The 129,137-nt window shown below is 38.4% G+C and overlaps 5 protein-coding genes and 2 long non-coding RNA genes across 7 annotated transcripts in view; 6 read left to right on the forward strand and 1 right to left on the reverse strand.

Annotated features, from left to right (window-relative positions):
• The window catches only part of lrp1ba (low density lipoprotein receptor-related protein 1Ba), a gene marked incomplete at its 5' end in the record, with an annotated part of 152,716 nt that extends 143,158 nt beyond the window's left edge, over window positions 1-9,558 (forward strand). Inside the window, 10 exons of the mRNA XM_079471794.1 lie at window positions 68-232; window positions 1,146-1,307; window positions 1,918-2,092; window positions 2,311-2,415; window positions 4,392-4,505; window positions 5,979-6,055; window positions 6,889-6,979; window positions 7,297-7,447; window positions 8,011-8,115; window positions 8,412-9,558. Coding sequence (XP_079327920.1) covers window positions 68-232; window positions 1,146-1,307; window positions 1,918-2,092; window positions 2,311-2,415; window positions 4,392-4,505; window positions 5,979-6,055; window positions 6,889-6,979; window positions 7,297-7,447; window positions 8,011-8,115; window positions 8,412-8,552 — 1,286 coding nt within the window. The 3' untranslated portion in view covers window positions 8,553-9,558. The remainder of the gene's footprint in view (window positions 1-67; window positions 233-1,145; window positions 1,308-1,917; window positions 2,093-2,310; window positions 2,416-4,391; window positions 4,506-5,978; window positions 6,056-6,888; window positions 6,980-7,296; window positions 7,448-8,010; window positions 8,116-8,411) is intronic.
• Window positions 9,559-21,697: 12,139 nt separating this feature from the next.
• On the forward strand, window positions 21,698-25,565 carry LOC306903099. The gene is made up of 5 exons (XR_013787512.1): window positions 21,698-21,797; window positions 22,331-22,865; window positions 23,023-24,321; window positions 24,599-24,717; window positions 24,885-25,565. It is a non-coding gene; the product is annotated as an uncharacterized lncRNA (long non-coding RNA).
• Window positions 25,566-38,820: 13,255 nt separating this feature from the next.
• Window positions 38,821-40,897, forward strand: LOC306902773. The gene is made up of 3 exons (XR_013787480.1): window positions 38,821-39,261; window positions 39,422-40,002; window positions 40,108-40,897. It is a non-coding gene; the product is annotated as an uncharacterized lncRNA (long non-coding RNA).
• A 17,697-nt stretch (window positions 40,898-58,594) lies between these two features.
• On the forward strand, window positions 58,595-101,526 carry LOC306902578 (von Willebrand factor D and EGF domain-containing protein; the record flags this gene model as incomplete). Its single annotated transcript, XM_079471238.1, has 32 exons — window positions 58,595-58,670; window positions 62,381-62,565; window positions 63,023-63,251; window positions 64,440-64,505; window positions 64,610-64,842; window positions 66,208-66,297; window positions 66,448-66,589; window positions 66,775-66,992; window positions 68,387-68,460; window positions 70,861-71,137; window positions 72,050-72,252; window positions 73,382-74,283; window positions 77,963-78,099; window positions 79,739-79,900; window positions 80,825-80,926; window positions 82,362-82,476; window positions 85,696-85,946; window positions 87,215-87,434; window positions 88,157-88,294; window positions 89,538-89,739; window positions 93,288-93,457; window positions 94,335-95,168; window positions 96,009-96,104; window positions 96,227-96,322; window positions 96,679-96,774; window positions 96,882-96,977; window positions 98,580-98,675; window positions 99,070-99,165; window positions 99,758-99,853; window positions 99,957-100,052; window positions 100,900-100,997; window positions 101,283-101,526. The coding sequence occupies 32 exons, from the start codon at window positions 58,595-58,597 to the stop codon at window positions 101,301-101,303; spliced, it is 5,913 nt and encodes a 1,970-aa protein (XP_079327364.1). The 3' UTR covers window positions 101,304-101,526.
• An 8,947-nt stretch (window positions 101,527-110,473) lies between these two features.
• On the forward strand, window positions 110,474-113,720 carry LOC306902373 (transcription factor 15). Its single transcript, XM_079470890.1, has 2 exons — window positions 110,474-111,368; window positions 111,977-113,720. The coding sequence occupies exons 1-2, from the start codon at window positions 110,853-110,855 to the stop codon at window positions 112,007-112,009; spliced, it is 549 nt and encodes a 182-aa protein (XP_079327016.1). The 5' UTR covers window positions 110,474-110,852; the 3' UTR covers window positions 112,010-113,720.
• Window positions 113,721-113,997: 277 nt separating this feature from the next.
• Window positions 113,998-118,071, reverse strand: bzw1a (basic leucine zipper and W2 domains 1a). Its single transcript, XM_079470997.1, has 12 exons — window positions 117,733-118,071; window positions 116,982-117,054; window positions 116,731-116,907; window positions 116,462-116,556; window positions 116,245-116,310; window positions 115,991-116,126; window positions 115,790-115,899; window positions 115,485-115,655; window positions 115,174-115,320; window positions 114,930-115,068; window positions 114,731-114,853; window positions 113,998-114,624 (listed from the first exon to the last, which is right to left on the reverse strand). The coding sequence occupies exons 2-12, from the start codon at window positions 117,043-117,045 to the stop codon at window positions 114,593-114,595; spliced, it is 1,260 nt and encodes a 419-aa protein (XP_079327123.1). The 5' UTR covers window positions 117,046-117,054; window positions 117,733-118,071; the 3' UTR covers window positions 113,998-114,592.
• Window positions 118,072-119,545: 1,474 nt separating this feature from the next.
• On the forward strand, window positions 119,546-120,692 carry LOC306903002 (hatching enzyme 1.2-like; the record flags this gene model as incomplete). Its single annotated transcript, XM_079471922.1, has 5 exons — window positions 119,546-119,614; window positions 119,695-119,767; window positions 119,850-119,990; window positions 120,073-120,190; window positions 120,296-120,692. 5 exons carry the CDS (start codon window positions 119,546-119,548, stop codon window positions 120,690-120,692), a joined length of 798 nt encoding a protein of 265 aa, XP_079328048.1.
• Between the last annotated feature and the right edge of the window lie 8,445 nt (window positions 120,693-129,137).

Genomic DNA, 129,137 nt, shown 5'->3' on the forward strand with positions numbered 1-129,137 from the left:
TAAAGCTGTCAACATTTGTTTTTAAATACACTGCATTTAGTTAAACGTACTGTGTGTTTTGTCGTAGGCGATCTTTGCCGTCCAGCCTGCGAGAACGGCGGTCGATGTTTGACGAACGAGCGCGGTGAGTCGCGCTGTTTCTGCTGGCCGAATTATTCTGGAGAGCGCTGTGAGATCAGCCACTGTAAGGACTACTGTCAGAACGGAGGCACGTGCACGGGTTCGCCACTAGGTAGGCGCTGTTTGTTTTTTTGTTGTTATCTTGCTAACGAAAATATATGAAATCTATTATAAATACAAATGTGTTATTTGAAGTATTTAGCGTTTTATTAAACTTTCGATATTTGCTACAGCATTTTATCATTTAACAGGGATTGGTGACAATAGTTGCAATCATTTATTGTGGTATAGAAATTCTCTGGAGACACGTTCTCGCCTACGGTTTCCCAACAGAGCGTGTCTGAACATACAGTTCTAGTTATTCAAGGATGTCCGAAGGCACTGTAAGTTGTGCATATCAACACAATTTTGAAAGAATATTTTAGAAGGGACTGAAATTTTGACAAAATTCAACCCGAACGTGTTTCATGTCTCGGAAACAGGCGGGAATTGTTTCTTTTGGCTTCTCCACATCAAAACCTGTTGTTCGCACAGGCTGGCAGATGGACCACCAGCAGAAGAACAGAATATCCCTCAGCTCTGAATGTGCGCTGATTATATAGAAAAAGTGTTGCCCAACAGATGTGCCGTCTCGCAAATCCTGGCGTGCTTATGTCACAGTAACTCAAACAAGCAAATTCCAGCTAGTATGTTGTCTAAGATAGCAAAGGCTCTTTTAGTATTTTGATCAAATAAATTAGTTTGCAGATGATGTTGTTTTTAGATCAGGAAGGAATTATTTTTCTGGTTTTTTTACATCTGCTAATGACTTGAAAAGTTTGGGTTCAGTCTCGGTGTGGCACAGACCTGGAGGCAAAAACTTTTAGGTCAAACGATGCTTTTTACAACATATGACCTCAAGAATGTCTATGAGCGTTTGTGTTCATCGCGAACGCATTTTGAAACGTTAAGTCCAAGATACAAGTGGCATACGGCCATGATCCGGTCCTCACCAATCCCACACTGAAACAGTTTTTTTCCTGAAGGTAAACCCACGTGTCGTTGCGCTTTGGGTTTCACCGGCCCGTTGTGTGAGAGACGCGTATGCGACGGTTACTGTCTCAACGGAGGGACGTGCGACATGACCCTTGGCAACCAACCCACGTGCCACTGTCTGGCGGAGTACACCGGAGACCGCTGCCAGCACCGTGAGTTACAGTGTAGTGCAGGCTAAATGTTAAAAGTTAAATGTTAGATTTTACACTATGGGATTGTCTTTGCGCCAGTGAGAATGAACTCTAAGATTCAAGAAAACAAAGTGAAATGCACATTGATAAAGATGAAAAACAAACAAGCTTGTGTTCCAAGCAAGGTTTTCGTAAGTTTGCATTCTTATTGGCCCGAATACAGCAAAATATAACATAATACGTTTTTTAACATTTGCTAAAAAATGTAAATAAAATCATTATAAATGTTTTAAGCTCTACTGACATTGATTGTAAATAATTCTTTCACGTGAATATATACTGTGAGCTTTACGTTGAAATGTAATTTAATTCATATGAATTCATTCGTGCTGTTTGCTTTAAGATGCATATTAAATAAAATAGAAAAATGCATAAACATTTATATAAAATTTTGGTTATTGGGAAATATAAATAAATATGTACACATGTATGTGTTTGTGTTTATAAATACGAAATGAACACAGTCACATATATTATGTTGACAGCCCTATGGAGAGTGTTTGGTTACTGTGCAGACCTTCATCAAAAACACTTTATGAATTCATAATCTGACATCTCTCTCTGATCACAGATATTTGTCATCATTACTGTGTGAACTCCAAGGCCTGCACATTGTCCAGCTCCGGGCATGTGGAGTGCGTTTGTCCCACCCGCTACGATGGGCCGAAGTGCGAGACGGACCGATGTCTCCGGTGCCGAGGCGCCCCTTGTATAGTCGACGAGGAGACCGGTGATGTTGCCTGCAAGTGTGTATTTGGCAGTTTATGATTTTGCGTTGTTTCATATATTAAATACTTTGTAACGGTGTTTGGTTATTTATTTGCTAATAATGTCAGTAGCAGTAAAACTAGCTATGCATGCAATGCATATCAGATTTGTTAATATACAAATATATAATCTTCAGAAATCAGATTGAATGACTGAAGCTCTGTGTGTATTTGTCTCTGTGTGTGTGTGTTTTCAGCTGTACTAACGGCAGAATCGCAGCCAGCTGTCAGTTGTGCGACGGATACTGTTATAATGACGGTACCTGCCACCTCGACTCGGAGACGGGCCTGCCGTTCTGTCAGTGAGTAATTTCTTAATAGCTTTCTATGGCAACAAATTGCCTGTCGTTATTTAGATTCATTCCTTTTAAATTGCTCCCTCCGGCAACGAGAGCATGCGCTTTAATGGCGTTTTTCTGCCCGTCTGAGTCGGCTGGATGAATGTTTCGTGAAGGAGAGCGAGAGAGAACGAGGTGTTAGAGAGAGGGAGTGAATTATCACAGCGGGGGTCCATAATCTGACGCTTATTTCCACGTCTTTATTTGCAAGCAGGGAAAGCCATCATAGAAATCGGAGGAAAATAGAAAGAGATTTAATGAAAAGCTGAGAGGTGATGCCAGAGCCGTGGTGCAGTGGTACGTTAAGGTTCAAGTTTGGCACATTTTTTTTAATCCAATTTATTATGATCGCGCACTTTTTTCTCTTTGTAAATGATTCATAATAAGGCATTAAAAGCCTTCAAAAGCATATTTTACAGCCTGTCTGGTTTGCATGAGTTTGTACAAATGGAGATCGAACAAAAACGTACAAAAAGATCGTACGAATTTTTACGAATGATCCACTTAAACAGTTACGTATTGTTGTGTGATTCTGTTTGTTAGCATCTGAATGCTGGACGTGCTTTCTTCTCAACGATTTAAACTACAACAAAAAGCTTTTTCATCCTTTACACAAACATGTTTGCTCGAAACATTATTCGAGAGATGAATTGGGGATCCGTCGTTTTTGTACGATGTTCCCGAGCGTATTTGATGACAGATAATCGTAAAGTGAATGTAGCGGATTCGTTTCATCCGCCTGAAATGATTCGAGTTTCGGTCCTTGTGAATTCCTCGGTGATGGAGCTTTTACCATCCACTTCCACACACAATAATGCCCAGACTATATTCACGCCCGCCTCCCGCTTTCGGGCGGAACGAGCATGCGTCGCAATCTTCAAGCCAAACAATGCCGAAATCTCTAAAAGGGCCCCGGTGATTCCTTTCCAGTCTGTGAAAATCCCGCAAGGGTTTTTTAGAGGCTTAACCGCAGCACCTGGTCTTCATATTCCACTTCTTTTTCATCTCCGGTCGCTGTTGATGGGCCGAAAGCTCCATTGTGCCCTTTGAGACCGAATCAATTTGCATGCATTTGATTCAGTCTTGTTATTGCTCTTTTGTCCCTGGAGGTGAGAGGTTAGTAATGATGAGAAACACGCGGTGACCGGACATTCAGAGATTAACTGGGAAAATGAGCGCGTTACATGACGGCGTCCAGGTTGTATCGGCATATTTGACTTCACATCGCCCCATCAAAAATGTTTGTTTGTCTTTTGTCTGGATTTCGTTTTCTTTTCTTTTCCAAACAGCATATTATCAGAGCTTGTTTCGAAGCTGTTGAAATCCCTGGAGACACTGTTTATGTTGTATTAAGTGAGAGAAGATTTAGACTGCGTGTTCGTGTTTGTCTTGTGCGGTTTGCATCTCTTGAAAAGTTTAGTTTTGTGTCGTTTCATTCCTGCAAGACATGCTTTAAACAACTACCCAACTTTACATACTTCCCCAGAGTTATTGTAGTTTTGTTTTTAGTTTTATTCATATTTTGAATTTAAAATAAGCGGAACATGTAGAAATAGTTTCATTTTTAGGAATTTTGTTATGTGCTTTTGGCCTATAAATTGTATTTATTTATTATGTCATGTTTTTTATGTCTTTTGATTTTTATTGGTTTAGTTAATAATTTTTTGAGTTTTATTTGAGTTTTATTTGAGTTTATCGTTGAGGCAGCATTTCAAATTCCCATCGTTCATTTCAAGTGTTTAAACTAATGTATAGGTCGAAACTTCATTTCGTTTTATTTAACAAAATGGTTTTTATAGTTTTAGTTGTTTAGCGTTTACATAAATAATGTTGTCTTCATCGGTCCGTGCTCTTATCTTAAGGACGGCCGCTTGCTCTGTGTGTGTGGCCTCTTTTTTTCTTTTCCTCACGTGTTTTTCATCTCATTGCGTTTTCCTCAGTTGCCCGTCCGAGTTTAAAAGCACGAGGTGCGACGAGAGAGCGAACCCTTGCGATCACTACTGTCAGAACCGGGGCGTTTGTTCCCTCAACGCCTATAACAAACCCCGCTGCAAGTAGGTCTTCCCAGTCTATTCAGTTTCCAGAACATTCCCATAATTCCATCCGCCACCTCCAGCATGTCTCCGGCACGGCCTCAAAGCGTCGCCAAACGGCAACTAAACGCCACGTTGTGTCTCTATGGACACGTGCTTCCATTTGTATGTTTGGCATGAGTGGAATTTTGATCCGTGTTCGAATTTACAGACTGACACATGTAGAGGACAACCTTCACATATTATTTTCTTTACTTTTTTTGCTGAATATATAAAGTATTATTTTTGTATATTTTATAAATATATTAGAATTTTTGTTTATTCATTCAGTTCTCTACATTATTTAAAAGACACTTATCATACATTTGTTTTCCTTAACCTTCATTATTTATGTTTATATTTTTTACTTAAATATTTATGGTAAAAACTACAACTATTTATCCTTTTCAAAGACATTTTAAGAAAAATATTACATAGATTTGTAATTCTTTTTTATTTATGAGAAATACAACTTTATCTGTAGCTACAAATAAATCAGTTTGGATACTTTATAGTTCTCTAAAGTTTTATACTTTATTCTGTATGTAGTTTTCATTATATACATTTGAATAAATCCAACATATTTAGAGAGTTATAAACCCCTGGTACAATCTCATATAAGAACATTAAATCGCCATTCTTTGGAAGTTATTTGACTCATTTCGCGAAATATTTGTAGACATAAACAAGGATAAACATGCAGGTCCTGTTTTATACCATCTATTTGGTGTTGTCACAGAAGTTTCCGTTCATTTAGTTCATCCTATCTTCCTACCCCAGTGTTTTTTTGCTGGATGTTCCCGGTCACCTTCCTCAGACAGCTGTGCGTTCACGTGCCACCCCATGCCCAAATCCCGCAAGAAATCGGATTAAACATTGTTTCATTCACACCGGCATCTTTCATAATGGCTTAATCTCTCATGTCCAGAGATCACTGCTGTGGATGCATGCCGCTTGAACTCAGGATGAGAAACACACACACACTGCATGTGTTTACAGTGAGACTGATGTGGCTCTCGAGTTGGCCTTTTGATGTATTGTGCAAAAATGTGATGGTCCATGCTTGATGGTCAGTGTCACCATGCTTTTCACAACCTAAATCAACATAAAAAAATGTTATAAATATAATCGACTTAAAAATGAGTCAAACCATAATTAAACAATGATATACTGTGATGCAAACTACCCTGACGCTTTGAGAAAATAACGTCTCCATGTCTTTTTTTTAAGGATTTTGTTAAAAATATGTTCTAAGAACGTTTTGCCAACGTTCATTTAAGTTATGAAAAATGTTATTTCTCATAACAACGTATGAATAATGTTTGTATACTCAAATATGCAATAATACCATCGATAAATGTTTTTGATGTTGTTGCGAGAATATAAGGATAACTTTGAGAAAACGTAAGGCAACAAAAAAGACAGACTTGTATTTTCTTTTATATCTTTTCGCAGGTGCTCGGCAAACTGGTCAGGTACACAGTGCGAGAGACCGGCCACCAAAAACGGCCGCTCGGAAAACTTCAATGGCAGTGAGTGTCTTATTCATCATAAGGGGGAAGTCTATGTAGTTGACCTTGAAAAATATGTTGAATATAATGCATATCTTTCAGAGTCGATCACGCTTTATAAGCTAGAACATATTTCAAATTGTTAAACGTCGGTGCCCAATGGAGATGGAGACCCTGCAACTGGCCCAATGAATATTAAGATAGATGAAAATGAACAGATATCACATCTGCTAATTTAATACAGAATAACAGTTTGAAGCATTAAAGTAACATTATTTCAATACTTCAATGGTTTATAACCATCTTCAGCATACTTATTGTGTTCCTTAAACACACAGTAAGCAGTTTAAAGATGGTTATAAACCTAATACGATAGCACAATGAGCCTTAGCCTTCTACCATTTACACCTCTAGGCCTGAGTTTTATTGTAGGTGGATGATGGTCTACGTTATCGGTCAGAAGAGATCAGACAGCTTAATTCTGCCCTTTTGTCTGATTATCTTCACCTGCAGTGACGTCTGTTTTCAGACAGTCATTTCATTTGTGTGGCGCGAGGGCTGACATTTCAGGACGTACCTTCTGTGCCATTTCAGCGGCAGACGTCTCGATGTGTTAGTTAAGAGAGGTCTGCTTCATCGCAAAACAGTTCGAAAGGGTGTCTGCGGTCTTTAAGGGTTCGCGGTCGTGTGATGGAAATCCTGTTTAATGTTATTACCCAAATGTACTATTGCATATCCATGTTTTGCATTTCATACATAACACTAGAGAAGTACTTATTTCATTATTTAAATACACATAAACATATTCTGACAAAACATGTTTGTGTATATGTCGTATGTTTTGTTATTCGCAGGAAGTATCGCCATCGTCGTGCCCCTGGTTCTTCTCGTATTCATCATCACCGCTGTTACACTGGGGCTCCTTATTTGCAAAAGACGTCAACGGTAAACAAACAAATCATTTGTGTGAGATAGGATTAGATGTTTAATCACAGAATTGCAAATGTGATTTGTTGATGCAGCCCTGGAGAGTCTCACACACCAGTTTCAGCATTCAGTCGATGTGCCGCAGCTTCTGAGATATTAGCCTGATCTCACGAGAATTCTTCACAACGTGGCTATTTCTTATGATTATTCGAAAAAAAGCTATGCTTAAGCTCCTCCTCTAACCGCACCCCTAAACTAACAACTACACAAATAAGATGCCGAAAGTTACGAAATGTTGTGAGACTGTGTTTGATATATAACGTATCTCTTCACAGAGGTAAACGGGTGCAGAGGCAACCCATGGCGAACGGCGGCCTGAACGTGGAGATCGGGAACCCGTCGTATAACATGTACGAAGTCGACCACGACAATCACGTAGACGTGGGAAGCTTTCTTCACCCCAGCTTTACTCTCGACCCTCATAAGGTACCGAAACATTGGGAATTGTACCTCCATGACATCACTTCCTGTGCTTGAGTGACATTAGTGATATGGAGTCGTAATTTTAAGAGTCGTATAGTTCAGGGCAACGAAAAGTGACGCAGGATTGCGCATATATACAACAATTTTGCGCGGTAAAAGGGTCGGGTGATATACAGTTCCTTAAAGAGGGATTGTTTTCTGGCTCATTTCTGCAAACATGTTCTTGTACTCACTTTAGTTTAGACAAATCCCAACAGGACATTTTGTCTTTATAGCATTTCAACATTTATGGAGAGATATCTTTGCCGCAAGAATATTCAGGGTGTCAGAAGTCATAACAGAGTAGCAGTTTTAGTTTTATATTTTTCATTACAGTAATATTATCACTTCTTTATCTCCTTTATATTTCATTTGGGTAGCACCCAGAATCCCCGAAAACATTTAGTTTAATTTACTATTTTAATTTGTTCATATTATAGTACTGGCATTCATAGATTTTAGTGCTTGCAATACGTCGGACTTTATTGGAGCTTAGTTTAATATCATTTTTTCTTTGCTATTTTCAGGGCTGGTGTGTGAGATCCAGCGATCCTCGCAATTTACACACACACCCTTTGTCTGCACAAACTCTACCTATCCAGAACGTGCCAAAGGAGCTCATTCCAGGACAGGTGAACTCTCAGACATTCTCACACCCTTAAACAGAGGTTTGCACGAATACATGATCTTCTCAACTACACAACAGCGTTGCGTGACTGAAAATCATTTAAATACGAGCCGCATATATTATAAATGCTAACTTTTTAGTTTGCATACCTCTGGAGGAAAACTTCAGACGGTGAAGGTGTTGGACAATGGCATGAATGCATAAAGAATACTTAAAAATATATATTTTTGTATTTTTCATTGCAGTTGATTTAGGACCCTCGTGTTAGATAAATGTTTATAAAACATTTTGCTTTTCCAGGCAATGAACTATTCAAACCCAATATACACAAAGATGTACCACGACGGACAGCACTGTCGAAAGCCAGTCATCGACCTCGACACAAGACGTGACGTTCTCCCAAAGAGACTGGAAACGACGATTCGAGAAACGGCGGCGTAACCTAGCTTTTCAAAGACTTGCTTCTTTTTTATACAAAACTGTATCAAATGTATCAAAACACAAAGATGAACTTTTTCCGTCAGGTTAAATCATTGGTTTTTGGGTCGCGCCACCTCATTTCGTCTCATCTCACGTTTATGTTCCATTATTGACAGTTTAGACAAAATGACGTCGTTCTTTTACGTATTTCCGTTGAAATGTATTTTTTTAAAACCTTTTTTGTTGCTTTGTGACATTGTAAATGCATTTCACCGAACTTTCACAGCTGCTCAATCTCAAAAGGCTTTATATACATTGAAAGAGAATTTTATATAGGTTTATTTACGTACACGGTATGTATATGTTTTCCTGTTGGTGGTACGATCGCCAATGCCTAGATATTCCCAAGTTGCCTCTTAATATTTAGCAGTACGAGAAGATACAGACACATATTTAAACGCATCGTATGATCACGACACAGATTTTATTTTTATATTTGTCTTTGATTTCGTGTTTCTCATATTGTTATGTTTACGTAGATCAATGTTGTTTTTCGGAGGCGAAACCAACTCAAAGTTGTTGCATATAAACGCATTTTAGCACTATAGGGGCTATAAATAAATTGTAAGACTTTCACTTTCACTTTGTGTTATGACATGATGGAAACACACACACACACACAATCTCTGTGCAAATGTACAAACTAGAGTGGAGAAAGTTTTATAATTTTATAGTTGATTTGTACGTCCAGTTTGCTTGTATTTTCTGGAAATGTATTAAATGTGAAAAGTTTTATACGGGAAAATGTATACAGTATATTTGGTCCGTCTTCACTTTGGGTGGAAACTGAAGTGTCGTTGTTTTTTTAAATAATGAATCATGTAATAATTCATAAGCGTTATATTGCACTGAGCAGTCACACGGTTGCTGCTGTTTTAAGGGAGTGTAGGAAACTTGTCATTGAAATACACACAGATATACTATGGACCAAGGACTATGAAATAAAATGGATTTTCTTGCCATTTCTAATGCGTTGTATTACTTTAACGCTGTTTTATAAAAGCAAGTGTAGAATGATGAACAAGGAGTCATTTCAGTTATGTGCACAAAATTATGTCTAGTATCATCGTTCTTGTTCAACAAGATTGTAGGAGGCAAAAAAACCATTTCCATATACTGTAGATCACAAGATAAACCCTGTCCAAAGCCCTTTGTGTTGTCCAGTGTCACATAGTTCAACAGCCTGTCACAAGAAACGAGAGCAAATACTGTACAGGTAAGTCTAAAATGGTATAATAATATTAATATGGTTTTTTATATCTGTTGTTTTTGCATAAACAAGTCATTCGTTTCGATTACTCCAGCCGTTGATATTAATAATCATGAATAATACTGCATTTGGCAGGAATCTGTCTTCATTTGAGCCACAAGTTCACCTGCATCTTGTAAAACTGTCTGTTGCTTTGACCATTGAAATCATCCTTGAACCATGACACAAACGTTGACGCAAGGAAAAGATTTGTTAACGCAGTTAAAGGCCAAGCTTTCCTCAACTGCAGTTTTCGGATCTTTTCCACTGAGCTGTTTGTTAATCGGATTGGAGGCTTTGATGGATGTGGAGTTTTCATGTCCATGCAGAATCGAGTGGAATCAAGCTCTTTCGAATCTGGTCGCCATCGCTCCTGCTTGTTTTGCCTTTATTTTAATATTCTTATGGTTAAGACCCTGTGGTTGTAAATTGAAGTCTTGGAATTGTCTGTGTGACGACGCTACCCAAGATGGTGTTAGGGGGTTCCTGCACTGTCTGTTTCCACCTCTGGTGTGGTTCTTTCTTGTGCTGTTTGATGGCAGCTATTACGCTTGTAGTCAAACAGACTGGAATGGAGTGTATGTTCATGACCAGGTGCTGGGAAAGAAATGGTGTAAACCCACCGATGTGAATGAAAGTAGAGAACTCCAACTACGAAATCAAACTCAGACTTTCATTAACCGGTCACAGGTAAATGATCATGAAATAAATGATTCAACTTAAACGTTATTACTCAAAGAATGATTTAGTTATGTTAAATTCATTTTTCTTTTCTTTTTGCAGCATGCAAGTTATATTCTGCTCATTGTCATCTCCGCTGTGACATTTGTTCTTGTGAGCATCTATGACTGCCGGATGAATTTGACATGCTGTGGAAATGAACAACCGGTCAGTGCAGCCACATCTCAGCCACAGTGCAGCCAAACCTCAGCCACAGTGCAGCCACAGCACGGCAATAGTGCAGACATGGATATGCATCAAATGAGAAATGACTTATAACCTCAAATCACTCATGTTAAATGTTCAGAGAACGATATTTCTCTTGTTCTGAGTGCAAATGCATTGAACGGTGGCGTTTAATGTATCTTTTAGCTGTTGAACGCTATATCCGCGTGTACTGAACTGGTGATGGTAACGTATGCACTTTTTATACATCCGTGTCTTTTTTTGTGGAAAGGGATTTCTTTTCATTGTAAGCCATTCGGTCAAGTGGGATGCTGAAGAAAAAATTGAAAACCAGCGAGAACATATTTGACTGCATAGTCTATTACAAAATGATTTAAAAGACGATGTTTAATCTGCATGCAAATGGATAATATGAGGATAAAATAGTACAAATGTATTCCTGAAGCTTGCCGCTGTTAAGCTTGAGAAATAACATTGCAGGGTGAGTACATTTCATTTGATATCATGCTATTTTATGTCTTTTTTTGCGGTCCAGCTTTACATTTTTTGACCGTGACCTCTAACTCTGGTTTAATATTATCATCCATGTTTGACCGGTTTGTTGGTGGCTTTCTAACCACACTAAACAAATTCTGTTTATAGAAGCATCACTGAACATTTCCATATACTGTAGATCACATGATAACATGTGTCCAGATAACATCATCGAAGACTCGTGTCACCTTGTTTAATACAATATGTTTTTAACCGACATGGAGTCTTCTTTTGGCACGTTGCTTTAACTTCTCATTGACTCATGACTGCTGATTTTTATTTTGTACATTAAAAACATGACATGACAAACATAATTAGATCAATTGCTATATGTTTCATGTTCTTTCAACATTTACCATTGTTTTAATACAATACCAATTGTACAACTTGCAGTAAGCGAACATCTCGATTTGCTCTCCATTTATTCTTAGTTCTTTTAGAGGAACAAATTAAGATTTATTTTTTTTGGTGGTGTTTTTTCTTTCTCTTAAATGTTCGTTTTAGTATACATGTTAACCTGAAAGAGATAAAAACACACACCAAAGGGTTGAAATTATAAAATATTGTTTTAAGATTCAACTTGTTTTATATCAATTTGTTCAATAAATGTGGTCAAAACAGATTAGATATATTAGATGGCTAGCTATTGAAAATAACGCAGACCTCCCTGAAACGCCCCGTGTAAGCAAGCCCCCACAAATCTACATGATGTTCCAAATATGGTAAGAGGCGTTACATTTCCGTCAAACACTTGCAGTGTTCGACCAATCACTACACATGGGTTAACTGGCCAATCATAGCACACCTGGAGCTTTGTCAAATATACGCCCGTTTCTGAGAGGCGGGGCAAAGACCAGATACAAACAAGCACGTTTGTGGACAATACAGCGTTTTTTTTACTTTAAATCGTATAAACATCCAGATCAAACCGTGTTTTAGCCGTGTCATATGACCCCTTTAAAGATGTGAAAATTTCCTTTGCAGCCTTAACAGTTTATTACATTAAAAATACAAAATGTTTAACTCCATTGATGCATTTCATTGATATAAATGGTCATGAATATATTTTGTATTGAAGGGTATCAGACCACCATTAATTGATCTTGAGGGTGATAAAGAGTCACCTAAAACAATCTCAATGACCTCGGAAGATGTCTGCACTTCCGTATCTTCTAAAGAACTTGCACGCGTTCTTGACCGACTCTGCGGTCTTCAGCTCTTTTCCAGTGAGTCTTTTATTAATCGGACTGGAGCAGTTAACGGAACTGAGTTTACAGCTATTGTAAATAGCTGTAAACTCACAGATTTGTTATAGTGTAGTGGTGTGAATCTTTCTCATGCTGTAGACGTTTTGTAAGACATGAAGTTCATTCTTTAATTCACATAATTTCTTAAAGTTGTGAGTTGAACATTTGGAATTCAGTTCTAAATGAGATCCTGCTCTATGAGAACTGGTGTCTACATGTGAGCGCACTTCACTTGAGAAATCGAAAGTTTAAATGCGCAAGCGTTTTAAAATGCGTAAAATAATCATCAACAATGCCAATGACTGTATAAAGACATATGCGGGGACATGTGCGCACATGCCAAGACTGAAGTAGACTCAGGGGCGTAATTTCCACTGGGGACAGGGGGGACATGTCCCCCTCACTTTTCAAAATCCCGTTCGTGTCCCCCCTCACTTCCAAATGAGTCTGTAATGATTTATCACTCTTGCAGTAGTTTGGTGTTATGTGCCTTGAAGTTGGCGGCACGTTTTAATTATGGAGGCCCCACCTCCAAGCCTGAGGCCCTAGGCAACTGCCAGCTCTGCCTATAGTTCGCGCCGGCCCTGCCAACCTGTAACATGAGTCTTTGTTTAAAAAGTAAGACAAAGGAAACGTGCCTGCGCATGTAAATATTTGACAAGTTGGCACTGGTAAGAATAAGATGAATCCGAGAAATACGATCATAACTTGACAAGAGCAAGTACAGGTAAGTCTAGTGCATTTATGTGCAGTGTTATTGTATTTATGCTTAATATGCTGATAACATTTTATCAGGAAAAGTTTATTAATGGCTTAAACTAAATCCCCAAATCTGAGCGCTTTAAGATTTTTGCTAATAACCCATGAGCGGGGCAGTAATGCTTTTGGTATTTTCACCAACTTTATTTAACACAAACATGATCTTGATGTTGATAACACTTGTATTACATTTAGCAGATGCTTTTTTTCCACCTCCTTACAAAAATGGTGCAAAGTATAAAATAGAGGGTAGAACAGAATGTGACGTTTAAATGCACACGTATAGATTCACTATAGGCCTATTCAATATAGTTTTATAAAGGTGTCCTGCAGTGTTAAAAACATGTGTATCATTAAATGCATTTTTTCATTTTACTCATATATTCTATGGATACAGTAGTAATTCATATTTTTTGTATTGAATGATATCTGACATTTTTGTGTATGCGATTTAGCAGTTTAAAGAATCTTCATACAACCTCAGAAGATGTCTGCAGTGAAAAATCTTTTACAGACCACCCACACATTCCTGAGAAATTCGCCAGGTTTCTACTCTTTCCCAATGAGTGTTTTGTTACTTGGAGTGGAGAAGTTGGCGGAACTGAATTTTTCTTGCCATTGCAATGGTTCAAATGAAATTTTAACAGCACTAATCTTTATTGGACCTTTTTTATTAATATGGGGATTAATGTGTGTCGTGTTAACCCCATCCAAATACATCCGCTTCTGTGTTTGCTTCCACTCTCGCTGTGAATGCTGTAAACGCTTTAAAATAAGAGAGTGTGATTGTCGGAATTTTTGGAAAGCTCTTGCAAATAGTCTGATTCCATCTATTATGTGGGTCATTTTCTTATTTCTTGATGGTGATTATCTGGCTTGTTCCTATACAACATGGGAAGGAGATTTTGTTTTTGATGAAAAGCTAAACAGAAAGTGGTGTGCACCATCTGAACCGGCCATTGCCATGCATGAAAAGTATTTACACCAGAAGTATAAGGAGTTCGTCGGCAAATCTCAGGTAAATACGAAATACTTTTAGAACTTCTCTTGTTGTCTTAAAATATATATATATTTTAAATCTGTATTTAAAAAAATGTAAATATTGTATTTATTGAATTTTTATTTTCTTTTGTTCATTCAGTCATTTTCATAATCTATTGTTGCCCTCTTTTTTACAGAAGATTGGTTATGGATTGCTCGGTCTATTTGGTTTACTGATCCTAATCATAATATTTTTCTGGTACTGCTTGTCAGAAGAACCTCCTACGACTGAGCAGACAGAGGGACAAGAATATATTCCGCTCATTGAGGTACGAGAAGACATTGATCCACAGAGACCGAGTGTTATTGAGGAGACTGGGGCACACTCTAGGGCACAAGATCAACAAGTAGAGAAGAAGTAGAGGCGGACTGAGGTGGACCCAAATACACAGTAGTCAAAGGATGACATAGAAGATGAGAATAAACAATTTTTAACCCAAATGCAAGAGGGATCTAGTCAGCTGTAAAAATGAGACGAAAGAGGTTTTCACACTGCACTTAACCCCGGGTTATCTTCATTCTAAACCCCACTATTTACTCCCGTGTACACAAATGTTTTACACCTGTAATTTTGAAGCAAGTTTAACCCGGCATTATACCAAACTCTGTGCGCTGTGTGAACAATCCTTTGAGTTTTTTATTATTTATTTGAGTAAGTAACATCTTAGGAGTCAAAAATAAGCATAATTTTTCATGTGAAAAGACTAGAAGATCCCGAGCTTACAAGTGTAGGCTTATGTGTGTGAGAAGGGGATAGTCCGGAGCTGCACGCCCTGTTCGGCTGGTGACTGATGTTCCTCGCTGTCGTCGCGTCGGTCACAGATTTTTTTAAGCCTGAGGACAAACGATTTGATATTTGAGACGTTAAAAAGGAAACTAGCCGCGGAGGAGTTCAGAAGGCGTCATGTATCTGTTGATTCATTTCCAATCGGTTCACAACCAGAACGAATGATCTTGTTAAGTTTTATGTGAAGTTATATGTCGTGAACATGATAACGGTGTCCTTACTTAACAATAAAATCATAAGAGCGTATGAAAATTCAGTTATCATTTATTTTATTTCCTGTATAAATTACTTTGTTCAGATGAACACAGAGAAAGATATTTTCAAGAATGTAGGTAGTCCCAGTTACAGTTACAGGAAGAATGTAAGTAGTCTTCAGTTCCGGGACATCATGGACTACCATAGTAGGAAAAAATGTAATTGAAGTCAAAGGTAACTGAGAACTCTGTTTTCCTAAAGTCTTCAAAATATCTCATTATGTGTTCAACAGAAAACAAATACAATATTCCTACTATGATAGTGAACGATGTCCCAGATCTGAAGATTGGTAACATTCTTCCAAATATCCTTCACTGTGTTCATTGGAAAATAAATTATTATACAGGTTTGGAACAATCTGAGGGCGAGTAAATGATGACTGATTTTTTGAATGAGATATCCCTTTAACAACACTTGCAGTTTATGTATGACACTGGTATTGAGTAATATCGTATCCCTCTGAAATGAAAATAAAACTGTAATTTCTGTGATTTAAGTCTATTTATAATCAAAGCATTTATAGGTAATACAGCAATTTTGGGAATAAGCTCAATAATGGCATCGCAGGCTGATTTAATGTTTGCACCTAAAGATTTCAGTCTGGGGCAACAGTGCTCCTTGAAAAACAAGTTAGTCTGGAGCCCTGCTGTTGACACAGCCAATTTGAAAATACGAGTTTGAACCCAGCAGGGATTTGGGATGTACAGTGTGAAACATCAAGTTATGAATACCCAGGGTTATCTCTTGAGCCCCGGTAAATTATAAACAGTGTGAAACAGGAGACAGAAAACCCAGGATTCTGTTTACCTGGGGTTAAGAATGACCCGGTGTTAACCATTTCAAGTGTGAAAAACTCTTCCAAGTTGGGAAAACAAAATTCATATGAATTGTTTTATGTTCTGTAGTTCAGTTTGTGAAATTCTGTATGAATTTAAAAAAATATTTTAAAAAACATTGTGTGTTTTTATTAATACTTCACTGAAAAATGAAAATGTTGTCATCATTTACTGCCATGGTAGGGAAAGAAATACTGTGGGAGATCTGACGTTCTTCCAAATATCTTCCAGTGTCTTCAGCAGTACAAAGAAATATACATTATACAGGTTTGGAACAATCTGAGGGCGAGTAAATGATAGCCTTTTCATTTTTGAGTTAAGTATCCCTTTAAGGTCTTGTAAATGTAACAAATTGAAGAAATAGTTTGGAATGCTTCCTGTCTGTTGATGATTGTTTATTATGCGCTTTTGGCAGCTTACAATTATATATGACTTGTTATTATTATTAATGCATTTTTAGGGAAAAAAACATGGTGTATTCTATTAATTCTGTAAACAGTTGTAATGATTTTCTGTGAGCTCTCTGTATTGGCATGCTACTGTTGATGAATATTAAAGTATTTCAAAGGCTTTGACTGGAGTCCTGACTGGTGCAGCAAGTTGCCAATACATGAGGAACACTCGCTGTGCATCAATAGACTGTTTCAAAGCAAAAACATAAACACTTACTTCAGGTATATATCCACATTAAGGTAATTTTTGTTCAATAAATTGTTATTCAATAAAATATTAATATAAATGAAATGAAATATAAACAGTTATATTTATTTATATAACCAAAAGATGCCTTTGAAAATATTTAAAGAAAATATGGCATCATTTCTGTCCAATCCTGCTATCCTGGTACTTGTTGTGAAATACTTCCATGTTGTTTGATTCCTCCTGTTATATCGGTCATCGTCTTTTTTCTTGATGCCGATTATCTGGCTTGTGGCGAAACACAATGGGAAGGAAATTATGTTTTTGATAAAGAGATAAACATAAAATGGTGTCAACCCACTGCACTGAACAATACTGGCAATAAAAGTGATCTACGACGTGTCTATCAGAAGATAATCTGGAAATCTCAGGTAAATATTATATAGATTATTATATAAAATCCTGTTTTTAAAAAGTATGTACAATATGTAACCAAAAAATTATATACCCACAGTGAAGTATGAAACATGGAAGATATTAATTCCAGAAAATGTTTATTTTGTTTATCTATTGTTGTTTTTTTGTTGTTATTCTACAGATCTGTTTGCAGCATTGGCATCTCTTTGATTTTGATGGTGAACCAGTGCAAAGCTAAGCCCAGCTACAATATACCAGAAGAACAACATCATTGATTCAGCATTTGAGCTCATTGTCCTGTAACTGTGAATGTTGTCCTTTAGATGTATCATTTGAGATTATGACAGTACTTATTATTAAAGTGATTTAAAGACATCACCGGGCGTCTGGTTATTGCAATGTAACAGGTTAGTGGAACTCTATAGTCTCTTAAAGGAATAGTTTACCCAAAAATGAAAATGTTGCCATCATTTGCTCACCCACCAGTTGTTACAAACCTCCATTCATTTATCTGGACACAAATGGGGATGTCTCATGAAAGTCTGTGACTAAGCCGTTTTGGGTCCATGAGATTTTTTTAAACATTCAGCACTGTAATAATACTATTTATTCATTCCTGAAAATATAGCTACAGCGCAAGTTCTGCCGGGAAGACTCAATCTCGCATCATCCACTACCAATCAGCACCTAACCAATCACCTCTCAACAGGGAATATAAAAGATCGCCACTTACCCCTTTCTACGTCCGCAGTCGAAGCAACAGTGATTCACCGTAATCCAGCAGCTACGACTCGCAGACTTCGCAATGTCACAGAACGCTTTCTGTGAATACACCGATTCCGATGAGGAATTCATCCCTACGACTCCTGCCAACGTGAGGCGCAGTTCAAGAATTCAACGTCGGGATTCTCCATGGGCCCAGTGGCCATCAGAAGCGATCTCCAGCAAACTAGAGGCAGCAGGCATTCCAGCCGACCCCGATCTTTCTAGGGACGATCTGCTCGCGCTGGCCTTCAACGCCCTGGGCGCCCCTCCCGCAACGACTGACGCATCTCCGACAACATCAGCGCTACCAACCCAGCCCAAACCAGCCGGTAGGAAGCGAACCGGTAAATCCTCTTCGCCTGGGCAATCCAAAAAGTGCCAGCAGCCCACAAGGATATACTCTCCCCTGCAGGCATCCTGCGACGGCAACGATCAGCTGCTTCAGGCCGTCCGATCTCTGTCCGCCACCGTTCAAGGCCTACAAACAAAAATGGGGCATTTCGAGACAGCGCTTAGCAACCCAGGATTTAACACCATCGACTGACCTTCTCATTCCCGGAATATACGATCAACCAGGCATCCCGTCGACGTCCTACCCCGTAGCCACTCCAACTATCATCCAGACACCATTTCAGGACGTAACTGCTCCGCCGGCATCAGCACAATTTACCCTCGCCACCGCCACCTCAGCCAAAGCTTTCGGCAGGCGGTTCGTCCCTCTGGCAACGGCTACAGTATCTTCCGCTCTAAGGAATAACATCATCCAAGGTAAGGACATTAACTTGGCTCTATCCGGTCAAGATCCAGGTAAATTCATGCAAATACTGGTGGTGGTGTTTAGTTCCTCAGTCACCTCGTTCAGTGTCGCGGCCTATCGGGGCCTTGTCTCGGTGTCGTGGCCTATCGGGGCCTTGTCTCAGTGTCGTGGCCTATCAGGGCCTTGTCTCAGTGTCTTGGCCTATCGGGGCCTTGTCTCAGTGTCGTGGCCTATCGGGGCCTTGTCTCAGTGTCGTGGCCTATCGGGGCCTTGTCTCAGTGTCGTGGCCTATCGGGGCCTTGTCTCAGTGTCGTGGCCTATCGGGGCCTTGTCTCAGTGTCGTGGCCTATCGGGGCCTTGTCACAGTGTCGTGGCCTATCGGGGCCTTGTCTTAGTGTCGTGGCCTATCGGGGCCTTGTCTCAGTGTCGTGGCCTATCGGGGCCTTGTCTCAGTGTCGTGGCCTATCGGGGCCTTGTCTCAGTGTCGTGGCCTATCGGGGCCTTGTCTCAGTGTCGTGGCCTATCGGGGCCTTGTCTCAGTGTCGTTGCCCATCGGGGCCTTGTCTCAGTGTCGTTGCCCATCGGGGCCTTGTCTCAGTGTCGTTGCCCATCGGGGCCTGTCTCAGTGTCGTTGCCCATCGGGGCCTTGTCTCAGTGTCGTTGCCCATCGGGGCCTTGCCTCAGTGTCGGTACCCATCGGGGCCTTGCCTCAGTGTCGTGGCCAATCGGGGCCGGTGAACGTCATTCGGCAATATTAATTAACATCTGCTTCTAAATCTTGTCTACAGGAACTGTTAGAGACCTTAACCAGCGGGTGAGTAGAAATCTCTCTTCATTCTTGGGGGTAGGCCCCGCTCCAGAGGTAAGCCAACGAACATCTTAGGGGTTGGCTACGCCCCCGTCTTCATCTTAAGACGGGAAGTGGAGGACTTCTTGGCCCTCTGGATGCGAGCCACGGACAGGGCCTACTCCAAAGAAACTCAATAACCATATTTACCATAACCATATATTCTGTTTACCAGATGTTTAATAAATGCTCAATACTCTACACTTTGCCTCCCGAGCCTTTCTGGTAGAAATATAGCTACAGCGCAAGTTCTGCCGGGAAGACTCAATCTCGCATCATCCACTACCAATCAGCACCTAACCAATCACCTCTCAACAGGGAATATAAAAGATCGCCACTTACCCCTTTCTACGTCCGCAGTCGAAGCAACAGTGATTCACCCCCATCCTCCCCACCACCACCAGGAGGTCCCTGTCCCTACAACCCCAAGGGGGGTTGGCTACGCCCCCGTCTTCATCTTAAGACGGGAAGTGGAGGACTTCTTGGCCCTCTGGATGCGAGCCACGGACAGGGCCTACTCCAAAGAAACTCAATAACCATATTTACCATAACCATATATTCTGTTTACCAGATGTTTAATAAATGCTCAATACTCTACACTTTGCCTCCCGAGCCTTTCTGGTAGAACTATGAATTACTACAGTTACCAAGTCAATGACACTTTTGTCTATATATTCTGTACTTTTAAATAACAACAGAACGGACCCAGCACGACCAAGCCCCTGCAAATGATGCAGACTACCGCGGGACACCAGCCCTCCAGCTTCAAATTTCAGTATTTGACACAGAGATGTTACTTTAACATTTAGAACATATCAAATAAATTAAAATAAATTAAAATCTGAGTTAATTCAATGTTTTGCCCGCAATTATGTTGTTTTATGTTATATTCAGGTCTTTCGGAGGCCTTCTGATCACAACAGGTTTTTCTTTCCATAGCATCACAAAACATTTCCAAATAAATCACATGATAAGACCTGTCCAAAGCCCATCATGTTATACAGTGTCACATTGTTTAATGAAAGATCTGAGATTTGACAGAATATGCAGATACAATGAATACATCAATATAATGGAGATAGAAAAAGAAGATATTTTACTCAACCCTTGTTGAATTGAAGGTTTTTTATAAAGAAAATTGACAAGTTTTTTGGGAGACAGCAAGCGTTCAAAAGCAAATCAAGATATGTTAACAGTAAATGTTCATGTGTCCATTCATGAGGAATATGTACCGTTATGGATGTGACAATCCTGAAAATGGCACTTACCTGACTATAGTAAAAACACATGTGCTTTATACACTTGAAGAGAGACCTCACATGGGTATTTGAACCACCACATTTTAACATATGTGCTATTGTATTATTGTTGTAGTAAATTGATATACTGTAGTAAACACTGTAGTATATTTACTAAAGCGAGGTTAAATAACAAAGTAAATAATATATCCAACAGTGTGTAACAATAACAATTTTGTCAGGAACCTGCACTTGGTTTTTTTCAGTAATGATAACAGACATTTTATACCTGTGCAGTTTTGGCCTGTGTTACAAAACTGTAAACCTCTGTAAAGAACCCTTTTTAGGCCCTTTATTTTTAAGGCTGATGTTTTCTTGTTCCGATGCCTTGGCAAGAGGGTTGGCAGCGTATAACAACAGGATGTGTGGTTACCTGCAAACGTACCTGCGAACGTTTCTTTAAACAAATATCTGCTCTGCAAGCAGAACTACACACATTCAACAAGATGCTTATTCCAATGCGAAAATAAATTCAGATTTTTGTTTGTAGACATGCTATATACACCTGTACAGTAAGCAAACATCTCAGTCTGCTCTCCATTTATTATCAGTGCTCTCTAACAGTTAAGATCTTAAAGAGACCATCAGTGATTTTTTTGTGTTTTTACTGTTCTTCTTTTTTAACATTGCATTTAGAGGTCAGAATGACCCATATCAAATGTCCTTTCAATAAACTTTGTTTTTTTTTTAATGACAAGATTGAATTTAAATGGTACAGTAGTGTGTTATTTAAAAAGCTTCTGCTTTACAGACCACAGGATTGTTCTTTGCGGATGGAAACTTCCTGTTACTTGTTGCTGCAGTTGAAATGTAAGATTGATAACATCCGTGCATTACAACCTGAAGAAAGACTTCAAGTACCATCTCAAGTAAGTCTGTCATGTGTTAAAAATGAATCTGAATATGTAATTATGATGTCTGATGTTTTCTTAAATTCCAACTTAAACCATTCTAACATGATCATAGTGTTAAATTGTTATGTCCGTTTTAAAATTGATCAAGTACAACAAATCACGTTAAACACAGAAATAAGCTTTATTTATGGGGTACGGGTGAGCGGGGCAGTAATGCTTTTGGTATTTCCAAGTAACTTTATTTAACACAAACATGATCTTGATGTTGATAACACTTGTATTACATTTAGCAGATGCTTTTTCCAGCTGCTTACAAAAACGGTGCAAAGTATAAAATAGAGGGTAAAACAGAATGTGACGTTTAAATGCACACATATAGATTCACTATAGGCCCATTCAATATAGTTTTATAAAGGTGTCCTGCAGTGTTAAAAACATGTGTATCGTTAAATGCATTTTTTCATTTTACTCATATACTGTATGGATACAGTAGTAATTCATATTTTTTGTATTGAATGATATCTGACATTTTTGTGTATGCGATTTAGCAGTTCTTCATACAACCTCAGAAGATGTCTGCACTGGGAAATTTTTTACAGACTACCCAGACATTCCTGAGAAGTTCTCCAGTTTTCAGCTCTTTCCCAATGAGTGTTTTGTTACTTGGAATCGAGAAATTGGGGGAGCAGAATTTTTTTTTGCCAGTGCAATGGTTCAAATGCAATTTTAACAGCACTAATCTTCGCTGGACCTTTATTATTAACATGGGGATTAATGTGTGTCGTGTTAACCCCATTCAGATACATCTGCAATGAAATTTCTTGTTCTTGTTCTTGTTCTTGTTGTTGTTCTTGTTCTTGTTTCTTAAAATTTTGTAAAGCTCTTGCATATAGTCTGATTCCATCTATCATGTGGGTCATTTTCTTATTTCTTGATGGTGATTATCTGGCTTGTTCCTGTACAACATGGAAAGGAGATTTTGTTTTTGATCAAAAGCTAGACAGAAAGTGGTGTGAACCGGCCAATGCCACGCAGAAAAACGATTTACACCGGAAGTATCAGGAGTTCGTCGGCAAATCTCAGGTAAATACGTAATACTTTTAGAACTTCTCTTGTTGTCTTGAAATATGTTTATTTTTTAAATATGTATTTAAAAAAAAGTAAAAATTCTATTCAGTGACATTTTTCTTTTGTTCATTCAATCAGTTTCATAATCTATTGTTGTTTTATTGTTTCACAGAAGATTGGTTATATAATGCTCTGTACATTAGGTTCAGTGATCCTCATCATAGAATTTTTCTGTTACTGCTGCTCGACTGAGGGACAAGAAGATATTCCGCTCATTGAGGTACGAGGAAACATTCGGCTCATTGATCCACAGGGAAACAGTGTTACTGAGCTGACTGGGGCACACTCTAGGGCACAAGATCAACAAGTAGAGACTGGCAGACGGACCCAAATACACAGTAGCCAAAGGATGAAGGATAGAAGATGAGAATAAACAATTTTTAACCCAAATGCAAGAGGGATCTAGTCAGCTGTAAAAATGAGACGAAAGAGGTTTTCACACTGCACTTAACCCCGGGTTATCTTCATTCTAAACCCCACTATTTACTCCCGTGTACACAAATGTTTTACACCTGTAATTTTGAAGCAAGTTTAACCCGGCATTATACCTGGGGTTATGACACCATGCTCCAAAGCAGAGTTAGTACCACTATCACAAGATGTTCAGTCACAGAAACACTGTGCGCTATGTAAACAATCCTTTGAGTTTTTTATTTATTTGAGTAAGTTTCCAAATATTTTCAAGAATGTAGGTAGTCCCAGTTACAGTTACAGGAAGAATGTTTCCAATCTTCAGTTCTGGGACATCATGGACTACCATAGTAGGAAAAATTTAATTGTAGTCAAAGGTGACTCTTTGTTTTCCTAAAGTCTTCAAAATATCTCATTATGTGTTCAACAGAAAACAAATACAATATTCCTACTATGGTAGTGAACGATGTCCCAGATCTGAAGCTTGGTAACATTCTTCCAATTTTCCTTCTCTGTGTTCATTGGAAAAAAATATTTATACAGGTTTGGAACAATCTGAGGGCGAGTAAATGATAGCATTTTCATTTTTGAGTTAAGTATCCCTTTAAGGTCTTGTAAATTTAACAAATTGAAGAAATAGTTTGGAATGCTTCCTGTCTTTTGATGGTGTTTTTGTGGATATTTATCCTTGTAACTTTACACACTGGAACGGGATGATTGTTTATTATGCGCTTTTGGCAGCTTACAATTATATATGACTTGTTATTATTATTAATGCATTTTTAGGGAAAAAAACATGGTATATTCTATTCATTCTGTAAACAGTTGTAATGATTTTCTGTGAGCTCTCTGTATTGGCATGCTACTGTTGATACCTATTAAAGTATTTCAAAGGCTTTGACTGGAGTCCTGACTGGTGCAGCAAGTTGCCGATACATGAGGAACACTCGCTGTGCATCAATAGACTGTTTCAAAGCCAAAACATAAACACTTACTTCAGGTATATATCCACATTAAGGTAATTTTTGTTCAATAAATTGTTATTCAACAAAATCTAAATATAAATGAAATAAAATATAAACATTTATATTTATTTATATAATCAAAAGATGCCTTTGAAAATATTTAAAGAAAATATGGCATCATTTCTGTCCAATCCTGCTATCCTGGTACTTGTTGTGAAAAACTTCCATGTTGTTTGATTCCTCCTGTTATATCGGTCATCGTCTTTTTTCTTGATGCCGATTATCTGGCTTGTGGCGAAACACAATGGGAAGGAAATTATGTTTTTGATAAAGAGATAAACATAAAATGGTGTCAACCCACTGCACTGAACAATACTGGCAATAAAAGTGATCTACGACGTGTCTATCAGAAGATAATCTGGAAATCTCAGGTAAATATTATATAGATTATTATATAAAATCCTGTTTTTAAAAAGTATGTACAATATGTAACCAAAAAATGATATACCCACAGTGAAGTATGAAACATGGAAGATATTAATTCCAGAAAATGTTTATTTTGTTTATCTATTGTTGTTTTTTTGTTGTTATTCTACAGATCTGTTTGCAGCATTGGCATCTCTTTGATTTTGATGGTGAACCAGTGCAAAGCTAAGCCCAGCTACAATATACCAGAAGAACAACATCATTGATTCAGCATTTGTGCTCATTGTCCTGTAACTGTGAATGTTGTCATTTAGATGTATCATTTGAGATTATGACAGTACTTATTATTAAAGTGATTTAAAGAAATCACCGGGCGTCTGGTTATTGCAATGTAACAGGTTAGTGGAACTCTATAGTCTCTTAAAGGAATAGTTTACCCAAAAATGAAAATGTTGTCATCATTTGCTCACCCACTAGTTGTTACAAACCTCCATTCATTTATCTGGACACAAATGGGGATGTCTCATGAAAGTCTGTGACCGTTTTGGGTCCTATAGTAAAACAAGACTACTATGAGATTTTTTTAAACATTCAGCACTGTAATAATAGTATTTATTCATTCATGAAACTATGAATTACTGTAGTTGACAAGTCAATGACACTTTTGTCTATATATTCTGTACTTTTAAATAACAACAGAACGGACCCAGCACGACCAAGCCCCTGCAAATGATGCAGACTACCGCGGGACACCAGCCCTCCAGCTTCAAATTTCAGTATTTGACACTAAATGTATCTTTAACATTTAGAACATATCAAATAAATTTAAATAAATACAATTCTGAGTTAATTCAATGTTTTGCCCGCAATTATGTTGTTTTATGTTATATTCAGGTCTTTCGGAGGCCTTCTGACCACAACAGGTTTTTCTTTCCATAGCATCACTAAACATTTCCAAATAAATCACATGATAAGACCTGTCCAAAGCCCATCATGTTATACAGTGTCACATTGTTTAATGAAATATCTGAGATTTGACAGAATATGCAGATACAATGAATACATCAATTTAAGGGAGATAGCAAAAGAAGATATTTTACTCAACCCTTGTTGATAGAGTTTAAACCTCAGAAACTTCAGCATATGCACAAGTTTTTTATAAAGAAAATTGACACATTTTTTGGGAGACAGCAAACGTTCAAAAGCAAATCAAGATATGTTAACAGTAAATGTTCATGTGTCCATTCATGAGGAATATGTACCGTTATGGATGTGACAATCCTGAAAATGGCACTTACCTGACTATAGAAAAACACATGTGCTTTATACACTTGAAGAGAGACCTCACATGAGTATTTTTACATATGTGCTATTGTAGTAAATTGATATACTGTAGTAAACACTGTAGTATATTTACTAAAGCGAGGTTAAATAACAAAGTAAATAGTTTATCCAACAGTGTGTAACAATAACAATTTTGTCAGGAACCTGCACATTTATGTGATGACCTGCACTTGGTTTTTTTCAATAATTATAACAGACATTTTACACCTGTGCAGTTTTGGCCTGTGTTACAAAACTGTAAACCTCTGTAAAGTACCCTTTTTTGGCCCTTTATTTTTAAGGCCGTCACATAGACCAACGTATCAGTATCTGATGACGACAGATGTTTTCTTGTTCCGATGCCTTGGCAAGAGGTTTGGCAGCGTATAACAACAGGATGTGTGGTTACCTGCGAACGTACCTTATATCAATAACAAATATCTGCTCTGCAAGCAGTACTACACACATTCAACAAGAGGCTTATTCCAATGCGAAAACAAATTCTGACTTTTGTTTGTAGACATGCTATATACACCCGTACAGTAAGCAAACATCTCAGTCTGCTCTCCATTTATTATCAGTGCTCTCTAACAGTTAAGATATTAAAGAGACCATCAGTGATTTTATTTCTTACTTTTTTTAACATTGCATTTAGATAGACATTGCACATATCAAATGTCCTTTCAAAAACGTTGTTTTTTTAAATGACAAAATTGAATGCAAAAGGGAAAGTAAATAATCTGCTTTACAGACCACAGGATTGTTCTTTGCGGTGAGGAAACTTCCTGTTACTTGTTGCTGCAGTTAAAATGTAAGATTGATAACATCCGTGCATTATAACCTGAAGAAAGACGTCAAGTACCATCTCAAGTAAGTCTGTCATGTGTTAAAAATGAATCTGAATATGTAATTATGATGTCTGATGTTTTCTTAAATTCCAACTAATTGGTTAAATGTCATTTTTGTGTATGGGATTTAGCATCTTAAAGAATCTTCATCCAACCTCAGAAGATGTTTGAACTGGTAAATCTTTTAAAGACTGGCCTCACACTGTTGAGAAGTTCTCCAGGTTTCTCCTCTGGCCCAATGAGTGTTTTCTCATTTGCACTGGAGAAGTTGGCGGAACTGAATTTTTCTTGCCATTGCAGTGGTTCAAATAAATGTCTAATAGCACTGATCTTCATTGGACCTTTTATATTCATATGGGGATGCATGTGTGTCCTGTTAACCCCATTCAAATACATCTGCAATCAAAATGTCTCTTTTAGCTCCGAATCTGGTTCGTGCAAAAATATAAAAAAGCATGATTATAAACATTTTTGGAAAACTGTCATATATAGTCTGATTCCATCTATTATGTGGGTCATTTTCTTATTTCTTGATGGTGATTATCTGGCTTGTTCCTATACAACATGGGAAGGAGATTTTGTTTTTGATGAAAAGCTAAACAGAAAGTGGTGTGTACCATCTGAACTGGCCAATGCCATGCATGACCACAGCTTACACCATAAGTATCAGGAGTTCGTCGACATATCTCAGGTAAATACGAAATACTCTTAGAACGTCTCTTGTTGTTTTAAAATATCGATATTTTTTAAATATAATGTAAAGATTTTGTTCAGTGACATTTTTCTTTTGTTCATTCAGTCATTTTCATAATCTATTGTTGTTCTCTTTTTTCACAGAGGATTGGTTATGGATTGCTCGGTCTATTTGGTTCACTGGTCCTCGTCATAATATCTCTCTGGTACTGCTGCTCAGAAAATCCTCCTACGACTGAGGAGACTGTGGAACTAAAAGACATTCAGGTACACCCTGATCCAAAGGGAACGAGTGTTGTTGAGCAGACTGGGGCACAGTCTAGGGCACATGAGCGACAAGTAGAGACTGGCAGGCGGACTGAGGTGGACCCAAATAAACAGAAGCCACAGGGTGAAGAAAGGGATGACATAGAAGATGAGAGAAAAAACTTTTTACCCCCAATGCAAGAGAGATCTAAGCTGTAAAAATGAGACAAAAGAGCTTTTCACACTGCATGTAACCCCGGGTTATCTTCATTCTAAACCCCACTATATACCCCGGGTTTTTTAAAAGTAAAAAATAATTTGCATGGCATACTTTTTTTACCGGATGCAAAACAACGAGATATTCGGTTATTTAAAGTTTAAGTGAAGTTATCTTTACATTGTGTCGTGAACATGACAATGGTGTCCTTGATACACAATAAAATCATAAGAGCGTATGAAAATTCAGTTATCATTTATTTGATTTCCTGTATAAATTACTTTGTTCTGATGAACACAGAGAAAGATATTTGGAAGAATGTAAGTAGTCCCAGTTACAGTTACAGGAAGAATGTTACCAATCTTCAGTTCCGGGACATCATTGACTACCATAGTAGGAAAAAAATTTTATTGTACGGTAGTCAAAGTTGACTGATAACTCTGTTTTCCTAAAGTCTTCAAAATATCTCATTATGTGTTCAAACAGAAAGAGAATACAATATTCCTACTATGGTAGTAAACGATATCCCAGATCTGAAGATTGGTAAAATTCTACCAATCTTCCTTCTCTGTGTTCATTGAAAAAAATAGATTTATACAGGTTTGAAACAACCTGAGGGCGAGTAAATATTGACAGATTTGTCATTTTTGGATGAACTATCCCTTTAACAAAACTTGCAGTTTATGTAGGACACTGGTATTGAGTAATATCGTGAAATAAAAATAAAACTTCACATTCTAATTTCTGTGATTTAAGTCTATTTATTATCAAAGCATTTTGTAGGTAATACAGCAATTTTGGGAAAAAGCTCAAAAATTGCACCGCAGGCTGATTTAATGTGTGCACCTAAAGATTTCAGTCTGGGGCAACAGTGCTCCTAGAAAAACAAGTTAGTCTGGAGCCCTGCCGTTGACACAGCAAATGAAAATTTCAACACAAGGTTGTTCTTTAAGAGAGAAAACTTCCTGTTGAACTTCCTGTGCAAAACAGAGTCATTCTTCAAACGTTGTCGCAATTCCACAACAGTGATAAATGAAACAACACGAACAAACAGAAACATCAAGTAAGTCTAATACATGTTACAAATTAATTTGAATAGTGAAAACTTTTACAGTTTACAGTTTATTACGTCAAAAATACAGAATGTTTAACTCTATTTATGCATTTCATTGATATAATTGGTCATGAATATCTTTTGTATTGAAGGGTATCTGACCGCCATTAAATGATCTTGAGGATGAATTATTAAAGAGTCGCCTAAAAGAATCTCAATGACCTCGGAAGATGTCTGCACTTCCGAATCTTCTAAAGAACTTGCACGCGTTCTTGACCGACTCTGCGGTCTTCAGCTCTTTTCCAGTGAGTCTTTTATTAATCGGACTGGAGCAGTTAATGGAACTGAATCTTTCATGCCCGTGCAGACCTGGACTGAATAAACCGCTGATCGTATGCATCTTCATTGGACCTTTTATTTTCATGTTCGCATTAATGTTCGTCCTGTTAAGCCCCTTTAGTTACGTCTGCTATCAGTGTTCTGCAAATGAAGGTTTTTGCAGTCGCTTGGCATCATGTTCTAAAAAAGACAAAAAAGACGATTGCCTAAGTTGTGTTAAAGCTTTGGGACGTTGTGCGATTCCTCCTATTATGTGGATCCTCATCTTGTTGCTCGATGGGGATTACCTGGCATGTTTCTGGACAACGTGGGAAGGAAAGTATGTTTTTGATAAAGAGATAAACAGAAAGTGGTGTCAACCCGTTGAACAGGCCTATGCAGGAAATAAGAGTGATCTACAGCAGGAATATCAGGCATTTATCAGTGAATCTCAGGTAAATATTATATTGTTGTCTTAAAAATGTAATTTGTTGATTTTCTTAATCTATTATTGATGTTTTTGTAGGTGTATGGTTATAAACAGCTAGCTGTCTTTGGTCTTGTGATCATTGTCACAGTTGGTCTCTTTGAGTGCTGTAAAAGAAAACCTCCAGAGGAACACAAGGGAGCACAGTGTGGGAGACGAAGTGATGCACGGGATAGGGCACAAAGTGATGCACAGAATGATGCAGAGGGTAGCACAGAGAATCGTCTGCAAACTGAGCAGAAACAACTCCTCCCCCTAACTGCTAAAGATGGAGAGTCATCGGTATAGACTACACCCTTAAGAAAAATGCTTTTTCGGCTTGTAACAATAGCAGAGCCCTATTTGGTTCTTAATAGTTACTAGAATAGTTTCAACAAAAGCCAGAACAATACCTGTTGAGAGAAGAGAGGGTGTGTTCGTTTTTTTTTTGTCTGTCAAGTATTCACGGAAGTTTTTCGTTTGATAAGTATTCACAGAAGTTTTGGGTTTTGAGCCGTTTTTTGAAGGTTGTGGGAGATTGACCGAATTTGACCGGAAACAGAGCCCTCCCTATAAGCGAAACAAGCGGCTGCTTAGGGCCACGTCGCCACTAGGGGACCCCCACGATCACATGAAATTCCAACTTTTTTATGATATATTCACGACACACGTTCATTCTCTCACGTAAGGCTGGGCCCACAACTTATTTTGTGGTGTGTGTCAAAATTTCGTGAAATTACTGACTAAACACAACATTGCATTAACAAAATAAGTGAGGCGACCAATCAAATGAAAGAAGGCGGGAGTTACGAATCACAAAGCCGAGCAGTGACCAATCAAATTAAGAGCTACTGTCCCGTCTTTAGTTTTAATTCCCCAAGACGCAGTTCTAATTGTGAAAGGGCGCTTTGAAACACATGACGGTGACTAAAACTTTTGCACTGGCATACTTTCACACCGTCCTACACCCCATCAAGAACCCTGCATTAAGCAAACCAGCGGCGTCTTGTATTGTCTTCTCATAAGGGCGGTAAGTCGCTTTCCCGCTCATTCTCCTTCACAACTCCTTCCTGGTGGAACATTCTTCCTAACTTGGTCCGGTCAACCACATCCCTCACAACCTTCAAAACACGACTTAAAACCCATCTCTTCTGGGAATACTTGACAAACGAAAAATGTAATGTTCACTAACCCGCTCTCTTTCTCTCAACAGGTAGTGGTCTGGCTTTTGTTGAAACAAGTAACTTTGTGCCCTACCCTACCCCCAAAGTGGGGAATTTGAGAAAAAGTTTGAGAAACACTGCTTTAACAAAAATTCTGCTCTGCAAGCAGTACTACACGTGCACATTCAAAAAGATGCTTATTCCAATGTGAAAATAAATTCATATTTTTATTTGTAGACACGGTTTATCTACATACCCGTACAGTAAGCAAACATCTCAGTCTGCTCTCCATTTATTATGAGTGGTCTCTAACAGTTAAGATATTAAAGAGACCGTCAATGATTTTTCTGTGTTTGTTTCTTACTTTTGTTCTTTTACTGTTTGTTTGTTGATAAATAACTCAATTAAATGCAAAAGGTATAGTGCTGCGTTATTCAAAAAGCATCTTCTTTACAGACCACAAGGTTGTCCTTTGAGCGAGAGGAAACTTCCTGTTAGTTGCTGCAGTTGAAATGTTTGATTTATTGAATGTTAGATCAGCGCATTTCAACAGGAAGACAAGACAGAAATCAAGAAACATCTCAAGTAAGTCTGCCGTGCGTTAAAAATGACTTATGATGATGTCAAATGTTTTCCTAAATTCCATCAATTTGTATAAATTCTAACAGCCTTTTAACAACATCATCATATTGATAAAAAAGTCATGTTCGTTTTAAAGGTGATCAGAGTACAATGCTAAATGTAACACACGTAATTATACAGGGATTTTAATGTTGAGTACACTCGTACGAATATCATGCCATGTATAAAATTGAGGGTAGAACAGAATATAGTTTAAAGAATCTAGATTCACTATATTCAATATTGTTTGGCAGTGTAAATGCATTTTTTTCATGTAGTGAACAGTACAGTAGTAATTCATATATTTTGTATTGAAGGGTATCTGACATCCTTTTGTAACGGATCAAGCAGCTAAAAGAATATTCACACAAACTCAGAAGATGTTTGCAGTGCAAAATCTTTTAAAGACTATGCAGGCATATCTGAAAAGTTCTCCAGTTTTCAGCTCTTTCCCAATGAGTGTTTTGACAATTGGACTGGAGAAGTTGATGGAACTGGATCTATTGTGCCCATGCAAGTGGTGGAATGCAATCCTAATATTACTCGTCTTTATTGCTCCTGCTTTTTTTTTGTGGTCATTAATGTTTTGCTTGTTAGCCCCATTCAGATACTGCTGTGAGGATGAATGTAAATGTTGTAGTAAATGTTGTAGTAAAGAAAAACCGTCAGAGAACAAAGTGAATAATAAGAAGTTATGTTTCAAAGCTTTTGCACATAGTCTGTTTCCTTCTATCATGTGGATCATTTTCTTATTTCTTGATGGTGATTATCTGGCTTGTTCCCATACAGCATGGGAAGGAGTTTTTGTTTTTGATCAAACGCTAAACAGAAAGTTGTGCGTACCATTTGAACTGGCCAATGCCACGCAGAAAAATGATTTACACCAGAGGTATCAAATGATGGTCAGCATATCTCAGGTACATATGATGTGTATTTTATCTAGTGACTTTTTTCTGTAGTTTATTCAGTTATTTTCCTAATCAATTGTTGTTGTTGTTTCTCTCTTTTTCACAGATGATTGGTTATTCAATGCTTGCTCTTTTCGCTTTTCTGATCATTACACGTTTTGTGGCATGCTACATTGAGACTAAGGAGACTGGCGTGCAGACTGAACAAGTAGAAACTGTCATGGCGGACGAAGGACAAGGTGAGACTTGCGTGCAGATTGATCACACACAAGATCCACAAGGAACGACAGGTGACGTGCAGACTGGTGCACACTCTAGCGCACAAGATCCACATGGTAAAGTAGAGGATGACATAGATGAGAGTGAATCCCTTGTGGGGGGGGAGGTAACTAGTAAGATGTAAAAAAGAGGGGAAAAATTACTTCATACAAATTGTTTTATGTTTTATGTTCTGTAGTCCAGTGTATGAGATTCTGTACGAAATAAAAAACGTTGTTTTTTTATTAACACTTTGAATGAAAATTCTGTCATCATTTACTCCCATGGCAGGGAAAGAATGAGGTGAGATCTGACATTCTTACAAATATCTTCCTATGACTTCAGGCGAACAAAGTAATATAAACAGGTTTGGAACAATCTGAGGGCGAGAAATTGATGACAGAATTGTCATTTTCGGGCGAAGTATCCCTTTAAGGAATTTGACGAAGTGAAGAAAAGGTTGTGAATCCTTCTTGTCTGTTGATATTTACCCTTGTAACTGGAATGGGATGTATTACAATGAGCTTTTGGCAACTTATAATTTTTGGCTAAGGACAAAATTAATGCATTGTTTGGAAAAAATGTGTTCTGCTTGCGTTAGGTATTCTATTCTATATTCTGTATACAGTTGTACTGTTTTCTGTGAGCTCCTGTTGATGAATATTAAAGTATTTCAAAGGCTTTGACTGGAGTCCTGTCTGGTGCAGCAAGTTGCCGATACATGAGGAACACTCGCTGTGCATCAATAGACTGTTTCAAAGCAACACATCCACATTAAGGAATTTTTGTTTAAGAAACTATTATACCATAAAACATCAATATATATTCATATGAATATAAATAAATTATAAATAGTTATGTCACTTGCCAGACTGATGAACAAACACAGACCGGAAGTTCTCTTGAGGCCAGGCGCGCTTCCAAAGAAACCATCCGTCAAATGAGAATTTTGGAAAATATTGCACATCGTCCGCGATTTCTCCTGTTAAATGGGTCGTCATCATTTAACTTCATGATGACTTTCATGCTTGTATTTTGACACTGTGGAAAGGAAATGTTTTTACAAGGATGAGTTAAACAGATCGTGTTGTAGACGTACTGAATTGCCCCTTACACAAAATGAGACTCATCTAAGACATGGTTTGTTTAACAGGTTGGCAATCTGACCACAAATAAAATGTTTGATTTCCATAAAACCAGTGAACATTTCTTTATAATCACATGAAAAATATTGTCAAAATCACTGTAATTTTTAAGATCTTCGTTTATAAACACAACTTATTACAAATTATTTACAATGTATTGTTCACATCATAAAAGTATTTCAAATTGACCTAACTTAGTAGTTTTGTTGAAGGGATGATTGTTTAATGGAACGGTTGTAATTGTTCGTCTTTATTTCTTCTAAAACACTTCTGAAACGTATTAACAAATAGATTGGCTTTGGGGAGACAGAGATGAACTGTAAGCTTCTTTTACTGCTAAAAGTGATTTCTGGCCCTATGGAAAATATGATCTCTTTATCACTGGAAACAATTCTGTATTTCAAGCGTTTGTGTCCATTTCAGTATTTGCTCCTTTATTTAAATAAACAATATCACGAAAGAATACCATGACAATTTCAAGTGTTCGGGCCGGTCACTAAATGTGAGGAACAGATACAAAGACACAGAGGCGGCAACAACATTAGGGTCAAGGTGAACAGAAGCATATACTGCTTATAAGCAGGATCTTTATTTTGGAGTAATGCTTTTTTGTGTATTACATTTGTTTCCTGACTCCCCCTAATGTTACTTTCTTTGCATTAGTATTTGTATGATCATACCATTATAAGACATAACACTTACCTATAGCTTGTAAATGTGAACTGTGCACAATTTCGACATGTTTTGATTACACTTGGAACACAGTTGTATAATCGATATAGAATAAATAGCAGAAAACAGTTTAAATGGTGTAAACCAGACTGAGTTTACACTTTACCCAAATAAACATATGGGTTAGACTCTGATGTGAACCTGCATTTCATTTTCTGCTGCCGACTGCTGTTTTCTTAGCTTTGTGCTTTGTTAAGAGGGTTGAATGTATATAACAGGATGTGTGGTCTACTAGACTAGGTATAGAAGTGCACGTGTGCCATGCTGACTGTACATATACATTCAACAAGATGCAGTAATTGTTTTGGCAACGTTTGCTCTGTTAGAGAACAAAATGAGATTTTGAAGAGATCAGCTTTCATTTCTGCAGACGTGTTTTTCCATTTTATATTCTTTAACTGTTTGATGTTCATATAAACATAAACATTTAATGCCAATTGAAAACATTGATTTAAATCTGCTTCAGGACCACAAGGTTTTTCTGTTACTCAGGTGAAACGTCTTTCTTCACAAGCGAATGCAATTCCGCTGCAGACAATTGTTAAACTTTAAGGCACCACATTGACAAGAAGAAAGAGAAAACCTCACGACATTCATTTAAAATGAATTTGAAAAGTAAGAGATGATGTTGAATAAATGTATTCTTGTAACAATATGATCTTTCAGTTTTTTAAATATAATTTCAAAGATGACTATAGCACAGTCCCACAATACACGTGGGAATTGTATAACAAATACGCACATTATAAGCTGTGGTCCAAAAAAAAGAAACATTACCTATACTGCACAAAAATGACAAATCTGTCATCATTTATTCACCCTCATGTTATTTCAAATCTTATGACTTTTGTTCTTCTGCAGAACACAAAAGAAGATACTTTGAATAATTTCTGTGACCAAAAACATTCACTCCATTTACTTCCATTGTATTGTTCTGTGTTCTTCAGAAAAAAAGATTGATTCACCACGTCTTCCCTGCAGTGTTCAAAAATGACTGAAAGGAATCTGACCACCATTGAAATATATTGGAGGTGTATGTTGAACTATAGTTTCAAAAGATGCCTTCACTGCAACATTTTCTACACTACCTTTCTATCCAAACCAGTTGTTTATAACTCTGCTCCAGTGAGTCTTTTGTTAATCGGTCCAGCGGTGTTGATCGAATCAAAGCTCTTATGCCTATGCAGATATGAGCGGAATGTGACCTGCTTGATTTACATTCACGCGGTATTACCGCGGTAATGTTTGTCCTGTTAAGACTTTAGTCTGCAGGAAAATAATGTGATGCCTGATCTTCTGCAGGAATAAATGATGCTGATGATGCTCGGTTGAAGAATTTGGGGAACATTTTATCATATTGTCTGATTCCTCCTATGATATGGATCCTCATCTTGTTACTTGATGGCGATCACGTGGCTTGTGGTTTGACAAAATGGGAAGGAAATTATGTTTTTGATGAAGAGGTCAAGAAAAAGTGGTGACAATCTACTGAACAGGTGGGCAATAAGAGTGATTTACGACTAAAGTATCAGAAGAATATCTGGGAATCTCAGGTAAACATAATGAAACTGTCTTTGAATAGTATGTTTATTTGTCTTTCTTTTTTTGTGTAAATTTCTTCATCTTAATCTGCTGTTGTTCTTTTTTTCAGCTCTCAGGTTATGTACTGATCTTTCTCTTTGGTGTTTCCATGATTGACGTTGTTGTTTACCATGACTGACGCAAAAATACTGGTGGGGCAAAGGATGGCACACCAGGACAAAGAGTGAGGCACAGAGCAAGGCAGAAAAGATGGAGCATAAACCGTGACTTAAAAAAGATACACTATAAAGATATACATGGAACATATATACAAAGCAGTCAGCTTGAAGCGTTTTTTTGTAAGATCTTATTATGTTTTGTTGGATGTTATCTGTTACCCAGTCTGTTTTGTCACGTTAGTCTGCCCCCTGGGTGAACGCCAGGGAGCGTTCATTAAGGAGGGGGTTCTGTCATGATTCTGCCCCATCATGTCAGGTCTTTCTTGGTCTAGTGGCAGGAACATGGAAGAGCCTGAAAGTTTGGGTTCTTCCACCACAAACGTGACATGAAAAACGATATACTGTTTTATGTTAGTTATGTTTTGGTACTGGTTTTGTTAGATTACAGAATGATGAGGATGTGTAAGTTTGCATTTGGCCTAAAATCACTTATTGTTTAGTTTGAGCCTAGAGAAGACATTTGTATAATGGCACACATGTACATTTTCCTCATTCAAAATACATTTATTTTAGAGAGCTTGCTTTGAACAAGATCGTTACATGACTCTCTGTATGTTATATCTTTTGTTTCAAGAAACAAAACAGAATTGGTTCTTTGGGTGTGGACAACATTCACTGCCGTTTCAATACAAAGCAAAACAGAAACTAATGCTTTTGACTTGGTTTAAAAAAAATAAAAATGCAAGGTTCCCGCCTATGTATTTGCAAAGTGTTTTGTTTGACAAATCTTGTGGATGGGACTACAGACCTCTCGATAAAAAAAGAAGCAGCCAAAAGCACCTTCAAACCAAACCAAACCAAAGATGGATTCAAAAAACATTTTAACCAACATCTATACATTTCTGAGTAGCTTTGCAGTTTATAGTTCTTTCCCTATGAGTCTTTTGGTAGTTTTATTGGAATATTTGATTGAACAAAGCTTTTCATGTGCGTGTAACTATGAAAGGAATTCGTGGCTAATAGTGTTCATGTTCATTGGACCTTCTGTTTTTATATTTGCGTTAATGTTCAACGTGTTAGGACCCTGCTGCTCTCTGGATCCAACGGCTAAACATCAGTTTCAATTTTGGAAAGTTTTGGGACATTGTCTGATTCCTCCTGTCATATGGACGATCGTGTTGTTTCTTGATGGTGATTATCTGGCTTGTCTCTGGACAACATGGAATGGAAAATATGTTTTTGATGAAGAGTTAAACAGAATGTGGTGTCAACCGGAAAGAGACCTTAAATTAAACGTTTTAAAACAAAATCATCGGGAGTTTATCTGCGATTCTCAGGTAAATATCACATATGATCACCACAGTGCTTCATTCAGAATTGTTTTGTTTTATTTCTTGTCCTTCCTTTCTTGTATTATTTTTCCAGATATGTGGATATATCGGTATCACTCTACTTGGTTATGTGATCATTGTCTGTGTGCGTATTAACAGCTGCAAAACAGGAACAGATCCGATTCAACAGAGGGAGGAAGAGAGCCAGGGTGGTGAACAGGAGCGTGCATTTCCTTCAGCAGTACAGGAGTTGAAAAAACAATCATCTCTATCTTAATCCAAAGAAAAAGATTTAAATATTTAAGTCCTATTGCTAAGGTGATGCTTTCTAGCTATTTCTATTTTTGGCTTTGATATTTCTTGTTTAAAACCTATTTTATTTCCATACTGTACACGCTGAGTGCTTACTCCTGAAACAAGTGCGTGCAATGAGGTACTAAAAGAACAGAACAACAGATTCATAGGTGGATGATTAATACCGTTCCTGTCTGTGTTGTAGCACATTTAACATTTTTGTTATATTCTGTCATGTGTTTTTGACTGATACCTGTCTGTTAGCTAATAGCTATTAATCTCCCTATCAGTCGAATGGATCCACCTGTCCTATATAACTCACTGTGTAAGCCTGCTCTGTTCTTATATTTGTTACTGGATTGTTTTGTGTCTAAAAGTGTGTCTGGATTGGTCGGTGTTTGTGCTGCCTTGTAGCCAGAGAGTTGAGGGTTACCGGATTAAAATAGGGAAAATTAAATGACTTACTTAATAACATTGACATTTGTGTTTTAAATTACATTGTATAAATGTGTATTGTAAAAAATAAAATATAATGAAATGAATCAGAAGCCGTCCGTGAATGAACTTCAACACCAGTCTGTCTGACAACATCTACAATCACTTCTGGCTTAACCCAAACGGCCATATAGGTTCGACTGTCACATAGACTAACTTTTCAATTTCTGAAGACGACTGCTGGGTTGATATATCAGTGTTTTGAGAAGAGGGTTGGCAGTATAACAACAGGATGTGGTCTACCAAACTATGGTGCCTGCAAAGTTACCTATCGCATGTGTGCCCTCGCAGACGGTCCCACACATTTTTCATGAGGGGCAGCTAAATGTATTTATTTTGTTGCATAAATTGACGAGAAGTCTTTTTGTTTGCCGACATGGTATGTCTACTTGCTTAAAGCAGTTGACTTACAGAAAGCAAACTTCTCAACTTCCTTTCAGTTTTGCACAGGAACTGCCGAGATTTTAAAGATTTTGTTTTGTTTACTTTTTCCGTTTGTCTTTCCGTTACTGTTTGATGTTAACATGCAAGGTAAATGACTGCCGGCAACTTTAAATGAAATGAAACTGGTATGTTAATGCATTATTGGAAAAAGTATATGCTTCATCCACAAGTAATGTTGGTTGAAAAAAAAATAACTTCCTGTGCGTCGTGCAAAACGCTACGATCTTCAGATGTTGTTGCGATTCCAAAGCAGCCACTGAACATATACGGCAAGACAACACATCACGACACAGGTACTGTAGTGTACTGTAGTTGTTGCTTTTAAATGTCGGCTAAACTAAAGTGATTTCTTACCCTATGGTTTTGTACCCGGTTGTGGTATATTGAGAATTGATTTATTTTTATTTATTAAACTGATTTAATAATGAATTGCAATTATATTTTGTATTGGAGGGTTTATCTCACCACCAGTGAAGAAGCTATCTTGTGAATGAGTCTACAGACGTTTCGAGAGAGAGAATCACACAAAATAATCGTCACACTGTCCTCTGAAGATGTCTGCACTGGCACATTTTAAAACAGATTATATCAAAGTCCTGAGACGCACTCCTGTTTTCAGCTCTTTCCCGTTCAGTCTTATGTTAATTGGAGTGGAGGAGTGGATTGAACTGAACATTTCGTGCCCGTGCAATAATCGTCTCAATAAATATTTAACGGCGACCATGTTCGTTGGACCTCCTCTGTTTATATTTGTGATAATGTTCATCCTGTTAAGACCTTTTAAAAAGGAGATTGAAGATTATGAGCAGAATTGCTGGAAAGCCTTGGGACATTGTCTGATTCCTCCAATGATATGGATCATCGTCATGTTTTTTGACGGTGACTATCTGGCTTGTTGCTTGACAACTTGGGAAGGAAAGTATGTTTTTGATGAAGACTTAAAAAGAATGTGGTGTAAACCTATTGAACTGGCCAATGCAGGAAACCAGAGCGATCGACATCGCGAGTTTAAGGGGAACATCTCCATATCAAAGGTAAATGAAATGCCAAATATGACATCCTCTGTCCAAATTGATGAATTGTTTGGTTAATTTGTGTTTGCATGCTTTTAAAATGATTTGTATTGTATTTTTCCCCAGTCTTGTGGTTATGCAGTGCTTGGTCTCTTCTGTGTTCTTATCTTTTTCATCTTGAGTATTTATGACTGCTGTATTAGTGGAAAATGTTCCAGTTCAACCTGCTTGGAAAAATCTTATTGTGGAGGGCAACAAAATGGGGACCAAGATAGAAGAGAGCGTGTACCACTTCAACGAAACAATCCTGACCCCAGCACCTCCCCCAACACTGAAGATGAAGTTAACTTGGATTAAAATGTACAAATTTTGTTATAAAATCTTGTTGCTTTCATTGAAAAATGTTTTAAGTCTATTTTGTTGAGATGTTTCTTACGCGTTTCCATTCATTTCACGCCTTGAATGAAACCAGGTATTTTTGGTATTTCTTGTTTGAAAAACATCCTGTTGTCAAAGACATCAAAAGGAAGTACAACACTTTGTAATGTAAGACAAAGTAGAATTGTGCCACGATTTTTCTGTCCTGTTGAACATTTAATTATATTCCATGCGCCTGAAAACTGAAAATAAAACAAACGCACGTGAAATCACTTATATATTTCCATTAGATTCAGACCTTACACTGTAACAGAAAAGTAGAAAAAAGTTTTTACCAATCACGTAAATCATTGTCTTGCTGTTTTGCCTTTGGAATGACCCCTTTGTAAGTAAAATTGTGAAATATATAGAACATACCCAAAACTTTTTATTGCATGCGATTTAACATAAAATCTTCGCTATCTTGATCATGCATTTTTTCATGTTTTAGTCATTGTGTACATCTACATTATGCACAATATAAAAAAATGTGACGGGTAAACTTTAGTGCACTCACTGTTAATGCAAAATCACCATTTTAGATCTACACCGGATAAGATTTCCATTTGAACTGAACTGTTCCCATTTGAGAGCCTGAATGAATACATTTATTTTATTGATTCATAATTAACAGTAATTTAATTACTGGACACGAATTCCCAATTTTTTGTGCCAGTCAGCACTTATCTTCGTGACACTAGCACAATTTTTTTCGTATACAAAAAACAGACTAAAGGAAGTTGTAGGTATTTCACAAGATGGCCATAAGCCACCCTTTACCCCACTCAAACCCTAAAACCACAGGCTAATTTTGCTAAAACAAATGCTTTTCACCAGGTGGCAAAGCAATGATAGAGATCCGCCCTAACCCCGCCCCTAAATCTAACATCACAAGGGGCGAAGTGAAATCACAGTAAAACGAACAAATGAGCCTTCTTGTGAAATGGGTATGAATTACCATCAGTTTACATTAAAAGATACCGTGTATTAAAATGCAAAAACGAATCTGCGCCGAGTAACACAAAACAATGGGAACATTTGTGTCGATGAACACAAATGAATTGATTCTAATTTTCGTGACTATATCACATTGGAGAAAACGCAGGAACCATGGCATCTACATGATATGTACGATTTTACTTGTACAATTCTGTTTGTATTATAAAACTTTCACCTGAAATTTAGTTTATTTGGGTATAAACCCATTCTCTCTGTATTGCCTGCTAAACTGAAACTGAGCTGTCTGACTGCACTTTGGAAAGTTAGTTGCGATGCTGCCTGTGGACGGGATCTTAAATTGTGTTCTAAAGATGCAAGGAAGTCCTATGGGTTGTCAACGACTTGAGGGAGAGTAATTCATGGTCATTTTTCAGCCTTTAAGGTACCAACTGTGAGGGTAAGTATTTATTTCTTTAACAGTGCTGTAGTACTCCTTGCATTGCACAAAGAATAGTGTTTGTATCTTTATACAAAGAAGATGAGACAAAACGGTGACGGCCTGTGGGGACAATGGGCATACATAAGATGTAGAAGTTCATTCAACACAAACTAGAGGTTCGACGTGTAAAGGCACGTTGATTTCTTTCAGTTCGGCTTTGCAAATTATGTTTTGTTTTGCAAATCTTGTGGACGGCACAGAAAAAAGAAGCATTCTCAAACCAACCTCACAAGATGCAACCTTCCGTGCAATTCTGGGCAAATCTGCCGTTTACAGCTCTGTTCCGATGAGTCTTTTGTTATTTTGACTTGAGGTGTTGATCAAACAAGAATTTTCATGCCTGTACGGATATGAAGGGATTCACTGGATAATAACACCCATCTTCGTTGGACCTTCTCTTTTCACGTGTTTGTCCTGCTTAGATTTTGCAGATCATCGGTTATTGTTATCGGCCAAAATGTACCTATCTGGGTATCCCTAGTTTAAAGCAAAAAATCACACCGCTGTGAATAAGCTCTTGTTGTCAATATCAAACGTTTTTCGTTGGGTGTTGACAACATTACTGTTTTTAAGCTGGTTTGGATCAAGAAAAACTATTTTCACAAGTTTAATGCTGTTCTGACCTTGTTTCATGCAGGTACCCAACCATATACGTAATTGACAAGTAGAGACGGGGGAAAATCGGTTGAAATTACATACAGACCATCACAACAACACAATGGCAAGTACAGATAAGACTAAAAAGCTTAAGCTTGTGCCCTCTTCCAAACAACTGTCAACCACACAGCAGTGTGCAAACAGTACCTTAGAACATTTTAACAACTATGTAGCAACCCTCTGGCAACCCCCGAAAAAACCCAGTAGCACTTAATATTTAAATATATATCTTTTGAAGCAAATGTATCACACTTATTCTCATTCCTTCATTTGTTACATCTGGCTCTATAAACACAACATGCCGCATGCAAATGATATCTTTTGTATTGTTAACATACTTGGGCATGGAACAGAAATTTGTAAAGACATGGATTTGTAAAATGCAGTATGTAAGTGTTTTAAAATGTCACATCTTAAAAAAATACAACATAAAAATGTTTGTTTTCTTTATTTTCTGTAAATTGCCTATGAACAGAACTTCAGACGTTACAAGAAAAAGAAGCAAGAGAGAAAAAGCCCAGACGATGCCTTTGTCTCTAAAAATATTTTAAAGAACATATTTACCTGATGAAGGACGTGTCGGAATAGGAAACGGATTTCATGTGACTGTTTGTATCGTCTGTTGTTGTTGTTTTTCCATGACGAAGAAAATACAAATATGCACAAACAGCCAATTTCACTCTAACCTTGGATATGAGCACTTTAAAGTCGTCATGATGTGGGTGCTACATGCAAATACATACAGTATGTAGAACCAACTGTATCAAAGAAAAAAGTCTACAGGTATATTTTGTTCTATGAATGGTATCATATTATGGTCTATGTATGTATAATTTAATGTAATATTAAATATATGGCATCATATGGTAGATTTGTTCATGTTACTATTAGTCATTGTTGTAACCTTTTCTGCGAATTGTGTCGATTCACGTTGAGAGTATTAAAACGTTTCAAAGGCATTGTCTGTAGTAATGTCTTGGTTTTAGCGGGGCACTCTAAATTCCAAGAAAATAGGGATTACGAGGAACGGGGAACGTCCCGCTCACAGTATCTCGGTCTACAATACAGTATCAGATTGGGTATGATGCCTATGGAGGATCTTGAATGCAAGTCAATTTAGCACTGTTACACTGTAAGCAAAAAAGAAAGAAGAAACACACGGTGATGGGTGGAAAATGTGTGTAATATCCCCAAAATTATTATTTTTCTCTCTTTTGTTTATTTTCTTTCCAATCTTTTTTCAGATTATAGTTTATATAGTGCTCGCAGTCTTGGAATAGTTGGCATCTTTGACTGCTTCACAAGTACAGCTGAACAACGATGCGAAAATCTGATCAATTCAGTTGCTTTATGGAGAATGAGAATCTGACAATTTGACATTGTGGTTAATAGTTCCTACGTGTGTATGTGTACTGTGTAGATATGTGTGTGTATTATGTTTTCTTGTCCGTAGAGAGGAACTTATAAAAAAAAACCTTCAAAACACAAGATCTTGGAAGCATACTTTATAAACCAAAGATCCTCAAAACGCCTGACCTGCAGAGACCTTTTTGTTTCCACAGTGTAGTTCTGGAATTTCCCAGTCTAAATAGACAAACCCTGACCTTGGCACAAACAAGGCAATGTGTTAACAGATTGTTAATAATAATAATAATAGCATTATTATAAGTCTTAATATTAAGAGTCATTATCTTAAATTAAGATGTGGAAAAAAACACAAAACGGTTGTAAATGTTAATGTTACCAGTTTTAATGTTGTATCTAGTATATAGTAAAGATGCAAGTTTCACCGCTGGTGTAAAATCTGACAATCTCAAATTTGTTCTGCAAAAAATGACTTTCTTACTCTTGATTCAAGAATTTGTAGACAATTTTACTGGAAAACAAGAAAAGAAGACTAAGTAAGAAAGTCATTTTTTGCGATGTGTCATGATCCTGCCTCTCCATGTCTTGGATTTCATGTCATAAAACATGAAACTTGGTGATCATGTCATACCCATGTGCTTTATGTGGAGAAAGGGCGTGGCATTGTTTGTTTTTGTAATGCCATGCTCGCTCCGGTGTTGCGTCCTGTAGCCTCCCCCCTCGTTTCTTCGCCAGCACCCAATTAGTGTTTCATTCCCTTCACCTGCACCCTTTGTGATCATCCCTTATTAGCGTTTCCCTATATATCGTCTTAGTGACCTTCGTTCCTTTTCGGGTCATTGTTTTTAGTCTCCATTGTGGCACCCCCGTTCGTGTTTCCTGAGGAGTTCTGTGTCCCTGTTGGACATTCTCCATTCTTGTTTTGGATTTATTATTTATATTCCGCCCATCTTGGGAAGTTTTGATTTCTATTTCTATTTAATTTGTCATCGTGGGTTTTTGTTTTTATTATTAAAAGTTTTCTCATATTGTTCGGTACACTAACATCTCTTGCACACTGTAGTCGAAAACGAATGTGAAACCAACTCTAAGTTGGATAAACAGACTCCTTGTTAAAGTCGTTATTTAGATATTAAGTACAAATACATTTTTGCATTTTAACACAGCATAGAGTCTATTGAATATAATAATAGAGAAACGTTTTCACTTTGTACTGTGTGACGTATATTCAAAGCGTGCATTTTATCCGTATGGATTACTTGTATTTCCTAAATATAAACACCCTAATAATCCATAAGCTTTGTATTGACCTATTCATTATGTATTTATATTATTTATCTATATAAAATAGCTTTCATACAGTGTCAAACCACAACTTGAACATTTCTGTAAATGGGCACATGTTTGCACAAAGAGGAACTTCTCCATTTCTGAAATAATGACTGCATTCTGTTTTCTTATTTTTGTGCTTTGTCAGCGATCTACAGCATCATGCCAACAAGTTTCAGTTACACTTTATTTTAATTTGTCATTTTACAGTAAATTAAATTAACAAGTAAAATCACAAATTACTGAGTATTATTAACAACATAAGGTTAGGGGTTCGGTGTAGGTTGGTTTTGGGCTTAGAATCGTGTATAATATTAAACTTAAACATATTAATTCACAGTATTTTCGTATTGTAAGAATTGTAAAGTTCTGTACTTCCACTAATTCTTCTAGCAAACTTGAACCTTGCAGCCAGTACTACACACAGTTTAACTAAATGGCAAAAACACGGTGTCACTGGCGGCACATTTTATATTCATATTTTTGTCAATATTAAAACATCAACAAAATGAGGTTAGAAAAAACTATCCATTAATTCTCAGTCTTGTCTAGAGAGATAATAAAGAGATTGTGCCAATTACTTTTCTTACTGTGTATTTGTTATTTGAAAACAATTGACAACAGTAAAATGGTTCACCGAGAAAAAAAGGCTGTTCATTAAAGTGAGAAGTTCTTATGACGCAGAACAGCCCTCAATGACGCTCAGTTATTTACATGTTACAATTCCACAATTTAATTGCACATCACAACAGGGAAAGGAGAAACAACAAATAAAGGTCTGTATCTTAAGTATCTTAAATGGTTTTTATGTAACTTTGATGCAAAATTTTCCTTGCTTTAACTCGACATTTTTCAGTTGAATTGAGTAAAAGCAGCTTGGTTTTTTAAGGTAAAACAACAAATCTTTTTCAATACAAAACCATGAGGGCATTTTAGGCATTTTCAACACAGCTGGGTTACATCTGCACTTTCAACATAAACTTGATATTTTCGCATGTGTGAAAATAATGATGTTTGTTAAAAATATAAATGGAATGTATTTTGTTATTTCTCTAAACATTATTTTCTTTTTTGAAGGCAGACAAGACTACAAGCAATGCCTACACCAAACGATCTTTTAAAGAACTTGTATGAAGTTCTCAGCAAGTTGGTTTTTTTCCGTTCCGTTCCTATGAGTCTTTTGTTAATCGGACTGGAGGGGTTGATTGAACCAAACCTATCATGCCCGTGTAGTGAAGGGTGGAATAAGTGGCTGATAGCACTCATCTTCATCGGACCCTTTTTTTTTACGTTTGCTTTAATGTTCATCATGTTAAAACCCTGTACATGCAAACACGGCTGTTCTGTAGTTCCAAAACCGAATCGGCGTAAAGCTTTTCTTAATTGTCTGTTTCCTCCTGCTATGTGGATCATCATTTTATTACTTGATGGCGATTATGTGGCATGTGCCTCGACAACATGGAAAGGAAAGTATGCTTCAAGTATGGAGTCAGACAGAAAATGGTGTGTACCCACTAATCTGTCCCTTACAGAAAAAGTGAATGATTTCCTATTTGAGTATCAAACGTTCATCACCAGATCTCAGGTAAATATATTTACCATAAGAACTTCTGTTGTTGTCTTGTAAAATTTTCCTTTTTTTCTTCCTTACTTTTGATTATTAATTCGTTTTCTTCTGAATTGATTTCTACTTTTTTAGATGGTCGGTTATGGAGGGATAATTCTCATCAGTCTGATCATTATCTTTGTGGGGGCTACTAACTGCTATGAAAACACATATCCAGAGACACAGGATGAGGCAGAGGATGGGGCACAGGATGGGGAAAAAGTTGAGGCATCAAATGGGATAAAGGGTGCTGCAAAAGTTGAGGCATCAAATGGGATAAAGGTTGGTGCAAAGGTTGAGGCATCAAATGGGATGCAGGATGGTGCAAATGTTGAGGCATCAAATGGGATAAAGGGTGGTGCAAAAGTTGAGGCATCAAATGGGATAAAGGGTGCTGCAAAAGTTGAGGCATCAAATGGGATAAAGGTTGGTGCAAAAGTTGAGGCATCAAATGGGATGCAGGATGGTGCAAATGTTGAGGCATCAAATGGGATAAAGGGTGGTGCAAAAGTTGAGGCATCACATGGGATAAAGGGTGGTGCAAATGTTGAGGCATCAAATGGGATAAAGGGTGGTGCAAAAGTTGAGGCATCAAATGGGATGCACGGTGGTGCAAAAGTTGAGGCATCAAATGGGATGCAGGGTGGTGCAAAAGTTGAGGCATCAAATGGGATGCACGGTGCTGCAAAAGTTGAGGCATCAAATGGGATGCAGGGTGGTGCAAAAGTTGAGGCATCAAATGGGATGCACGGTGGTGCAAAAGTTGAGGCATCAAATGGGATGCACGGTGGTGCAAAAGTTGAGGCATCAAATGGGATGCACGGTGGTGCAAAAGTTGAGGCATCAAATGGGAAAAGGGGTGGTGCAAAAGTTGTGACAAAGGATGAAGCAGAGGATGAGCAACTTCAACCAATTCTCCCCATCACTGAAAAAGTCGTCGAGTCACCTGTTTGGATCGAACTAAGAGGAGAATACTAACTCATTCCTAATCTTTAAAATTTTCCATAGATCAGATTCTGTATAAAATGTCAAATAAAATACTCATTTAACATTTTTTCTTAAGTACCACACACAACTGTCTTATTTCAGAGGATTAACATGTATAACAGGAATACAAAATAGCAACGTTTACTTGAGTCTTGATTTATCCTGTTTTTGTGCTATTTAGGCTGTGTTAATGTGACTTAGAGTTGTTATTGGTTGCACCTGTGGTGTTGATCTCTCTCCTGCTGTATGATGGTATAATTAACTTAAAAATAAACAGCCCATAGCGGTCTGTAAAGATAAATAAATATAAACAGGAAACTTCTCAATTAGATTTATTATAATGTCTAAATCAATTTTATCTTACTAACCTAATAGGGGTAAGAAAATACAGTTTAGAGTAAAACCACAGTGGAAAGTCCGACACAGAAACACAACTTGAAACCACAGGTTTCTTAACTCAAAGGGATAAATCTGCAACAACATGCGAAGGAAAGAGATGAAAGATAAATAGAGCATATCATATTCAAGAATATGAATAGAGGAACGGAGGTCTGAGGTGCTGAAAAATGCCCTTTGCATGGTTTCTATCAATGCGAAAAATCATCAGTTGTGTATATACTGTATAAATGTGGTAACATGTCAGAAGTTGTTTTCAAGAAGTTTTAAAAAAGTTGTTTATACAGTGAGGGGTGGAAAAGAGAAATGTTATATACACAGAATTTATTTAATAAGTTAAAGTTTTCTTTAGTTTGTTCTTTTTATATAATGTATTACGTATCCAGAATATCAAACTTCAAAGGAAAAAATATTTAACTTTTAACATGTGTGTTTTGGGAATATTCTTGTGTGAATACCATGTGAAACACATAGGATAAAACCCATGGGATGACATGTGAAGAATGTATGTGTTATTTTGCACATGTTAATTTCGTGTGTCTCAGGGAATGGATGATTGGGATGTTAATGCTTCTGGGGTTCTCTTTTTTTGTGTATAAAGGACTTTATTTATAACATATGTATAAAACGTGTAGTGAATAATTCTACTCAGCCTGTTATTATTTTTCTTGGAGAAGTTCATTGGGTTACCGCAAAAATTGACTGCATATAAAAAATATACGTTAATTCAGGCAGGTTAGTGACCTTGATCGTCCACCCAGAGACAACACATTTTCACTATGATAGACAGCAGCAGCACAACAACCCCACAGCTGGTCTGGTGAAAGGGCCATGACAAACATTAGAATGTCATGTCTAGCCAATCAAAATCAAGCATTCAAAAGTGCCGTGTAACAAGGCTGAAATGTGTTCATATGTGATTGTTTGCCATTGACATTAATTTTTCCAACAGTAGAGCACAATTTCCTTTTAAATGCTTTACAAAAACAAAACAGCTGACCAAAAACTAAAAACAACACCCAGCGAAACGTGCACCTCCTACCCGGAAAGTCATAGCTTTTTTATGCCGAAAGTGCCCCCTTGTGGTCGGGAGCATTTCCTTTGTGTTGTGACTCAATTCCGTTGCGTTGTAGCTTGTTTGCGTTGTGAACTTATATTTGCTTAAACATTTTGTTGTGTTGTGCACTGGTGGGCCACCGTAGAATCACATGTTTGCATTGGGATAACATGAAGCAACAGGTGAAGAATGTTGAGTCTCATTTCTGTATTGTGTCATGGACAAGAAGGACGGACCCAAGAGCAGATGGATTAGAGAGATATTCAGAAAACTGAAAATGACAATGTAACAAAGATCCATAAAAGGAAGAAAGGAGCATGAACGGGGGAACGTAACACAACATTTTAATTAAATAAACAAACAATAAAACAAACATAAAACACAACATGAAGGCCAGGCCTGGTCCTCTCTCGTCGTACACTCCTGTCGCTCGTCTACAGCTGACCCTCGTTTTTACACACGTGACTGGCTTCGCGCCGTTCCCTCACGGCTCTCGTCCCGCCCTGCTCACCACATACCCCTACCCACATACTCTACTCCCCCCCGGGACCAGTCTCGGCGGCCGCAGAGCCTGAGGGTAGTGACAGCCGATTCCTGAGAAAAGGAGCCGGATGCACAAGGAGCGACAGAGACGAGAAAAAAGAAAAAAACATTATTTTACATATATCAAATTAAATCCATATTGTCAAAAAAAAAGCCTCATGAATTTATTAGAAATGCATTTCAACGTACATTATATGAGGTGAAACAACTCATTCAAATGAACCATCTGTCATATACAACTCAATGACACATGTAAACAAATCTTATAGACCGATACGAATCATTTTGCTGTGTGTGGGAATCGTTGGAACCAGACGCATTAGATTAAAGATTGATACTTCATTCTTTCGATAATAATAAACAACTCATATTACATTTCTCTTTAGGTTCTTATTTGCTTTATTCAAACCTGACCTTACAATCTAAACTAAAAAACCTGTGCATGTAACAGTGTTATAGGTATACGGGCGTAGATTGAGGATAGTGCAACACTTAGATCGTGCTCCGCTGACAGGCGGTGCCTTTTGTTTATTCAGGGATGAGAACGCTAGCTCACACAAGCCGTAGGTTCAAAACGGCCACGGCACACTGACGTCGACTTGCCGTTTTCATATTAGCCCTTTTGGTGCGTACCTTAACGTACCTTACGGTTCGTTTGGGTCATGTGAAAGCTGTCTTACAAACCCGCCCCAGCAAACACATTACATTTACATTTATTCATTTGGCAGACGCTTTTATCCAAAGCAACTTACAAATAGTTTTTTACAGTGACACATTACTGCAGAGCAATCAGGGGTAAGTACCTTGCTCAAGGGCACTTCAGTCATGACCTGCTGGCCCTGAGATTAGAACTGGCAACCTTCTGATCACAAGCCCAACGCTCTAACCACCAGGCCTCAGCTGACCCTGGGCCCCAAACTTGGGCTGATATCTGTGGCCCACCCGTGCAACCCAACTGGGACCCAGCTAATTTTGTCCGCAGTTTCCATGGTGGCCCCACATGTGTCAGCCCACATGGGCTTATGATGGGTCCTTAATGGACACCATATAGGCCCAATTTGGGTTAACCAGATTTGGTGTCTACAAGAGTCCAAGTGTATTCATTTGTGTATTAATTTTCGCATGTACATGCTCATATGTTGATGTTTTGATATATTTAAAATATATGTAAAAGATTATTAAATGATACTGGAAAAATCCTTAGATTCGGTGGCACCCCTAGCCAGTTGTCACATGGCACCCACTTAGGGAACCACTGGTCTACGGTACAGTATGAATTGAATTGAATATTTCCTATTTTTAAAAAACACATGAATCTACATATTGGCACAGTAATGCCAGAATCTGGTTGACACTCCAACTGTGTACACCGTAAAAAAAATAACATTTACAGAACTTTACTTATCATTTTTATAGATTTTCTTTGGTATTTTTACCGCTTTTAACAAGATTGTTTTAACAGTGTATGTGGTGCTATTGCACGCTTGAAAATGTTTTTTGTATTTAGGGGAATTTCAAATGTCTTGTGGACAGGACTACAGAAAGATATGCAGCTAAACGTATCCTTAAAACAACATGCCTGAAAACTAAGGAACTTCTTATGAAAACCATTTGTTTCAGCTCTATACCATTCTGCATTCTGTTAGTCGGCCTGTAGGTGATTATTGAACCAACGTTTGTATTCCCATGCACATATTGGCTGAATCCATTAGCAAGGGCATTCATCTTCATCGGACCTTCTCTTTTTACATTTGTGTTGATGTGCACCCCGTTTAGACCTTGTAGATACCAGATGTTGCAGTTGTGCGACAGGACCAAGGAAGGCCGATGACATTCAGCAGAATTGCCCCAGAGCTTTAGCCACTTATCTGATACCTTCTGTTATGTGGGTCTTCGTCGTGTTACTTATTGGAGATTATCTGGCACGTGATGGGAAGGAAAATATGTTTTTGATGAAGAGCCGAATAGAATGAGGTGTCAACCCACTGAATCGGATCATGGACAACGTTTAGGGGAATTACAACACGTTTATCAGACATTGATCAGATCTTCTCAGGTCTATTTCATAAGCAGTAAGAACTTCACTTGTTGCCTTCTAATATATATTCACAAAAATGTTTTGGGGTGTTTTCTTTCAGACTTTAGGCTCTGCATCGGAGGTGGTTTCCTCGATTTTTAGTTTTTTTTTAGTTTCAATTGTAGTAAAGTTTCCCAAGATTGTCAAGAAACACAAAATGAATTGTGGGTTCCTATGTATTGTTGACAACATTCTGTAATTCTTGTTGTCAATGCAAGAAACAGGAATTGTTGTGATTCTCTCTGTGATTTCAATGCACACAGCAAGGAGAAAGTCTTCTGCACTGCATCGCCTGAATAAAAGATATTTATTTGTCCGTCTGTATATCTAGGTATCGTCACATTTATAAACGTCTTTGAAATATGGTCATAGATTTACATAAATAATTCTAAAATGACTATTTGTGTTCTTATGAACTGCTGAACTTGTATTCTTGAACATGAATGTCTTTTAATATCACGTGTTATATGCCAATAGCAGATGTTATGTCATCTTCTAGTTTGCTATAAAAACCTGTTGTGTATATATTGGGCAATACATTAGTTTGAAAATTCAATCTAAATAAGCATTAAATATCCTTTATTTGACAGTCCTTTACTTCCAGTGCTTTAAATACACATGCCGTCTCTCTAAAGAGACGTGTAAGTCATGTTATGTGCGTGTGCCACCGTTTGACCAAAAGTATGTAAGGGTTTTAAACCATTTGTGAAAGTGTGGTTACACCGGTTGTGTGCTTTTTCCTTGTGCTTATGACGTGTACGGTGTGTAAACCCAGTAACTCCAGAGGAGAAACTCAACGTGACGGCATTCAAACCTTACTTTTTACGTCTGAGGTGAATTATCATCATCATTACTAGTAGTAGGCCAGTCGTAGCAGTAGTGTTAAATTCATCAAAATTTTATAAAAATTATCCTAATAAATCTAAATGAATAAATGGAACATACACCGGGAAAGTTTAAAGAATCTTGATAACAAAATGCTGACACATGCTGCAATTCACACTTTTTGATATCACCTGAGAGAATAATCTGTTCGTTAATCCTTGAAAGAGTTTATCGCCCCAAGACCCCAGAAGATCTTCAGAAAGTTTGGTGAGTTCGTAAAGGCAGCAGGGGGCACTGGATGCTCCTGTCAAACCAAATCCCACTTGCTGTAGAGAAACCCCGCTCACTAAGACGAGCACTAAAACACTTTATTCAACGAAGATCCTCAAGACATCCGACATGCAGACACTCTTTTGGTGGCATATAGAATCCATTAGGAATTAAATGTAAATTGAATGCAGATAACTTTCAGTTTCATGCTACGGGTTTATTGGAAACTTTCTGTTTAATGAACGAGGAAGCGACTGTTATCACCTGGAACATTAACACAATTTGATACTACAGAAAATAATACAGCGACCTCTCCATGTTGTAGTTACGGCATCTACTATAGTAGGGTCTAAGTAGCCAAACGCTGAACCACTGGTAATCCAACCAGACAATCTGTTCTATTATTCACTATTGTTAGTCTCACTGATAAGAATCATTATGTTCACAGTGAGACTGAAAGAGTTGGTTCATAACTCTTAGGATAACTGTAGGATAATTACAGCGCAGGAGTCTGTGTGTAAAACTTATCTGCCAGTCGACTCTCAGGGCTCTTACTGTTCCCTCAAAGAGTTCAACTTCATAATGACTGTAATTACTGTTTAGAAAAAGCCCTCGATTTAATTAGAACGGGGACACTTCACCTTCTGTTAGTGGACATTAGTAAATCAAACACAGTTAGGTGAGAAAACTGAGAACACTTCTGGTGTACTTATAAGGGACAGTTCCCCCCCCTAGAAGAAAATCTGTGATCATTTTATTTTACAAAATATATTTCGAGAAATGTCTCAGCGGTGTGACTTTCGTACAATCGAAGTCTTTAAGGGGGTCAATGCTGTTTGCATTCTTTAAAATATCTTTCTTTGTGTTCTCAACAAGACTTTTTTGATCAACTCCTGATCATAAGCAAATCATAATAACACTCATTATTATTGTTGCCCTAATTTCTTAGATCTGATTCTTGGATTGAATTGAGAAAAGCAATTTCACACGTCCATGATGGTTTGTTTAATATTGTAATATTCGTGAAAGACATGTGAGATTCATGTGTATTTTCTGTAAAAGTTGTCTCCTGAAAGTGAAGAGATATAACATGAAATGATTGAAGTCTCCTTGGCATCAAAATGAAAGAGAAATGATGCATGGTAGTCACTAAACTCTTTAACACGTGGAATTTGAATTGGCTTTCAACAGACCCCCACTAACACCAATTTTTGTATACTTTATTAATCGATGTAAACGATAGATGAAACGAGACACGCACTGATCTGTAATGATGTTTCATTAAAAAGAATTCACATATGGTGGACAATGGTGTGAAAGAACTCCTGCGGTTTACAGTAACAGATCTCCCACTGCTCGCTCTGAACGACGCAGACCAGTAAAACCTTTTTATATCCTCATTATAGCATTTCACAAACAGAGATGCTGGATATCGGAGGTTTGAAGTGTGTTTTGACATTATTTTACATTAGGAATACGGTAAGAAAAGAGCAATTTACAGGATGCGTATGGGCATATGAATGTTGTCTCTCAGACAACTGACGGTCATATCTATACAGAGATCACAGCTCAGGCAAAAACACTTTAAAGACACGGTATGTAATATTTTTAATGTTGACTTAAGATAGTTGAATAGGCAAAGAACAATATACAGTATTTTTCAGTTTATCGCAAATATATTGTGTGATATTTTCATCGGCCATCTACATCAGCATAAAAATTTCAGAAATAAAACTTTTTAACATCTTAAGTTGTATTTTTTTGCGCTACAGAAATACGCAAGTATTTCAAACTCAGACTGACAGCTATTTTGTTGTGGTTGCATTTCACGTTTCTCATCGTAAACTGCGCGAGTGACATCTGGAACAGGTTTCGACCCCACAGTCTGATTCTCTGACGGAGCGTTCAGATCAAAGCATCCGGATGCTGTTTTCCGCCTTATGAAGTTGCTTTGAGAGGTCCGGGGATAAGCTCCTGGAGGGGATGGTCTATCCGTCTTTCCCTGCTTGATAATACTGATGAATTTGCGGTTTCGTTCTCTAGACATCCTGAAACCTTTACAGTCACGGCTTGTGGACTGTGTTTATTATCTCGTCGTAAATATTTTCCTTGTTTTGAGAGATGGAGTTATAATCCTGTTGTTTTCGAAGGGGGTTTATTAGGTTGTTGATATTGTGAGGTCTTGCGTTAATATTATTGTTGCCGGACAAATAATGTGGTGTGATGTTATGATACAAGCTATATGGCCCCCAATTAGACTTCAACCCTGTTACGTTCAACACCTAAACATGTAAACACAGGGTTGACACATAACATTTTTTCCACTTAAAAATGGGTCCTGGACACACAGAAGGAGACGCTAACCGCTATGAACTCAAATTATAAGTTAATAAATGTCTAAATTCCAAGCTTGCTGCGACAGGGTTGAACTACTTTTTGGTAAGGTTTAGGAATGATCATTAGTATTCTGCAAGATTTTTTTTATATTTAAGTTTATTTGAGTATGTTTAAGTTTAGTTATCATGAAAATAATACAATTAGGTTGTTCAGTACAAACACAGAGAATCAAAATAAGCCATCACGCTTCGCTGTGAACACAAATCATAACTTGTTAGACCTTCCGCTGTGAAAGGCTTTGAAATAACGTTGAATGCATAACCCAGCAAGAGCTAAATGAACATTTCTCTCCATTGTGTAGAAATTCTCATTTTACCGCGTGTTTGTTATACAGGACTTCTCCGGTGGTGTTTGGTCTGAACACACGCATTAACGTTTCATAAATCACCAAATACTCCCTTAGTGTAAACTCAGTGTGAGATGGAAAGGCGAGACAGGTTCGCTTGTTACATGCTGATTTGACACTCAGACCCCTGTGATGTTTGTTTATCGGCACTAAAGCGAAGAAAGCAGACGGCTTGCTTGTCAACACAACATACTGACAAAAGCCAGACTCAGATGAGGTGAAACGTGTGTGTGTGTGTGTGTTGTGTCTGAGATTGCGAGACAAATTCAAAAGCTGAAAGATGTTGATAAGAATAGTTGTCTTCTCTATAAATAGCCTTACAGAAGTTTGTTGTTCATTAGGCCTTAACTTTTTTTAATCAGATCTGATTTTACATTGACAATGTGTGACAGAAAGAGTCTTGAATAGATCCGGCGACATTGTGAAGGAAGAATTAATTGTACATCAAATTTATGTCATCTCAACATACCTTTAATATACTTTCTTATAGCATTACCGCCTGCAGAGGAAAGATTGACGGATGTGACAAGAGCTTTTGAAAGTTTATTTTTCAGGTGGGCTTCAGATTGATAGATTTCTTTATCCAATTCTGTAGAAATTAATTTGTCAAATAGTCTTCAAGTGTCGCGTGATGCTGATGCTTACAAAATATCCGGTTGCTAGGGTAACCACATCTCCTCAACGAAAGATCTGTTTCCAGTTGATTGTTTACTGGATCTTGTAAAAAGTGTTTATTTAGTGTTTTGAGAATTTTTTTAAGATATTAAAAGTGGATATTTGAAGCCTCCTCTTAACAATAAACTCTAGAGTCTTTGACACCCCAGGCAAATAATCAGAGAAACGTTTAATATTCATGTTATGAATGGGATTTCAGAATACGGTTGTCCTTGATCTGAACTTCTGGGAACCCTTTATTGAAATCTGTAGCTTAAAGGAAAATCTGTTCTCAGCGATGCACATCAGTTCTGCGGAGGGATTTTTCTGTCCAGTGCAAAGGCTCTCCCTCTGGCACAAGGTTTGAACTGTAATCCAACAGCTTGAGAAAGAACGAGACCCAAAGACCTTCGCTAAAGCCAGTTCATGACAGAGACCTCAACGGCAGCCTCTGCCCAGACTACAGGCATTAGGAGAGGATATAAAAGCTATAATTTCAGCCTTAGACACAGCCCTCTCACCATCTTCCAGGTGGCATTCATATCACTCTGCCAAGGATTTCAGAGGGTTATAGACATTTGGCCTGCCAAGGATATGGCTTGAGAACAAGCCGAGAGATGCAGAGCCCTATGTGCTTTGGGACAGCAGAAAAGTTGAGAAAGGCGGTTGGATGGAAGAAGAGTGCGAGATATTTTTTGAAAAGTTAAATTTTTTATTGTTTAATTGTAAAGCTCATGAAAACCTTTCACAGACAAGGCTTGAAGCTAGTACCAGATTAAAATGAAGGTTTGAGCTGTTTTAACTTCAATTCCATTTTATTTATATAGAGCTTTTCACAATGTGCTTTGCTCCAAAGCAGCTTTACAGGAAAAAATAAGAAAAACAGAGAAAAACATAAAAGGTAAAACACAGCACAGTGCATGGTGTTTATAGAACAAGCGAGATTATTCTAGTTAATGATATCTAATAAACGCAGTCTCTCGGTGAGCAAGACAACAAGGCCATGTGGGAGGAACCCAAACTCCAATGATAAATAAACCTCGGGTGAAACAGTCTCAGCCGGGAGGGCCAGGTCCCCTCTGACGTGTCACATCTGCACTCAGTGACTTTGTTTTAACTAAAAAGAACTTTCCTTGAAAATATGCTTTAAAATATCAAGTGCCATTGTTTTGCCTCAAGCGGCACACCGGTCATGTTTGTTCTAAGGCAGCTTTATAAAAGCAACAAAGGATATAACAATGGGCAGGTGTGGGTAATGAGACACAGGAGGAAAGCAATACTAGGAACGAGAGGGGCGGGGCCAATGACGAGACTGGAGAGAATGCATATTAAGTCCTGATTGACATTAATACATCTCTCTCCACTTAAAACACGTGGGTCAGTCATGATTCTGCCCCTAGACCAGAAAATCAAGACAAGAGAAGGCAGAATCATGACACAATACAATACAATATGATTTAATAGGAACATTTCATGACTCTAACAGAGTTATTTTAATAAAAATTAATTTCATTTGTTTATATTTAATATTGATATAATATTTGGCAGAAAGGACTTACGTAAATTATATATATAATAACATAATTTACATTTTCGAGTATGTTTTGGCCGAACTTTTTTTGGTGCGTTTTGTTTGCTTTGCATTTATGAGTTTTTTGTTTTGTTGTGTTCATTCAGTACCAAACTGTTCATCGTCATAAACTAACAGAAATGACTCGCATTAAAGGCCAAGCAATATGCAAACGTTTATCAAGATGACCGTTTCGTTGATGTTTAGACAACTAGGTGTTGATTTAATAGCCCTCATAATAATGTTGTGTTTCCATCAACAACCGTTTCTCCTCCTTTTAAAGCCTTAATTTTCTATTTATTTGTATACTTTCCTATTTTACTACTTTTGCAGTTTCGCCTCTTTAAACTCAATGTTTGTTCGCAGTTAACCTTTCCTCTCGCCCTTCCTGAGCTTCTCATTGCGGCAACTGCTTTTGTTTCACTTTACCCGAGCGTTTGGAGACTTTAAGTGTCCACCTCCTCTGCGGGTAATTGAGGGTCTTTGTCAGCCCCCTTCTCTCAAGACAGTTGACTGTACACATACAGAGAAAAACTCTGCGCACGAGCATTTGGCCAATGTGTTGTGCGCCAGTAAACTTCTTTAGTGGAACAGGCATGTTCAACTTTTTTGCAACCAAACTGTCCGAAACTATCAGATGGGAATCCCGTGGAAAACAATGCAGCTGTGAGGTTTAAAGATGGATGTGTTTTTAAAGTCCCACATCTGCGTCTGGTGCCTGTGTTTATTTCTTCTGAAGTTACACGCGCAACTTGGTAAGTACACGTCCGTTTTTGCTTTGAAGCAACTTTTACGCGCAAATAAAAAAAGTGGTAACAGGACATCTGTATTCATATATTAACTTACTTATATGGGTTTCCTGGTATGCGTGCAGGAAATGTGAATTGCTGAATAAAATGGCAGGTTTGTTTATATTGTGTGTTTTATTTAACTTTATAACAGTGATTCAATTTTTGCTTTAAGGAAATGCGTAATGTTATCTGGTTGCTTCGGGGAATTTGCCTGCTCGAGAAACGTGCTTTCAATGTGGAAGACCTTTTTTTCATTACTGCTCAATATCTTGGCTCTATCGCTGGACCCAAGGGGCTTAAAACAGATGCTTGAAATCTGTGCCAAATTGCGTAATTTGCGCATTCACAAATCCATTTGCGCACCAAATGCAGAAACTTCAGTTCGTTTTTGTCTTTTACTTTTTTCTCTTTGTTCATCTCTCTCTCTCTCTCTCTCTCTCTCTCTCTCTCTCTTTCTCCTACATACACATGTTTTCAGAACAGTGAATAGGTGCGCATTAGCCCCAGGGGTGGCTGTAATTGTCGTGTCGGGAATGTCAGTGTGGTGACTGTGGGGTTAAACAGATTAGAGCTGTGATATCTTCAGTGCCTTTTCTTCCAGCCAATGCCTTGGTGTCATTGCATGTTAGAGGTATGTGAAAATGCAGTAAAGCGTTAAATTTAACGTTTGGTCGGGGCATGTTAAGTGATGTAATGTTGTTTGGAGAAGAATATGTTGTCATGAATATCAATAAATGTTATATAGTAGATTTTAATAAGTGATGAATTGCAAAACCATATTTATCGTAGATGCATAAAGAATCAAACTTTTATATAGGCGGTTTCATCGGACACAGGCGCCCGAAGATAACTTCCGGTCTGTGTTTGGTTATAACATTCTAATTTATATAATTATTAAATTTTATATGAAATGAGTTAAATAAAAACACTGCTCAACAGTTATAGATTCTTTGCAGAGGTCTACCGAAAGTCACGTTTGGGCCACTGAACTTTTGTTTATGTTGTTTGCAGTTTATTTGCAAATATTGATTTCCATACACTTCCATACATGACAAGTTTACAAAGTAAATATTGTATGAAAATGACATCGGTAGATGCTCATCTATAGCCATGGATTGTATTATTAGCGGTTGTCGTATTGTTTGGTCATGTTTGGTATAAAAATAAATTGTATGTTCAACGTTTGGAGTCTACGCGGTGTTCGCTCCACTCAATTGTTCCTTGAACTGGTCCTGTAATGTATCTTGAAGATTATCTATTGACTCAGTTTATTAAATGTATGACAGATGTCGGTTTGGATCACATGATGTCACTTCGCTTGACATGAGCGAGAGAGAAGAAAAATACATTAGCAGAGAATCCACTGTTCCCTCTCTCCCTCTCTCCCTCTCTCTCTCGGGCTGGAAAGGTAAACGTGAATATCTCTCGTGGTTCCTCCCCTGCTATGTTATCAGCTCCTCCTCACCCAGCCAAGAGGTGGCCTGTCACAACAGATAACTCAGAGAATTTACCAGCCTTATCCCCCCCTTCCCTGGCCATCCCCCTGCTCTCTCTTCCTCTCTCTTTAACACACACATATCGGATGTTTGATGAACTTCTGTTCTCATCACTTAAGCGACTTCAGACGATCGGGACATCTGTTCAAAGAGTTTGACAGCATATGGCAACCCAACAGGTTTTCTAGCTTGGTACTTCAGTCTACAAGATATTTGTTTACCAAAATATTGAGTCATTCATTGCTCACCCTCGTGCGGTTTCTGATGTGTGCAATTTGTTTGTGGAACACAAAGACGAAATGTATTTTCTGTATACCAACACTTGTGACCACAAAAAACATTCGGGTTTAGAAAAAGGTGAGGGTGAGTGACACGGTTGCCGAAAAAAGGTGTTTGTTGTTCATGTGTCGTGTTAAACAGATTAACTGTTGAAAGTGAACAATCTTCAACTTTAATCCAAAGCCGTCCGGCTCTGGAATTCCCCGGTGTGTCTGAAATCTATCCCTGAGTCAACAAATTAGCCGGCCAATCTCCGTTGTTTACCCAGCCGTCCTGTCCGAGCGTCTGTGTGAGGGCTGAAAACACAAGTGTTTGTGGAACCTCTGACCCCGTGCGACAGCAATTTGACTCTGGTGGTCACCCCTGCAAGCGCATACAGGCAGAGATCAAACGCCTCTCGCTGTCTTGCAGGAAAAATACGACCCCTTGGCAAAACATCTCTGCTCGATTTACTTAACAGATGCAGAACGCCTGTTCTTGTCCCACAAAATTTACAACACTGCACTTGAGCCATATCTGGAGGCCAGAATTTAACTTGTAAGCAAGCTCTTAGAAAACTGCAAGTGCATGACAATGTAGAAACCCACCCGGATCACTTTTTAAACCCCGCAGCAAGTCGCTGAAAGCTCCTCGGTGAGAGTTTTTCTTCCAAAAAAATGTCATTACCTGTGTTTGCCTCAAACTTTAATCTTATCTTTATTTCGCGCCACCTTGAAACATCATTACCTCCCCAACAGAGACGCCTCCTGGAATCAGCCCCGTATCTCCCCACCGAGACGCTATTAAGAATTTATTAAATCATTACTTCAATGTCTTTATCTTCATCTCACCCCACTACGCCTTAAAAGTAATAGGCCACGGTCGTAATTGCAGAGTAATGATCCCCGAATTAGGCGGGAAAGAGCAAAGTATTATGGTCTCTGAACCGGTCGAGACATGAGCTCATCAGAGCTCCAGCAGTGCAGAAAGCCTTTTGAGTCCACCCTTGTCATCATTCTGTTTCAAAAGCAGACAGGATTAGAGAAGAGATGTGCCGCAAAGTCTCAGAACGGTCAAAGGTCATCTGCCTTGACTTTGGTTAGGACGACTTTCAAGTGATGCTCTTTTGTACACCGTTTGGGAGATGTGCAGCAACACCCAGTGACACACATAAAGCGTGACTAATAATAATGATCATAAAAATATTTCAGGTTTCAGTAGGACAGCAGCGATATGTTGAGTGTTTTTTATTTTCCGTCATTTGTTTTGCTTTATTTGTTCAATCATTTAGTTTTGCTCACTCATAATGTTTTCTGTCTGTTGGTTTTATACTTTTCCTTGGTTGTTTCCAGTCAAAATATTCCAAAATTCTCATGAAACTCATTGGACAATTTAAAAAGACTTTATCTGTTTAGTCGATGCCGTTTCGAACCACCTGAACTTCTCACACGCACCGACAGAGAGAGGGCATGACAAAATATTCTGTAAGCATCTTCAGGGAAAGCATTAAAAGATTACCGGTGTACTGTTAGCCTCAGGCGTATCTCTAGAAACAGAGAGACAAGACGTAATTAGCCATAAACGTGACATCCGACCCGCTTCACCGCTGAGATACAGGAAGTTATGGGTTTTTCTCTGGCCGATGCCGATTTGGAGAAAACTCTGAATTCTGAGACCCATGCCTTGTAAAGTTAGGAGCGATAAATGTGTCGGATGAAGACGTGTTTTTTTTACCCCGGCTAAACGTTCGTTACATGTGAGGTCACAACAACCTTAAACCTGAGTGATGTTTTCGAGCCGCTGTAATGACACCGTTTTTGACCTTTCGGTTCGACAGTCTTCTCCGCGCTGTTCTTTGTCTTTGCCTGAAGGTTGTTTTAAATACTTTATGAATATGAAAATGTCCTTGGTTCCTCCCAGCTCCCGAGTGTTATACGGGCGGGCACAGGACTCTGCGGAACGCATTCCGGAGCGTCGACTTCGACTCCACAGAACTTCAGAACACAGCAATACAGGATCTGATCTGTGACCATACGCTCCCGCCCGGATGGTACCGCTTCACCATAAACGGTAAACCTGCGGAAATGCCGACCCGCTGTGTTGAGGTGAGGGGGAGGATGGTACCACGAGTTTCAGGTCCTATTGCATTTGAAAGCAATAACACACTTGGTTCAGTTTAGGGGTCTCATAAATTTTGACTCCAAATTGACCTCAAGACCCCTTTAGGGAATAAAACTGAGAATGTCTCAGCTGGAGGTCTTTTATATCTTAGTATGCTATGTAAAAGTGAACGTTTTGCATGAGAAATGTATTCGTAATTGTATTTACATTACAATCTTTCTTCAATTCGATTTACAATTATTTAAAAAAATTTATACCACAAAGGGGGTGATAAGTGTAAAATGAACATACTGTGATAGTTGTAATCTTTCTCTTTATCATTTCCCCTGTTTCTGCTTTTTGTGTGTGCCAAAATATAAAGCTGGTATACAGCTTTTCTTTGGAAATAAAATGATATTTAAATAATTGAGTCAAGATGAATTTGTTGCCGTGTATTTTCAGATGAACCGCTGTGGTACCCAGGCTCCGGTGTGGTTGTCTCTTAAAGACAGCTCTCTTCCCAGGCCCGGAGAGGTCAGGAAACTTTCAGCCTGCGCTACGTGGCAGTTTTTCCATGGAAGCACCAAAGACTGCTGCCTGTTCCGGATACCGATCTCTGTCCGAAACTGTGGGGAGTTCCTGCTGTACCACCTGCAGCCCACGCAAGGGTGCATGGGATACTGCGCAGAAGGTGCGGTTACTGCATTCCAAACACAAACCCTAAAATCTGAAGAACCGTTTGTGTGCCAGTTGGTATTTGTGTTTGTGCGAATGTCACGAAAACGTGTTCAGTTCACATTTCCATTGCAAGCCCTGCCAAAACCAAAAGAACAGTTTTAGGATATTAAGCAGCTTTTTATTACCGTGATTTCTTCTGTATGAATGTTTCTTAAGTATTTTTTTGGTTTGTAAATCCCATTATTCTTAATGGTGATTAGATTTACTTGAATGATGTAATGCAAATAATAAAATGCAGTTAGTTTCCCCCCCTAAATACATAATATAAGAACACCAATATAGACATACTTTATATCTTAATAATATGTCACATTTTTATATTATAGAAATTAATACATTTTATAAAATGTATAATAAATGATGTATATGTAATTTATTTTAAATTATATTATATTTTTAATTGAAAAGTGTAGGTAAGTTGTGTTACGTTGTGCCAACAAATCTTAGTAGGCCAAAATCAAGCTTTTATTTTGACAAGCTAAATATTATAATATAATTTGTTCTCTTTATTTTAAGGTTAAAACACATTTGAAATGAAGCATAAAAAACTAAATCTCTTAGCTTTCCCAGTGCGGTTTATTCTAAACAGTTTTAGTAATATCATTCACAGATAATCGAGTAATAAAATACAGAGTGCGACTTCAAGTCAATAATAGCAAATCTGTTGATGTACCGAACAGCTCTCGGGGGACCGAACAGCTCTCTGTGATCAATATTTCACTTCCGCCGTGTTTTTTTCCTTACAAACTTTTCCTCAAGCGTATTGATGACTGTCCTCAACCGTGCGCTAAAGCGTTCGGGTCATTTGTAGTTTTGGGTCGATGTTTGGTGACTGAAAACCTGCAGGCGAAGGAAATCAAATTACAGGATTTATGTGACAATGTTTCACAGATTATCTTCATTTACGTGGCAGCTACAGGAAGGAGAAAATAATTGGGGTTCTCAGTTTGTGCAAGTACTGTGCATTGTTTAAATTGACATATTAACCTCGAGCAAACCTAATAATTGTTCCCCAATCTGTCAAGATAAGAATAACTTAACGTTCAGGAACAGCATTATGGGATTGTTTGACAAAATTTTGAAAATTAAGCAAACTTCAGTCTTATTATAAATCTTGTTTTTTGTGTCTGTTGTATTTTAGTTGTCTCACAGTACACACCCAAATTTTGCCCACCTGGTGAAACCGAAGTCAGTGGTGTATGTACAGGTACAACTTTTATCGTACTTTTGTTTCATCTACATTACAGCATATTCAGATTTCTTACATCCCTGTATTTTATCTTTTAATTGGTTTTGTTGTCGTCCATGAAGCGAACCTTCCTTCACTACCTTCAAAACCCGTGGTGACCCCTGAACTAGTGGGAAGTAGCGTTCATCTGCGATGTTCCCACGTCGGGGTGGCGTTCAGCCGTCCGCTGGGGTATCTAGTGGTGTGGGCACGGTACACTTCCAACAACATGAAGGTGGAGATCAGACGAGACACAACGACCCGACTGTACTCGATGGTGGAGATGGATGGAGTTCATTTCAGACTTGGAGAAACGGTAAAAGAACACGAAGAGAAAGATTTAAGTTCACCTACCCATTTTACCAGGAAAGATCAGTTAGCGAAACATTTTAGTAAATTGCTTGTTCATTTTAATAGTAAAATAAATGTTAATAATGTTTACATATTTTCAATTTCAATAGGTTGTCCTGCCTATAGTGAAATCAGTTATATAGTAAAATTATTTGCATATTTAACATTATTTATATATATATATATATATATATATATATACAATAATCCAAAATGAAACTTAATTTAAAACTTGCTTAAAATAACAATTCATCATTTTATTCTATATTCATATTTGTATTTATTTTTATAATTGTAACTTAACTTAGGTCTTGAAACTTAAAACTTGCTTAAAATAACAATTCGTATTTTATTCTATATTCATATCTTTACTTTGGATACATTTCCAGAGTTCTGCTTAAAATAACCCTAAAATAAATGTAAAACTTGAAAAATTTAAATTAGCTGAAAATAACATTTTGTATTTTTATTCTGTATTCGTGTGTTTTATTTATTTTGACGATCTTAATAATTTTAAAAATAAAGTCTAGACATGTAAAATAATCCATATATGCCAATATCAGAAAAGACATCAAAAAAGCATTTTCATTTTTTTATCAATGTAACAATTGACAGCAAAGCATCTTCGACTCAATTTTACATTATGTTAGATTATAAATAATCCCAAATATGTGACCGCTCTCTAAAACCATCTACCGTATTAAATAACCTGGTTTTAAACATCTTTTTTCACCTGTGGCCTAATGTCCTCCAGACACCTCTTAAACTCACTTCTCACCAGCCCGAGACGGAAAGAGCTGCTTATACTGTGTAGACAGAAGGCATTCGGTAGGGTTGATCTTTGACCTTTAACGTGAGTTCCTAATATGTTCCAGTTGAAGTTAAACTGGGTCAGGGTGGAGGAAAGGGCAGACAAGGTCACCAGTGTAAGCAAACCATAAATAACACAAGAGATGCATCGAAGTTGTTTGTTCGACTCTTGGTTGATGTCTTCCTGATTCGTTTCTTTCGATGGGAATCACAACACAATGATCAAGAATCGGAGCCTAAGTTTGTGTTTAAAACGGCATGTGTTCCTCACAGAGGCCCCAGATCGAAAATGAAACGGCACGGGTCTGGTTTGGGTTGTGAAGTTCTGTTAAACGTGTACAGCTGGACACGCACTAGCCCGCATATACTGTACAGGTGGTGAATGCACAGAAGAACAGACACACACGTGACAGACAGACAGACAGGATGTTTGAAAAATCATTTGATGAATGTCATATACAGTATGACCCTCGTGGCTTCCCTCAGCACGACCTTGGTAACAGTATGCTTTGATTGACAGTTTTCCTGCAGCGTCTCCACGTTCCTCCCAAACTCCTCCAGCTCCCAGTCGGCCCCCAAAGAGAGCGCCGGGTTTTTTGCAGGAGTCAAGGTAAATCGGATTATAAAACGCATTATTCAAGCCCGAAGTTACGATTAGCAGCTAAATACACTATTACAAAATTGCAAACATCATTAAGGGAGCCGTCAGATTGATGTTATGCGATGTGGTCTGTCTGACTGATCTAGAATTTGTCTGCAGTTTGTTCCAGATGTTCTGCACATCCGCGAGGATGCCGATAAACACGTCGTGGCTGTACACAGCACAGTCCCTATTCCCTGCCATGGGTTCGAGCACAGCCGGCGGTGCAAGTTGTCGCTTGCTCTTAGCATATATGACTCGGGTGTGTATTTCTTTACGCGCAGTTATGTTTCCACAAAATAAGTTTTAGGCATAGAGGTTTTAAAATGGACAGTATGCACATCACTTCTCTTTCCCTCTGAGACATTTGTCTTTATTTTAGACTTCAGTTGTGTTTTTTCACAGCCACCACTTTGTTTTAACATCTTTATGTTTTGAACATTTCAGACAATGTCGTTGCAGAGGTCCCGAATGTGGCGCTGTCATCCTGCCATGTGGAGCTCGCGTCCCAGCCCTGCCGTAACAACGTCTGCGCTCAGGGAACCGTGACTGTCACCGCCGTCACAGATTTCACCAAGGATGGAAATCGGGTCAGCCTCCTTTCCGCTCAGCCCGCCCAAGGCAGTCCTCGCCTTTGGAGAGGTTACAACCCCGCTGCACTGAAGGTTAGCCAAACTAGCCAATCTACTTAAGCACGCATCCGAAAATATAGTATTAGTCGCCTGAGTGGTTTTGTATTTGACGGAGAATGCTAATTTCTTTAGTTTGATGCAACACAAAGCACCTTTGAAATGTCTTTTAGGGCGAAAAGCATTGGTTTACGCTAAAATTGAAAAACAAATGTTTACATACAGAATAGATATGTTCGTTAGGGGTTCTTAGATAGGGGTTCTTGTTTTCTTATTATGGCACGCATGAAACAAGGGGAAATGATGTGTTCAGACCGTCTGTCAACTGTAAATTTAGCCGAGTTTTGACTTTAGGATACTTTTTACATAGATTCTTTGGTCACTATGAGTTATTTTGATGAGTTTTAATAAGTAAAATGTGCAAATGTTGATCTTTTGAGACTATATAATTCCGAGAGCGGTTTGACCTGGATGTTTCTATGGCTTGCATTTGTTCTCATAAATACTGTTTTAATTTTCTTCACTCATACCCCTTTATTCCCTAAACATTACATATTGTTCCCCTTTATCTACAGATATGTACTGTATAGAGGTATTTTATTGTTACAAGTAGTTACGCTGTTAATCCTGTTTAATAATGCGCTACATTTCGGGCCGTAATCTAAAGCGTTACTGACTATTATTATCAACATTTAAATTGTTAATCTAACTATTGCTATTATTGTATTATTAGTAGTAGTAGTTTATGCTTCTTAATAAATGTGGACTGTTAAGATATGAAAACCGTAAACATTTGAACCGTATTGTTTTTGCAATAGTAGCATCACTTTCTGTATTTAACTACTTTCCAAGACCCCATCCCTGTAGAAGTGAACTCAAGTCCAGTATATATACTGTGACTCACCCTCATAGCTTCTGTAATTGCCCCCTGCTGAAAGCAACGGTACGCTCTGTAATAAGCCAGGCACTGCATGAACACACAAGAATGCGAGAATTCGCAAGAAAATATAACGCAAACACACACAGTTCTCTTAAATAACGTGGCATTCCTGGCCCCAGACCACCATCTGTGTTATCTGTAAACATAAAAGCCCCTCGTGGCCTTCAATAACGCCAAGACACTATACTTGGCTGCTTTGTAATTAGGTTGTGGCTGTCATGGCGACACTAGATAATGTTTAAAACTGCGATTTTTGTGTGTTTTGAGCAGATCGCAGAGCCCCTGGTGTGTTTTGTGTATTTTAAGTTTGAACACTAGCGTGAGGCTAACTCGTTGTACCTGTTGGTTAGCATGCTGCTTGATGGTTTCAACTACCAGCTTAAAGATTTATTTAATAGACAACTTTATGTATGTATGTATGTGTGTATTTATACAGGACACATTTGTCCGCTGTGCTTTTTGCGAGTTTTTAAACATGTTTTTCTTTTAGCTCACAGTTCAAGATGTGCCCGCGGCTATCTGTTACTCCCTGACCGATCCACACATCATTACATTTGATGGCAGGTAAAACATTTGCATTGAACGCCTTGTTCTGTGTTCTGGGATTCTTTTTTCTTGCTAGTTTATTTCTTTAGTTGTTGTTTTTTGTTTGATTCCTTGTTTTTTCCATTAAATGCTTCATTGCTTGATTTGTTTTTTTCATTGTTTATTTATTTCTGTCATTGTTTGTTTGTATATTAAATTTTTTGTTTAATTTCTTGTTTTCTCTGCGTCTTTTTATTTTTTGTTTCTTTCTTTATTTCGTTCTTTATTTCATACTTTTGCTTTTTTCTGTCATTGTTTATTTGTTTCTTTTGTATTTTTGTGTCAAACTTAGTCTCATATTCATTTATTGTTTTAATCGTAGTTTTTCATTCTTTTGTTGTTATTTTCATCACTTTTTTCGTTCTTTCTTTTGCTCTTTCTTTCTTTTGCTCTTTCTTTCTTTTGCTTTTTATGTCTTTCACTCCATTTTTCACTCTTTCGCTCTTCCTTTCTTCTGCTTTTTATTCATTTTGCTCTTTTTTTCGCTGTTTCTTTAATTTGCTTGTTTTTTTCTGTCATTGGTCATTTGTTTCTTTTGTATTTTTTTGTCATTCTTAGTTTTTTATTGTTTGGTTTTCATATTTTCTTTTTCATTGTTCGTTCCTCTCATATTTTTCATTCTTTTGTTGTTCTTTCTTTCGCTCTTATTTTCTTTTTTTTCTTTATTTCGTTCTTTCTTTTGCTTTTCTTGACATTTACATCAGATAAATCTGAATATTTGCTTGTTGTTTATTTTAATTTTTTGCTTCATTCTTAGTTTGTTATTGTTTGCTTTTAATTGTTCATTCTTTTGTTTTTTCCATTGTTTGTTCCTCACATTATGTTCATCATTTTTTCTCTTTTTTTTCTCTTTTGTTGTTCTTTTCATCATCTTTCTTTCTTTCATTCCTTCGTTCTTGACATTTTCACCGGACAAATTTGAACGCTTCCAAATGGCCAGTGATTATTTCTACCTAAGTCCTGTGACTTTTTACACGACAGTCACTCAAATAGTACATTTGAGGTAATGAGGGAGGGATGTAAAGGTCACTGTGGATTTAAGGATCGTGCCACACATGCATCAGTCGGAAGACTCTGTACTCTTTGAGTCTCACACGGGCGGATGTATCTTTATAGAAGCTTACGGAAACTGTCCCCATTAGCACAAACGTACTTGACAAATGCCGGCTCCGCGCCGCACTTTGTTCCGGCAGAGAGACGGGTGTGGTCCATGTGGACCGTAGATATGGATCTAAACATACACTATACTGAGGGGATTTGTGTTTAGACATTGCTTACAGCACACCAAGAAAGAAGTTGTTGCGGTCACCATCAAAGCAAATGACGTGTGTTTGATAGAACGAAATCTGTGCTGTGAAATAACTCACTGGAAATTACAATAGTCTTTCTGTCCTTCAGTTTCTTTTTTCTTTATCTCGCTGTTCATTTCTTATATGTTCTGTGTCTTCTTTCTGTCTCTCTGCTATTAGGTTAAAGTGGTCCTTTGAGATGTTGCGTTCAGCTTGAGTGTTTTCTTTAAAGGTCATATTTGAGTGCATAGTGAAGTTTGTGAATCGCCAGGGCAAAAAACAGACTTAGGCCGGCTTCTGGTCTAAGCTGTTTTTTGCTGATCTAACAGCTTTGCCAAGCTGGTTTTCCCTCTGCAAAACCACCAGAACTCGGGTTAAACTTGTTCACTGTTTTTCCACGTTTTCAAGACTGATCACAATGATCAGTTATTTTGTCTGATTTTTACAGGGATTAGCTGTTTTTCTTTGCAGTTGTTTTGTAAGGTAAAACAAATTAAGCCTGCGTTTCCCGATAACGTTGTCTCTTAGCATGCTACGAAGACACTAAAGGTACACCTTAACTCTATGTCATGATTCCATGTGGACGTTTGTGGACTTTAGTTTATTTATTAGCATCTTTGTCTTGTTCGGTTCTTGTTTTCCCCATCGAGGGTTTTTGGTTTCATTAAAGTTTTGTTATTTAATACTTGTCTGCCTGCGGATGGGTTCTGTCCTAAATCCTGACAGTCTAGTTATACCTTTTCTACGCGTGTTCCCCCGAACTACTTCTGCCGAAATGGCCATATGTGGGACACCTTTCTCAGCCCATATCCAACCACCTCCAGAAAACTCCCCACGACATAAAAACAAAAAGCCCTCAGCAGCTGAATTTCGGGGCTGAGGGTGTAGCTCCCTTGAGTTTGTCTTGACAAAGTTGGACCAATAAGATGTAAGAGCTGCAGAATTTGTGATTGATTTAGCGTTAAGAAGGTTTCGGGAAACGCAGCCCAAATTTTGGTAAAAAAATCTGAAATTCTGTTAAAATTCAATAACAAACTATGATAAAAGCAAATTGTTAAACAAAAACTGATCACATATGATTTCTTTCTAGGCGATACGAGAACCAGCAGACGGGCACGTTTTTGCTTTACAAAAGCACAAAGCGCAATTTCGAGGTCCACACCAGACAGTGGGATTGTGGGAGCCGACACTACAGCACGGCGTGTACCTGCGGAGTGGCCGCTCGGGAGGGCAACGAGGTTGTGACCTTTGACATGTGCGACGGACAGTTGCGGGAGACGCGTCCTCACTTATCTCTCAAGGCCTTGACGGCGTTCACAACCGGTCAAATAAAGATCCACGAGACACACCAGGGAAAGAAGATCACGGTAGGGCTCAGTACTAAAAATGAAAACACGTCTAGAGGTTTTAATAAGACATTTAAGATTAGGATGTGAAAGGATCTGTACTGAAGAGTACTGTGCAATGAAAATTAAAAGAAGTTTCAACCTCATACTATAAGATATTAAATCAGACTAAACGCATAATATACTGAATGAAACCTAGAGGAAATAATAATGTGTATTTGAAAATCTCTTCCACGCTTACTGTGAACTGTATAGTGTTCATATTTAGCACAGGCGGATTGTCAGGATCTTGGTGGAATTGTCTGAAAAGTAAACACATCTCATCTGTTTGAAAAATAAGATTTTACCCTGCCAAGAATGCGAAAGCGTTTGGTCTCCACAGACTTTAGATCTGTCAGCATAGCAGATGTTGCCATTGTTGCATAGTGACACACTTTGAATAGGCAAGTGTTTTCTGATGGCTAAATTTATCAAGATTTATGAAACTTGATAGGCCCAATGAAATAATATAGCATCTATCATATTGTGTAGTTTAAAATGGGTTGCCGGGTGTTCTTCTGTAGATTAGACATGGATAGTTCTATCTTTGTTCAATTACAGATCGTACGAATAAAACATCGTTTTTTTTCTTGAGTACTTCACAGCAAAAATCATCTACATCTCTTTGTTTCTGTAAATCTATTTAGGCACCAGAAATAAACCATCAACCTGAAATCCCTTTTAACCTTTGTTGTCTTGTATTTACATTTATTATTAATATATTTTAATATTACACCGCAAAATCGCTTGTGTTAAAAAAGATTCAATTTAACTCTCCAAGTGTATTTACAATCCACACTTTGAGGGTGTGGATTATATATACACTCTGAGTGTTACACATACAGTATTGTTATGTGTGTATGAACTGAGGCTGTGTTTGTTTGACCCCTACAGATCGTGTTCGGCTCCGGGGCGTTTGTACGAGCGGACATCAGCGATTGGGGAATGAGTCTGTCCGTCAGGGCTCCGAGTCGGGACTTTAACGCCACCAGAGGCCTGTGTGGGCTATTTGACCGAAACAGCCATAATGACCTCCATCACCCAGCAGGCACAAGCCACCACGACAACGACCAAGAAGAATTCATTGAGAGCTGGAGGTGAGAGAGATATTGTAATATTTATTCTTTTGAAACATCTATACGACTGCATATCTTCACTAGATATGCGAAATGATACGTTATTGAGCCGTCTTATAAAGTCTTCATTCTTGTAAGAAATTGTGAAAGAAGTAGGGTTGTCTTTTGCGGAGCCCTGTGACAGCTGACAGTTTCACTACGATACGCTGAATGTCTGTCCTGTTTTCCAGTACTAATATCTTAAATCGAGATACATTTGCTTCGGAAACAAAATGACTGAAAAATAAATGCATGATGATAATAATGAATAAAAAAGAATGCAAATAAATCATTGTTTTAATAAAATATATAGAAATAAATAAGGAAATTAAATATAAATCATAAAATGTAATGCCAAAAGTTATTCCACTAAACAAGATACAATATAAACTAGTGTAGTAAGAAAAAATTGTCAAAGTAAAAAGCAATAAACATCAGGATATTTTTGGGGTTATTTTTACAACAAATAGATATAAATATTTTAGTTATGCCATGCTCTATAATATTTAATTGGGTAGAAATTGTAAGATAAAATATTGTTGTGTACAGTGAAGACCTTTAAACCCAAAATGTTAAGATGCACAATTATAAATAAACATTGATAATAATAGAAAAGTATTTATACTAATATTTATACTAATGATTACTTCCATTAAAGATAAAAAGATTATATTTATATATAAAAAGATTATATATTAAAGATTATATATATATATATATATTTATAGTTTATAGTAATCATAGTTTTTGCAAATCTTGTATTGTATTTATATATTTAAATTTGTGCCATAACCCATGACTTTATACAGAGATAAATGTTAACATACTGCCATAAGCTTTCTAAGTTTCCATGTTCAAAACTTCAAAAAGAAGTTTCAGGATGTATTTGTGAGGCTGGATGAGCGGTTTAGTCTCCGATTAGAGTTTGTATCAGCGTTTAACCTTGATTTGCCCACTTTAATGTCAAACGATAATTAAAAGAGTGGAAAGTCACTAATCTAATGGGCTAACCTTTTTCACACTCTAAATCCTCTCCAGACGCAGCGCTCGAGGGCTTAATTCGGAGGCTGATTTGAGGCAGTCATATTTTTGTTTTATTTCCCCGTGTCAGGATCGCGCCTGGGGAGAGCCTGTTTGACAGCATGCCACCTGCCGCGGATGAGGATATAAAGTGGAATTTCTGTGCTTGTCGTGAGGGATATAGCCCGTCTTTCCATTCAATGCATGCTTCAGATGCGAAAGTAAACCCGCCTCCAGTTTCCCGCTGCCAATCTCATCACGACGCGGATTACGTGTCCCTGTTCCTTTCCAAAGACACCACGGCAGAGTACGTCGTGAAACGGAGCTCAAACCGGAACCGGAAGGCGTCGAGTAAAGTGCCAAAGTCGGCCTTGAATAATGTTTCTCTTAGCATAGAGGAGCTCGAAACCGAATCATTGTTTAACATCAAAGCTCCTCGCTTGAACGAATCCAAGGTGCCCTTACCAACCTCAAGTGATAGGCATAAAAGACAGACTCTTGACCTCCTCCCCGTTTTCCCTTTCCGGGCCATAAGCCAGAGCGAACTGGAAAGTTTTGCCTACTTCTTTCCAGATGATCACCGCTTTTCTAGTCGCCCAGCTGCCCACCCGTCATGGCCGACACCCAGCGGTCTCACTTCTGCCAAAGCTTTGGAGGTCTGCCAGTTGGCCCTTGCTAACTCAACCGTGGGTACGGCGTGCCGAGGCCTGCTGGGTCGGCGCCTGGAAGAGGCCGTGAGTCTTTGCGTTCTGGATCTTCAGCTGAAGGATGATTTGGCCTGGGAAGACGCCCTCGTGCCCTTCCTGGAGAACGAATGCGAGCGGAAGTGGCTGGAGAGCAGGAATCAACGTTCTCAAGAAGACTGGAGAGCTTCGGCGGATGTCGCAACGGCTCTGCGGTGTCCAAACCTTTGCAGCGGGAACGGTCGGTGCGTGGATTGGGGATGTCAGTGTGAGCCAGGCTATAGCTCTCATGACTGCAGTCTTACTATTAGTAAGTGGATCAGTCTTTTGCTTCTCTTACATCTAAATGATTTCTGCTAGACATCAGTGAGATAAAGCAGATGTTTCCTCTCCCAGAATGTCTCCAGAGTTTCAGAAGAGATCTCAACAATGTGATAAACTGAAGTCTAGTCTGCATTTAAAATCTTTATTAATAATATTATTGAAGATTTCAATACATTTTCAAAACATTTTTCATCAAATTTTTAGCTCAAGGTGGGTGATTCTCATGAGACCACTGAAACATCAGTAAAGATTTGAATGAAAAAACATACAATTCGGTAACACAAAACAAGATCATAATAAAGATAATTGTTTGGACAAAACATCATTTTGATAAAGGAATTAATTATTCATTTATTTTATTTATTTATGAAATTCTCATAACCGTAACGCGTCCTGATTTGAGTGCATTATATGTTGTAATTCATAAGAGTTAAATTAAAACATTGACGAAAAACAAATGGATGTTAAACTAGATTTTTACAAATGACAAAAAAAGATTGACAGAATATTAAAGTATCATAAAAATAAAGAAATGGGGGAAGAAAGAAGTTTCCAGGACTGATATTCTCATCCTCCGTAAGATGAAGTTTGATTTTCTTGTAAAAAACGTAATATTCTCTTGTATACGCCGTGTATAAGACTTTCTCTTATTACCCATACAGGAAGTTTTCCGCATGTATAACATTGCATAACATTCTATTAAAATAAATTCATCAATGTCTTGTTACGATTAATAAAAACTTGATCATGTCATACAGGACTTGTTTTAAATTATTATAAAGGAAATTTGTTAATACAGGTGTTTTTAAGAAAATCATGTTTGACATCTTAAAACAAGATTTCGTGAGAATCACCTATAGGTACCTTACCGAGTTCTCATATATGTTTCGATTTAAAGGGTAAGTTCACCCAAAAATCTGCTTTGATATTAAGGTGACATCCGAGAGATTTTCAGGCCGCCTCATAGACATCACGGTGCGACAAAAGTAATAAAGACATCATAAAATTGGTCCATCCGCGCATAGTTGCTCGTGCATTCACAGGGGCACTTCTTCTTTGTCTTCTTCTTGGAGGAAAGCACTTTGACGCATGCATATCAAATTTGTGCACCGATTAACGCATGGGGCTTGGACGCCGGCCATCTAACTCACAATGCGGAAAAATGCTCTCGTCCAAGAATAAGACGAAGAAGAAGTCATTTGTGCTCGGAAAACGGCGGAAGTTCTCTTAACATGTTTGAGGTCATGTGGGTGAGTATAAGATCACACAAAGTCGATTTTTGGGTAAATCTGTTGAGACGTATTCTGACACGTATGAAATACATTTTAAAGAGAGCTAAAGACGTACTAATGAAAATTGTTTCATGCATTCAATTGCCGTGCATTTGGGCGAATGTTTTTTATTGATTACGCACCGACCGTTTCCGGCAATGCCCGGAAACCCTTAGGTTCCCAGCCAAATCTTCATATCGATGAGATATTATGTTGGCAATGCCAACAGCTGGTACGGTGCCAGGCGGCCATGCCCGCTCACCGATTAGCATTGCTTAACAATCCGGTCTAAGCCTCTATCTCGCCCAGGGTTCTCTGCCGGCTCCCTCGGGCTGCTTTGGCGACGAAATGGAAGACAAATTAGCAGGCAGATTAAGGAAGCAAAAAATGGGTTGTTTATCAAATGAAGCTTTGCAACCTCTCCGCGAGCGAGGGGTCTGATTTATGGTAACCGCGTCAGGATCAACGTGCAAGGTAGCGCGGGAAAGACGGCAAGATAAATCGAGTTAATTGCCCAACTGATCATCGGTTGATGCCTCTTCTCCATCTGGGAGCTCCATCCATTTATCCATTCTCTCTTTTTTTTTGAAACCCGTCACTCTGTTCACGTCTAAGGGGTTTCAGAGAGCTGTTTGCACTTCATTTAGTCAAATGTGGATTTTTGCAATGCTTCACTTGAAATTTGATCATTTAAAAGTAGTTTTTGTTTTGTTTTGTTTTTTATTAAGTTTTGTTTTAGTAGAGCATATTTATTTGAATAAATCGCTCTCGGGACATTATTTATTTTAATATTTGAATGGAATATTTTTACTTGAAGAAATGGGTCTTGGGGCATCTACATAGTGAACATATTTTCATGCTGTGCGTTTTGTTGAAAAGCAAATGTGAGTGTGTTTTAAGTAAACAAAATGCTGTTGGGTCGTCTAAACAATGTGTTTGTTTAGCTTGCGCATTTTCTTGGAATGAATCGCTCTTGTGGCATCTAGACAAATGCAATGCATTTTTGTGTTTTATTTTGTTTAGTTTTTTCTCTTTTTTTAGTGGAGCATTTTGCTCTTGGGCATCTGGGTAATGTGTTTTGTTTGGTTTTTGATGTTGTTTATTGTTTTCTACTGGAGCATTTATGCATAAACAAAACGCTTTGGGGGCATCTAAATAATGCATTTTGTTAAGTTTGTGATTTTTATATTTAGTGGATTTTTTCCCAAAGAAATGATACAGCCACCATGCTTAACTTCCCATAATAATAATGCCTTGCAATGCTCAAAAAACTACTTCGAATTAAAGCAATCCGAGTGAATTCATTGCCTCTGCACATCCGTGTTTCATTCAACATCATTCGGATAAACTCACTACCGCTTTCATTCACCAGGGGTCATATCTCTAGAAAGGACTTTTCTCCAACTCGACTCATTTTTCGAGCAGGTTCAGAGAGTCCAATCGCTCCTCATTTATCACTTCCGTGCAAACATAAAGCACGAGCGTTCGCCCTTGTGGCAGAGATTAAAAAACCCTGAATATCTCTCACGCTACCTTCCTAGCCGGTCAGGGACGGCGTGTATGTGCGCCCGTCCTGCTTTTGTGCTTCAGGCTTGTCTGCTTCAAATCTGCATTTCAGCTCTGGAACAGAGTGCATCGTGGGAAAATTACCTCTGTGACCTGCTGAGCTGGAAATGTAAGATCTCTGATTAGGAATGTAGTGGAGGTGTTTTTGTATGTGTGGCCAATGTTTATTACAATTTAATGCATCGGATTAGAAGGTTGTGTGCCTTTTACGGCATAACAATTTGTTTATTATGATTACTGTTTTCTTTATTAAAATCACAACATATGGAAAAAGTTCTTGATGAGGTTCCTCTCTGGGTCTAATTCTCCATGGACCGTTGCTCTTATTTTAATAACAATTTCAACTTGTCATACCATCTTAGTTCATCTATTTTTGGTTAGCATATGTGATTTTAAATGAGCTATTAAATGAACGCAAGGTTGATGTTTGAAACAAGCAGAGACAGAGGTGATAATATACAGCATTCATCATGTATAATGTTTCCACGGCGCAGTCCTTTCCACCTGTCACTGAAACAAAAGTCAATGTTGTCTTTTATAAGGCGGAATTGGTCTTGATATTTATGAAAAAAATGATATTTTGAAGAACAATGACCCCATTGACTTCCATTATATGGACGCGAAACCACGGAGACATTTCTCAAAATATCATCTTTTGTGTTCGACAGGAACAAATCGTTCAAGTCTTGAGATTCTGAGTGACACGAGGGTAAAAAAACAATGGCGAGATTCATATTTTTGTATCTGGATTCAGAAATCTTGTAGGCCACACCCATATATAGACCAGGTGACATTTTGTGTGCGCTAATGGTGTGCATATCTTCTCAGGTCAGCCAATAGAAGTCACAGACCTGGAGAACGGCGGATTATGTGACGTGCGTGAGCTTGACTGTGATAGGGTGAGGGTTTTTGGGCTGGGCTTCATCGACTTGACTGACCTCGCATGCCTTGTGATCAAATTAAAGGTGAGACTTCTCTTTTTTTCTTTCTTTCTTTTCTTTTTTCCTTTAAAACCAAGGTTTTTTGTGTCTTTGTTTGTTTGTTTGTTCACGTTCGCACAGCTTGTAAGCCATTCTTCTTTCATATTTCATCAAAAAGGCTTTACGAATCTTAGCGTGGCTGTTTTTAATACCTGCCCGCCATCTGTTTGGATATTTAATTAAAAGAACGAGCAAAAGACATGGGGGGACATCTGACGAGATAAGGAAAGCAATAAAAACAGTACTCAGTCAACAGTACAGAACACGTGCTAAGAAAACAAGCAGCAAGCGCGCACATAATGTGCTGTAATTACCCGAGGAACGTTTATCACCGACGCTCAGAGGAAACATCTTGAAATTGGCCGACGTATTAAACGTTCTGTTTAGACGCATCTCAATCTCTCAGACCATGTTGACTTCATTTAATAACCTAATCGCCACCCTTTAGGGGCTAAGTATTTAAAGCGGACTTAATTCAGTGACTTCATCTCTTGCTGTACGCTTTAATCATTGTAGGAGGTGAAAGGGTTTGCGACGTAAACAGGAATCGATAATAACCTGAAAGGAACAGTTCACTGAAAAATAAGCAGAAGATAGATTCTTGATTCATTGTTAGGATTGTTTCTACACTTTCGCTGTCACACCATAGGACACATTTACGGTCTATTTGTCGACTAACCATATATGTAATAATATTTACAAATAATATAATATATACCGCAAACTATACTATATATTCTATTATAATATGTGACCCTTAAAAGCAGTCTTGAGTAGCACGGGATCATTTTTAGTAATAGCCGAAAATACATCGTGTGGGTGAAAATGATCTATTTTTCATTTATGACAAAAATCGTTTGAATATTAAGTAAAGATTTACTTAAAACTTTATTTCTGGGAGTAATATGCTAGGCTATTGACTTCATTTGGACAACTTAAAGGCGATTTTCTCAATATTTTTATCTTGTGCACCCTCAGATTCCAGATTTTCAAATAGTTGTATCTCGGCCAAATATTGTCCTAACAAACCATACATCAATGGAAAGCTTATTTATTTATCGTATTTTGAAAGATTGACCCATAAGACTGGTTTTGTTGTTTCAATGAGAGCACATGTTTAACTATTGTTGGAGGTTAGTGTGAATCAAAACACTTTTTTTGATACTATAAAGCCTTATAAGCCTTTTTATATTTATTATCCTTTATATTTTGCACAAAATCTATTTATATCCATATGGATATATAAATATATGCAATGTGAATATGTTCTCTGCATGTTGTTCTGTCTTTATTTTCCAAGGTCCCTCTCTTCTTGCTGTCACGAGACATTTTGCCTACAGCATGCAGTCATCCGTTTTGAGCACATTAGCTTGACATTTATTATTGCGTTTCTCTCTCTTTTTTTTTCTTTAAAAACGAATAACCAGAGGTGATGATTGCTCTCATTTAGTTTGAGTCCCATACAACTGTAGTACATTTGCCCATCCTTTAAAAAAATCCTAGGTTGTTTCAATCCAAGGTTGGGTTAAATATCGACATAATATTGTAATATTTTGTTGATGTTTTGTATGGTGTGCGTATTTGAATGAACCAAAAACACTTCTTTCTTCACTACATTTCATAGCAAATAAGTGGAATTTGGATCCCAGAGGAGGAAAGGAGAACCAGAGCCACCTTCCTCAGTTCCAGAGCGGTGGAATGTGCCGTACCGCGGCTTAACAACATGGGCGCAGACACCGTAGACTTCATGGCCGACGATCAGCCCTACGCAAGATGGGAGATCAAGGTACGTTTCCATCAATCTCAGGGACGAGATCTTTCCAAATTGACGTGATGGATTTTCCACTGTCAAAAGCGAGAGGTACGTGGGTCGCCGACACCTGATTGTAAAAAAAAAGACCACACAGTTACATCACCTTTCCGGACTCGATATCAAATTGAGAACATTGCCAAAATGTAATCACGTAACCCATGCAGGAAGTCTCCTTCACAGTTGTGGGTTTTAACGCGGAAAGCCGCCCGGATTTATGCCGTCCGCACGCGCGCCATTGGAGGAGAAGCTAAACGATGCGTGCAAGGGTGCTTCAAACATTATATCACGGCTAAATCGTTGAGCCGTGAGATGGAGGAGAAGGTTTTCTATACTGAATGACATCCATAAAGGCAACACAATCATTTTAATCATTTTTACGAGTTGTGGCGGTGCAGCGATTGAAAAGACGAGTCGGTCATATCTTTATGTATATGGCGGACATAAACGTTAAATTGTTAAACCCCTTTTGGTTTTTCGTGAGATTGTACATATCTCACGACCTTGACCTCGTCTTGGTACCATATAGTGAACGTTAGACCCTCTCGGAGGGGACCTTGATGTATGCGAATGTGCCGTAATGAGCTCTTCTGTGTTTACGAATATAAAAAATGGTTGCTAAGGATAACTCGAGATGAAGAGAATCATTAACATAAATTGAAATGCTGGGAGAACCGCGGGGTGTCTATGAAGGTCAGATCAAAGACGTATCAGTGAGGTAATACATCCACCTCAGCTCCCTTGCCTGCATTAATCTGAAGGCTTTTGGGATTAACAGTCACTGAAGGGTTGAAAAATTAACCTCACTTTTGGATTTACACAGTGATCACAGCTAAAGAAGCTCTGAGATGTTAAAGCGATGTGAAAGTATTCTCTCTCTCTCTCTCTCTCTCCCTTTAGATAACTAATGATGGTCGCCTGTACAGCGAGGGGAAGATCTTGACCCTTTACGATGGCATTTGCCAGCTGTGCGCGAGTCCCACTGGATTCTGCAAGCTGAAGGTAATCATATTTAAACATTTAGAAGTAATACAGTCATAAATCGGCTTTCACGGCACTGTGCTGTGACACGGCAGTTAGCGGGAATGCTTATTTGGCGTAAAGAGACACATTTACAAGTTTACGAATTTGAATCCTGCTTGTGCCTCAACTCTATTAAAATAAAACAAATTCACGATGTGGTTCATTTCAAAGAAGTTACACAATGTGAATCATAAAGAAATTGCCCCTAAACCAAACCGTTACTTGTGCGAAAGCATTTTATAGTGAAACGTACAAATTTGTACGAATTGGCCACCGTAGTTAAACATTTATGAAATGCTATGAGATTACATTGCTCGCTGCTTGTTTCCTGTCAGACATCCTCTGATTTCTTGTTAATCTCGATTTTTCGATTCCCGGTCCTGTCCTGGCTTCTGTACTAAATATATGTATATATATATATAAAATCATCATAAGCATATTGCAATATTCATGCCATATTTCAATTTTATGTACTGAGCAGCCTTGTTGAAAAGTGTGCATCCCTGCTTGAAAATACATTTGTAAGTGTTTCTACACATCTTCCATGTGGTCCTCTATCAGTTCTGGGCGTCAGTCCATCATTTTGAATTTTCCAGTGGAAAATTTCACGGACTTGAAAAATCTGTCATATCTGTAAAATAAGTTTTGTCTTGTAGCTGCCATTAGCGCAGCAGGAAAGCCACGATATGCGACTGTTGGGTGCAGTTAGCTCAGGCCGCCAGAACGATGCTTTGAAAAAACACACCATCTGAACGTGTGAATGTAAAAAGCAGACCTAAAAATATTATCCCCGAAATCAAAACTGACGCCGTAACCAATCCCACGAGCATCTGTTCCTCTGAGTGCAACCTGCCGTCCTCTCCTTATCTTCCTTTCCCTCCTCAATTTCTATCTCTCCCTCAGTTTTTATTCTGTAGGTTTTCTGCCGCCCCATGCCGTGTAATCTCAGCGTGAGAGATGAGTTATCTAGGCGGATCCGTTTTGGTGTCTGTTTATCTTCTCTGCTTTGCTCCACGTGGATGTCCTCCGGGCGCTGTGACTTACATGTCCCTCTGGATATTAGAAACTTGGAGTATAGAGATTTTATCAACTCCTGGCTTTATGCTTTGGTGATTTGTAGCAAAGACAGCCAGGGTTTATCTCAAAGGTTTGACGGAGGAAGTTGGCTTATCCACAGTGTAACTGTGAACTGTAGCAAAACATTACTGGTGCGGTCAACAGGAGAATTTAAAGAGCGATCAATGAGACTTTCTGCCTGTCTTTTGATCCTGTAGCTCGGTTGGTCAAGCGTTGCACCACATTCAAGTGTATGCCTGAAGTCACTTTGGATATGTGAATGATTGTTTGCCTACTCTCTCTCTCTCTCTCTCTCTCTCTCTCTCTCTCTCTCTCTCTCTCTCTCTCTCTCTCTCAGGAAAGGACGTGTAATATAGATGGCATGTGTTTTGCTGATGGAGACTCCAGCCCTTCTAGTCCGTGTCTGTTGTGCAACTCTACAGCCTCCAAATACACCTGGTCTGTTAATGAAGGTAAACGAAATTTACATTAGCAACGGTTGCTCCTTTTTTATAAGTGAAAGATCAATAACAAAATACCATAAAAGCAAGCGCTTCAGCTTGAAATGAGTGCTCAACCACAAAAAATCCTATCAAGAAAATATATGAAAATGTGTAACGTTTCCAGCGTACAAGCCCCTTACGTAACAAAATTTGTCAAATTTTTTTTAAAAATCGATATTTTTGGAGCTCTTGTTTGCCGAAATAATTCTCATGAGCTTCAAGCAGGGATACGACATGGATAAATGCCAACACTACATCATGCTTGTTTCATTAAATATTCACCCAATGTAAACCTAAAATGTTTTGTGTTTCAAGATAGGGGGCGCTGTTACATATTTTCTAGAGAATAGCAGCATCTACGGATCCAACAACAAGTAAATAATATGCAAATGCGAATAATTGTTCTGAATCAGATCGAGGTGCAGGCGTTGACCATATAACACGATTTCCCCCCCACGTTGAAGTGTTGATAAAAAACATGAATTCTAGTTTCGTAGTTTGTTTGTTAAAAACCAGCAGCACCCATCTTTCTTTTGATGTTAAATGTTTGTATGTGTATATACAATTATATATTCAAACGGACAAAGAGTTAAAGAGAGTTTAAAGCGAGACGAAATAAAACACAGTCAATGTTTTGACTTTTTCATACAGCCGTGGACTAGCAGTTACCACACACGCTCAAGGCTGAACCAGGGTGCCGATATAGACGACATGGGTTCAACTTTGACCTCTCATGTGCCCCATAGCAATTCCTACTCTTTCCTGACAAAATAACCCGCCAAATAACTCAATTAAACGATTTTAGACTGACAAAAGTAGACACGCACAGTATTTCGCTTAAAAACGTCTGATGTTCTTTTCTCGGTCATTCATTATCACGTCTGAAAAGGAAGTGGAACTAGAAAGCGCTGTGTAGTTACGAATCTGAGTGTGTTTGAAGCTAAATGCTTTCAACTTAAAGTGCTAGATCTGCCTTTATAACTGCGACTAAATAGACGCAGAATGAGAAGAGGCAGCTGGATTTCATTGGCTGTGAATTTTAATCAGCTGGCGCCATCTCAGAATTTACAGCGTAACAGAAAATGAAGAAAAAGCACTATGTGATAAGGTTGAAAAGTGGTTTTGTCTGGTTAAGAAGGCTTTAGGTATTAAGTGACTTATATGTCATTTTTTACTCGTGTCATTCCAAACCTGTATGACTTGCAGAACACAAAAGAAGATATTTTGAAGAACGTTGTTAACCACACAACACCGAACACCATTGACTTTCGTTGTATGGACACAAAACCACTTAAACATTTCTCAAAATATCTTCTTTTGCGTTTCACTGAAGAAAGAGTCCCATGCAACATTAGGGGCATAAATGATGACAGAATGGTTATGCTTGAATGGTTATCCCTTCAAAATATGTTTAGTTAAAACTAAAGGACGAATCTTTATAAAAAAGTTTTAACTACACTTTCACTATCGGCTTCTTATAAGTACACACAGGCCAATTAGCAGCTACACATGGTCTGTTCTTCCGAAACCCAATTTGGAGCAGCAGGTTTGTACTTTAGCACGATCTCCCCAACCCGGCACACACACGACTACACACTTCCATGTTCAGAGAGATCTGAGAGTAAAGATCATTGTGTTTGCTTGCGCTGCAAATGAGGCCTCGACTGATGCTATCTGAGGGCTCTGTGGACCCCGGCAGGAACGGCTTCGAGCAAGATTACAACAATTCAGTTGCTACACATATTCCCCCACCTCACCCTGGTGTTCTTTTGACATTTTTAGTCTGTTTTAAGGCAAATATGAAAGCGTGTTTAGTTCATTCCTGCGGACGAAATTAAATTTAGATTAGCGAGATTATTATTTACCGAATCTAGAAAACAGACGTCACGTCAACCGGAAACAATTAGTTCGTGTGTACAAGTGTGCACTTTCAGATTTTTTAAACCTAATCGCTTTAATTCATGTTATTTTATGTCAAAAATAATTGTTTATTCTGCGTCTGTACCACACCAAAAATAATTAGCTTTCATTTTCATTTACATATTGAGGAGGACGTGACTTCATTTGTTACTTAGTTGGAAAGTTTTACTATCGTTTAAAGCAGCAAATCGTAGCTTTTTGAGCAAGTACATAAAAATGAAACGAAATATATCTTTCTACCCTGATTTATAGAGAACCTTGATTCGTTTTTGAGAACGAATTTGCGGTAACTTGACGTTATTTGAAGGAAACGTAAAGAGATACGCATAGTTACCTGCAATTTATTTTTCAAACAGAGATGGCGATAGAGAGTTCAAAGTTACGACTACAGTTTTCATATTTGATAGCGTGTTTTGTATTTACTGTTTATATACGTGAACTTGTCACATTCCACCCAATCACCTTTCAGAAACTGACTCAAAGTTCATGTTTTTTTAATGAAAAAGACACCAGTTTTGTAGAATGATTCCTTTTGTTTTTATTTGTTTCTTGTATGTGTGAGAATAGATTCTCTGTGCACATCACATTATTCTGTTTTAAGTTTGTGAATGCACATTTTTTGCGTAAACCACACTTGTGTTCATAGATGATAGGAGAACAGATTTCTGCACTCGTTTTATTATTATTCCACCTGTCGCAGCTCGACGCACGCAGGCCTCTATACGTCATACTTGCTGCGAATGAGATTTTGAATATGAGTGACATATTTTGCAGAAAGCATTCACCTTCGAAGAAGGGGCCTGGTTTAGTTTTGTAGGTTTTTGTTGTGGATAATTGCATGTCACTTAAGATGGATTCCAGCTCCGTGTTGCTGTTTTGTTTGTCAAGTTTCGCAAGAAATAAGGAGGAAATAACTGTCAAATACTAAAGCACCAAATCCTCTAAATCACATTGTATCCCATATGTGTCATCGTTCCAGATATTACAAAAGCTGATATTCCCTTCCTTCCAGTTTGTTCCAAGTGAGACTTTTCTTATTTTGCTTTCGAAAACAACAAATCCGGGATTATATCAGATTCAGAGGGACGTTTTTTTTAATAAATAGTTCACCCAAAACATTTATTACAATTATTATATTTCGCTCTTTTCATCCAACAAAGTTTCTGTGGCTAATATAGATTTTTATATAAAAATATATTGATCTGTTTATCCCTCCAAGACCAAAAGTTGTAAGCTGCAGTGCTTTCAATTCCCCTCTCGTTTCCGCAGCTAATCGGCCACCGACCTTCTACGTGCCGGAGGCCAGACTGCAGACCTTCGGGGGGGAGAACTTTGTGTATCAATTCACAGCCACAGACCCAGAGGACTCGGCCCTTCTCTTCCAACTGGAGACGGGGCCTCCCGGGGCCTCGGTGTCGCCCGCCGGACTCCTCATCTGGAGGGTTCGCGAGGAAGAAACACAGAGTTTTCAATTTGCGGTGTCTGATGAGTGCGACGCACAGAGCAGATTTACTGTGGAGGTGAGAGATTTTGATGATTTTGGCAGCTTTTTTTGTTTAGGAGAAAAATGCATTTCCATGAGAATAGGAAACCCGTCGTGCATGCTTTTGCTTTCACGTTGTTTGATGTTCCGCTTTAAAGAGAAGTTTATTTGATCAATAATATATATTGAAGCAAAAAACTATTAAATATTAGCGAACATTAAACAAGGAAAAGTTACCATAGTTTTATATTATGCAGACTGATAACCATTTGTATTACCACCGTTGGTAACCAACTATGGTCACTATGGTGAGACCATAGTAAATTTGTGGCTACCATGGTTTTATTACAAACCAAACGAGAAAATAAATATAATCTCAAATAAAACAAAAAAGGTGTTTACTATAGTAAACCATGGTTAATATCCATAAGGGTAATTTTATTGGAAGAGGTCAAACAAAGATAACATTTTCGTTTAAGGATTTAATTATTTTTATGGCCTAACACAGATAACAATTGTCATGGTAAAGCCAGGGTTTGTGAATAGGGTACTGTAGTAATACCATGCTTTTTGAACATTAACTTCATAATGGTTTTATTCCAAATTTCTCAAATCTTTCCACATAAACACATGGTATATGAATTAAGTGCCATGTTTCTGAGTGTTATAACATTTATCACGAATGTACAGTGTCACATAAAGTTCCACGATATTACCACAGTGATACCGTGATAGGACTACCTCAGTTTCCAGTATACACTATTTTGAATCACTGAATGCAGACAGCAGAACTCTGGTGAACTGGTGAGATTCTCCCGAGTCTTGTGCGAGAGCAGGAAAAGACAAACGATCTCTCCATCTCATCTGTGGACTCAAGACGGCTAACAAGCATCTGCTTCCTGCCTCACAGCGCTTATTAAAGACTGTCTGTGTTTGAGAGAGGCGTTTGAGGACGAGAGAGGCTGTCTGTAATTATCAAGACTTCTTCGACAACCGGCTGCATTTGCGAATCCGGCTTTGAAGTTAAAAGAAAATTGTTGAGAAATAACTCAAATAGTAAAAACAAATATATGTGGACGTTATGCATAACAAAAAATGATTTTGACACATAAGGATGCAATCGGTTATCTATGCCTCTCTATCGCCCTTTCTCTTTGAAACCTAAAATCGCAGGTTACTGTACATAAGTCAAATTGTTGTTTAAAATGATACTCGTTTTACACAAATGACACTTTGAAGTGTCTTCAAAGCGAATTGTTGTTTCCTATGGCCCCGCGTTTTAACATCACATTTCCATGGTGACAGGTCGACGTACGCCCGTGTGGGTGTGCGAACGGAGGAACATGCGTGACCGACATCAAGCATCCTGCGGGTAGCGGCCGGTACCTGTGTGCGTGCCCTATGGGTTTCCATGGCGACCTGTGCCAGGAGGACCTGAAAGAATGTGTTTCTGACCCGTGCGGAGCTGGAGTCTGCGTGGATCTGATCGACGGGTTTGAATGCCAATGCCCACCTGGACTCACAGGTATAGTTTAGATTTAGATGACTTGTGCGGCGCAGAAATTATGGGATGTCAGGATGTCCCAGCTGCGTAACCGAAGACCAAAATGGAGGGTTCTGTATGTTTCCTTTAGTTTATATTCGCCGCTAAAGATGATGTCTGTCCACGGAGTACATCGACAAAAAAATTTTATACAATGTGATGTGGACAATAGGAATCACCACTCGCATCGCTAACACTCATTGCAAGAAGATTTAAGTTAAAATCCCTTTTTTCTTGCTGAAAGTAAATAGCGAGTGAATGCTTGTTTTAAACTAAAGTTTTTCTCACAAGGTGGTTATGTGTATTATGGGTTTAGTGTGAAGGCTGAAATCTCATCGCTGATGATGTGTGAATCACTCTTTGCTCACTAACCACGGTCATTGATAAGTCCATGGAAGTAAATTATTATCAGTCTTACGAAATACGATTTTATTAGAATAATCAAATATGAAATTTGTTTTTTTAGGCTGCTTGGCAAGCAACCTTTGGTAGATTTGGAAAAGGTGCCTTGAAAGGCTTAAGTTATCAGCTTCATAATATAAAATACTTCGTAAAATGATTTAATTTAGACAGCTAATGCAATGAACATATACATACCTACGTATGTAATATTTATCTCATTCAAGAATAGAATAAATAAATCTGGTCCCTTTACAGGATTTTTCGTCTGTCATGATGTCTATAATGATTTCTGCCCACCACAGGTTTGACGTGTCAGGAGGATGTGAACGAATGTGAGGGAACCCCGTGTTTTCCCAGCGTTAAGTGTGTGAACGTGCTCGGCTCCTTCAGGTGCGGCCCCTGCCCTCGGGGTCTGGAAGGAAATGGGATCTCCTGCAAAGGTAAGAACGTTCCCTGTGAAAGTAACGTTTCCTTTCAGAGCACGTTTACATCTGCTATGAGCGAACCAGTCGCAAACAAAAATTTGACCTCCGCTTCGTTGCACTTCCGAACGGGAACAAAGCAGTTTTTCTTTTTGTTTTGCCTTCACACTTGGAGGGCAAAGCAACACAGTTTGGGCTTTCCATTCATGGTCTGCTTCGGGGAACGTGGGGTGTTTTATTTTATCAAGGACTCGGCTTGAGAGCTACCCTGTGAAATATGCTCACGGGGTCGACGCAGAAATACAAACCGAAGCTAGATGAATTCTGACTTGTGATGAGAATGTATAATGCAGTTAATGGGACATTTAAAGGGACAGTTCACCCAAAAGTGATTTACCTTCATGTCATTTCAAACCTGTATAGATGATTGTACGTAAAACCTGTATGTTTCTTGTTTTAGTTTTAAAGGCTGTGTTTTGTTTTTCTCTGCACTTTTATTCAAGTGGGGCTTCCCACAGATGTGTTTTCCATCCTTCTTCCGTTGCACCTTGGCAAGATGTTCTGCGACTGTTTTGACAGTCATTTGCAATCTATAAACCTGTTCTCAACATCAGAAAGCCCTGTGTTCACAGTTTCCAGGGATTAAATGGGATTCTTCTTCATTCAGATCTGGCCTGGATGGGCTATTACAATCACAATCTGTCTGATAGCGGCATGTTAGGCACACAATAGACAAACAGAAGCTTGATGCACTGCTGGCCTTTGATTGTGACGGGCAGAAGTGTTGGTGAAACATAATTCAGATGGCAGGATGGTAGCTCTCCATCTTTGTAGAAGGTGGAAGGAGACGTTGGTATCAGTATTCAGACTCATATTTGAAGAGCATCTATGAGCGAGAGCATGCAAAACATGTGGTTGTTGTATCTGAATACGATGGATAAGTAATTCTGTCTGTCTGTCTATGCATATACTGTATGTGCTGTATTTATACGTATTTATATCTATATATATATATATATATTCCATCATTAATAAGTTATTTAATGTATTTAATAACACTGCAAATAGGTCCCACTAACACCACCCAAGGGTTAAAATGCTAGAAATGAAGTATGTAAAAGTGAAATAACTTTGGTTGCAATACCAACATGGATGTTTTATTTACGAGCATCAGGTAGTCAAGCCTCTAAATCAACTACAAACAAACAGAAAATAAAATCAATTCCCAGCAAATCAGTCTCTCACTTTCTCTCTTTCACAGTTCCGGCAAAGTTGGTCACATCTCCTCCCATCATCAAGCCCCATGTTGTCGCCTCTTCAGCGCCCCCCGCCGTGCGGCCCATCAGCAAAACCATCGTCCCTCTTTCCAAAACGACCTCCACTCACCTCTCACCGGATACCGATGCTCCAAGCAAGACCCCGGTCAACAAAGCCGCCACCACTCTGAGTAAAAAAACTGGCAAGTATTTTCATCTATTGTTCCGGCTCTCCACGTTCACAGATGGCTGGGAAATAAGACCGCGAGGCTTTCGTTCTGAGCCAAAAACGCCCACTGCTGGTGTCGTGACATTGCAGCGAAACCGTTCTTTGTCTTTGCCGCGCACAGCGTGATGTCTCTTCAGTCCCCCCAGAGTCATTTCCTGAATTGGGTTTTTCTGTGCGCGATGTTCCCGGGAAATGACTTTTCTCCAGCTGTTGAGCACAAAGCAAGACAGGGCCTGCTGGCGTGGCTTTATGCTAGCACCTCTTAGCCTCTCATCTCCGTATTAAGCCTGAAATTAGCGATTCTAATTAGCCATGTCAGGCTCCCTCTCTCTGTTTCAAGGTTGAGTAAAGGACATATTTTGATTTAGTGTAGGATTAAGGCACATATCCAAATTGGTGTGATGCGTTATTGCTTGCGTTGATTCTGTCATCATTAATTCACCCTCATGTCATAATTTTAAATGTGGAGCACAAAAGATTTTTTTAAGAAATGTGTCTGGAGGTCAATGGGGTCAGTGTTGTTTGCTTTCCAGCGTTCTTCCAAATATCTTCTTTGTATTCTGCAGAAGATAGAAAGTCATAAAGGTTTGAAACGAAATGAGGATGAGTAAATTGTATTCTGTATAGAAATACACAGGGCATATTTGTGGTGATAACTAAAGTATTTGCAGTCCAGGCTGATTCGCCGGATCTCAGACCCGAGGATGTTGAATGTAAATTGGCTTCCTGGCTCTATTGTCTCTTTTCCCATTTGTTCTCCAGCCACTCTGCAGCTTTTTGGCATTTCAGCAAAATGAACATTTTGCTTTATTGCCACAGTGTCTGTTTTTATTATATGGCTCCTAATCCTACTGTAAAGCTTTCCCGCTGGCTTTAAACACAGTTCGGCATCAGCAGGCAAGCACAGTGCCCGCATTGAAAGACTGCAGAGAAAATGTAATACGATTTTATTGTGTTAGATATCATTTGTAGTCTGATAATGATTTTAGCTATATTTATCGCATTGCATTCTGGGATTGTGTTATTTGTGACGGATAGCTGAGATGCTGCCTTAAAGCAATACGGTAGTTCACCTCCCAAAACAAATCTGTCATGTATTCACCCTCATGTTGGTTAATACTTGTATTTGAGTCTATTTCGTAAAACACAAAACAAGATATTTTGAGAAATGTGTGGTTTTGTGTCCATACAATGGAAGTCAATGGGGGCCAGTGTTCTTTGGTTGACAACATTCTTCAAAATACCTTCTTTTATGTTTTGCGGAAAGAAGTCATACAGGTTTGGACATGTGGGTGAGTAAATGACGATAGGATTTTCATTTGTCCCTCAAAATTTGTCTAAAAGTAGTTATTCAGAAGGATGATGTTGGATGCTTTAAAATGGAAGCTCTGTAGGCAGCGTACTAGTGGTCGGAAGAGAGATATTGTCGCATTGTCTTCCTGTGAGAGTGCAATGTTTTTCTCATTTTATGCTCAGACAGTTTAATTTTACAATTAAAACGGTCACTGTGGACGCAAGACCTCCTGTAATTGTTTTGATTTATAGACTGAATTCTAAAGGTTCTTACCGACGCAGAGCCTCGGAGGTTCGCAACGTGCTACAAAACATAAGGTTAAATAAATTATCGCCATTCGCCTGTACCCTTGTTGTCCTTTTGTAAATACTAATTGAAAATGAAGTTAGACAGTGCCGTCTGATGCCCCCATAGAGATTCAAAGCCGAGGTGACGCAGTACATCACCTTCTGCTTTGTTGCACCCTCAATTCCACTTTCCGTTTCATCTGTCCGCTGTAATTATTGCGGCAAAGAAAGAATTGACACGTAGCACCGGGGATTTTTTAAAATCCACAAAGATGAATTCGCTGTCCCACAAGTCACCTTTTTTGAAAGGTGGGCGAGACGGAGGTTTGAGGAACGGGAAAGGTGGACGTATAGCGTGCTTCTATCATCCTCCAGAGCACCTCATCCGTCACTAATACAGTCTCGCCGGCTTGTAAATTGCCTACCATCACACTTACAGGTGGAGATGAGAGGGAACACAAGCTGTCGGCCCCCTCAACAGATAAATCCCGCCGTTGTCTGAGGGATTTGCGCTGACCTTGCAGAAACGGGACAAAAAGCTCGGCCAATAACCCTTGATATGTGTAATCACAGAGCCCGTAAATCTATTTTTAATGGAAGACAGCTGCTAACTGTTTCATCTTTCTCTGCTCCGGTGGCGGAGGGCGGGATTCTTTTTTTATTTGACACCACATTGACGACGCTTGATGGAGCAGGTGTGTGACTGTGTGTGAGACGAGCGCGTGCTTGTTTAATAAAATACGATGATGTGACTGCGTCAACTTCTGAGAAAATCAATTCCGGTGTGTATCTTGAATTTTAGTGCCGCTACATAGTGGAGTAATAGGTCGTCAGTTTGTGTAGTCACGTATTTGGTTCACACTTTTAATCAGGAAGGGAGGTAAGCATTTCATGGCATTGCCTCACAGACTCTGACATCAGCGCATCGTCCCTAGTGCAAGAGAGCGAGAGCAAGACCTCGATTTTACTGCATAGCTAATTCTTCACATGTAGGTTTGGGGTTGGCAGCCGTCGGGGTATGCGGATGCAATGCATGCAGAGGTTGCTGAGAGTGCTGAATTGTGGGAATGGAGTAAAGGTGAAGTCAGAGGATCGTCGCTATCGGGCCCCTGAGGGTTTCTTACACTAAACTAATATCAATCACCCTTTGGGACGCAAATTAACGTGGGTAAAACGCTGACACCACAGCATGTTAACCCACTCAAGTAAAAGTGTAATAAACAAATTTGTATGAATTTGGTTTTTGTGTTCAACTCCCAGAGGAACTGAGATGCTGCTCTTTCATAGCTCAGGAGATGTAATTGAGTTTTCGATTGTTTTTTTTTAGGTATCAACTTAGTCGGAGTTGTTTCTTCTTATATAGCTTTGAAACAAATGAGGCAATTGTGCAAATGCATGAAGAGCATGGGGGTGTCATAAAAATGTAGATTGTGGAGTTGTAATAATCTGGATTGGGGTCAATTTGATGAGAAATGTTTGAGTTCATATTGAGATCTTCATAAATATAGACGTTTGATTGCAGATTTGACAAATCTGAGCTCACTTTGTTACATTGTTGAGATCTTCTCTGAAACTCTAATGGAGATTGGCGTCCCAATTTCTCGAGAGATATGTGAATGTTTGTCCACAAAATGCTAACAATACTATATCATTATTCATAATATTAATGACGTTGATTTAAACAAAGATTATTTGGTATAAATGATAACACGTTTATTAATAATAGCTTTAAAAATAATAACTAATAATGACTTTAATAATCATAATGTTTCACAAAATATTTTTTTCAACATTGTGTTCAATGCATTCTGATGTTGCTACATAATATTTTATATAGTAATGTAAATATTATGGTAGATTATCTCACCTAAACGGATAATAATCAGATCTGCAAAATAATTTTCAGTACATATTTTATGTATCTTCATAATGTAGGTGACCATAGCACACTACATACGACAGCAAAGACGACAGCCAAGTGCACAAGTAGGCCGTGTTTCCCAGGCGTTCAGTGTATTGACCTGCGCCCTCCCTACATTGGGTTCGTCTGCGGGCGATGTCCTCCAGGTTACCATGGCAATGGACGTTCCTGCACGAAACAATCGAAACATCCCAGTAAGTACTTTTTATTCCTGGAGTACTTATCTATCACTGAAAATGTTCAATCGGATATATAAAGTTTTGCTTAGTACATCCGTCCTCTACGATTCAAACTTTGCCAAATCCTGCCAGCTCCTGTTATCCGCAGAATTAAACAATTAAACTTCTCCAAAGACGTTGCATCATCACCCACTTAATTTCCATCTCGACTCGGCTTGAAATTCGTCTGTCGATGTTTTCCTCCCAAATCCTCTATTAATCCTTTTGTTTCATCTTCCAAAAGCACACAGCTCTGGTAATTAGACAAAAACGTAGCGAACAGGAAGCCGTCGTAATCTTCCGAACGAGACAGGTTCTTTGATACGCTTGATAGGCGAGACCTGGAAACAACTGATGCCCGGTCACGCACGCGTTGAAGAAGACTGTCTGCTGACCCTCAATGGGTTTTTGGAAGTGAGACCGTAAGAAGACGAGTGAGGAATTAGTGAAGGAATGCTTATTTAAGTTATTTAAAGAAGAGGACCGAAAACCTACCAGACTGAATCTTATCCCTTATTATCCCTTAAGTACAGTGCGTTACATTTTACTCTATGGAAATTTCTGTTGTTTGACTTCTTAATCTGTTGCTTTGCCTGAACTATCCTCTGAATTCAAGTAGTGTTCCCGCGGTTTTTTATCACAACTTCGTCAGTTGCTTTATTGTAAACATACTTCGAATCGCTTGATATTGATTAACTTTTCGTGCATAACATGTTTGAAGGTCTTGTTTTGTCAAATCTTCAAAGGTCTGTTGTTGAAATACTGTCAATCACGTCTATTGATTTAAAAGATTAAAAGTTAGTACTTGCAATTTGTTTTCTATCCTGAGTCACAAGTGTCTCTTCTCATCTAGCGCTCCGCTACCAGCCACCGCCCCTGACCCAACCCAAGAACATCCCGGCCCGTGCATCCCACAGCGCTTCCCATCTGCACCTCTCCGTCCTTCCATTCATGCAACCTCACAGACATCTATCCTCACCTGCGAGGACTCCAGGACACCAGCAGGCCAATGCTCGCATCCCCCTCCCGCCAACCTCTCCACCTGTCACGGCGAAGGGGGAGTCAACAGTGACGGTGGGACGCATGCCTGCCTTAACCAACAGCAGGGGACGACTCCTCGCTCGCTCTCATAATCTACTAAACGTTCCGAGTCCCCACGAGCAAGACGCCTTATTTAAAGTCATGGCAGGTGGGTTCACAGGCGTCACGCCCGGAGTGACACCTAGAGTGACTTTTCCTCACACTTCGAGGCAAGCTGGGACATCTCCGAAACAACCAAGTCAGGTCACAATATCCCGGGATCGACCTTGGACTCCTCCAGATGCCCAGCGCCCCCTTACGGCTGCTTTGACCTCACACTCTTTGTCATTCTCGGAGGCGGAGTTTTCTGCAGATGGAAGTTTGGGAATTGGAATCCGAGACTCTTACGAGACCCAGCCGCTGTCTCGGGAGAGCTTCACCTACCTTGGGGAACAAGAACATATGCAGCCCCCGGACACCCAAGATACTTTCCAGGACGGTATGGTCCAAAGCAAAAGTAGAAGTGTAGTAGTGTTGGATGAGAGAGGTTTCACCTGCGCAGACGTTACTTGCTTCCCCGGAGTCCACTGTGAACTTAGAAGAGATGGAAAGCTTGGATGCGGACTGTGCCCTTTGGGGTACACCGGAGATGGACGAACATGCAGAGGTAAATTTGGTTATCCAGTGATAAGGGGGATAGTTCACCCAATCCATCATGCCATTTAAAACCTGTGTATCACTCTTTTTTCATGGGATTCATGACCCGTGAAAATTATCGATGAAAGAACCACTAGAAATAAGATTGCAGTTCTGATCATAATATTCTGCATTCATTTGTAGTATTTTGAATTGCAATATTAACTCAACACCCTTATTTTATATAGATTATTTTCAGGCATTTTTCCGATTTTTAAGGTGTGCATTTAGGGTTAACCTACAAAACAGTCACAGGTGTCCATACACATCTGTCATGAATTACTCACCCTCAACTTGCTCCAAGTCTGAATACAAAAAAAGATATTTGGAAGAATGTTTGTAACCAAACCGCTCTGGGGCACTATTGACTGCAATAGTAGTATAGTAGTCAATGGTGCCCCAAAACATTTTAAGAATGTGGGAGAGAAAAACATCTTCTTTTGTGTTTTATTACGCTTCTTTTGCATTTATACAGGCTTGAAACAACTTGAGGGCTAATAAAATGACAAAATAATAAACATATTTGGTGGACTATCCCTTTAAATTGAAGTAAAATATACAAGTTAAAGTTATAAGTCCTCTCCAGCTTGTTATTTTGTATTGACTTCTTGTGTCCAAATGTTTAAATTTGCTCAAAGGTTCAAAGAAACCTTAAATGAGCCCATTGAAAAATGTAGATGCACGTTACTATTAAACTTTGAGTTGAGCTCTGACTTTCACGTCTTGTGCTCCAGGCTGTACATAAAGGGCAAATATGTTTACGTGTCAATGTAGTGAATCACGTGTGTTTTTCTGCTGTTTGTGCCCTCAGCTGTATGCAAGCATGCCTGCCGTAGACACATGGAATGTACGGCCCCAGACACATGCCGATGCAAGAGAGGATATAGCGGACCAGACTGCAACACAGGTTACACACATACATCGATGTTTAGCATCCATGTTAACATCAAAAGCATCCATCGAATAACACTTATCTCACATAAAGAACACAAAAAACCTGTTAGCTAATGTAATTCTGGATCTTTATAGCTGTCTGCAGTCCCGCTTGTGTGAACGGAGGCAAATGTGTTGCTCCAGATGTGTGTGAATGCCCATCGGGTTACCATGGACAGACATGCGAAAACGGTAAGTGTAAGGGATGTTTTATAAAAAAAAAGCATCCTCGTGTCATTTTCAAACCTGCATGTGACTCTTTCTTCTGTTAAACACAAAAGAAGACATTTTAAATGTACATTTAGTCATTTAGCAGACACTTTTAGCAATAAGCGACTTACAAAGAATTCAGGGAGCAATAAGCGATATGTCATACAAAGATTTTGATAAATGTCCATGCAATGGAAGTCAATGAGGTGGTCGACGGTTTAGAAAGTTTGTTTGTGTTCTGCAGAAGAAAGAAAGTCTTACAGATTTTCTCTACAGCCGCGATGAGATGATATACGACTGTATTTTGTGTGCATTTGCTCGTGTGAATATTCCCGCAGCTCTCTGCAGTTCGCCCTGCCTGCATGGAGGCACCTGCGTGGGTCGAGACACCTGCTCGTGTCCCTATGGCTTCGTCGGGCCCAGATGTGAAACCAGTGAGTCTCAATAAATCACCCCTCCTGGGTTTTATGCTTGTGTGAATGTTAAATACAAGCTCTTCCGCCCCTGGTGGTCACATTGCATGTGTTTTAATTCCACGCAGTGGTGTGCAACCGTCACTGTCAAAACGGGGGGAAGTGCACGTCACCAGATGAGTGCGAGTGTCTGGCGGGGTGGACGGGACCGTGGTGCGAGACAGGTTGGTGGATGTGAGTGTGTGTGTGTGTAGTCGGCTCCCAATGGGACCAATCTTTTCTCACTAAGTCTACCGTGTATGTGTGTGAGCTGTTTCCTGGTGGCATTTAGCTGATACAGAACCTCTGTTCATTTTTCATTCCGTCCCGGCAGCTTATAAAGAATAAAACATGAACAGGAAGCACTTTCAGAGTTAAAAAATTACTTTCAGAGAACACAAAGGAGGAAATTTTGAAGAACATTGGTAACCAAAGAGTATTGAACCCCATCGACTTCCATTGTATAGACAGGAAACCACTAAGACACCAACAGAAGAAATTGTCATATGCAGAATGGAATGACATAATGGTGGATAAACTAAATTTTTATTTTTATTTTTGGGTAAACGGTCCCCTTTAAGAGAATGGTCAACCCAGAAATGAAACTTACTAACCTTCATGTCTTTCAAAACCCATATCTGTTGTCATTTTCTGCAGCTGGAAGTATTTCTGCATTACGACAGTTCATGAAAAAAACAACAATAATGAATAATGAATCAATTTGTTTTGCTTTCATGAAGATAATAATAGAACAGAAAATTTCGTCGAGATTTTCAAAATAGACATCACAATGCATTTAACAAAATGTAAACCATTTATTATTAAATGTTTGAGAAAACTATTGTACTAAATAGACGGTTACAGCGGCATCAACATAAACAAACACATACTTCCGATAGACCTCCGCAAAGAATTAATAAATGTTGAGTAGTTTTAATTTTATTTAATACAATTAATATATAATATAATTAAATTATCCAATAATTTGTTATATTTAGTTCTGTCAAATGATGTCTGTGTATTAATGAAGTATTTTACATATGTTCATTTGGCAGATGCTTTTATCCCATTTATAAACGCATGCACATATTTAGGAAGTGTTTACGTGTATTTATTTTATTTAACAATTAAAAATATATCAAATATATATGTCGATGTGTTTATAAATACAAAATGAATGAGAACAATACGCACACATAAAGTATATAATGTTAAGACAAATTGTAATTTTGGATGCGATTAATCGTAAGTAATCGTTTGACATCTCTTATTATATTATAACCAATGAAACCAGCAATATTGTGATATGCATTTATAAACAATATGGAGCGGTTTAAGACAGGACGTTGTTAAATTAGGATACTTTGCATAAAAACATTGATGTGTGCATCTTGAGACGAAACAATCGCACGGATTTATTTTAAGATACGTCAGAAGTTGTTTTTGATCAAGACATCGCTCACATTACAGTTAGTCTGAGACTAGGCTCAAGGCCTGTCCGGGAAACCTAACCTAACATTGTTTAGCGAACAGCTTTCAAGTGATTTATAAAAGCATTCAAAAGCCGCTATTTCGTGTCAAAATGATGGTGTCTTTAGGATCACTCTGGTATGAATCAATATCACCGCAGTAAAGTACAGATCGTGATCCCACAGTTATAAACTCCTGCCCTGCAGCAGCTGTGAGAGTTGATCCCGAAACATCTTTGACCGTCTGCCTCCTCTAACCGCTTGATCGTGACCGATGTTCTTATGTTTGTATTCAAGCTGTATGTTATGTGTCTTCAGCTTCGTGCGACCCCGTGTGTCTCAACGGCGGATCCTGTGTTCGTCCAAACTCCTGCGTCTGCCAGCATGGCTTCTACGGGTCTTGGTGTCAAAACGGTGAGAGCGTTTCTCTTTGATGCACGATTTCTCGAGAGCCGCGTCTCAATTGCTTAAGAGCTTGAGGCCGAATCGTGTCTGTAATAGTAACAGACGTTAAGTTTTAAAATGTTTTGGTTTCTGTTGATGTCTTTCAGAGGTATTAAAACCCCAGAGGTGCGATTCATGTTTATGTATTGATTTCGCTATAGATGCTCCGTGTGGTGAGGTGATGAGTCAAAAAAGCCGCCTAGTAAATATATGTTTGACGATAAGGACTGATTCCCAATGCTTTGGTTGTTTTAAGGTTGTGAGAACGTATTGAGGGTCGTTTTAGATTTGTCGTTTATATCCCCTCAGGGCTGTCCAATATCAGCTCAGAAAACATCATCTGATTTCTCGCTTTCTCTCCCAGCTGTTTGCACACCACCCTGCAAAAACGGCGGCCACTGTATACGCTACAACGTCTGCTCGTGCGCGGATGGATACTCAGGCCCGCGCTGTGAGAAAAGTACGTGTCACAAACATGACGTGCCCCTCAACCTCTATTTAAATGATTAATATATTTGTATTATTATAGTATTCTATATTATTATCTCTATTATTGAAAATTAAACTGAATTAATAATTACACGCGTGACGTGATACTTAATTTCTTCTCATTTATTATTATTATTTTACGTTTTATTTATATTATGTCTATTTATATGATTTCCTCTTTTTTTCAATATTATGAATTAACATGATTTAATCTCTCATCCAAACATAATTATTGATTTGTTTCCTCTTAGTCATTTTCTGATATGAATGTCATTTGATATTTATTAATGAAAAATAGTATATTTATATGTAATTAAAAATGTAATGAAGTTGTATTAAAAATATATAATAATTATTTATTCTTAATACTACTTAACAGTAATAAATATGTTTATAAACAACATGTAATCTTATATTAATATAGATAGCTTTCCTTCAATATTCACTCATTATTTACTCATCAAACTTGCTATTAAATGCAATTTTACTTTTGTATTTCAAGTGTCATTTCAATTGAAACTTCTTTCATTTCTAATGACTCATTTCTCCTCATTTCTTTGCAGGTGTCTGCGAGCCAGTGTGCATGAATGGAGGCAGATGCGTCGGGCCAGACGTCTGCGACTGCGCATCAGGCTGGAGGGGAAAGAGATGCGATAAACGTAAGCATTATGCTCGTTTAATCCAACAATGCAAGCGAAAGAAGAACGGCTGCTTGGTGTTTGAAACTTGAGAAAGTTAACTTTGGTTCTGTGTGTGTTGCAGCTGTGTGTCTGCAGAAGTGTTTAAACGGAGGTGAATGTGTCGGGCCGAACACCTGCCACTGCAGTCCCGGCTGGAGAGGAACTCTCTGCCAAATCCGTAAGTGACCCCACTCACCTCCGCAATTTGACGGAAATGTAATGCTTCCACCGCAACCACATTGTGGCCAACCTCACACCTCAGAGGAACTCTCAGTATCTCTTTGTGGAATAATCTAAATTACATCTCTGATGCGCTTGTTGCTGACAAGCTTCGGTAATAAACCGCAGAGATGTTCCATGTCTGTCAAGGGAGCAAATATTCACCATCACTGCTGTGTGCAGTAAAGTGCACAGGCCGGTTTGAGATCAGAACGGTGTAGGCAAAAATGAAAATTACATTTGGAAAAGTTGTTACAACAATCAATGACACTGATAAAAATTCATAATTTTTTAAAGTTTTGTTGTAGTTTTATTGATTATATGAATTTTTGTATATTTAATTTCATTTTAGTTACATTTTTAGCCATTTTCTTGATTTTGACATTTTATGGGGATTGTTTATTTGATTCTAGTTTTAGTCTTTTATTTTAATAATTTACAGTTGATCATTTCAGTACATCAACGTAAACATATTTACGTATCTTGCTAAGGCAACATTTAAAATGTTCATTTAGTATTTAAAATAATATTTATTCTTATCTTTTTTCTTTCTATGAAAATAGATGTTTTATAGTTTTAGTAAACTCGAAGTCCGTACTAATATATTTTTTCTAAACCCTGCAATACCGGCGGAAAAGTTATTTTAGAAAATAACAATTACATGATTAGAAAACAGATAAATAAAATAAATAAATAAATATAAAACCTTTTTCTTCTGAATAAAATGCTGTGATGAATTCCAAGAATAATTTGTACTGTTTGTTTTGATCAATAAGTTTTGTTTTATAATGCGATATGTTTCCTAGCAATGTGCGAAAAGAAGTGTCTGTACGGAAGTCGCTGTGTCCGTCCCAATGTGTGTGCATGCCGAGCAGGGTACACAGGCTCTCTATGCTCCAGAAAGGTAAAAAACAACCGGCTAGATCATTTCGGTCTCTTCTACACTAACATTTTAATACATACATCACAACATAAAGTCTTGCAAGTGATTCTGCACTGCCATGTAAAACTTACAGATGCTGTGACGTGTAAAATTAAAGCCACGTGATTGAGATCCGGGTTCTACATAGAGTAAACTTAGAATGCGTTACATTTCATTTCAACTATTTCTTTATTATATTTCTGTTTGTGGAAAGAAACACATATGCCAACAATCACAATCTGCAAGTAAATAATGCACTTTTTCCAGCTTCCTGTCCAGAGAGGATGAGGAACCGATGTGATGTGTCAATTCTGTCCTGCATTTTACTACTTATCAACCTGACGGGTTACAATATCTCTTACAATTTGTAAATATCCTATACGAAGACAATTATTTATATATACAGTTTGGTATAATATAATGTTTTTTACTTTTTCTAAACTTTGTTGTATTTGCGAAAACGATTCAGGACTAAATAAATGGTTGTGTATTTTACAAAACCGTTCAATGGTATTTTGTGTTTGTTTTTTTTTAGAAAATGTCTTGCAAATATATGATCAATCACTTTTTTATGTTAGCGCCGTTTACATTGTTTTGTTTATATTTTAATTGATTTAATCATGGACAACCAAATATCTGTTGGACGAAAAAGCATTATCTCAACCAATCATGTCAAGGTAAGGCGGGACTAACAGTTTGTTTGACCAATAGGAAGTGTCCAAAGAAACCTATTTGGAAACAAACGTGGCACCATTGCTTTGAAATGGCATATTTCCTTTTTAAATCCTTCCCCCTTCTTTACTCAAACACAATGACAGGGAAAAAGGCGGAGGAAAAATCTCTCTTGTATTCTTCAACCCAATGCGCAACCAATTTACCATCCACTGCTATCCTTTCTCCAGCTACGTGATTCGAAACTCAGCTAGACTTCATTTCTCGCAGGACGTCCCCTTTTGTGTGACTGGGTTGTGAATAAAAGGAAGTAAACATGCTGTTTGTGTCACACCTCACCGAGTTTTGTCGCCAATCGGCTGGCAAATATAAACAGACATCTCGGTGACAACACAAATAAGCATCTCTGCTCATTAACGCACGTCGACGGCGGCCATTAATGAGTCGGCCGTGGATAGACTCGTTCATGCATAGCAAACAACCCAGCTGTTCGTATACGATTACCTGATATATGCTAAAATAAAGAGACCGGGACAGTAAACATTAAACAGCAGAGGACAGTAAACAACTTTTTGGTTTGGTTGATGGTTCGGTTGAAAGGGGTGCGACGAGATCATGCAGAGTTTCATTTATTGCTTATTTATCTGCGAGTTTTTGTTTATTTAACATGTGAAATTGTTCATACACTATATTAAAGGGGTAGTTCACCCAAACATGAACATTCTGTCATCATTTATTCTCCCCTTAACTTGTATACATTTCTGCAGAACACAAAAGAAGAGATTTTGAGGAATGTTGGTGTCCAAACAAAGGCGGTACTCATTTACACACATTGATTCTGTGTCGATACAATAGAAGTGAAATGGGTACCGCCGTTGTTTGGTTACAAACATTCTTCAAAATATCTTCTTTTGTGTTCTGCAAAAGAAAGCCAACACAACGTACCAGTAGATACCAACAGAGACCACTACAGTTTCCGTTAAGACCAATACAATTCCCAATATATCCATTAAAAGGATACAAATGTACAGTATGAGATTAATGTGTAACTATCTTTATTTTAAAGTCGCCAGTTTAAAAATATATATATTGAAAATGCAAAATTGGATACAATTTTCAAAAACTGAATATCCAACCCTTCGACTTTTAGATTTCGAGTCAGATGGGTTTTCGCAGATCTCTAAACGTACAGACGTCAACGTCTGTACGGACGTCAAAAGTCCCTTTACTTCCAGATAACGCAACAAGTTCTTACAGACGCAACCGTCCCTGTTAAGTGCGTGTGTTTCCACAAAGAGGCGTAGTTTCCTGTCTCGCACCTCCCGCTAAGAAGGTATGGCAAAGAGTTTCATCATCTCAATGTCAGACTCGGAATGTATCTTTCCACCACAGGTGGTGTGAAACTCCAAAGAGCGAGGATCCGAACACTGGGATTATGGGTAACAAGGACACCGGGATTTTACTCGTAATTCTCGATACTGCAAATCTTGTCACTAACTGACATATAGGAGCTATAGGCATTAGATTTTTAGACGCATCTATAGAACAAGACGTTAATCCTACTTATTCATCATGTCTTTTCAAACCTGTATGACTTTCGTTCTTTTGCAGAAGACAAAAAGAGATATTTTGAAGAAAGTTGGTAACGAAACAACAGTGTGCCCCATTGACTTCCATCGTATGGACACAAAACCATTGAGAAATGTCTCGGAATGAGGGTCATATAAAGGTTTTTAACACATGAGGATGGATGAATGATGACAGACTTTCTTGGGTCGCAAAATTTTGTTGTGGAGTGTTTCTTGTATGCAGTTTCTTTATATACGAATTGGAGATAAACTCACAACAGCTTGTTCGCAGACTGTTCTTTGAATCTCGTATACAGAAATAATACAGTCTAATTAAAATGTGACCTTGTGCACAGAATTGATAGTTTTACCTCGGCAAGTCTTCAACCTTTTACTTCTCCCTGGGGTTTGTAACCAATTTGTGATTAATCCGTTTTATGGATCAAATCACACGTGTCATCATAAAGTTCATTATAATCTCAACCGTGTACATTGTGTTTAAAACCAGCCATTACAAAGGTTCTGACAGTGTGTTTATTTATAAAACAGAAGCTTATATTTCTGATATATGCAAAGCTGTTAAGTGACGAAAAATACATGTGACCGTACAGCTGGTAAATTCTAATCGCAACTACATTATTTGCTACATAGGCAGCCTACAGTCAGTGGGCAAAGTAGTGCTGAGGTTTGAATCCTAGAGAACACACAAAAGAGCATATACCTTATGTAACAAACTATAAGTAGCGTCTGATAAAAGTGTATGCCAAATGCATTAATGTAAACGTAATGCATTGCATCAAGTTATGGCTTTAATAATCAGAAGTACGACATCTCTTCCATCATTTATGTTGTTATTTAACACGTGTACAGATGTGTTAACTACAGTGAGGAGATCGATGACAGCTTTTGAACATCTTTGTGTCAAGCTGTGATTTACACCCCATGTGTTATAATTAGAACTGCTGGGGATTGTCTGGTTAATGCAGCGAAATACATTTCAAATACTTGTTTTAAGTGGTTTAACTTCAGTTTTAACTTCACGTGAGCTATTGTGTTTCAATAGTATTGACTATTTTTCATAGACAATGTGTTTTCCAGACACTAGTCTGGCTGATGCTATTTTTCATTAGTGCCTATTCTCAATAAGAGCAACACGTACTGTACTAAATAAGAGCAACACGCACTGTACTAAATAAGAGCAACACGCACTGTACTAAATAAGAGCAACACGTACTGTACTAAATAAGAGCAACACGCACTGTACTAAATAAGAGCAACACGCACTGTACTAAATAAGAGCAACACGCACTGTACTAAATAAGGGCAACACGCACTGTACTAAATAAGAGCAACACGCACTGTACTAAATAAGAGCAACACGCACTGTACTAAATAAGAGCAACACGCACTGTACTAAATAGGAGCAACACGCACTGTATTAAATAAGAGCAACACGCACTGTACTAAATAAGAGCAACACGCACTGTACTAAATAAGAGCAACACGCACTGTACTAAATAAGAGCAACACGCACTGTACTAAATAAGAGCAACACGCACTGTACTAAATAAGAGCAACACGCACTGTACTAAATAAGAGCAACACGCACTGTACTAAATAAGAGCAACACGCACTGTACTAAATAAGAGCAACACGCACTGTACTAAATAAGAGCAACACGCACTGTACTAAATAAGAGCAACACGCACTGTACTAAATAAGAGCAACACGCACTGTACTAAATAAGAGCAACACGCACTGTACTAAATAAGAGCAACACGCACTGTACTAAATAGGAGCAACACGCACTGTACTAAATAGGAGCAACACGCACTGTACTAAATTGGAGCAACACGCACTGTACTAAATAAGAGCAACAGGCACTGTACTAAACAAGAGCAACACGCACTGTACTAAACAAGAGCAACACGCACTGTACTAAATAAGAGCAACACGCACTGTACTAAATAAGAGCAACACGCACTGTACTAAATAAGAGCAACACGCACTGTACTAAATAAGAGCAACACGCACTGTACTAAATAAGAGCAACACGCACTGTACTAAATAGGAGCAACACGCACTGTATTAAATAAGAGCAACACGCACTGTACTAAATAAGAGCAACACGCACTGTACTAAATAAGAGCAACACGCACTGTACTAAATAAGAGCAACACGCACTGTACTAAATAAGAGCAACACGCACTGTACTAAATAAGAGCAACACGCACTGTACTAAATAGGAGCAACACGCACTGTACTAAATAGGAGCAACACGCACTGTACTAAATTGGAGCAACACGCACTGTACTAAATTGGAGCAACACGCACTGTACTAAATAAGAGCAACACGCACTGTACTAAATAAGAGCAACAGGCACTGTACTAAATAAGAGCAACACGCACTGTACTAAATAAGAGCAACACGCACTGTACTAAATAAGAGCAACACGCACTGTACTAAATAAGAGCAACACGCACTGTACTAAATAAGAGCAACACGCACTGTACTAAATAAGAGCAACACGCACTGTACTAAATAAGAGCAACACGCACTGTACTAAATAAGAGCAACACGCACTGTACTAAATAAGAGCAACACGCACTGTACTAAATTAATAAGAGTAACACGCACTGTACTAAATTAATAAGAGTAACACGCACTGTACTAAATAGGAGCAACACGCACTGTACTAAATAAGAGCAACACGCACTGTACTAAATAGGAGCAACACGCACTGTACTAAATAAGAGCAACACGCACTGTACTAAATAAGAGCAACACGCACTGTACTAAATAAGAGCAACACGCACTGTACTAAATAAGAGCAACACGCACTGTACTAAATTGGAGCAACACGCACTGTACTAAATAAGAGTAACACGCACTGTACTAAATAGGAGCAACACGCACTGTACTAAATAGGAGCAACACGCACTGTACTAAATAAGAGCAACACGCACTGTACTAAATAGGAGCAACACGCACTGTATTAAATAAGAGCAACACGCACTGTACTAAATTAATAAGAGTAACACGCACTGTACTAAATAAGAGCAACACGCACTGTACTAAATAGGAGCAACACGCACTGTACTAAATAAGAGCAACACGCACTGTACTAAATAAGAGCAACACGCACTGTACTAAATAAGAGCAACACGCACTGTACTAAATAAGAGCAACACGCACTGTACTAAATAAGAGCAACACGCACTGTACTAAATAAGAGCAACACGCACTGTACTAAATAAGAGCAACACGCACTGTACTAAATAAGAGCAACACGCACTGTACTAAATAAGAGCAACACGCACTGTACTAAATAAGAGCAACACGCACTGTACTAAATAAGAGCAACACGCACTGTACTAAATTAATAAGAGTAACACGCACTGTACTAAATTAATAAGAGTAACACGCACTGTACTAAATAGGAGCAACACGCACTGTACTAAATAGGAGCAACACGCACTGTATTAAATAAGAGCAACACGCACTGTACTAAATAAGAGCAACACGCACTGTACTAAATAAGAGCAACACGCACTGTACTAAATAAGAGCAACACGCACTGTACTAAATAGGAGCAACACGCACTGTACTAAATAAGAGCAACACGCACTGTACTAAATAAGAGCAACACGCACTGTACTAAATAAGAGCAACACGCACTGTACTAAATAAGAGCAACACGCACTGTACTAAATTGGAGCAACACGCACTGTACTAAATAAGAGCAACACGCACTGTACTAAATAAGAGCAACACGCACTGTACTAAATAAGAGCAACACGCACTGTACTAAATTAATAAGAGTAACACGCACTGTACTAAATTAATAAGAGTAACACGCACTGTACTAAATAGGAGCAACACGCACTGTACTAAATAGGAGCAACACGCACTGTATTAAATAAGAGCAACACGCACTGTACTAAATAAGAGCAACACGCACTGTACTAAATAAGAGCAACACGCACTGTACTAAATAAGAGCAACACGCACTGTACTAAATAGGAGCAACACGCACTGTACTAAATAAGAGCAACACGCACTGTACTAAATAAGAGCAACACGCACTGTACTAAATAAGAGCAACACGCACTGTACTAAATAAGAGCAACACGCACTGTACTAAATAGGAGCAACACGCACTGTACTAAATAAGAGCAACACGCACTGTACTAAATAAGAGCAACACGCACTGTACTAAATAGGAGCAACACGCACTGTATTAAATAAGAGCAACACGCACTGTACTAAATTAATAAGAGTAACACGCACTGTACTAAATAAGAGCAACACGCACTTTTCTAAATAGGAGCAACACGCACTGTACTAAATAAGAGCAACACGCACTGTACTAAATAAGAGCAACACGCACTGTACTAAATAAGAGCAACACGCACTGTACTAAATAAGAGCAACACGCACTGTACTAAATAAGAGCAACACGCACTGTACTAAATAAGAGCAACACGCACTGTACTAAATAAGAGCAACACGCACTGTACTAAATAAGAGCAACACGCACTGTACTAAATAAGAGCAACACGCACTGTACTAAATAAGAGCAACACGCACTGTACTAAATAGGAGCAACACGCACTGTACTAAATTGGAGCAACACGCACTGTACTAATAAGAGCAACACGCACTGTACTCAATTGGAGTAACACGCACTGTACTAAATTAATAAGAGTAACATGCACTGTACTAAATTAATAAGAGTAACACGCACTGTACTAATAAGAGCAACACGCACTGTACTAATAAGAGCAACACGTACTGTACTAAATGAATAAGAGTAACACGCACTGTACTAAATGAATAACAGTAACACGCACTGTACTAAATGAATAAGAGTAACACGCACTGTACTAAATGAATAAGAGTAACACGCACTGTACTAAATGAATAAGAGTAACACGCACTGTACTAAATGAATTAGAGTAACACGCATTGTACTAAATTAATTAGAGTAACACGCACTGTACTAAATTAATAAGAGTAACACGCACTGTACTAATAAGAGCAACACGTACTGTGCTTAATAAGAGCAACACGCACTGTACTAAATTAATAAGAGTAACACGCACTGTACTAAATTGGAGTAACACGCACTGTACTAAATTAATGAGAGTAACACGCACTGTACTAAATTAATAAGAGTAACACGCACTGTACTGATAAGAGCAACACGTACTGGACTAAATTAGAGCATGTATCATAATTCATAAAATGCATGTGGGGTAAAGGGGAGAAAGAACTCCATGCATTCTCTGAAGGCAGCTGCACTGGAGATTACAGAAGAGAGAGCTGTTTTCAGGCCGTAGATCAGATCCTTCAAGCGTGATGACTCATCACCCCAGTTTTTTCCTCTCCATCTCTTAGGTTCAAATCACGAAGGCACACGTAGGAGAGTGTTCCAAAACTGCCGTCTATTTACTTTTTTCTTCCTTGTAGTGATCCTCTCTGGAAACCCTTTTCTAGAGAGGTCTCTGTTCCCCTCAGTGCAGGCAGTCTCCGGGCTCCAATTAGGTGCCTTTAATGGTTAGCAAGGGCACTTAAAGTTACTCTTATAAAAGTTCTCCAAGAGAGTTGGAAAATAAAAAATGGATGGTGTCTTTCGTCTGGACTGGGTTTCTTTACCTTTGGCTTCCCATCACTAAACAAAAAAAAAATCTTATTTTAGCATCTTACAATAATGCAAAAGCTTAGTTAGTATTGAGATCTGTAGGTTGACCTCTCCGTGTGTAACCAGAGCAATCCAAAATCTGACACCAAACAAGGCTTCAAACCCGTACAGTACAGGGTGAAGTTTCATTTAGAAATCCACTCACGGTCTTCTCGACAGTGTTTTAAAACCGGTGCTTAAAGGGTGGGTGTGCGCGGAGCTTTATAATCTCACTCGACAGGAAATTGGGCCTTTAAAATGCTAATTTGCTCTCACCTTCCTCCGAGCGGAACCGGGCGTACGAGGTATCATATTGTCTATGTAAACTCGGCTCCGTGGAAGCGATTTTAGTTAAAATTTCAAGCAATAAATTTGTTGCATGCTCCGATTGTTTTCAAGAAGATAGTTATTCATGAAACACCTGCTACAACTCAATGCCCTTTGACCTTCAAAGCGTTGCCTGCACAGAGCAAAACAGTCTCTCTTTAAGGATTACAATGTCGTGTCTTTGAGGTATAAAGATCATAGGCGATTGTCAGGATAAACAAGCCCATAAGGACAAATGTTGGCGGTGAGAGCGACTCATTTAAGTTTTGTCTAGTAATATAAGTTTAATTGACACAAAAACTGTGAAATCCTCATGCCATCATATGTGTATACGACTTTCTTCAGTTGAAAGACATACAGACATCGTGTTCGGAAGCAAAACGATGGGATTGTGAACAATAATGAACTTATTTAGCAAATGTTCAAAACAAACGTCAAATCCCATTGGCTCTAGTGACATTTCGACACGAAATATTTGGTTTGTTTGTTTATTGTTTTTTACAACACACACATTTACAATTGGATACGTAAAAAGGAATGTAAAAAGGAAATTATAAATATTAAGCCTACAAAATTCAGTGTCACGTCACACAGGCCTCTCCTAAGTTTAATTGTAGGTTAAGTCTGGTGTTAGTTTTCCTAAATAATCAAATATTGATTGTTCTCTCTCTCTCTCTCTCTCTCTCTCTCTCTCTCTCTCTCTCTCACACACACACACACACACACACACACATGGTTTCCTTTTATGGTATATCTATATTTGTACGCGGCTTCTGAAGCAACTTGACAAAACCTTTGTGTTAAACTGAAGTAAGTAGTCATAACACCCGTGAGGTCGTGAGGGTAAATATTTTACTGGATTTTCATCTCTGAGCAAATGAGCATCATGGACCGCCTTTAATCTCAGCTGTCAATGCGTAAAGAGCGCACAACAGTATCCACAGTGGTCTCATGCTTCCACCTAGTGGTATGTAGTGACTTATTGATCTGAATCTAATGAAGCAAGAATTATTTTACGACACAAAATCTCAAGCTAATAACCTCACGTGTTGGAGTACCAAGTTCTCTTAGCAAACACTACAATGCAGGTGTCTAAATGACATCCAGACAGACTTGAACTGTCTCTCTCTCTCCGGGTGGACCAGGGATGACCAGCAGCACATGTGATACGGATTTTAAAGGCAACGTCGTCCGTCTGTAAACCCTCGGAGCTAAATTTAGCACCAGGTCGGACACGACGTACAAAATATTATTCTAGATCACCGAGGTTAGCTCTGCCTTGATATGAGTTTGGTAATTGGTGAGAACGTCATTTCCACCCAAGGTCCTCCACTCTTACCCAATAGCTCGTACGTGTGCTTGAACGTGCATTTATTTATATAGTCCTCCTTTGGGCCATGACAGGTGGCACCCTCGGTTCCACCTGTCCAGCCCTTTCCGCGTCCACATGGTGGCGGACCACTCCAGAAAGGGCGCAGCCATTCAAGCAATGGCATGCTTAAGTGCCACGGGGCCACGGAAGACCTCCGGACACCGGATCAGACGCAGCTGCCCCCGGCTGCTATTTTCACTCATCTTAAAGCGCCATGGGCAGCCAGCATCTGCGCCATGGGCTACCCGCGACAAGCAGCGTGTTTCAGCGCACCATGAAGTCCACGCGTCCCGCGCACGACACCCAGAGTCTGCCCTCCGACCCCGACGAGCTCGACAGCGCGAGCGACAGCTCCGAGAAATCCACCGGGAGCCCCGCGCGGGGCGACAGGGAAGGCGCGCGGCGCCGCAGGCTCGCGGGCGTGAGCAAACAGCGTCAGGCGGCTAACGCGCGAGAGCGAGACCGCACGCACAGCGTCAACACGGCCTTCACGGCCCTGCGCACCCTCATCCCCACGGAGCCGGCGGAGAGGAAGCTGTCGAAAATCGAGACCCTGCGATTGGCGTCCAGCTACATTTCGCACCTGGCCAACGTGCTGCTGCTCGGGGACGACTGCAGGGACGGACAGCCGTGTCTGAAGTATCACAACATCTTACAAAGCAACAACAACCTCAAAAGTTCTCCGGTGCGACCCATCTGCACATTTTGCCTTAGTAACCAAAGGAAAATGGTGAGTCTTTAAAGTTGCTCAAACATATTTTTTAAACTAACCATAATGAATAGAATACTACAGCATTAAATATACTTTATGTATTAATACAGAATAATTCATACATCCACTAAGTGTGGTTTACTACAGTTGCCTACCCTACACCCTACTGTAGTGAATACATTGATATGTTTTTATAATTTTCTATAATGAATAAAGTTATGTTTTATGATATGGTCACTGTGTGCTATATAATTATGACGGTAAGTTATAGCAGATTCAATCTACAATTTATGCATTCATATGTGGACGGCAGTGAAGCATTCACTACATGAAATTTTTTCTTTATATTACATTATTATAACATACATAACAAATGCAGTACTTTCTTATACACGTATGTACACGCATACACATGTAGCCTACTTGAGAGTAAAAGTACTAAATGCATATCATTTGAAGCATTTGTTTCCCGAATCGCATCCTCGTCCTTTGCGTTTACACCAATGCACACAACGCTTCTACAATACGCACAATAACGTTTGCATCCTTGACCCAGAATGGTGAACAAACGTGCAAAACACGATGACTGTGAACTGCTTGTCTAACCACTTTATTTTCTTTTGCAGTCAAGAGACGGGGACAAGCACACGACTGCGTGACACCAAAGGTGTTCAGACTTGACAGCTGCTATGCACGAGCCCCAACTCCTGAATGTTTACATGTAAAGAGACATCAACCTTGCACAGAGACACGATATTCTGCTGTATGTTTTTATTTCTAAACTTCTGGAGACAGACGAAAAGATTGGCGAAGAGAGACGAATCTAGGAATACTGCACTTTTTCACTTGCGTTTACCGTCTGCGTGCATGTGTGCCCCCTTATCAAGCGTGTTTTGGTTAATGTAACCGGAGAACATGTGTAAAGTTGCACCTGGTCGAAGGCTATTTCAGTATCAGATATAGTAATGCACACCATCCCTTGCCTTAAAAAAACACTCCTGTGTCTGCCTGCGCGCGTCACATGATGGAAATCAAAACCATGGGCTTTGCAGCGGTCGCTGTCAGTACAACGGCGGGCAAAAGCTCATCCCCTCCCTCGGTCCCAGGACAGAGCCGTGATCCCAACTTGGACATACAGTAAACAAGATTCTAACCTCTCGGTTGGGTCGAGCGTGCTTTTTTATTATACACTTGTAGCGCGCGCTTTAATGCTCTAGAGGAACGCGATGTGCCCTTTCTGTTACCCGGCCTTCGGATCCTAAAGCGTGCACTTCAAGGTGCATTTAAAGGGATAGTCTGCCCCAAAATGAAAATTGTGTCATGAGTTACTCGCCTCAAGTTGTTCCAAATCTGCATACGTTTCTTTGTTCTGTTGAGCACAAAGAAAAATATTTGGATGCATGTTAGTAACACAACTTTTTTGAGTCAACATTGACTACCCTAGTATGTCATGTAAAATGTATTGTATTTATATTTTTTGTTCAGGAAACATATAGGTCTGAGGCACCTTTAACTACCTTTTGAATTTTCCTGCAATGGTAGTCAATATCCCAGAAATCTCAGTTGCTAACATTCTTTCAAATAGCTTTGTTTTAGAAATGTAGACAGGTTTGGAACAACTTGCATAATTCATGACAGAATTTCCATTTTTGGGTGGAGTATTAATATTTTAATGCAACTTATTGCTCAATACCAGATTCGCTCCACAACAATGGACAACAGGAACGCAAACTGTGTGAAAACATGAATTTGTGGTTGTTAGTGCACTTAAACTTGCACTATATGTCAACAGTAAAAAAAGAGCTTAACTTTTCTGCACTGCAATGGCGTTTTGACATTCAGGAATTTTTACAACATAGGTTACAGTTAAATGTCAAATTTACTTCCATGGTCCTTTTTGTTTAGACATATCATTTCAGAAGCAAAATGGTTTGTGAAAGCAGCTTTATGTTGACTAGTCCACTGAACTTTTTTGTTTAATCCTAATGGCATTTTATGTAATGTGTATTTCATGTTTATATCAGAATTATTTAGTACTAAAAGTAGCTATATTAAACAGAAATGTTCGTGGCATGTGTTGCACATAAGTCAGTGACAGGTTTTGGATATTTTTTCTTTAGCTGCATTCAGTGGTCAATGAATCTCACGCATTGCCTCGAAACGAAACAATATTGATGAATTACGGTTTACTATATTGCATTTATTGCCAGTCATTTGTATATAACTTACCCCAATATTTAAAATTGCATTTCACCACTGATATGGCCTACCTCGAAACATTGCGATACTTGAACTACCTTCTAAGAGTGTTCTTTGCACATGCCAAACATCCAAGAGCTGCTATATAATAAAGTATTTTTGTAAAGACTTGCACTGTGACTATTTTCAAATACATGATCTCCTTCACACTGAAAGCTTGACACACCCCCCTGGAAAAGCATCAAATACAAATGTTGCTTAAATGTTTCAACAGTTTCATACTAGATGTGGCTAGTACTGAAGTGTATTTACTTAGACAATTTTACTTCTCTACATTATAAAACATAGCATACTTTACTGCTCAAAGTAAACACACTGATAAAATAGATACATGAAAATGACCACTTAACCAGCAGGCAAAAACAAATTCAAGACCCAGACCGAAAACTCATACTTCGAATTCTTTATTTGTTAAAAAAAAGTCAATCAGTAATTCAGATGAAAGAAATTGGAGACAAATAAGATGGAGATACATCAGGAGTCATTTAAGGGTCTTTAAAGGATCGTTTTTTTTAGCACTGTACAGTTTTGTAGGCAGGGAACGGAACGCTGATGTTATGAGAGCAAGACCTTTGGCAATAACATCACAAGGAGAAAGGTTTACTATGTTTTCCCCTTTGCGGACACTGCTCATGACAGGGCATGAAGGCATCTATTCCATATAGAAAAGGGCGTCTTAAAAGCAAACAAGGCAGCCTGATCTAATTCAATGGAATGTCAATTCTTAAAGGAATCATAATTTAAGATGTTCCGACTGGCGACACTTAAAGTTCCTTGAGCGAGTAAATAATTACAAAGGTTGACCACAACTTTTGTGCTATCTTAAGTGTAAACCTTATTAGAAAAACCTGTTAAAATTAACCATTTGTTATCAAGCCCTTAAATGACATCTAAATGTTATGGTTTGAAAAACAGGAGGTAGAACTGGAAAAAAAGGGGGAATTAGACGAGCACTTCTGTAACAAAACATTCTGCCGGCATGTTTAGTCTGCCTCTTCTTCCTCAGATTCGGACTCTGAAACAAACATGGTATAAAATGACACAACGGGGAAATTATTTTTAACATTCTAGCTACAAATCCTAAAGTGTTTCAAACCCCATTAACAAGACAAGTCACTTACCCTCTTCGGCGTTTTTCAGCCATTCCACAAACTTCTTCATCTGCTCCAGGAAGACACTCTTTCCTTTGGCCACGTGGCCTTCTGTGTACCACTTCAAAATAACCTCCTCGCTCAAAACATCAGCTATAAGTAAAAAGCCACGTTAGACTATAATTCAACTATTAGCTACGCAATTGACAATATCGTAGAGTTTGCACACCTTTATAAAGCAGCACCACGATCTTCTGGAAGGAATTCATGAAGTGGATGTTGTCGTAGCAGTACTCCTGGATCTTCAACAGAAGCGTGAGCTCGGACAGGCCCTGGGAAGTGAAGGCCTTCAGCAGAGGGCTGTATTGCTGCAAAGACAATTTTCAGAAACGTTTACCACCACAAAACACATTTCACACACAGTTTGGGAAAACAAAAGGGTTACGGTCTCTGCCCTACAGCAAGTTCGCTACCTTCAAGAGTTTGATGGCTTGCTCTGTGACAAGCTCCTCCTTTTTATTCCACTCCACGGAGCTCATGACACTGGACCACACGATGCCGATCATTGTCTGCTCTGAAATGTTCGTTTTCTTCATCTCCTCACGAACATAGGCAATGATCTGATGAATAATAAACATTGATGAAGAATAAACACTAAATTCGCGCAACATTTAAGATAACTCAACTTAGTTATTGAACACAATATTAAGACATTTACAAGTCAAACACAAAATGAAAACAAAAGGAGTAACAATAAGCAGAAGCAGCATTGGTGGCCACTCACGTCTTTGAGGGTCTCGCCGCGAGCCATCTGCTCCTGCAGCTCCTTCTGAAGCTCTTTGCGAGCTCCAATGGACTGCTGGTTGCGTGCAAAGTCCGAGAGCTCCTTCAGCCCAGCATCAGTGAAATACTTCGAGAAGTGTTCGCAGCTACGCTTGTTGGCGGGGAACAGCTCCTGATGCGTGAAAAAACAAAAAATCAAAAACATCAAATCTGAATCTTCTTAAAGGAATGCAACGGAAACTCTGGTTTAACAAGTTTTCATTCAAAAACATACAATTTGGTTTTTTTAACAAATAAAGAACTAACCATCAGCCTATTGTCCATGCCAACTTTACGAAGGCAAGCAGAAATGGAGCTGATATCCTTCTCGTTGATCCAGGATTTGAACAGTTTTACGGCGAAGGCAGCGGACACACCTGAAACGAAACGTTTGTGAGGACCCCCACACTCTGCTATAAATTAAAAGTCCGGCAGTCACGTTAAACCAGTCTAGACGTTTCTCCTCACCTTCCTTAACCAAGTTCTCGTTGTAGAGGCTGTTCAGGATGGAGGCCGATATATTGCCATTGGCCAGTAAGATACCGGTAAGCATGGCCAATTTGTTCCTCTCGGACTCCGTGAACCCTTTTAAAAACAGCAGCAGCTGGTACACAATAGGGTTAAAACGAAATTACAAAAAGATGAGATTTCCAATTGCACTTCATTTGCCTAACAAACATGTTGGAAGTTAAATCCGAGTCAAGTCAACCAGTGACTCTCACCTTTTTAATCTCTTCTTCAAAACCTTTCTCCAGGTACTTGTAACGCCTGATCAGCTTGTTAAAAACCTACGGGCCAACAGAAGGAATGTTTTCAAATGTGCCGCAGTTTGTGTGTTTGGGGAACTGATAGGATTGGCGTCAATGCAATTCCCGAACAAGCTTGAAAACAAGATGGCATTTAGATGTGGAACAGTCAGGCACAGGAGATGGGGAATACCTGAGCGTAAGCCTGCATGGTCTCCAGGTCTTCACTCGCCGTGAAGAGGCAGAACTCCGTACGAGTCAGGTCATCAGATAAGGTTCCTCCTGGGGCTGTGAGGAGGGAATTCAAGAAAGCGAATTAAAACTCATTTAAAAAAAAGAGCCCAGCGAAACATGGGTTATAATCAGTATAGAAATCCCCTCGGACCAAATATCGCCATTTAAATATTTAATGGTTCCTGTGATTTTCCCGACAGTTGTATGCCTTTCTAAGTGAAGGCTTACCCAGCATTCCTCCAGCCACCAGGATGTCGAAGAGTGTCTCAGCATACCGACGGTAGTCAAGTTTGGCACCAGAGGCATCGAGGAACTTCGCAACCGCTTCCAAATCAGAGCCAGTTTGGTTCAAGCCTTGAACGATACTTTCTTGAAACTGAGAGGGGTCAAATCTCTCCTTTTCATCTGTGGGGAAAGAAGGAAATTGAATGTGAAAATGAATTTGCTTTTAATGGGACAGCTGTATCGCATGTTCTTACCTCTTTTACGAGTTTTAAAACGCTGGCCAGTAAGCGTTGGCTTTTGCTGCTTTTGATTATTCATAAAAGACACCTGTGTGCAAAAAAACCCCCAGAAGTTAATGCAATTCTCAATGCAAGGGATTGTGTCAAAAACTAGAATGACAAAAATATGATGCATCATTTTTTCATATACACACGTGACCTAAAAACAGTAAACAAAAGGCCTTTAATGACCGATTAAGCCCAACCTGGCAACTCTTAGTAATTAAGCCAACGTGCAGGAATGATCAGAATCCCATTACATTCAGCACATGGCACGACAGCTATAATTTATATAAAACTGAACCTTTATAATTGTATATATATATATATTAAGACACAATTGTACGAAACGTTTCAGTCTATATAGTCAAACTAACAGTCCGAACCTCACGCGCCTGTCTCACGCTACAGCTAACGTTAAGCTAACCGGTTAAATGAGGCCTAACCGCTTCAGTAACTAACAAAAAAAAAAACATAACACCATTTTGTTGCTTGACATTTAATAAGCTCGATTATCGACAACTAGACGTTTTCGTGTGATCACACATAACTGACGAATTCGTTATTTTCATTATTTGGCTATAACATGTCGCGAGCCCCGCCACCATGACTTAAAACAGCTGATGTCAAAGCGGAGCAAAAAGCCCCAAAAATCGGACATTTGTAAACGTAAAAGCAACTCGTGTACGTCCACGAGGTGTGCGTGTAAAGACAATTTAGCGTTTACCGAAATTAATGCTGATAAAAAACGGCTTTTAATCCCAAGAAGCAAGACAATAGCAGATCCGAACCCAACACACAAAACCCTCGCGGACGGCAAGAGGATGGAGTCACTGCGCTTGCGCGGAAGAAGAGGGGGGAGCAATCGATCGGTACATTTGGGGGGAGTAAGGGGGAGAGGTTGCGTCTATATTTAAGAAAAACGCATATGTTACGTTTATAAGAAACAAATAACGTTGAAACTCAATTTAAATATATTAAATGTAAAGATTTAATAACACAGCGAGTTGGTCTGGCCATACGTTGCTCGTGTTGGTGTATGTTTGCAAGCGTATCGAATATGACCACCCCTCTTGGTTAGTTTTGACTTTATGAATCCTTTGGATCATACCATTTTGAGGACGGGAGGGTTCGGTTTTGTTCAATAGTCAACGTTTACACATGTTTTGTAATATGTTCATTTTACATTATAGGTTTTCATAATGAAGCATTTTTAAAAGTTAAATCTATTAAATCTGTGGGCATTGTTTCACCACACGTGATATTATAATAACCTAGTTATAGGTTAATTTAACATGATGCATTTTAGACACTGTTACCAGGCCACTTTATATGTGTTTTTTCTATATTGACTCAGTTAGTTGGCATATAAAAGGTCTGGTGAACCTGTCTATAATCGATCCATCCATCCATCCATCTCGAATCAAACTGCCTGTTAATACCACTGCTTTGAAACATTTAAAATCCAAGAACCATGGTGTTTTTTGGTGGATTATATTTAGAGACCCCATCTCTAATCCTACAAAGTTTTGGTGTGTCCTTTAAGAAGCATTTCTCATGAAACACTAAATAAATTACATTATGAATTTTGCCTTGTTCGTGCTTTTTTGGATATTTAGGGTTTGATAGAAAAGTATTGGGTGGAGTAAGGGTGCAGGATCAGCAAAGGACCTTGAGTTGGGATTCAAACACGGCTCGTCGGAGGTGCAATTGCACTATATGTCAGTGCGCTAACCACAAGGCTATTGGTGCCAACCAAACCAAGAAATTTGAACACATTTCAGAACAAAACTTACTGTGTTTCATGCTTTATACAAAATTATGCATAATCTACTGTCGATATGTTAGCAGCTTGATGCAGATTCATGAGCAGAAATATCTGAAGACTAACTATTCGTCAATAAACACAACCATAATATATTCTAACAAACTATTTGGTATTGACTGAGAAAAAACATTCAATGGTATAAAAATGATGAGCCTCATAAACGAAACAAAGCGCAAGTGATTGAGATATATCCTTGTGTGAAGTTCTGGTGATTTAAGATTTATGATGACAACATAGAGAACTTTCAAAGCAATTGGGACAAAAATTGTATGGCGTTCACTGCAAATGATCATGTTCATATGAAAAATTGAATTAACTTTGAAACAGAATTATAAGTCATATTGAGCTCAGCTATTATCTCTCAGAGTCAAACGACGTTGACACACATTTAAACGGATCAATTAAGTTTTCACAAATAAGCATTCTATAAATCTGTCAGTAGAAAACTATTGTTCTGGTGCAATTACTGTACATCATGTCCACTTCAGTGGATTAGTAAAACAATCTCAAGAAGCTTCTGTAAGGTTTTGGACTAACAGGCGAGGTCAGCGTCCCTCCCTAGTTAAATACATTAGACCCTGGACACCAAAACCTACCCATAATCCCCTGTAGACCCACCTACACAGATGAATATAAAGTCCAGGTCAGACAGCACACAGACACCAAACATCAGGACAAGAGCATCCAGAACATCTCAACACACTGAGACAACATGAACACAAGAGCCTCCTTCTCCATTCTGCTGCTGCTGTGTGGCGTCTCACAGGCTTTATTTCTCACGGTAAAACCCTGACTAGCCTCTTGGTCTCTTCTGTAAGAAAAATGTTCGATGAGTAATTTCATGCATTTATCTGTCAACAGGAGCCAAAGGTTTTAGGAATGTTAGATCCTGAAGATGTGGACATCACTACAAAGATTTTGGACTCCAACAATGGTCAGACACTAAAAATGACATTTTTAAATTCACTTTAAGACATATTGTGAAACTTCATCAATATCGCTTTCTTTCCACACAGGATCTACTGAACTCCTGATTGAAGGAGATCTGGTGTTTCCCAAAACCAGAAATGCTCTTTTCTGCTTTAACAACAACTGTTTCTGGAAGAAAAACAGCAATAATCTAGTGGAGGTGCCCTACACAGTGAACAGTGAATTCAGTAAGTAAACCTCCTTCATCTCGTCACACATTTATCATTCATATCAATGTCATTCTCAAACCATCACCCGTCTTCTCTGCAGCATATAACGAGAAGATGATTATCGAGAACGCCATGACGACCTTCCACAGCAAAACCTGCATCCGCTTTGTGCCCAGATCATCTCAGACAGACTACATCAGTATTCAGAACAAAGACGGGTGAGGACAATCATACCATATCAACAAGACACATTGAAACACTCTTAGTCCACAAGAAGAAGATCAGAACATTGATATGTGCTCTTGTTTTCTCTCTCCTCTCAGGTGTTACTCTTCTCTTGGTAGAACAGGTGGCCAACAGGTTCTCTCTCTGAACAGAAACGGCTGTGTGTACCACGGCATTGTTCAACATGAGCTCAATCACGCCCTGGGTTTCTACCACGAGCAAACCAGGAGCGACCGCGACCAGTACGTCAAGATCAACTGGGAGTATGTCTCTCCTGCTATGGCCTACAACTTCCAGAAACAGAACACCAACAATCAAAACACTCCATACGACTACGGCTCCATCATGCACTATGGAAGAACGGCCTTCACCAACCAGGCTGGAATGAGAACCATCACCCCCATTCCTGATGCGTCTGTGCAAATCGGACAGAGACAGGAAATGTCAAACATCGACATCCTGAGGATCAACAAACTGTACGGATGCTCTATCTGAGATCTTATGAAGACGTGATGTTACTGATCATATAATAGAGTGATAGAATTGTGTCTGTAGATAAATAATGGCATGAGGTGATGTACTTTGTCTATTAATGGTGGTGGATTTCTGAAGTATTTGATGATTGTATTGGGAAAAATAAAATGGGTTAAATATCAAAATGAAACATGTTTGTCATTCAGTGGACTATTTTTTAATTATCAGAAACTAAATGAATCAAAAGATCTCTACTGGAACAGAAAGGACGTCAGAATTAATCACGTCATTCTCTTACAACAAAACTCACTGTGTTTTATGCTGTATGCAGAATTATACATAATAATAAAACATTTGTTCAATAAAGCAAATCGTTAAATGTTTTTAACCAGATGGTTTTTAATTAAGTCGGAAAATCTTCAATAGATATAAAGACAATAAACCTTATGAATACAATGAACAAAGGTGCATCTGGCAGAGATACAGACCACGTGTGATTCTGGTAATAACACCCCTTACAAAACTTACACTTAAGTAAAGTTAAATAAATATAAATATTTTAAGTACACCTTTTGCAGTAAGTATACTAACATCATTGTTTTAGTATACATTATGTACTTTGAGTAATAATTGAAGTATTTCAGTTTAAACCTTTTAGTTTGTAAACTTATATTTTTAAGTATACTTATTAAGTATACATTTTAATAATATCATGAAACATAATAGAATTGCTGTGCGAATAAATTACTTTTCAAACAATAAATGAATTGAAATAAGCCACTGCATTCGTGTCATTTTTGTGCATTTAAACCATGGAAGGCATGGTCAAGTCTTTCATCCTGTTATGTCACATCATGTGATGTGATTCAGTCAAAACGCTCATTCAACCTCAGTTGGTGTTCAGTAACTCAGGAGAAGCTTCAGTGACACAACGCTCTGATCATCATGTCCCGTCCATCTGTGAACAACGAGCTGATCTTCTACATTAATGGCAAGAAGGTATGTTTCCATCACAAATACTGATTTAAAAATGATGTTAAACGTTACAGATAAATGTTCATGGTTTTGGTCAATGTTTAGTTTATCGTAGAATTTTGTTTTGTGTTCCTGTAATTTGATTGGTAGAGAAATACAAAGTATTCGAAGGAAACACATATCATAAATGTTGAATGCACTTGGTTTGCTTAGAAGTGTCTGCCAAATGAATACAGTTAATAGTGTTTCATAGATACGTGAATGCTTTGTTTTATAAATATACCATATAAATGTAAATATTTGGTTTATTTTTTATTAAACAACAATTACTTGTGCTGCATTCTCATAATTTAGTGAAAGTATATAAACGGCGTGACTAAATGTTCTTTCTGCCTCTTGGCACATGATAGCACATGCATGCTGCCAAGCAAATCCTTTTTCTCTCATGCATGATGCCATGAAAATGATTTTCTACACTTCAAACAAGCTCTCTCTCTCTCTCTCACACACACACACACACACTGCCATTCACCCACGTCAGGGGTTCTCAAACTTTTTTTATGTAAGGACCCCTTTGTGTAGAGCGCATTGCTTTGCTGCCCCCCAAGTTATACATTGCTAGAACATCAATTCATTTGTCCAATTGTAGCCTGAACGCTCCTCGCGTTGCCAACTACTGCGTTGTGTTCTGGTGCACTGAAGACAGGACACTGACGTTCCTCAAGGCACTTTATTGTGTACAGACTCACTCAGTCAAGTAGAACGCAGACTGTTAAAATTCAACAAGATAGAATGTTCAGAACTCTACCCTCGACCAGAATCAGCCTCACTCAGTCAAGTAGAACCCAGACTGCATTTTATCACATACAAAAATAAAGAAAACAAATATAAAACAATTATGGAAAATAAACATTGCTAGTATGTATCATACAGGTGTCATATTGAATATTACCTCCACTATAAACTCTGAGCTTTTAGCTCTCACTTTTATATTATGCAACATAATATAAACAATCCTTTCAATAAGTAACACATACAGTAAAATGCACAACACAACAAATACTTTACATTTAAGTTTTTTTTCCCAGTGCCATTAAACATTAATCGATACACAAAAACGTTTCAAATGAACACATTACATTCTTATGCCAATATTGGGAATACATACCTGTTAAAATTCAACAAGAGAGAATGTTCAGAACTCTACCCTCGACCAGAATCAGCCTCACTCAGTCAAGTAGAACCCAGACTGCATTTTATCACATACAAAAATAAAGAAAACAAATATAAAACAATTATGGAAAATAAACATTGCTAGTATGTATCATACAGGTGTCATATTGAATATTACCTCCACTATAAACTCTGAGCTTTTAGCTCTCACTTTTATATTATGCAACATAATATAAACAATTAGGGCTGCAACAACGAATCGATAAAATCGATAAAAATCGATTATTAAAAACGTTGACAACGAATTTCATTATCGATTCGTTGTATCGCGCGACTATAACGCGCGCCACATGTTTGAGTGGCGTGAGCGTGGCGTTTCTGTTGCGTGTCAGCTCTGTGGCGGCTGCGTCGTGTTTTCTGTATCTTTGCACACCAGCACCGTGCCTGACGCGTCGCTGGCGCGCTGCTGCTATAGGTGACATAGAGGGAGGCCGCCGACAGACAAGGGTCTTGTATTCACGACATGTTTAAACTTTTTTCACATAACCTACACCTTCCAAAATCCGAAAAATGAGTAAGTAGGCTGTCTGTTTATTTAAATAACATTTCCAAATGTTTTGTAGCTTTATTACCTGATGTTGGACCGTCACTCAGATGACACACTAGACTACGTTGTTATTGTAGTGTGTCATATTTTTTTCCTTTTTTAATCACATTGTTAAGAGCATAAAAAACAAAAATAATTCAGTCACCAATACATTTTGGGGTTTAATACGAACCACAATTCGTATTAAGATGATTCTCAGATATGTTATTAAAGATGTAACGTAATCAATTGATGCACGAGTTTACTTTATGCAATATGTGTTTAAGATGGACATAAATTAATATTCCCATTCAATGCAATGTATCTTTTCATTGGATATAGCCTAAGCATTTTCTTGGAGGAAGATTTTATGGAAAAAAGTAGTTAATTGGAGTATTCATTTGCAACATTTTAGTAATAATATCTCATACTTAATAGGAATATTAATGTATAATTTATTTCAATATTCACTTGTTGTTTCTCCAAAAATGCATTATAAACATGATTTAAGTCCTGATGTTTTCTACAGTGGACATGTAAACCCCGTAACGTGTAGATGTTGGTTTAATGAAATTCAATTTGAAAATACGTTCAAATAAATGATGATTAGCTTTCAAACATCAAAATGGCATTCATTAATATGTATTCGTGTACAAAATTACATATAAACATCTTTTCCTATTCTATTTTGCCTGGAAACGCTTCCAACACACTTGCGTGTCTCGTGAAAAATAGGCGTCGATTCAATTCCTAGCATGCACGCGTTTTCCGTGCGGCTCGTCTCACGCAGGCAGTGTGCAAGCTCTAACCTGTTAACATGGGAGCCGATTTAAAAACGGTCACGCCAGGCTTCTGAGACGCTCACGCCACGCATATAGTGTGTCACAGGACTAAAAGAAGTTGATCGCGCAGCATAGCGGAGAAAAAATTAATTAAAAAAGCAGAGCGGAGGTAGAGGAAAGACCATCAGAGAGACCCGAAAAAATTCCAGAAAAAAACAGCAAACCATGAGAGGCTTCTTGATGGGAAATGCATCATGTAAACCACAGCCAGCTGTAATAATAATATAATAAGTAATAATAAAGCTTTTGAAATATGTTTTGCAATGTCAGTTCTATTTTTCAATAAAGGGTTGAAAATGAATGCTTTTAAAAATTTGTATCCGATTCATCGATTAATCGAACAAATAATCGACAGATTAATCGATTATTAAAATAATCGTTAGTTGCAGCTCTATAAACAATCCTTTCAATAAGTAACACATACAGTAAAATGCACAACACAACAAATACTTTACATTTAAGTTTTTTTTCCCAGTGCCATTAAACATTAATCGATACACAAAAACGTTTCAAATGAACACATTACATTCTTATGCCAATATTGGGAATACATACCTGTTAAAATTCAACAAGAGAGAATGTTCAGAACTCTACCCTCGACCAGAATCAGCCTAGTATAAGAAAAATAAAGACTAAACATGTAGGCTGCAACACTAGAGAATAAAATGACGATCGCTAGCATGCACGAGGTTAGATAAGTTAACAATTTCTCAAACTCTCAAAACCAGCAAATTCCCTACACATCTCAATTAAATCTACACGCCCTCATTATACAATACAAACAAGTTACCATGTGGACTGAAACTAAAGGTTTTTTAACAGGTATATCTCAAATCCATATTGCGCTGATATAAACACATACCTATGGAGCGATTTTAGTCTCATTAATTATTCATGCGTAAAACAAGATACACACATGCGTAAACAGTTTCGCATGCATAAAACCTAATTTACGTGCACGTAGTATATATTTACGAAAAGCAATTCACGTGCGTAAAACAAAACTAGTGCGTAAAACAAAACTAGTTTCTCATAAAGTACGTTTCGCAAACATACAACCGCGCACATAACTTTCGAAAAGTTAAAATGTACACGTTTGTATTGTTATGCGAATGTACAAATCGTCACACACGTGTGAATCGCCTTGGACGTGTGTGTGTTTTTTTTTAGACTCTCCTGGCAACGCAACCCCCACCACTTGGGTTGTCGTACTCTTTAGCCAATCAGATTCAAGCTTACCATTCAACCAATCACAACCCACTGAGGGTGCAGGACTCGAGGAAAACGGCACTGCGCAACTTTAGTGCAGTTTGGCTCAAATACAACGGAAATGACGCATCACCCTCACCGCACGTTAATCACATTACGATCTGTTCCACGCTTGCGCAGCTTCTTGGGTACAATTTCTTATATTTTTTACTTTTAAATAAAATACATTACTCAATTTACTTCGCTGCTGTCCACCTGTTCTCATTTCACTATGTGTTCTGTCAAGTCAGTTTGAAATACTTTACTGTTTCCCCTGACTTTGTAGTTCTTTCTTCATGTAAATGAATATGGTCTAGTTAGACATACGTGTTATGTTCCTTATTCGCTTCTGTAAACGCCATTGAAGGTATATTAGCCTATATAGACCCATACTAATAAATTACTACATTTGAAGTTAACTAGTATTATCAGATTTTAATAAAAACGAAACAAAGCGTCTTTGACAATACTACTGACCTCAGAGATAGAAACACGGTAAGGTAAATAGACATGCCATACAGCAATGAATCGCAAAATGGGAGGAAACTGAAGATTTGCAGTCGATAAAAACACTTTACTCCACATGTAACCAAAATCATCTATGTTCATGTAACAACTCTATTATTTTGGATTGGCAACTACATAAACTGTCAAGTAGTGAACTATGCTACTCTAAGAATTTAACTGGTTGAGGTGGCCAAGTATGAACCAGATTCCGGTCAGAGAATCAAGAGTGAAGGAAGACATAATGCAAATATGCACAGTACAAATGTATAACCTACATCTCCACCTGAACCCTAATACAATGAACACCACATATAATAATATTTGGGGTAATATATTATCACAAGTAGTAATGTGCAAACCCGTTTGTAGCAGCTACATGTAGCGTTAGCTTAGAAACATCGCGGCAATCACGTCCGCAAATAACCGCTAAAGCGGAACAATACAAACAATGTAAACATTCGAAACAGCAATAGCATACATAATACTGATTTCAACATTGTGCAAATAAATGGACACATTACGGAAAAGGAGCAGCAACATGAACAAAGGATGAAACCTTTACTGATAGGTTACACTAATACTGGTCCGTCTGGGAAACACTAAAAACACTTTAGTTCCTAAGGCAGGCTTTCTGACATAAACACATATCGTAACGGTAACGTAAGCAACATTTAAAAACATAAAAACAGACTCGCTGTGAACGGTTAAACTATGTAACGTTAGCCTACAAAACAAAATATGTGCCGCCTGCACCAAAGCTGCGCAGAGCCGTTTTCCTTGAGTCCTGCGCCCTCAGCGGGTTGTGATTGGTTGAATGGTAAGCTTGAATCTGATTGGCTAAAGAGTACGACAACCCAAGTGGTGGGGGTTGCGTTGCCAGGAGAGTCTCAAAAAACACACACACACGTCCAAGGCGATTCACACGTGTGTGACGATTTGTACATTCGCATAACAATACAAACGTGTACATTTTAACTTTTCGAAAGTTTTGTGCGCAGTTGTATGTTTGCGAAACGTACTTTATGAGAAACTAGTTTTGTTTTACGCACGTGAATTGCTTTTCGTAAATGTAAATATATACTACGTGCACGTAAATTAGGTTTTATGCATGCGAAACTGTTTACGCATGAATAATTAATGAGACTAAAATCGCTCCATACATACCTCACTCAGTCAAGTAGAACGCAGACTGAAAAAGGGATGCAGAAATGTTGTATATATCGATCACACCAGGGGGCGCACTTGCAATACCTCTCCCAATATATATAAGCTCCCATGAAATAACTTGAACAATGCAACATTTTACAATGCAACATTTTGGTGAAATAAATTCACAAAAAAAATTGAAAATAAAAGGTTGCAAAAATATGTAATTCTTTGACCTGTTACACAATGTTTGACTGCCTAAAATGTATGATACGTTTCTAAACATCATAAAATGCCACACAATCTGAGGCCTAGTTTGAGAACCACTGATACACGCATCTATACTAATTCATTGTACATAATGTATTTTACACATTAACTCTCAACTTATAAACTAAGAATCTCAAGCCAAATATCTTATTTGTGTTAGATTGTAGAAAAGAATGCTGACCCAGAAGAGATGCTATTAGCTTACCTGCGTAGGAAAGGTACAGTATACATTCTCAATTCACGATTTAATTTCTCATTTCTAGGTATCAAACTGTATAATATGACCTGTTTACAATAAAATCCTTTTGTTTCATCATTTGTGATCGCATGTTTGTTTTAGCCGGTCTGACTGGCACCAAGTACGGCTGTGGTGGTGGAGGTTGTGGAGCCTGTACCGTAATGCTGTCCAGATACGACTCTATTACAGACACCGTACTGTATCCACCATCATTGTTATAATGATGCTGTTATGAAACTGCTAGATTCATATTTCTAAGTTGTGTGTTATTAAAATGCCGTTCTTAACGCGCTTGTCAGACACCAGGCGGTAAACGCGTGTCTCCAGCCGGTTTGTTCCCTTCAAGGCGCTGCGGTGGTGACAGTAGAGGGCGTCGGAAGCACAAAGACCAAACTACATCCAGTTCAAGTATTGGAAACAAACTACACCGCAATTTATACAATTACAATCTGGTTTGAGAACGAATGAGGCATTCTGGGTGCGTTTTGTTCCTCAGGAGCGCATCGCAAAGGCTCACGGGTCGCAGTGTGGTTTCTGTACCCCTGGGATGGTGATGTCCATGTACACTTTACTGAGGAATAAACCACAGCCCACCATGGAAGACATTCGCGAGTCACTGGGAGGTAACGTTAATATACACAATTTGCATTGGCCCGGTAAAATGTAACGTATTTTATACATGTTTATGTTATATATGTTTTATATATTATTACAACAAAAACACAGCATGGCTTTATAACACACCTCCAATAATCCTGTTGAGTTTCATTTCGCGAATCCGACTATCCGACTATTTTTATTAAATCTTTATTAGATCTTTATGATACACACAGTAAAATACACAAATAAAGTCATTAACACAAAACAACAAATTCCGTCCGTGACGGTAGACGACGCCTGTTTGGAGTTAGATGACGTCTTTTTTAATTTTAAAAAAATTAAAGAAGCAATGTTATACATATCACACAAAGAAGGAAAAAAACGGATTAATAAATAATAATAAAGAAAAAATGAAAATAAATAAATACAGAAAATAACAGCAAGTATTTCTCCTCTTTCCTATGGACACATTCTAAATCCACAAATTTTTTAATATATATATATATATATATGTAAAAAAATATTTAAACAAAAGGGAGTTAGATGACGTCAAACGCATTTTGGCTTAGCCCTGACGTCAGCACGTCGTTTTTGCGTTCTGACAGTCTGTTTTGCGTTTTTACACAACATTCAATTAAACAATAAAACACTTTTACACATATTTTATTTATTTTGACAGAAATTATTATGATTTTTAACAGAATGATTATAAACTACTGATTTTGAATGCGACCCTGTCAGAGCCTAATGAGCCTAATTTAATTTGTTTTTTACAAAATATTATTCGCATGCCCTTTATGTTTTGGGATTTTCTTCGTATTTTTCTTCTAAGGAAACCTTTGTCGTTGTACCGGCTATCGACCGATTATCGATGGATTTAA

This window comes from Barbatula barbatula, assembly GCF_947034865.1.
Source record: "Barbatula barbatula genome assembly, chromosome: 13".
NCBI classification, from domain to species: domain Eukaryota; kingdom Metazoa; phylum Chordata; class Actinopteri; order Cypriniformes; family Nemacheilidae; genus Barbatula; species Barbatula barbatula.

What these genes read in the sequence shown, in the direction of transcription:
- LOC306902373 (XM_079470890.1), top strand. Translation starts at nt 110,853, where the DNA reads ATGGGCAGCCAGCATCTGCGCCATGGGCTACCCGCGACAAGCAGCGTG. An exon ending in TTAGTAACCAAAGGAAAATG is followed by an intron (nt 111,369 to 111,976) that starts GTGAGTCTTTAA and finishes TTTCTTTTGCAG; the next exon opens with TCAAGAGACGGGGACAAGCA.
- bzw1a (XM_079470997.1), bottom strand. Translation starts at nt 117,045, where the DNA reads ATGAATAATCAAAAGCAGCAAAAGCCAACGCTTACTGGCCAGCGTTTT. An exon ending in GGTGGCTGGAGGAATGCTGG is followed by an intron (nt 116,557 to 116,730) that starts GTAAGCCTTCAC and finishes CCCTCCTCACAG; the next exon opens with CCCCAGGAGGAACCTTATCT. An exon ending in CGAGAACTTGGTTAAGGAAG is followed by an intron (nt 115,900 to 115,990) that starts GTGAGGAGAAAC and finishes GTTTCGTTTCAG; the next exon opens with GTGTGTCCGCTGCCTTCGCC.